At 41.2% G+C, this 144,179-nt stretch overlaps 2 protein-coding genes and 1 long non-coding RNA gene across 5 annotated transcripts in view; 2 read left to right on the top strand and 1 right to left on the bottom strand.

Annotated features, from left to right (window-relative positions):
• cblb (Cbl proto-oncogene B, E3 ubiquitin protein ligase) overlaps window positions 1-25,712 on the top strand; it is a 132,098-nt gene extending 106,386 nt beyond the window's left edge. For both annotated transcript variants that reach the window (XM_017691362.2, XM_017691363.2), the window contains 9 exons: window positions 308-493; window positions 2,206-2,565; window positions 9,182-9,279; window positions 16,480-16,623; window positions 17,308-17,372; window positions 17,640-17,738; window positions 19,687-19,842; window positions 20,628-20,750; window positions 21,054-25,712. In XM_017691362.2, coding sequence (XP_017546851.1) covers window positions 308-493; window positions 2,206-2,565; window positions 9,182-9,279; window positions 16,480-16,623; window positions 17,308-17,372; window positions 17,640-17,738; window positions 19,687-19,842; window positions 20,628-20,750; window positions 21,054-21,307 — 1,485 coding nt within the window. In that variant the 3' untranslated portion in view covers window positions 21,308-25,712. The remainder of the gene's footprint in view (window positions 1-307; window positions 494-2,205; window positions 2,566-9,181; window positions 9,280-16,479; window positions 16,624-17,307; window positions 17,373-17,639; window positions 17,739-19,686; window positions 19,843-20,627; window positions 20,751-21,053) is intronic.
• A 1,393-nt stretch (window positions 25,713-27,105) lies between these two features.
• alcama (activated leukocyte cell adhesion molecule a) lies at window positions 27,106-129,060 on the bottom strand. Of its 2 annotated transcripts, XM_017691358.2 has the most exons (16): window positions 128,767-129,060; window positions 64,738-64,844; window positions 64,175-64,394; window positions 62,705-62,769; window positions 50,408-50,495; window positions 50,079-50,252; window positions 48,722-48,846; window positions 46,945-47,077; window positions 42,290-42,402; window positions 40,785-40,911; window positions 40,313-40,434; window positions 34,367-34,496; window positions 32,596-32,625; window positions 32,162-32,270; window positions 31,834-31,956; window positions 27,106-29,254 (listed from the first exon to the last, which is right to left on the bottom strand). In XM_017691358.2, exons 1-15 carry the CDS (start codon window positions 128,822-128,824, stop codon window positions 31,866-31,868), a joined length of 1,692 nt encoding a protein of 563 aa, XP_017546847.1. In that variant the 5' UTR covers window positions 128,825-129,060; the 3' UTR covers window positions 27,106-29,254; window positions 31,834-31,865. The 2 variants fall into 2 exon arrangements, with proteins under 2 accessions (XP_017546847.1, XP_017546850.1); XM_017691361.2 differs by lacking the exon at window positions 32,596-32,625.
• LOC108423759 lies at window positions 129,060-140,466 on the top strand. Its single transcript, XR_001857579.2, has 3 exons — window positions 129,060-129,338; window positions 130,084-130,203; window positions 140,063-140,466. It is a non-coding gene; the product is annotated as an uncharacterized LOC108423759 (long non-coding RNA).
• Window positions 140,467-144,179: the final 3,713 nt, after the last annotated feature.

The following is a 144,179-nucleotide window of genomic DNA, read 5'->3' as shown; positions in this document are numbered from 1 at the left end:
CGAGTGCCTTTCAAAGGAGACATTCTGTTCTACACCGGCATAAATGTCAGCCATTTTTGGAGAAAGAAACCTTTTCTAAGCCATCTGACCGCGACATTGAACCCTCCTCAGCAATACCGAGTCAATTTTGTTGGCGGTTTTAAAAGCAAAAAGCAAATGGAGTGCAGCCTGAGCTAGAAGTGTATTTTTCCATTATTTCCACAGCACTTAAATACACTAGTCTTTATTGAGGATCTGTTGAGGTGTTGGCCTGTGAGAAGCTGTGAAATCGACAGAAGTGTGCTCTCTTTTTTTCCCTCTGCCTCAGTGTACGGAGCTCCAGAACTCTCCAGTGATGTCTCCCAGCTCTTCCCCTGTAAGCCAGCGCAGAAAAGCCACAGCGGACCACACGGGCATTCAGCATCTCAGCCTGCCGCCCGTGCCGCCCCGTCTCGACCTCATCCAGAAGGGTGTGATCCGTTCACCCGCTGCCAGCCCCACTGGCTCACCAAAGGTGTGTCTACGCTTGCGTTTGAATCCGTCAGTATCTGTAATGTTTCTATATGTGAGGAACTTTTGGTTATTACTAGAATTCTCAGTCAAGTAATATAGCCACACGGTGAACTCTTTCAGGATTAAAGCTATTAAGACCAGTCCACTCTGTGATCTGCTAAGCTACCAGTGCTGTTGTGTTATGTTTATTTTGTGACAAATTTTGTCGCAACCAAAAAAATCATAACACTGACAAAAATGTACAGTGGTGACAGTTGTAGATAATTTTGAGAGGAACTCAAAAATTCTAGCCAGTACATGACTAACAAACACAGCTTTGAACAGTTATACACACAAAAAATATGATTTCGTTAAAATACAGTACGGTTTTTATTTATGCAGAAAATTCTTAAAATTCTTAATGTTACACAGGTTTTGAGAAACACTTCAAAACAGTGTGATCTAACTACACCCTGTGTGGACATGAGGGATATGGATGCAGCTCCAAAATGCAGGGCTGTGGATAAAATAAGGTGGAGCTACAACACTGTGTTTTTGGTTACTTTAAAACAAATTAAAATCAAAGATTTTTTAAAAGATCTTTTGAAAAAAACAAGATGAAATTGAATTATTTTCACAGGTTGAAATTTAGGGGTTAGGGTTTGGGATGGCCATCTTTCATTAAGAGAACCCTATAAATGATGATTGTATTATCTCTGTTAATGCCTTGGGTTTAAATAGATGATAACATTATCCTTGTCTGATATCTTAATTTTTTATATTGTGTTTTTTTTTTTTTTAATGGTGGACCACAGTTTGAACCAAGTCTGTAGAATAATTGGTATAAAAATAGCCCAACCAGACCTACTTTTGATTATTAGGGCTTGAAGAATGCTATAGGAAGCTGATTTTGCAAACATGTGTGGATGTCTGGATGCAAATATTCAGAAAGGGGAGGTCTTGCTGATTCTCTAATAATATAATGACAAAAGATTTTAAAATATGAATTTCCTTCTTTCATTAACACCATATATTTTTTTTAAAAGCCCAAACTCATATTTTTGAAAAATACTTTGCTTCATTAAGGACCTAGAAATTCTGTGATTAAAGCCTATTGTGAATAAAGCAGGTGCTAGAGCGCTATAGACAGACGCTGCTCCTCCAGCACAATCCAGCACATTCAGATTCATTCAGATGGGATGTGAATTTAGTGCATGTTTACCTTTGAAAACAGATTGAGACTTTCACTCAATCTGTTGGACTAAAACATGAGAACATATCACATGAAATACTGAATCATAGGAAGCATATTATAGCCTGCCTAACATCCTAATGTTTGTATCTCATCTAAGCACATTGGTTTATTTCTTGATGGGGTTAACACTGTAGTGAACTGATATATTTGATTTTTTTTCTGACTACTTTTTAAATAATAGCTTATTTATGCTGTGTTGAATGAACTTGTATTTGAAATTAACCTTGTTTGGACAAACGAAAGGTGGCTTGCTTAACCTCAGTTGGAACACTGGCTTTTGAGCTTATCATCTTTTAACACAATGTTGTAAATGGAACACAAATATAATAACCTTACAAAATATCAGAACTGCCCTTAATATAGCCAATATTGATGCCTTGATCTTTCAAAATTAACTCTCCACTTTTTATTCTACAAGTGGTTCTGGTTTTAAAGTGGTCTCTGATTCTGTGTCCTGCGTTGCTCTCGTCTTCTACCAGTCTTCGCCTGGGATGGGCAGAAAACAGGACAAGCCCCTTCCTGCCCCTCCGCCTCCTCAGAGAGACCCCCCTCCTCCCCCTCCTCCCGAACGTCCTCCTCCCATCCCTCCCGAAGGCCGAGCTGCCTGGATAGCTGTGCCCTCCTCCGTGCTGCCCAGAGATTCTGTGCTGCCCCCAGAGGCCTGGAGCCCCAAGGACAGCAGCCCACTGTCGGACAGCAGAGCCGGAGTGGAGCGCTCGCCTAAACTTGCCCACGGCGCCCCTACTCATATCAACGGGAGACCTCTCAGTTGCACTGTTGCTGAGTTAGCGGTCAGCCGGTCCGGCTACAGATCAGACACACACACAGAATGCAGTAAGGTAAGACGTGCACACCAAGGGGTGTTATGCTTGATTTTAGCCGTCATGAGGCTACTTGAGCAGCTTTGTTTACATACTTGTCTGAGTACCTTTGGTCTGTCTAGACTTAAAGGCCTAATGTCCACTAGGGGGCGGGTCAGAGATGAAAATACCTTCACTTATCACTTCTAGTGTTGCATGCGCAGACTCAAAAAGAAGCTCAGCCTCCATCTCAAAAACAGAATCAAGTTTAAGTGACTTTTATTAATCCCACAACGGGGAATTTTCACCTCCGCATTTAACCCATCTGTGCAGTATAACACCACATACACACTAATGAGCACACACACTAGGGGCACACTTGCCCAGAGCGGTGGGCAGCCCTATTCTCTGCACCAGGGGAGCAGTTGGGAGTTAGGTGCCTTGCTCAAGGGCACTTCAGTCATGTACTGTCGGCTCAGGGGATTGAACCGGCGACCTTCTGGTCACATGGCTGGTTCCCTAACCTCCAACCCATTCACATCGTCAGCCGCTTGGGGAAAGGGACTGAAGTACAACCCACACTATGAAATAGTCTTGTGTGCAGTTACATATGTCCACTAGAGAGGTTTCCAAATACTCAAAACCCCCAAAACATACACAGTGCAGCTTGCTAAATATAGATATAAGGATGCACTGATAAGGAATTTCTGGGCTGCTAACAACAAATGCTAACACTTTAAAAAAATGTATTTGCATTTGAAAGTATGTTCATACCAGTCCATATCATGTTCACTGAGCATTAGATATGAACTCTAAAGATGCTGGCTGCTGAGCTACCTGTCCAATATTCATTAGACTATGTAGATGACTGAAATGATGAGTTTTAGATGATAGATTAGTATTATGTATGTTTCTGGCAAACTGCATTGTTCTTGTCCTCTGCTGAAACTAAGAGCTTCCACACCATAGCCATTTTCACTCTATAGCATCATAACATGACTTGTGTTGGTTTATACATGAGCAAAAATGTGCAGAATAAAATTCATCAGTTGTCCCGTCATGCACCTCTAATGCACACGGTCACACCAGGAGCGGTTGGGACGGAGCATGCAGTGGAACATGCTTAAAGCTCTCTGGAATGTGTCCTTTAGATAAGCTCTCCAGAACATCAGATAAGAACGGGCCTTAAATGACTAATTGACCGGACGTTGCACAGTGAAAAATGACCGTTTGTATCGTTCATTCTTTCGCTATTCTATTTCAAGTGGACAGTACTCACTTTTTCCTCATATCTGTTACTAAGCAACAGTGACAGTATTCGCACTCCTGCGAGCTGCGAGTTTTGGCTCCGTGTGGTGGTTTTTTCAGAGGTGAGGCTGACACTGGAGCACAAAGTGTCTGTATTTGAGGGTGATTAAAACACACATTATCACCCTGCCAGCTTATTCCCTCTGCTTTACTCCACTACACACATGCGCCCACACACATACAGTAGTATGCAGAAGTCAGATACCACCTTTCATTTATTTCATTTCCAGTCAGAAAAGCCATTAAGCACAAATGATTCATTTTTCAACATTTACTCTTTGCCTTTATTCCGGCTTCCATTCTTTATAGGAGACTTGCTTTCAGTTTTTAAAGGGGTATTTTTCCGCACCTCCATAGTTCAGCCTTAGTAATTGGACGCAATTCCTGCTTCTCATGAACCAAGTAGCTAATCCCAAACACATTCAGTGATGCTGAGATCAGGGGCCGTATTACAGGAACTTCATAAGTCTGAAAACTTATCTGCTTAGTCATTATGACCGCTTTAGTCAGGACTGAATTTAGGAACAACAGGTCTTTAGTTCATCTTATCCTAACTCTATTTAAAACACTGTTACAGAAACATCCTAACTAGACTATGGCTTTGTTTACGTTACCAGGTTGAAGTGGCACAAATCCGATTTTTTGCCCTCATGTGACTCAGATCTGATGTTTTCAGGGCCGTGTGGACACAAATCTGATCTTTTCAAATCCGACCTGAGCCACTTTTATATCTGGTCCTAGATCGGATATGTATCCAAGTTGCGGTCATGTGACCTTAATGTGACGCTCGGATCGTAATTCATGTGCTTTTTTTCACTGCACCTGCGCCATCATTCAGCGTTACCATGGCAACAGCGCCGAACAGAAGTTAAAGCCTGTAAACGGTGGAAAAGCAGCTCTTCTCACCTTTTTCTCCTTCGTCTGGCTCTAATAATGAAGCTGAGAGCTGATCAGAGTTAATGATCTTCTCAGCGAAGCTCGTTCTGCTCGTTAGTTTGTGCTGATGATGCAGTGATTCAGTCACGTGACGTTACTGAGTAGGAGGAGCTCATGAGGGTCATTTCAGGACGCCAGTTCGTTCACTTACCTACACGAATGTGAAACCTCGTGTCAGAGAGATCGGATTTGAGTTAAAAATCTGATTTGAACAATAAGAATGTAAACATAGCTTAAATCTCCTAAATTCTGTCTTGACTTTAAGACAAACCCAGAGCTGTCTTAACTGTCTGTGTCTGTTTCTTCTGTTTTACCTGTCTGTTTCTATTGGTCTGTGCAGTGACAGGCAGCACAGTTTACTATAACTGACATGACTTTACATTTATCTACACGCTTTGACTTGTGAGGTATTTTTTTTCGAAGTGTTCTAAAACCCCAGATGCTGCAGACACGATCTCTATCCCCTCTTTTTGCCTTTGTGTGTTAACGTTGATGATAACATGTCAGATAAAATATTACAGTGATATTGATTTTTTCAGATCTAAAGCAAGAGTGGAGCTTGAGCTTTCTCCTGTTTCTCGAAGATAAAAGCTTTAAGTGCTGTTTATCTAACAAATTTTGGTGGCTTGGCTGTTGGGGATCCCAATTTGTCAATATCTTTAAGAATTTTTGCAACATTTGTAGTGTTGAGAGCTACTGTTGCCCCCCACAACTTTTCCTTGGACTTTTCCCCTTTCCTCTGGCCTGGATTACTTTAATCTCCTCCAAAATCTCCTCAGAAACATCTCCTGCTAACCAACTTGTATTGTACCTTGTTTGCTGTTGGTGTGTTTATTACTCAGTGGTCTGGTGGACCCACCGCATTATTATTATTATTATTATTTTTTTAATCAATACAGCCAGAACAATTTATTCCAAAAAATACCAGATGTTTAAATATCACAAGTGATTAGTTAGGGTTCTCCTTTAGCAGCTCTAGCCAGTCAGCAGCCTGTTCATGTTGTTCACTCTCTCACACACACACACACACATACACACACACACTAACAGCAGGCCCTGTAGGAGGAGAACAGAGTGAAGGACACAGCTCATCCACACTTTTATTCCCCGCGGGTTCAGCCTAACATCACGTGTAATATATTAATGTCGGGGGGTGAACAGAGTGAAGGCACTGAAAATGGGTTATTTTCTATGTTCTTCACAGAAAATGAGCAAAGTCAAGAAATCTGAGGTTGAAATAATAAGTCACATCATTTTTTCTTTTGGTGAACATTGAAAATGGGTCCCACAGACCTGAACACCACACAAGGGTTAATAGACATTTTCAGTGTAAAAATGAAATAGATGAAGGGTGGTGGCTGACTTTTGCACAGTACTGTAGAGTCACACACACATATGCATATCAACCCAGATGGGACATGGCTGTTTGATGACAGATTCAGCCTTAGTGCCCTACCATGTGTCATGATCTGTGTATGTGTGCTTATGGGTTAAATAGACCAAAAAGAGAACACACACACAGACAGACACACACACATACACACACCGATCAGCTCAGTGGGATTTGGGGATTATGTATTAAATAGGGGCTCTGGTGCCCATCTTCCAGAGCAGGTCCTGAGGGAGGGAGTGTGTGTGTGTGTGTGTGTGTGTGTGTGTGTGTGTGTGTGTGTGTGTGTGTGTGTGTGTGTGTGTGAGAGAGAGAGAGAGATGTTTTTGAACTGTAGTACAGTGTGTTATTTCTACCAGTGTGACATTTTGAAGGCAGCGCTGCAGTGGGACTCTCATTAAAAATCACTGCAGGACCTCAGGCATCTGATTTCAGCCTGTCAGAAGCTGTGTATGTGTTAGAGAGAGAGCGAGTGTGTCAGCACACATACGTGTATGTGGTTGTGCGAGGTGAGGTGTGGCCATGCCTACATCAAACTACACCTTTCACCTGATGAGGAAATACCAACTTTAGCATAAATGCCACCCCCTTAGGTCTGTGCCTGTGCCATTTTCTCCAGCCTGTACTAAAGTGCAAAGGATGCTTAACATGTTACTTTTTCAGTCATTTAAGTAAATTAATAATGAATGATTTCCAACTAGCTATCATGCTACATCTGTAACTCTTAACTTAAACTTAATTTGTATCTAAAACTGAAGCTTGATTTTTACAGAATGATCTCTTTTTAATGTTCTCTCTTGGAACACCAGCTTGTTTGCTTATCCAGGTTTAATGATTACAGAAAAAGTTTTCACTCACCCATCCAAATCATTGAATTCAGGTGTTCCTAGCACCTCCATGGCCACAGGTGTATAAAGCCGAGCCCCTAGGCCTGCAGACTGCTTCTACAGACATTAGTGAAAGAATGGGTCGCTCTCAGGAGCTCAGTGAATTCCAGCGTGGTACCGTGATCGGACGCCCCCTGTGCAACAAGTCCAGTCCTGAAATTTCCTCACTACTAAACATTCCACAGTCAACTATCAGTGGGATTATAACAAAGTGGAAACGTTTGGGAACGACAGCAACTCAGCCACAAAGTGTCGTAAAATGACAGAGCGGGGTCAGCAGATGCTGAGGGGCATAGTGCGCAGAGGTCACCAATTTTCTGTAGAGTTAATCACTACATACCTCCAAACTTCATGTGGCCTTCAGATCAGCTCAAGAACAGCGCAGGGAGCTTCATGGAATGGGTTTCCATGGCCGAGCAGCTGCATCCAAGCCTTACATCACCAAGTGCAATACAAAGCGTGGAATTCAGTGGTGTAAAGCGCCGCCACTGGACTCTAGAGCAGTGGAGACGTCTTCTCTGGAGTGACCAATCACGCTTCTCCATCTGGCAATCTGATGGACGAGTCTGGGTTTGGTGGTTGCCAGGAGACGGTACTTGTCTGACTGCATTGTCACAAGTGTAAAGTTTGGTGGAGGGGGGATCATGGTGTGGGGTTGTTTTTCAGGAGTTGGGCTCGGCCCCTTAGTTCCAGTGAAAGGAACTCTTAAAGCTTCAGCACCGAAAGATTCTGGACAATTTCTTGGTCCCAACTCTGTGGGAACAGTTTGGGGACGGCCCCTTCCTGTTCCAACATGACTGCACAAAGCAAGGTCCATAAAGACATGGATGAGCGAGTTTGATGTTTGGTTAAGAATGGGATGTCACTCAAGTTCATATGCATGTGAAGGCAGACAAGCAAATACTTTTGGCAATATAGTGTATATGGTAGCTAGCAAATTTAGAGAAGTATAAAAGTAGCACTTAATATGTTGTTTGTCTGTATATGTGAATGTTTTCCGTGAGTGTCATCAGTTTGACCGAATTGCTCATGTTGTATCCTGTTTTTTTTACATCCATCGTTGTTCCCGCACCTTAATAACCGTCTTGCGTTATCTTGCAAATACATCATATTACCGTTTGTGAATCTCCCTGCTGGAATAAAGAGAAGTACTGATAGTACCCACTGATATATTTGGCTTTCTAGCGATAATGTTAGCTACTTTAGTCAGCTAGCAAGAAAAAAAAAACATTTTAAACAATTTGCCTTTGTGAATCCAATCTTGTCGTTTTTTTAAGTTCCTATCTTCTTGAAGATGCATCATCAGAAGAGGAGTTTTCTCCTCTTTAATTTTAATTTGTGGCACTGTTGTACACTGTGCGAAATAAAGCTTCTGTACAGGTACGTTTTTTTTTTTTTTTTTGTTCATCAAGGTACAAACAATGTTACTGTTCCCTCAAAGTTACATCAGCGGTTTTAAGGTCCAATTGTGAACCTTAGGTGAATTTGTCCAGGTGAAAAGTACATATTTGTACCTTTTTTATAACGTGAAGTTTTAAAAGAGAACAATAAAATAAAAAGCCTGGAATCGAACCGGGGTGTGTTCAATCAGTAGAAAAAATAATTTCAATGGATTATAGTGCAGTTATGTTCCCTGAATAAAGGTACTGAGGTGTACCTCGCATAGTACGGATCGGCATCTCTGAATTACATAGATCTGCTCCATCACGCTGACTGTGACGTCTCCAGCTGTTTGTGAATGTTTTAGTCATTCTATGGAAACGTCCATTTCTGTGTCCCTAACATGCTCATGATTTCAAATGAAGCTTTTAGTTGAAGACACTGGTGTCACCTACTTTATTCTTAGGTAATTGTGAAAAAATAGAACACAATTGGCTGAAATTACACATTTTATTGGATATTCCATGATTGACAACATGCGGTTTGACGCTCTGTAGCAGCCGTTTTTGTAAAATGCATTTTTTTCTCCATTAAAATGTCTCTGGTGTTACCTTTCCTATGTGTAACACCGATGACGATCAGTAACACTGGTGACTCCTATGATATGCAAAAAAAAGTGGACATTTCTGTAGAGTGACCCGTATGTGTTTACTGAAAACTGTCTGGTTAACTGTGGACTCACGTCTCTTTTTAGCCCCTCTCCAACGGCCTCTTACTCTCCGATGAATACGACGTGCCTCCTCTGCGCCACTCCCCTCCCCCTCCCTCCCTCACGAGCAACAGCAACCAGAGGTGAGTGCCCTGGGGCCACACACAGACATGCGCTGCAGGGTGGACTGGCCCTATTGAGGCTTTCACTGCCCTACTTTCTCCTTCTTATCATTTTCTTAATCAGTTCCGTCTTCCTTCACTCACTCTCTCTCCTCTAACTGTGTGTTTTCACTTTCTATTCTTTTCTGTTTTGCCTCCTGCCGCCTCCCACTCGACTGAGGTTAAAGGGCATATATCATGGAATTTGTTTGAGCTTGATATAATGTGTAAACAAGCAGCAGAAGGTACCAGTCACTGCCCAGTTGGTCTGTATAAGGCAATTAAGCTGCCAGAACAGCTTATATTTAAATTACAGCAGTTAAGTTTGAGGTTGTAAGGAGTGTTTCAGCACAGACTGCATTTTGATTGAGGCAGCCAATCAGGACAGCGCTCATTTACAGCTTTAAAGGCACTTTTTCACTGCGATTTAAGTCCAAGTAGCACACACGCACACACAGATATCAAAAATGGACAGAGAAAAGCATAATTCAAGAAGAATGTTGGATGTGGGGTCTTTAACACTGCAGCAGCCGTCCATATATGCACATACATTATCTGGGATTATCTGCATTATCTGCATATTCAGATTTGCTTCTCTATTGTTATGTGATTTTTTGCCTGTCAGGTGCCTGGAGCATTGCCTACTTATTGCATTCTTTATTTATTCATTTGTTCCGTGACAGAGTTATTAGTTCTGCTTGCATGCATGCTCTGAGGACCTACAGGGGGGCAGTATCTCCATGCAGAAACTGATATATGCAGCTATGTACTGCAGTTTTTAGATCTAGATGCTGAGGTTCTGCTAGTTGCTCTGGTAGAATATGCTTATTTGTACGTACCTACACTACAGTCCCTTGACCTATTTAGACGTTTTGTTAATTTATATCTGATTAGAACATATAAACAGAGAATTAAGATAATTACAGACTATTCACCGAAAGGTATTTTTGTGCATTTTATTTAAAAAATGATCTGAACAAGAAGACGACAAGTAATATACTCTAATTTTGATCAAGTTGCCTTTTGACATGTGGCTCTTTTGAAATGTTGAATTGTGGATGTTCATTTTATTGTAACTTAATTCTCAATGCTATATATATTTCTGTCATTTTAGTTTTCTGCATCAGGTTGCACAGAACCTGCCATTTAGAATCACTTTATTTACAACCACATAAAGCAGTTTGCTTAGTCGTGTCTAATAAGCCCCCTTATCTGTGGTAAAATTTGCTATATTTTAGTGTAGTTGGTAAGGAAATAAGTTACCAGGCCCTCAGTTTAAACCACACTGAGTTCTGACTTCACTCGGTGGTCAATGTGAGCAGCATAACAGTCCATTTGCAGCTTAGTGCTTTTTAGTGACTTAAGACAGAATTAGTACCGAATTCAGTTGTTCTGAGATGGTCGTAGGTGTGCATATAGACAAAGTCCCCATTTCTCCATCGTGGGACTAAGTAATGGTCACTTAGCTGAGCCAGTCTGAATTTGTGACTGGAAATAGGCGCCTTATAATTGGTTTCATATTGTTGAAAACACTGATTCCAGACTTTTGAGCAGCAGTTGTAAACTTTTGAATGGTAGTGTACATGGTATTGGGCCAGGTTTGCAAAAGTAACAGGATTCATAGTGTTCTCGAAGGAGATGCCACATGTAGACACACATATAGGCAGCAACAGTAAGCTTAGTGTGAGAGAGACTGAAGAGTTCATGAGAACAAAATGACTGTGGTTACAAACTATTTTGCGCTTTGCTCAGTATTGTTGAAACCTCACTGACATTTACAGGACCGCCTAATGAAAGGGTCAACATCCGCTGCAGAAAGAAGTATAACTTCTCAGTGCGCACAGGGCAGTGTGGTGTTTGGGGTGTGTTAAAGGAGCACCGGTGCAGGTTGAGAAGGTGTTCGGTGTGTTTGTCATGATACTGGATGAGTGGGCTTCATAAATAGAGTTCAGGCTATAGGACTGCATCTGCAAACAGCAGTGGCCGATGTGAGAGTGCTGTGTGTGTGTGTGTTTTCTTCAGTAGCTGGAGGCTAAAGTGCAGCTGTGCACACTGATCTCCTGGCTCTGGGCACACTGGATTCTTTGTAATGAGCCACTCTCTCTTACACCGCACAAGCTCAGAACTGTTGATGTAATTTTCCACCTTAAAAAAAAAAAAAAGAAGCATCTACTGGGAAACCTGTGCGTGTACTCGTTCTCATTCTTTCTCTCCAGTTATATTAACGTTACTCTGGCTGAGAATGACGTTAAAGACGTGGAAAATGTAACTCCATAAACACCTTGGTGTTACTTAGTAATGTATGAACACCCCTGCTCACTTTGTGATCTGATTCATCGCTGCCCAAGTGTGGAGGTGGTTTGGAATGGTCGGGTCACGGGTGTTTGCTTCGCCCTCTGCTGGATGGGAAAGTACAGCATGTACCGGTCATGTGCTCAGCATGCATTTTGTGTCTCAGCCAGGGCTTAGTGACCTTAGTAACTATATAACTGATTGTAAGAGGTTTCATGTAGTCTGTGTCCAGCATTAGAGGGGTTCTCCTTTCTTTAATTTAAATAGGTAGATTTCCTTAGCAATTTAGGAAAATTTAGAAATATTCCTTCCACTGTTTATTCCCCTGTGGTCGACTCACGAGGTGTGTAGGTTTAAGCACTGAAACGGTAGTGGTTTTTCTTAGATGACGTTTTTTTCTACCTTTTTTCTTTACCCTAAAAATTGAACTTGAACAGGTGGTGTGCAAGTTCTGCTAAGCAGAGGAGATTCTTTAAGGGTTGTGTTATGGGCAGGAAGCTTGACACCCCACTCACACTTCACACTACCTGGATAAACAACAGAAATGAGCACTTATTGTGGTCTCTTTAGTGGAAAAGTGCTAGTGATGTGGAGGATAGTGTCTGTGTGACTGCTTTAATATGCATCTTTAGCAGAATTAGTTTTTAATTACAGATGTGAGCAACACTCACATCTGTACTCACCTTATGGCCCGGAGTTTGCCTGCTGGTTGAGTTTCATCCACACACATTTTTTTTTTGTTTTGGTTAAAAAGTGGGTATGTAAATGATCTCTCTTCTGATTGGCTGCACTGTCAACCCTGGTCAAATTACATTTAGCTGATTTTGTAATTGTTGATGACATCGTCTATACAGAACAAACCTAAATGTGCCCTTTTTTTCATGCACAATTAGTTATATATATATATATGTATGTGTGTGTGTGTGTGTGTGTGTGTGTGTGTGTGTGTATATATATATATATATATATATATATATATATATGTATATATATATATATATGTGTGTGTGTGTGTGTGTGTGTGTGTGTGTGTATATATATATATATATATATATATATATATGTGTGTGTGTGTGTGTGTGTATATATATATATATATATATATATGTGTGTGTGTGTGTGTGTGTGTGTGTGTGTGTGTATATATATATGTGTGTGTGTGTGTGTGTGTGTGTATATATATATATATACACACCTTTTTCACAGTCCACATTTTATGTTTTCCTACAGTATGTTAAATCCAGCATATCACTGTTGACAGAAAATCTTTTATCTCCATTTTTGACGTTTTTTTCAGTTTTTTGACATATTTTTATCATTGTATGTGAATTTTAAGACGAATGGACCAAAAGAAATGACAAAAAATGACATGCAAACAATTCTGGTTCCATTGACTTACATTAAAAGTAAAGTAGGTTTTTTCCTTCTCCCGTATTTTCTTTTGACAACAGTGATATGTACAATAATTGTGTATTAAAATGTACAGAAGTGTTCTGCAGATGATGTGTTGACTTGAAAACATGTAATTAGAACAGGGGCACCCAAACCTTGGCACTTGTAAGTGTGTTTGTTTTCATGACATTACAAAACTAAGCCTAATTCAAAACTAATTTAGTTGTATCTGTTAGAACTGTACTTATGGTACCTTTTTACATACTACATCAAACACATTTAAAAACGTGTGATTTAGTTTGACCATAATTTGGGGTGTACTAATAAAAGACTGAATACATAAATATAAATATAGATGAGAAAAACTCCGCAAGAATCACATTTCATCTTTGGCCCAGAAAATTTATTTTGGCAAGAAATAGAGAAAAAAAAAGTACACTTTATTGAATATATATATTAAAAATGTATGGCTCTGTATATTTTTCAGAAAGGTGCTTATGTGATTACACTGGCTAATCTGAGGCCTTTCAGCCACACAGGCCAGGATAAATGTTTATCCCCAGTGAGGAGCCACGGCCGTGCCAGTGTGATTAGGAGGGCGTCTGCTTGAGCCAGAACTGCCAGGTTTTGACCTAGAGCCCATCAGTTAATACATTTCTAAGACCTTTTCATGACTGTGAATGAGCGTATTAGAGCGCTAGGGCTGTCACGGTACCAGACCTTTGACTTTATTACTATTATCAAGAGTAGAATCACAGTCCTCAGGTCTGAAGTGATACTATGGCAAAAAGACTTGACGGCATGAACACTCCCTCTGTTTGTAGGATAGAGCACAGAAACATGTTCAAATTGTTCAAAGCTGCACTATGTAAGAATTTTTTTGTTAAAATTAAAAGAAGTAGCATTACTGAATCAGGAGAAAACCCTGCACGCTGAAATACCCTCACCCTGTAAAGCTTGAAATAATAATTAAAATAAACAGATGTTGGGCGGCATGGTGCGGTGGATAGCGCTGTCGCCTCACAGCGAGGAGGGCCTGGGCTCGATGTCTGCGTGGGTTTCCTCCGGGTTCTCCGGTTTCCTCCCACAGTCCAAAGACATGCAGTCAGGCCAACTGGACATGATAAATGGCCCTTGTGAGTGTGTGAGTGACTGTCTGTGTCTGTCTGTCTGCCCTGCGACGGACTGGCGACCTGTCCAGGGTGTGTCCTGCCTTCTGCCCGATGGATAGGCTCCAGCACCCCCCTGCGACCCTGAGGGAGAGGCGGCTTAGAAAATGGATGGATAGATGGATGGAAACAGATCTTGAATCAGATTTTGTTTATGTTTTTTGGATCATATTATGTGTTATAGATAGATAGATAGATTTTTATTGATCCTGAAGGGAAATTGCTGTGTTTCAGTAGCAAGACATATAATTTCACATAAACTTACGTGTTCTATGCAGAAAAATTAAAAAGAGAAATAAAAATAGACGCAAGTATAAGAGTAGAAATAAACATCTGTTTGCATATTTACACAGCCTATGAGACAGTTGTTGTATTTATATTATGTTATTCTCAAACACACACAGACTTAAAGAGAGGGTCCGGCTTGGTGTTTAGGTCTCGGCCTTATACTGATGAAGACGACAATAGTAGATAATATCTACTGGATTCTATCTGAAGACGACAATAGTGGATAATTAACTCACATCCTCAGAAGACACATCCTTCACCAAGTCACCGAGTCCTATTTTAACTTATTTTTTGCTTTTCAAACTCAGTCATCAGATTCATTAGCCATGTTTAGATACAGCCTAATCATCCATTAATGATCCGACTGATAACTCAATCCGAATAGAATATGTCCATGTGAACACCTCAGTCGGAATAGTCCAGTCTAATTGAAGCCATTCAGAATACAGTTTCTGTCCGATTGAATGAGGTGGCTAATCCTGTGAATAATCCATTAAATAGAAGAATAATATCCGTGTAAATGCTTGTATCTGATTACATTCCCTATCGGAAAGTTTAAATCCTTTCTGCGCATGTGCATCGCGTCATAGTGAAAATTTCTAACATTCAGTGTGGCAGAGCAGAAACAGGTCTTCAGAGGAGACGAAGTTTATGCTCTGATCTATAAAAGACGGCGGTGGGACGGATGTCCAGCTTATGTGTCTCAGAACACGACGTCTTCCTCTCGGCCTTCTTTAATAAGGACGTATGAAGGACGTTTTTCTGCCATCATTTTTAAGCAGTTAAAAACACCGGACCTCATGTGATGCTCGCTGACGTGATACCGTCTACACTAAATTGTACTCTACATGTGAGTCATTTTGGATCGGATTACTTGTAGCGTGAATGTAAACAGAGATTTTCCATTGGATTGTTGAGTATATTGAGCAACTAAACTCAGTCTTAATCTGTAATCGGAATGTGTTCAGTTGGATTGGCAAAAATCTGCATGCAAACACAGCCATTCCCTCGGGGAAGAGGGCTAAAGCACAACCAACGTTACAAAATGTTCTTCCACACTTTGCATGCAGATATACATTTCAACCAGAGAGGTCCCCAAATCCCCAAAATCTTACATAGTGTAGCTTTACTTAACGTGTGATTTTCAAATTAAGCGTTTCATCAATACAAAACTCTTCAAGCATCAGTTTAGTAACTATTTAATGTAAATATTATAAATATTTTAGTTCAGCATGTCATGAAAAGAAGATTAACAGTGAGATTCGGAAGTGGAGTATGTATCCCAGCATGCATCACACTGTTTAAAACAAATGTAAAACTGGCTATACTTCATGTAACACAGAAAAAGCATCAAATTTCCATCCTTGTGCAACGCTAGCACAGATGTAATGATTTAGACTCTGTGGTTTTTGTAGTTCTAATGTGTGTGTGCATGCCAGCGTTCTGTTCTGTTGATGGTTCAGACAGTTGTGCACTGTGGTGGTATTATGCTCCATAGCCCTCCTAATGAGCCATAGAATGTCGCTTTTTTTCTGCAAGCTCCACTTCTCTCCAGTCTAGGGACTCACTTTGAAGTCGTATGCATGAGGCAGATAATTAAGGGTTTACTTTGCACCGTTGGATGACATCGTTTTAAAAATCAAACCTACAGTGCCTTGTCTTCTATCTGCTGATGCTAATTAGCTGGTCCTCTTTTATTTTTTTTAGTGAACAAAACTTCTTTTAGTTTAGTTTTTTTAGTGAAATGTTTCAAGAGGCATGTTTTATGTTGAGTACTGACATTACTCGGTGGCTTATCTGGGCTGTGTTTCGTCTCACTTGAAAACTTGTACGGCTTTTGCCAGAACTTTACTTTCACCCTTTGCTTGCTCATTAGAGGCCTGTTTTTTTTAAAGGTCCTTTAGGGCAACAGCTGTTCTAAACAGTGCTGTACAAACAGAATTAAATTGAGCGACGTTTGATGCGCAGACATCTACGCTGTTGTGATGTGAATGTTGTAAGTAAAGTAAATGGTGCTGATGTTTCTGTGTTTGTTGTGAAGGTTTCCTAACCCATTCAGCAGCCCCTGTTTGGACCGGTCACGGCCGATCACAGAGCAAGTGGAGGATGAATATCAGATCCCTTCGTCCCATCCAGTCTGCATCACACAGCCTCCCGTCTGCATCTCCGTCCGCATTCCTAACAGGTGTGACGCTCCCTCTCAGACTTTTGAATCCATGCACATATGACCTCAAGACATGCTACACATGCTTGTAACATATTATGCACCATTCAGACATGAAATATATTGCAGGGACAATATGAGAAACGATCAATTCTGATGGAAATAGTTTCTCAGACTTTTTCTGCTGTGTGAACAGAAATGAACTAAATTTCCTGAGGGCAAAAATATCTAAATGCACCATTCAGTCTTTTGCAAACCAAAGTAAAACTAATGAAATGCCTTTTCTAAAAACAAGAAGTTATATATTTAATTTCTTGCAAACCGTCTTATGGTGATACAGGTTATTGTGACAGTAGCCATTACTACTTCACTCATTTTATACATAACACTGAGATGTTTAATGTATTTCTGTAGGCCAGTATTAAGAGAATAGAGCAGTTTAAGATGTACACGTGTGCTTTTTACTCTATAGCAGAGTGGTTAAGTTATTATCTGTGATTGGTCAGGTTGCTGGCAGCACACAGTCTGAAACATTTTGATTAGTTAAAAGGCTCATTTGCATGAATCTGTCTTCTGTAGTATCAGTATTGTAAAAGTTGGTACTGCAGTAATATTAATGAATTAATGAATGATATATTGTGCTGTTACTAATTATTTCTCATGTATAGCACATTTAAATGAACACATTGTTTCTTTGTTCTGAAGGGGTTTAGAGAACGGCTCTCCAGATCTCTCCTCGGAAGGGAAGAAGCCGAAAGCTCCTGAGCACAGTAAGCTTGGATATGCTTCTGCTGTACTTCAGCTAGCTCTCATCTGTCATATCCATCTCCTGCATGACTGCCTGTACGGGGCTGTGTGGGTGTCTGTGCGCTAAGAGACTGAAAAATAAAATCCGCGCTTGGCGGCTGTGCATAATGAAGTGACAGTGCTGTTGAGTTTGAGTGCTGTTTTCTCTGGAGCTCTGTGTGAGAAGGAGGCTGTGATACAGCTCCGTGTCTCGGTGTCGGTGCAGCGTAACTTTGCGTTATATTCCTCAGGTGGGTTTGACTCGCTTTCGGGTGTGGCGCACACCACACAGTGTCCCCTCCACAACAACAGGACGCCATCAGACTACGACATTCTACTGCCACCTCAAGGTAGCCGACGGCTCTTCTCTCAGGAGCACCTGATTGGCTGATATTTCGTTGACGCATTACTGTGTGTTGAGGGTATTTCATGAAGCAGGATTTCAGATTACCAGATTAGCCAGATTATTTAAGCATGTCTGTCAGCTCTCCTCCTATTGCACATGCCTGTCTTCTAACTAAACGGAGAAATCCTGCTTTGGGAAATATCCTCCTGGTCTGTGATTCGCTGCTTAATGTTTGTGGTTCTGCTGTTGGTCTGTAACTGGATATTCCGTTCATGGAAGTTAATTTTATTTAAGTGAAAATAAGTTAACACATCCTCTACAGGAGGAACATTCAACATTTCTTCAGGGAAAAGACTTCAAATATGACGTTCTTTCAATTTTAGTGCACACGATCTATTTATTTGCTGAGTTTAACATATTGGATAAATAAAGAAAATAGAAGCTGTGCTGTAACTTTTGAACAGGAAACATTTGCTTTTCCCCCAATATGTTAAATTCAGCAAATAAACAGTGTCCCTGTATGCCCCACTATATAGTAAGTATATATTAACTGTGTAGTTACATGTGAACAACATGTGAAACAACAATGTAACTACTACTGGTTTAGTCACCGTTACAGATGGATTACAGAAGGATGTGTATCAACTTCAGTTTTGCCTCATGTAATTACACAAATGTATCTTGATAGATGTAACAGCCTCTTCTCTCTCATGTAGTTACCCAAGGATAATAACATAATCTGACTGGAACAGCAGTTTTTTTTTCCCAGCAGGAAAAGGAAGTCTGTAATAATTGACATTAAGACATTACTTACACTGTATCTGCCAGATTTCCTAACATTTAGCTCTTATTTATGTTGCTAGTGCTGTGATAAACTAACGTTTCAACTATAAACCTGTAATGTGACAGAACAGCCGACATCCCCTTCTCTTAAAAGGGAACCTGTTATGATATGAAATATGTTGCATTTCCCCCAAAGCAAAGTCTGTGTTACTACTCCCTTATTACAAAGTACCTACATAACGACTACACAGTCCACTTTAAAGTGTAACTTTAACCCTACAGGAAAGTTCCTGTGTAGTCGTTATAGAGGTACAGTGTCATTACAGAAGGTGCTAGTCAGTGTAACATGATTACCTTCTTACAACACAGTTATTCCACAGTAATTATGTAAATCAGTTCTAATGTTATGTAAAACATACTTCATTTAACTGCTGGAAAAGACTTAATTACACGAGGCAACTACACATGTATAATTACACATGGTCTAAATCATTAGTTACACTGTTCTTACATATGTTATTCATGTCTGACTGCAGTTATTAGAGACTTGATATAATCTGGGACTAATTATTCTCACTTAGATGATCAACAAAACTGATGAGGGGTGCTCAAACTTTGGCTACAACTATGAAAGTGTTTATATTTGATATTGCTTTAGATTATTCATACATTCATTTCAACCTTTAGAAACGGAAGAGAAGCAGTGTAATGACATCACTGTGTCTGTGTGTGTGTCTTTGTCTGGTTGTATGTGCCCTCATTAATATTTTGTTGGGTGATTGGCTGATCAAAGACCAATTATTGCTCATCCAGCCATCTTCATTCCTCATTTAATGTTGCTACTGGATTCCGTGAGCGGATTACTGATTGAGATTTGAGTGCAGCTACTCTTTCATTAATAAATCACACAGCTGAGTACCTGATTCCTAATGACATCCATACAGCATCCCCTCATAGTCTTACAAAGGCTTACATTACTAAGGTTCTGTTGGATGTAGTTTTGCCGAGGTGAAGCGTGTGGTGTTATCCATGCTTCATCTTTGGGCGCTGTGATACGCTGTGATGGCGACGTTTGAGACCTGGTGTTTCAGCGCCATCTAGTGATGTGGCTGGGGAGAAACGCAGGTCTTTGTTCTGAAGGCTCTGTTCTTCTCTCTCTTCTTTTCCAGCTCCCACAGCCGAGGATCTGTTTAACACACCCCCTCCTTCACAGCCCCCACCTCCTCCACCGGTTAGACACAGCTTTCCAGACGTCTCCTTGTCTCCGTCCTGCTCCAGAGCGGCTCGGCCTGCGTCCGGACACGACCACTTCCTCCTCAACCCAGGTGAGTCCATTCCATCAGTTTTCCACTTTAGTTCTGCCCACAGATTTATTCTGAACCGTTGTGAAGTTGAGGAAGAACTTCAGCAAAGTGGACATTTAGAGTTATAAAGATACAGATATACACTCATAGCGCTCTTTGGCGTGGTTGAGAAGACAAATTCAACTAATTTATCTAAATTTGTGCATAATTTTATCGTTGAGATGTAAACAAATCCTTCAGAGTGGTTTGATGTTAAGTGGTGCTTTGCAGAGAAGCTTAAATCTGAGATAAAGAAGTTTTAAGGCTCTGCATGTACCTGTCCAACATCAGTAGATATGAAAAATGCATTTTAGACCAAAAACTTCTCAAAACATCATAAAACAATGTCTGTAAAACACTAAATGTCATTTAATGTTGCAGATGGCTGGTTCCTATCACCACCACTGTGAAGAATTCAGACTTTGTAAATCTCTCTTTAGAATGGAGCATGTTACATCAAAACTCTGAATGACTTTGATTTCATTGTAAAAAATCAGTTATTTTGATAAATCTGGAAATTCAGCGACTTTAACCTCCAGCCTAAATTCATTAGACTGAACCAGCTTCTGGGAAAGAACGTGTTTGTGGGCAGAGCATGGATAGGTCAGTCAATCTTAGCCATCATGAGCTCTGAAGTTCCTCCTGGGGGAAAAGTGGCCCTCAATCTGGATTGGAACAGAGATGAATCTTTGCTTTTTTATTTAGGGCTTTGGTGATGATCTCTCTCTAGGGATGTCTCCAATTGTGTATGTGTGTTTACTGTGTAGATGCATTCCTGGACGCCCTGAATAGCTCAGTCCCCCTGCCCCCTGTTCGAAGACAGACTGGGGAGAATGTAAAATCAGCAGTCAGAACTTCGCAAGAGTATGACCAGCTGCCTCCTACATCACGTATGTCAATATCCTACCAATGTACCAATGATGTACTTTTACATTGTATTATGTTGCGTATTTTTCAACTGTATATATTACATACTGAGCCACTAATGTGCTGTCATCATGCCTGTGCGCCATATTGGACTTGCATATTAGTTAAGCCATTAGTGGAGATGAGGGCAGGCTTTATGAATTATTGACAGTGAGACAGTAATGCTTTTAGTGCCACTGAGAATTGGAGATAAATTAGAGCTGATTGGCCTCGTTCATTCTTTATGATCTGTTTAATGGAGCGTAATTTCGTTTTCTGTCTGCCAGTGGCTGGAGACTGCCTGCAGGCACCTGCGCGGCCGCCTAAGCCCTTCCCCAGGAAGACCCCTCCAGACATCCAGCACAGGAGGCCCCCCGAGTCCTCCCACGAGAATGTGGACGCAAAAATCGCCAAGCTGATGGGCGAAGGCTATTCGTTCGACGACGTGAAGAGGGCCCTGATGATCGCCCAGAACAAGGTGGACGTGGCGCGGAACATTTTGCGGGAGTTCGCCCTGGTGGCCCCGAGACTGAACCTGTAGCCCAACGCTCGCCGTCTCTCTGTCTGACTCTCTTGAGAATGTGGGCCTCAGACGGGCACCTCGCAGGGCCACTCCAGCACCTGCCACGGGTCGGAACGAGGTCTAGGACATAGGGAGCGCAAGACTGGATGCAGGCCCAAGGAGGAGCGTTAACGTTTCCAAACATGAAACCTGTGAAAAAAAAAAAAGCCTTGTGTTTACAGTGATGTGCCGCGTGGTGGCTTATTGCTACTGCAGCTGCTGCTGCTGTCCGCTGGGTCCCAGTCCATTCACTTTCAACTCATTCAATTCACACTGTTCAAACCTATACAGCAGTACAGCTTCTGTGAGAAAAGTCATTTAGAGTGGTTTAATATGAAACACTTCATTCTAGAGAAACTTACAAAATCAGACTTGTTCACAGTGGTGGTGATAGGAACCAGATGTCTGTAGTGTTTAATGCAGTACCGACCCGAGTACCGAGTATCTTATCCCTGAAGGACTGGAGTGGTTGCAGGTTTTCATTCAAAACAAGCAGGACCACTCCTGATGCCACTTGTTTAATCAGCTGGTTTCAGACTGGTTTCAGTCTTCAGACAACTAGATGGGAGCTCCAGCTTTGTTAAAATAAAATCTCCAAAATCTCCCTTACAGAAAGTTATTACATGAAATGGTTCTGAATACACTGCCTGATGCCTGAGACGTTGTTTTATTATATTTTTGAAATCAGTTTTAGCCCAAAACAAATTTAAATATACCCCCCCCCCCCAAAAAAAAACTTCCTACCACTAGTTTACCACTATCAGTCATACATATACAGTAAACCAAACCACTCTGAACGACTTTGTTTGCCTCTCACTGATTAAATTGAGCAGAAAGGAGTGAAAATCACACTTTAGATGAGGAGCATTGCTGAGCTCCGCAGTGCTGATACCCTCCAGGACTCGAGTCTGACACCCCTGCGCTAGCGCACCTGGTGTGTTAGATTTGGGCAAACACCAAAATAGCTTAGGACCACTGCTCTACAGCAGAGGTCATCAATTCTGCTTCTGGGGGGCCAGTGTCCAGCACAGTTTGGTGAAATTCTCTGCTCTAAGGCATCAACTGAACCCGATAATTAACTGATGAGTTGAATCAGGGTGCGCTTGAGGAGGGAAGTCAACACACTGTGCTGGACCAGAACAGATGACCCCCTGCCCTACAAAGTGCTGGGTGTATTCAAGTAGAGCTTAAATTGGCTGAATTGAAACGGAAATGGAATCGAACCCCACCCAAGACTGTTGGTGTTGCCAGCGTGTTGCAGGCTGCTCTCGCCTCTCCTGCCACCTCTGCTGTTGCTGCTGCAAGCCTTACCCTAATATCCATAAACACACACACGCAGACACTTTCGTGCATTTTCAGTTCCGTCTCGGTCTGATCTTTGTGTTTTATTACCAGTCCACTGTTTTCTTTGCCTTTACTCCCCCCCCCCCCTTCAAATGACGCTCTGCGAAAAAGACAAACTCTACCGGCTAGAAGAGTAGAGTGCATTCTTTTACAGTGACCCGTTTCACCTCTCCTTTCGCAGCTTAAAAGGAAGGCAGTCTTTTTGCAGTGCTGTAATCAGGCTCTGTCCACTCTGCAAGGCTCTGAATGACCACAGCTTACACTCCGCAGTCAGGCTCTGTAATAGTCAACTGCTAAATTCCCATCCAGCTTAAGAAAGAGGACAGGATTGTGCTTTCAGCTATGCCAGAGGAATTGCCTCCCAGCCACCCTCCTCTCACAGATTTGCCCAGATAGAGGAAGCCCCCCCCCCCCCCACTAAGGTCTGTTCAATTTGGGTTACGTTTGATCCTGAAAGTGCTTATGATCTACTTCACAAGCTCAAATGGCAGTTGCAGATGGAAATCATATCATATAGTTTTCATATTTCCGTAGAGGCCTCGTTTCTCAGAACACTGTTTCGTTTAACAGTCAGCAGCTCTGTAATTGTGGTGTTGTGTGCCAGTCTCCTTTTTTTTCTATATTTATTTAATTATTTTTGTGGTTCCTCAGCATCTTTTGGTCAGCTTGTCCTGGGCTCCTCGGAAGGGGTTGTCTTCGTAGTCCAGAGTGGCCAAAGGACAGTCCAGTGCAGCAGAACTTATATAGTGTAGTACTATAGGTATAGTAGCTCCTACTAACTCAGTAACATCAGTGCCAGGTTAGATTTGCCAAACATTACAATGAAGCGTGGTGAACATGTTCACACTGTAAAGGAGTGATCCAGCCCGGTCCCTAAATGCTGCATCTCTGCGTACGATGGATTAGCACAAGTGTTCATGTTGGTGTGTTTCACTGTCCAGTAAAACAACAGAAAACAAAACCTTTGTTTGGTAAAACAATAAGCAGCAACAACTTCCCATTGGCCTCTATTACAAAGGTCTGTCTCCATTTTCAGTGGGAAACCGCGTCACGAAGGTTTCAGGGCTTAAAAAGATGCTTAAAATATTAGCAGTTAATAATATGTACATTTACACAGTGACCTAAGATGAAATAAAACATTTTCATTATGATTCTCAGATTTTTCTTATCTTTCATAGCCGCTCTGCATCTGTAAAACAGCTCCTCACAAAACCCGTTTTCAGCCTTTGAGAAACCATTTTTAACATAAATCAATATTTTTACGAGGTTTCATTTAGGAATTTGTATACAACAGATTTATGTTTACTTTTTATATAATTAACGTTAGACTACATTTAAAAAAATATGTGTATTATTTGAAAAAAAATCATGTCACAGAGAGTTTGGTCACTGGTGTTATCAGGACTCTTATTTTGCAGTATTTTCAGCTCTATTAATCTGCTGCTTTGTGTCGGGGCTCATCAGAGCAGAAGCATCTCAAGGCCTGAGAAGGCGAGTCACTATATTTCATTAATTTATTAATAATTTTGTTTATCAGGCAGCGCTGGTGTTACATGCGTTAATGGCTGGGTAGTTGAGATTTTGTTAAAATGATGCCAAATGCCATTTTTATTACTGATTTTAAACGTAAAGGTCACCTGATGGCCAGCGAATCAGACCATTTACAGAATCCTCAGTTTTAACCAGAAGGTCACTGGAGTTACACCATGTTCATACAACACCACTGACTGTAAGGTATGCTTGGAATTAAGCACATATGATAAGGAGATGTTAGTGGACATGTTAAGATTATTTCGTTTTGGGATGAAAGAAAATGGACTTTTTAAAAACGTATCCACCTGAATTCCCACTGCAAATGGCGAATGAGCCGCGAGCTTGGTTCGACTCGGCTGGTTTTCTGTTCATTTTTAAGGACGAGGAAAGTGTTTCCTGTAATTGTTCGTGTGATACTGATGTGGCGGATTTGAGAGGTTTCCCTTTAAACATCTTACAGATCTTCCAGCAGGTCAGAGCAGTGATTCCTTATTAGACCTTTAGGTCAGCACACGCCAGTGTGAACGGATGCTTCAGTTCAAGCCTGCCTTTTCTCTCCAGTTGCCAAATGAAGGGTGTCTGAATGTATTCATTCTGGCTGAACTTGACAGGGAACACAAATTAGCTGTCCAGAGGAAGGAGCTTCAACAAATTAGTCTCCTGGCTTTTGAATCTAGTCTATAGCAAAGAATCTCCCACAGCAAAGGCCCTAACATTAATGAGGAGCGGTCAGATATGAGTGACCAATGAATTGAGCTAGCCTCTTCCCTCAAATACAGAAAGATCATCATCGGCCTTCCCTCAGTAGTTGAGGAGCTCTAAATGCCCTCCTCCTCCTTTTGATTTTCCACCTGCGGCTCCGTTCCCGGCCGTCTTTACTCAGAACCAGGAGGTTGTAGCAGATCAAATAGCTGCTACGTTCAGGTCCACGTTGAAAGGCACATATTGGATGATTAAAAACATGATTAAATCCCTGCAGCCGTCCCACGTTCTGTCAGAGAAACGAGTGCACAGCGACTACAGAGTGACTCTCAGCTTCACCGGGTGGTTCTTTCACAGCCTTGTGAGCGTCAATTCCAGATGAGAGCTTTGATCCTTCCCCGTTTACGATTCCTCATCAGGCCACGCCTGGTTCGTACTCTCTCACTTGAAGCTTCATTTTGCACTGGTCACTCACCTGCGCCCCGTTTCTCCCAACTCCTAACTCTCCAGCAGAGTGGACACCTCTGTCTGACCCAACGGAAAGAAAAGTGGCCTTTGATGGGTTTGAAGAGGGTGGGATGATTTCTGTTTTGTTTTTTTTTTCGTTTTACTTTCTTCCTCCCTCTTCTTTTTTATGAGATTTTGTTCATTTTTAGTGGAAAATGCCTTGTGGATCATGTAATGTGTGCAATTAATTTATACTTTGTTTTAAAAAATCCTGAGATTATTTTCTTTGTTCAGTAATGATGGTAACTTGTGATCTGTTCTTGTGAAAATGTTTTATAAAAGCCAGTATTAACATCGCTGTCTGGCGTGGTTGGGCATGTGTTGATTTGTTTAGCTCAGGGCTGGTTTCCCACACCCAGATTAAGCCTAAACCTACATTACAGTGGATTTTTAATAGAGATACACCACTGCCACTGCCATTCAAGACCAAGATTAGGCTTAGTCCATGAAATCCAGTAGCCCAGAAAGTGTGAACGAGTTGTAAGGGACCAAATCTTGGTTTCAGGTCATAACTGATTATTGGATTATGATGATAAGAAGTCATTCTGCTGTAAAATTTTAAATGAAGTCTCATATTGCTACACAAGAGGTTTCTATGACTGGTTTCCCAGACATGGATTAAGTCTAGTCTTGGGCTTAACTGCTGTGGGAAGGATGATTAACTGTTTAAAAAAGTCTTTTTTACTGGGTTTAGGCCAAATGTGGTCCTGGAAACTCCTCTAAAGAAGAAATGAGCAGTCACTTGGGGTGGGAAACATCACAAACAGAAACAAATGATTGATTTGATGGTTCTATGTGAGCAAGTCGCTGCTGTTGGAAGAAAACGTTACATCTTCATTTTTGGTGTTTCCCAGATTTTTAGGTCATTAGAAAATCCCTGTTGCTCTTTAGTGTCTAAGGGTTCTTTTGCATACATGAACATGCCAAACGAACTCAGACCCTCTAAACGGCCCCTAAAACGAACCGGTTCGTTCGTAGTTCGTTTAATGTGCGCAGTGTGAAAACAAACCGGCCCCAGTCCGCTTTAGCGTTGCTTTATGGTGAAGACCTCGAGGCTCGTCGTTCGCACAGCCACAGTCTTCAGCTGCCTTCACTCTGAGCGCTGAATGAAGGAAACCTCGCCGGGTGGAGCTTCAGTGAGGAGCACAGCCGAAAGCGGACCCCACCCCGGCGGACCCGCAGGGCCATTTTTCCAATTTTGCGTGATGCACTTCGGCCAGTCGTTCCAGAGCGGCCAATAGGAGAGCAGCAGGCGGGTCTGGTGGTTCTGCTCATCACCTGATCGGTCGGATTCATCAGAGAACCCTGCGCACCTTCAGCTCTAATGGAGTTGTGGTCTGAGAACCCAAAGTCCTTCCACTATGAACACAAAAAGACCTGAGGTCATTCGCAGTGGGTTCCCTTCCAGGTTCACCTCAACAGAACTCGGTTCGGTTCTTTTAAAACGAACTATATGTGAAAACACTGCAAATGTCACGATGAATGGTCCAAAACAAACGGGCAAAAATTCTGGTTCCATTGACTTCCATTAAGAGTAGTTTTTTCCCCCTTCTCCATTCTGGAGATGCGGTTTTCTTCCCACACCAGTGATCTACGTGTTTAATCTCCGCTTTAATCAGTTCAGCAGTGACCACTTCAGCACTGAACACGTCACAGAAAACAAAAAGACTGACCGACAACAAAACGCAGCATTTCTTCAAAATGTACACTTTATTCTCAACAAAAGTACAAAACCAAAAGTCTATTTACAAACACTTTATGGCCTTCTTCTCGATCACCCTCTTTGGTTTCACTGCTGCCCTGATGGTCTGGAATAAACATAGGCATGACAAATAAAAAAAACAACCCAGTGACATGAAGTGAACCTCAACATGGCCTTTAAGAACAAAGAGATGAAAAGAAACCAAAGGAAAAATCAAGTCACCTGTCCATCCTGCAGTGGTGGAAGTAGCACATTTTGAAGGTATAAATAAAGTGGGGGGGCAATTTTAATATGCCTAACTAGTGTCCAGGCAGAAGTGTAGCTAACCTCACATTCTCACACAATATAAATAGCCAAACATGAGCTAAACACGAAGACCAGACGTATTTACAACAAACCTCTTCTGACCAGTGAACTCAGCAATGCCTCAGAACAACCACAAGCCAAGGACTACAGTGTGGGCCACTAACTCGACCATCTCACACATGAGGAACACCAAGAAACTGAAATATATATATATCTATATATCCTGAAAACAACTCAAAGCTGTTGATGTGCAGCCTTGTGCAAAAGTTTGGGCACCCCTGGTCAAATCTTGGTTTGTTGGTATTGTAACTGCAAACTAGAGGGAATGACTTAAACGGCCCATTTCTGCACATTTTAGTGCAAAATTGGCTTTTTTTTTTAAACAAAAACAGAACTCAACATTTTAATTTCTGAACCATGTTAAATTCAGCAGTCATCATGCATTAAAAATGATAGAAACTAATTTATACTTTAATCTGAACAAGGGCGTGCAGACTTTTGCACAAGCAAAAGGGCACAACAGCTTAACGATGAGCTGCACATCAAGCAAAAATGAAAGCAGAAGAAACCAAGAGAAATTCCTCACACGACACGTTTCATCATAAACACAGAGCTGTGTAGGACACTGCACTTCAACTGCTCAACACAAAGACTCCTCTCTGGCTTAGGGAACAAAGAGGGAGCTCAACACGACTTCTTTCTTCAGCTATTGATCTATTTCTTTAAAAAAATAAATAAATAAAGGGAGGCGTCGAGGCTCAGTGTGCAAGGCTGTAGGATGCGTTGTGTGGAGCTGCTGACATTAATGTACCTCGTGACTTATGGCTGCACTAAAATCTGGGAAAAACTGGTCAGGATTTAGTGTCTGTTCAACATAATCCCTTGTGTTTGGGTTAGTGTGTTTGATCCAGTTGCCTGGGCCTGGAACAGCCTTCAGTGACTTTGTTAAGGCTTTCAGTAACTTAGTGGAAACAAGACTAACTTGCATTAAGGCCAGCGAAGGGTTCACCTGGACACGCCCCTACATTCAACAATTTACACATCTTTGACTGAAAAACGACTCTAGCCTATAACTATAACTAAAACTACGGCTACAGAGCAACCGGTTTCTCCAAGCGCTCGGAGACAATCAGCTTCGCTTCTCGGACCACTGTGAATCAAATCGATTTTCGGATGGAGAGGGGTGGCGGCAGCCTAAAAGAAGTACTGATCAATGAAAGCAAACCACCCGAACTGAGGAAAAGAGAGCGTAACAGCAGTGAAGTCTTCATTCCTCCAGGATCCAGCAGGCTTCACAGGAGCAGATTAACTCAGGAGAGAGAGAGAGAGAGAGATCACTCAATCCTGCATCAACTAAACCTGAATTATACAGTATTCTCAGCTTTGAGCAAAGAGAATGTGCTCGCTATGACATATTTACAAAGGCCTGAAAGTGTACAGTGAACTTTCTTTTTCTACTAAAAAGAGGGGAGGGGGGAGGAGGGAGGAGCTCGAACCCACCACACCTGCAACGCGCATGAAACAAAGAGCATTCACCAGGAACACAAGAAAATCAAATCATAACAGTTCAAAAATAAAACCAAAAAGACTCCGTTTTCAGTGCAGACTAAATTTACAACACAAGTGGCTATTTTTTTCTTTCGAGATGGAGGGATGGTGGAGGATTTCTTCTGGAAACTGTTCTTCAGGGTTTTGCGACATTCTGTAAGTATTCTGCGATGCACACGTATGCAGCTTGAACCAGAGCGACTGCGTCCAATCAGGCATCAGAGATCAAATGATAGACATGTTGTGGTGTTGTACAGCACATTCAGTGTGGCAAGGCCTCTCTTCTGTGTGAGAGAGAGAGAGAGAGAGAGAGAGAGAGAGAGCTTAGATATACAACCTTTCTGTTATGAGAAACAAAACAGATTTAGCCCCCTCCCCCTCCCCCTCCCCCTCCAAAAGTCTTTTCAGAGTGAAATGAGGAGAAAAAAAGAAAAGCTGGCTAGTTTGCTGAGCGAGCGACCAAAGACGCCCACAAACGCGAGAATTTTCTCCATTAAAAATTATGATCCCCACTGTTTTATCTTAATGTCATTTCACTGTATTATGGTCCTTTTCTTCATAACAAGCATAAAAATCACTATCACTATCTCAGTAGCCAGCTGGTTAAATTTCCCGTTCCACCTTAAATAGTGCCTCAGTTACATCCTGGCATTTCAGGCATCAGAACTGCTGCTCCATTTAAGGTAGAATGGGAAAATTAAAACAACAAGCTGGAGAATATCTGACTTAAGCTTCATATCACTGAAGAATTAGAGCCGGGCGATAATAAATAATTGCCCCCCTCTTTGAAGGGATATGATTCCTGAAATGTAACTAAAGCCCAGCAGTGAGGAGCTGAACTTCACCCTCCTCTGCTGTCCCTGCAGACGGGCAGGGTCGCCTACAGAGCAGCGCTGGTAGCCTGTTAATGAAGTCATGTTCTTTTCGTTGGGTCCCATTTCATAGAGGAAGATTTCAACTACTAACTTTTGTAACTCAGTTCTAAGCTGCAAGATGACACTCGAAAACAAGGGGTTGGGATAGAAGTAAGAAATGGGACTTGGCCTTAGTTGACTTTGCCCTTCAGCAATTCCTATTAAGAAACCCTTTCATGTCATGATTCCTCTGTAGTACAGACCTCAGCAGTCATCGGTTAATTAACTGCCATAATATTGACAGATAAACAATCCACAAAGCCACATTAACCCTTGATAATTGCACTGATGTAGGAGGGTCCATTAAGCATCATGTAACTCTGCAGTTCCTCAAAAGTACTAAAATCTGAGTGAGCTGTACTTTTACAGATGTGTCAGAAGGCCTTGTTAAATTAGATGACAGAATATGACAGGAGAGGGGGCGTTTAATTGTGCTATAATTTTATACAACACCTCTGCAAAATCAAGAAAAGTGAAAAAAGCAAAGTCCTGAACTGTGATGGAGGTTCCTTCCACCAAAAAATGTAGTAACCTTTGCAGGTTCGGTTTTTTCAATACTTGAATGTCATTTTGTTCCAGTCTGTAAAGCATTTCAGCTCATCTTGTTTGACAAACTGTATTCTGTTTGTTTCTGGCTAATTCCAGTCTGTTTGGTTGTTCTGCCGTCACAGCTGACTGAAAAGCTTGCTTAGGGGCAAAGACAGGTTCAGAATTGGATGTAGATTTGCTGCACTCGTCTTCAGAATCTAACCAAACGGCTGACAGAAGTTTCAGAAAGGTTTTCTAATGTAAACGTTTTGTGTTTTTGTGTGCGCTAAAGTCAGGCTGAAACTCAGTAATGATTAGCTGCAGTGTAAAGGGAGTCTTGGCCATGAAGTCATAAAGGAGGAGATGGGAAAACTCATAACGCTCAACATAGTGTCTGTTTACAGAGACAAAAAAAATGCATATATATATATAAAGCCAATCCGCTAGCTGGTTAATATACTACCTGGGGAAAAAGAACATGTTTTATGTGTTTGTGTGTTACTGAGCCAAATTGTTTATCAGACTTTACCAGTGATTCCAAGTACTTCTGAAACCATAATCTGACCTTCAGGTTCAGGTATTTTGGTCTCTCTGCATTTAGAGGACAAATTTGGTCTTGTGTGGCTGGAAATAACTGCCCTGCAGCATTGCAAAGATCATCACAGGGGGTCACAGGGGTCATAGGTGTGCTTATCGAGTACTATGCAACTGTTACTTTCAACACAACCTGACTGGTGGAAAAGTCACTAAAAATGTCTTATGAATGGACTGTTATGCTGTGCACATGAACCCCTGAGCAAATCGATGAAAAACAGATGAAATAACCTGGTTTTGTTTAATCTGAGGGACCCCAAACTTATTTTCTTGAGAGTTAAGCTTTGAACTGAAGCATTTAGTGAACAATCGAAATAAAACAAAACTAAATGTTTTACACCTCAAATCTTAAATCTAAGTAGTATTAACCCCAGTGTGGAAAAACTACATCTGTGGCACCATTTGCTTGACTAATACAACACAGCAGTGCCAGTGGAAATAAACATTATCACTGCGGTTGTAATTTGGAGAGCAAAAATGACTGCATTGCACACTGCTATATTAGGATGTGTTCATTATTATGACAAATTCAAAATGAAATGACTACAATATTCAGTAATGGGAGACAGAAAGTTACTGCAGCCTGTAGCTGCTCTGCTTTTGCATCATGCATAAAAACACTCCTTACCCTTTACAATCACAGTAGCACAGACTCAAGTGACTTTAGTTCATTATTTCTCACTTGTAGCACAACAGTGTAAAATATGTATGTAAATATGCAAATAGTTCTTACATTTTAAAAGTAACAAAATAAAGAGTAATGAGCATTAAGCTTTGAAAATAAATTATAAGGTACAGCTGTGATGTGAGAGGAGCTGTGAGCTCACCTTCTCAGTGTGTAGGGGTTGTGTGAGCTGCTCTAAACGTCTGGCCTGTGGCTGTTCTCCTCCAGCTTCTTGCTCTCCTCTGAGGTGCCCATCTCCTTCTCGCCCGTCTTCCAGCTGCCTTGTCTGAGAGAGATGTGACAGTGTTAGTCTTCATGGCAGATGTTAAAGAGCTTTTTCAGCCAAATCAGAAAACGATGCAGTGTCTTTACTTCTCGTTGCGAGGTAAGAAGCATGCACTCCTATACTGCCTATGATTTCAGCTTCCTCATAATGCACAGATTTATAAAAAAAACATTATGGCATATTTGTTCACAGAGAACAAAAGTACCTTCTCTTCATGTAGAGCCAGTAGATGATGCCCACCACAGCGGCGGCAACAAGGAGGCCCACCACCACACCCACGATCAGCTTGGCCTTGTCCTCGTCCTCTGGTAAGTCTGCATGGAAGATCAGAGAGGTACTGGTCAACAAGGACAGCTCAATGCCCAAAAAACGTGCAACACTGTTTATTCCGATCACAGGTTCCAAAATAAATGACTGATGAGCAAAAAAGTGAAATTAAGAAAGTTTGTCATAATGCTGGGATGCTTGACACCCCTTCACGTTCAGCTGGGCTGCGGCTCACGTGGGGAGAGAGAGAGTGTGCAGAGCATTATGAGAGGCTTACAGACCTCACCAAACGTAGGAACTGCACATTTTTAGCTTAATGCATAAAAACCTGTTTTACTAAAACACCGAAAGAATGAAATCAAAAACTCTTACCTTGTTTTTCCTTTCTGCGATCGTCTATTACTGAAATCAGATATGAAATTAAATTAAATTTAAGGCAACTGGAAACCAAATGGGTACTAATCTATAACAACAATGCAAGCCAAAATGTCCCCAGAGTCCACCACCAAAGCGTGGTTTTAGAAAGTAGAAAAAGTCAGAAGCATTTTCACATTTTAGTCAGTAATTTCCTACTCGGTGTAGTTCAGCATTTAGTAAGGAGGAAGACCACTAGCATGCAGTGGTGGCCTGAGAGGCAAAAGGACAGAAGATCAGTCAAGCACCCCAGCACAGGCAAACAGAACCAGAAACCCAGATCTCAAAAGCTAGACAGATAGAAAGTTAGAGGACTAAAAACAGCTGGTCAGGCCAACAGACAGACAGCTAGAGAGATGGGAGGAGAGATATCTAAATAGATGCACAGATAGACAATGGAGCCCCACTGTGGCCACAACTTGGTATGGCGTAAAAATGAGATCCTAAGTTAGTAAGGTGTGGGAATGGGATCCTAAAGTGTGGCCACGACTTAGTATGGCATGATCTTCTTCCCACACCTTACTAAGTCGTGGCCATGACTTAATTATCTAATTCCCACACCTTGCTAAGCCGTGGCCATACATTAGGACCTCATTCCCATGCGTTAATAAGCCGTGGCCAAGCATGATTTTTATTTATATGGGATACCACCAGCAAGGCTCTGTAATGGAATATAGACAGACAGCTAGATAGATAGACAAGAAAAAAGGTAGCTAAGCTAATAGCTATAGTCAGACAAACATGTAGCTAGATAGAAAAGCAGGCAAGCTGATAAACAGTAAGAGTGTAAAAATTTCAATACATATCAAACAATCTAAATTAAAACAGCGTATCGCTGTGGTGTGATATATTTTAGGTGTCTCACATTGACCATCTTTTATGGAAACTACTGTCAATACAGAGGTGTGTCAGAGTGAAGTGGGCAGGGATGGGGAGGGGCTTATGTTAGGCACACACCCACACGCTGGGCTTTTTCTAAATCAGTTATAAATTATAGGGGCTGTAAAATTTGGGCTTTATTTGTAGGACAGAACAAAATGAGAACTTATCTGAGCCAAATCAGTCTGTGTGATATAGAATTAGAGCACAGCAGAACACACGTCTAATCTAACTGAATCTCGACATCAGAATTAATGTGTGCTCTGCTGCATTAACGTATGAACACAATGCACATTTTTAGGCTCTGTTTATTTCTGCTTTATTGAAAACGTATCATATGGAGACACCACCATATTATATTGAATCAATTTTGAGTTTTGTGTATTGTTACACACCTGACAGATAGATAGATAGATAGATAGATAGATAGATAGATAGATAGATAGATAGATAGAAATAAGAAAACTCATGCTCTGCATAGTAACACCGTGTTCACACAAACACACATATACACACACTGAGCTCGTGGTCAAACCTGCATTCCTTCTTCTGCAGCTTTGATGAATAAGGGCCAGTGCGTTTAAAGCCTGGTGTATGTCAGGGACTTGACCGTCAAACTGACCTCATAATTAAAACTCGGTTATCCTGTGCATGGATTTCTATGTTCCCTGACTGTATTATTCTTTTCTACACTTGTCTAGTCTTTATTATAATGTCACTGATCTTCCCTGACGAAGTGGTGTGTGTATCTGTGTGTTTGTGTGCGTGCCTGCCAATCAGAGGTTAGATAAACTCGTTAAATTAGTTAGTATAAACCCAGTAGCAGGAGCTGAAGTTCTTCAGTACTTACAGGATGACACATTGATGGTCTTGCTGTCCAAGCCTAAATTATTGGCGACCTGACAAGTGACCGTCAGGTTCATAGTGGGCACGACAGTCAGTCTGTAGGTAGCTTTTCCATTGACATACGAGCTCTCACTCTGCAAATGAACACAGACACAATCAAACAAATCTCTTACCTCTTACAAAACCACCTGACCATATTAAACCAGAGCCATTAAAAATTACAGGATGGAGAATGGGTCAGACCTACTACAATGGCTTGTACATACCACATCACTGTGTTAGAAACTGCCCTTTACATTGTGTGAACACTGAACGACTTATGAAATGGTCCAAAACTACTTATTTACATTAACATACATTTAAGTTAAGAGCACTTTTTCTTACAACAGCACCACTGTGGAGATACAAGAATTGAATTCAGTCAAAAAGACTCATTTAAGGTCTTGGGAATTTTACACACGATATAAACTTATTTTTAAGTTTACTTTAAGTTTTACTAAAGCGAAGCATTATTTTCTACACCCAGCAAAGTCTGAAAAACAACAGAAAAGTTATAAATATAACACAGCAATGCTTAACAGCAGCTTATCAATCCTAACTGACTGGGTGTGGTCCTGATACGCTTGCTGGGTTAGCTTCCGCTTGGTCATTGTTAAGTTTCTTTAAGAAAGAGACCAAATGATAACAGTTTATTTGAAGTTATATGGGTGGGTCAAACCACATTAGGCTTGTGGTCAGTGAAGCAGTGATTACACACGTGCTAAGAGTAGGACCACCCAGTTTATCCTGATAGAGGAGAATATTAGCAAAAGACATTGGCCACTTACTAGGACTGGAAAGTTTTTCAAAGGACATATTTTATATGGGGGTCATTCTACAGAAACATCCACTATTTTATCCATAGAAGTCACTGGTGTTCCTGATCGTCATTGGTGTTACAAGCAAGAAAGGTAACACCAGAGACGTTTTTAATGAACAATGCATTTTACAAAACGGCTGCTACAGAGCATCAAACCGCATGCTGTCAGTCATGGAACATCCACTATTATATGTAATTTAATCCATTTGTGTTTTCTTTTTTCACAATTACCTCAGAATAAAGTTGGTCACACCAGTGACCTCAGCTATAAGCTTCAAATGAAATCATGAGGTAAATGAGAAAATCTCTGATAACTGAAAGACACAGTGGACTCACCATGTGCTTTTCTTCATAGATCCTCAGAAAATAGGTCTAAGGAAGTCAAGTGACGTCATCAGTGTGATTTTTATTTCAAAACAAGAGATTTTGTGTTGCACAGTAACACCAGTGACACGAATCCTGGAGACAATAACTTTCCTATTTTATATATGAAAATATATATATATATATATATATATTTGCTGTTTGTTTTCTTGCTGTCTTAAATAATTTATTTTATAGTTGGGTATAGATTATTATTACAGTTAAAATTGCAGAGCTCTTCTGTGGTGCTTGGAATTCCAGATAATTGATTTAAAAACCAATATTGCTAAATTGAGGCTCAAGAAGGTGCAACTGTTATAATAACTGTTTTGTTTTAAAATATAAATAAATTGTATCACTAACATGTTTTTCAAATTTAATATATCTGTAAACACTAGGGACACAAAAATGGACATTGCTATAGAATGACCCATGTATGCTGTGTGCCCACAAGAACAAGAAAGAAAACACAGATTTAGCTTCCCTGTGGCTTTAAAACAGAAAGACTGAAAAAGTAACTGATCGGATTTTAGTAGCACAGTGAGATCATTAGCGAAGATGCAGCTCAATTTATGGCCACTAGAGGGCCACAATTCACTGCTGTTTTCCAGTAGCCAGCTTGTGGTGCACAGCCAAAGCTGACAGTAACCACACACACAAATACACACTTACACACTGACACACGGATGGAAAGGCACCAGCACAGTGTGACTAAACTTCTTAGAGCCAATAATCAGGCCGCTATTAAACTGCATACACCACTGTGCTCTCAAATTACCAAACCCCCTCCAGCATTAGTGCCATTACACAGCTCATCCCCTGCACAAACCCGACAGTACACAGCTCTCATTCCACTAATACCATCACTGTGCTGCTTCACACAAATCAAACACACACCCTGCTTTGCCACATATTACTTTTCTACACAGCAGTGAAATCCATACCTCATAAAAGCTTCCCGCCTACTCACCATGTAGAATATGAATGCTCCAGAACTATTACAACCACAGTGCTCAGTAATGACTTCAGCACTATTGTGTACTGTATCTATGGGGGCTTCAGAGGATTCTGATGAGAATAAGCTCAGAGAAGTGCGAGAAGTGTTTTTAGGGCTGGCAGGAGGGATATATGTTGATATGAATGAACTGGGGACCCATATAAAGATGTAATACACTAAAATAACCTATATATACACACACACACACACACACACACACACACACACACACACACACACTCACTCACTGGTACACTTACCTTCTATCTACACTCATTCATTTCATCAGGTCCACTTGCCGTATACAACAATGAGCAAAGGTCAGAGACCACCCTTCATTTATCTCATTTCTACCAACTGAGTAGTAGAGGTGGGTTACCCCTGTCCAAAACATGAAAAGCCTCCCCAGGAGTTTGTTCCAACAGCCTGGCTTCTCTAGTTTGCTCAAAACATCGGCAGATGTGTTCAGGCAGTTGGAAGAAAATCCCGGTGAGGCTTTTAACCTTGTGGACATGATTACCCACCACTGAGTTATTAATTTTTCATTCAGCATAGCTGAGATAAAATATGACAATCAATTGCATGAAGGAAGAAGAAGCACCAAAAACAGGAGTTTCCAAAACAGGAGTTAAAAAATCATCTTATAAAACAGATGGTTCCGGTCCTAAAATCTGATTGGCTGAGCCGCCGATCGAAACCATTGTGAAATCCACTATAGGGCCACACCTTCACAACTACTGAACTCTGTTACTGTGCCACAGCATGAAACCCTTGCGCTGTTAATGGAATAATCTTAGACTCTAGGCTGGTCGCATGGAGCCCCGAGTACACTGATGAAGTAAGAACCTTCTTTTTGTTAATCTGATGACATATGTTCTAAATTAGGCTAAAACAGGCTAAAAGATAGCAAACACACTAAACTTCATCAATAATATCACAGGCATGAATTGACATACACACAGTAAGATTAACTGTAAAACTGTTTCGGCCAGTTGTACCGTCTAACCCAGGCTGAATCCCAAACTGCCCTGTACTAAATAAATAGTGTGCTAGCTAGGAAAGTTAAAAAATTCTAGCCTCTACAGCCAAACAGTGGATCAGTTATTGGGTGTGGATGTATCTGAATCCCAAATGACTGTTTCTTAGCTGCATTTTCAGTGTTGGGCTGTAGAATCTACTATTTAAGTTCCTACATAGTGCACTATGTAGGGAGAAGGGAGCTGTTTGAGAATCGGCCCCAGCAGGAGAAAAGTGGGCTGCTGGATTGGTGCTAAATGAGACTCATGGTGGTAATTTTGTGACCACAAAGTAAAGCAAAAGCTTTTGCATTAAACCATGATGTGTTTTCATATGTTCAATCTGATTTTGCACAGCAAAAATAAAATAAACACCATGAAATGACCGCAGTTTGGTCACAGCGATGGGTGACTGATCATCCTCCTCATTCAGTGGGTCATGGTTGCGTGGCAACGGTACCATACTCTAAAGGAACTTCATTTCTCGGTGAAATACTTGCTTATGTCAATGATTCCGAATAATAAATTACGTTCTGAAAAGTTGTGTATTTTTTCATATTTTATATTTTAGCTGGCATTTTATAAAAGCAATTCGCTGCTCAAGGCTGTGTATTACTGCAATTTTTTCACAGGAAGGGAGTTTTAGGCACTCTGCTTCCACACTCTTGTGGCTTATTCCTTTAACAGATATTAGATACACAGAAAAACCCAGAGCCCAGAACATCATTGAATATGTTTGGGATTATTTGGATCCTGAGAAGCAATAAATGCAGCCAACATCTAAAACAGAACGCTCGAGTTCTGGAAACAAAATTCTTGCAGATTTCTGTGAATCTGAAACATAAGACAAAAAAAATGTAGGATATAAGCATTTAAAATAAATAAATAAATAAATATACTAAAGAATAATTTGCATTACTATTACTTATTAAATAATTGCAATACTGGACATTATTGTTTCCCAAAGCTACTGGCCAGTGAGTATGTAGGTGTTTCATTTTCTTAGGGGAGGAACTATGAAGCACAGCTTGGACAAAACGTTAAGCAGCGGCACTGGCAGCTCGTCTCCGACTGGTGCTGAGTGTGATAACGAGTGTTAGCAGAGCTGTACATCAGCTTAGACACAGACTTCTGATACACTATACAGTTCACATTCCTTCATTAATACACACTCTCACTTCCAGAGGATGCACACATACAGACACAAAAGTCTGGATGGCTTCTCGTTGACCCAACATCAGGGACACCCATTTGGCATCTCTCAGCTCATTATTCAGCCATAGTGCAAATTCATAATGAGGCCAAGCTGGAGCAGCCTCAGCTGCACACCAGGAGACGTGGTGCAGAGTGGAGAGAAGAGGAGGAGAGGAGAGCAGAGAAAGTGAAGGGAGAAAGAGTGGCGCTCTCAGGGTCACTTACATATTAGGCCTGGGTGAAAGAAATGGCTGCGATATTATCGATAATCACAATTTTTTAACCAGGAAATATCAAGCTAATTATTTTTATCTTGATGCCACGTCAAACGCCACCGTGTCTTTTTAAATTGCTGCGTATGCAGTCATTGGAGAGCTCAGCACGTTTGGAGGAAAACGGTAACTTCCAATTCTGTTACATTAGCCAACAGTGACCTGAGGGTTATCCTGCCCACCGAGAGAGAGAGAGAGAGAGACAGAGAGAGAGAGAGGCCAGTTATGCTCTCTTGACCTCTGTCACGGAGGCTGCAGCAGCAGGGATCGAACTCTGTTTTGTTGAATTTAAGAGCTGATTGTACCGTTTCAGTATGGTCTATAATGCTGGGTTAGCTTTCATTTTATCGCTGCATCAGCAGTTCACACATATAAATTCCCTTTTCTTTTAGGTGTTTTTATTTTCTTTATCATTTTAAACACAGCCAGTGTGGTACTGACCTCACCAAGCCCTCTTAACAACATTTTTGATGCAGTACACATGCTCCTCATGTTCTTTTCAAGCATTTTAACCAGAGAACTTGCAGACAGGAGAATTACTGCTCTGTAATGTCTTCCGGGTTTCTCAAACACTAGAGGGCGCTCCCGAGAAAGTCCAAAATGAATGGGTTAACATGGAGCATTTGAGGAAAATCATAGTTTATAAATGCTTAAACACTTTTAATGTTAAATAATACAATCATTTCCTGAACACAGAGCAGCATAAAACATTTGAACACCGCTGTTATATTTTTAAGAGCTTTTAAATTCGAGTTATTGGAGTTTAAAACGGCGGCTCATGTACGTCCGTGACGTCTGTGAGCACAGACAGCCAATGAGCTGCTCCGCTCGCCAACCAATCAGCACTCAGTAGCAGTAATGTTATCGTCCTGCTTCCCAAAACCCATTTGCCGTAGAAACAGGAAATAGGAGATATATAGGTAAGTTTCCTTTGTTTATTTTTAGTGAAATGCATCCTTCCACTTTCTAAAATTAAAGTTCTTTAGCTGCTGAGCTCCATTCACTCCCTTTCATTGACGACTCACTCGCGGGTACCCTCGTTAACCGGCTCTGACATCGAATTTTCCAACACATTAGCGCCTCCTCCTGGGCTGGCATGCATATGTGGCTGCTTTTAAATCATTTTTGCATTTTCATGTGAACAATTTATAAAATAAATGTCGGTGTTGACAGGGACGTTTCTGATAAACAATACACTTCAGAAGTATCCAGATACAGGTGGACTTGTACTTGATTGTGTGAAACTCACATTGGTTCCATTGACACTCCACTGAACGTTAGGTTGCGGTGAACCCTCTGCTTCACAGATCAGCACCTTGTTTTTTCCATCTGTGCTTTGCTGTTTTGTCAACCTTGTAATCACAGGAATACCTGAGAAAGAGAGAGAGGTACAGAGCATCATATATCATAAACACCTTCAGTACATTCACGGCTTGTCCTCTCTTAATAACACCTCAGATCTCAGAAAAGTTAACTTTATAGGTGAAAAACATTTTAAATGAATGCAGATTCATGTCATGAGATTTATTCTTTGAATCATTTTTACTGGTCCATTAAAGATGAAAAGTTCACACAGTGTTAAAGGCAGTAAGTGTTTTGAAATAATGTAAACAAATACAAAAATATGATAAAGAAATTATTTAATAATAAATGATTTAAAATAACTGCACTGATATCCAATAAATATGGCTCTGAATTCAGAGTGTTAGGGAGTGTGTTACCTTCTACCACCAGATGGAAGGAGGCGCTGCGTTTGATTCCTGCTACAGACATCTCGCACACATACATGCCCGCATGGCCATATGTTAGCTTTGAGAAGTCGGGCTGCTTCTCCAGTTTGCTGTTGTTCTGCAGAAGGAACAAAGTTCAGTTGTTTAACTTTCTCTTTAAAGTATAAAACACATACAGTCTCTAACAGGTCAAATCCACTGCACACAGCACAAATGATCTCACTTTGCTCCCAGTGCCTCACTGGGTTGAGGGGCGTATCTGTCAAGCACCCAGTATGTTAGAGAACCTGTCGACTATAAAGTCGTGGATTTCGAATAAATTCTCTTCTCAGTTAAGTAGGCTTCTCTCGTACACTTGGTTCTAAAATAGCCCTCTTGAATTGAAGATTTCTGTGAAGTATGATGGAACTGTGTAGTTAAAATATTATTTTGCATTCCCACTCATACAGGCTATTATTTATCTGCTCAGCTATGAATTAGAGCTGAACTATTCAATTATTTGACTGGACCTGACACATTTCTCAAATATGTGTCGTTCTCAAGTTCTTCTCAATTTCTCTCAACCAGCCTCCCATTCTTTTACGAGTTACCTTGTACTTTCCCTTCTTTAGCTATTCTACTTCGCTCTTCCTGCCTGCATTAAATACCAGAAATTTTAATCTGACATGCTGGAGTCTTTTGTGCCACTGACCGAATTTACCGCTCCATGAGGCCCATGCTCATGAGAAGATGGGTGTGAGGTTAATAACACATTCAGGAGAATTCGATTCGCTTTTATGTTTTAATACAAAAATCCTTTTTTATGTCATATGTAAATGTTCTCTGTACAGAAAGCATTTTAGGATTGAACAGGTGAAGTCTAACATCCTGCTATATCACCACTGCGCAGTGTGAAGTTTATCCAGACTAAAACATTTGGGCTGTTTATCAGAAGCAGTGTTTGAAGTTTGTTCAAGAGAAATTTATTTATCTGTGATCTAATGACAGGTGTTAATCTTGCTATATGGTAGGCTAACTAGTGTTATCATTAACTGAGGTTTTATTCTGCATTTTAGGTGATGAACCAGTTTGGCACTTTTGAACAGAACTTCTGAGCTTGGGTCAGTTTCAGACTTCAGACAAAGTTTCCAGACTATATTCAGGCTTGGACCAAAATCTCAGGCCCAGTTAAAGCTCTACTATAAAATACAGAGAATAAATGCTTTACAGAACAAAACTGTGCATACGACAAAGAAGAGAGTTGTGTCAACTTTCGTCCAGATGGACTTATGTAGGCACACGCTCATACCATATGCACAATGGTCAGTGCTGTGAACAAAGCTCTTGCTGTTCACTTCAGACTACAGTCATTTCAGCAGACTGTGGTTTAACTATGCAAATTCTAGTAGCCTGAAGACATGAAAACATCAAAAGCCTGTTGCCTCTATATTTGTCTTCGTTCAGCTTTCAAATGACTGCACCAAGTCAGGGTGAGAGTGGCAGGGTGGTATTCTCACCTTAGTCCAGGTCACTGTTGGTTCACTGGAGGAGTTCTTCTCTACCTTCACCTCCAAGGATTCTCCATACTTCTTCAGCACTCTTCCTGAGGGAATGAGGGACAGGTCCAGGTCTGAGAGAGACAAAGAGAAATAGTTGTTTATTATGTCTTCATCAAATACTATGTTGTTGTTGTTGTTGTTGTATTAACATGACTATTGTTACTAATTACTGCTGCTGAAGTTCAGTTATATGTTGGTTTGACCAATTAAACACTTAAGCAAGAAGAAAATTAGCTTCTCTGTAACACACTGCAGATGTAAATACTTGAATGACATCATTTGAATGTACAACAGGAGTAAAGGGGTGTGGAGTCCAGTGAAGTGTGACGTGACAAGTAACGTTTAATGACCATAACTCACAAAGTGGACAGGCATGTGATGCTCATAAAAGGCATTTATGTAACATATTTTTACCATATATCCCGTTTTACTGTGACTCCAAGTGGTCATCTGGTAATGTCTGAATTTGCTAAATTGTTTCCCACAATGAGGGGAAAGTCATGGGCTGGAGGTTAGGGAACCAGCCTCGTGACCGGAAGGTTGCCGGTTCGATCCCCAGACAGCACATGACTGAGGTGTCCTTGAGCAAGACACCTAACCCCCAACTGCTCCCCGGCCGCTGCGGATTGGGCTGCCCACCGCTCCGGGCAAGTGTGCTCACTGCCCCCTAGTGTGTGTGTGCTCACTAGTGTGTATGTGGTGGTTCACTTCACGGATGGGTTAAATGCAGAGGTGAAATTTCCCCGTTGTGGGACTAATAAGGGTCTCTTAATAACTGGAGTCTGTTAGCCTATTACCTGCTGCTGGCCTCACCTAGTGTTCAACTTTATTTGGATGCATTTTATAGACGAAGATGTCAACAATAACAAGACTTTAAGCAGTGAATTGGTGTGGTAGTGGAGCAATATTTTGAGCGGCGTCCACAAACCTCTGGGCAGAACAAAAGGACTCAGTGTGAAGATCAGAAGAAAATGCTTTAAAGCAGAAAGTCAAATGCAGACCCTTAAGCAGTTATAATTCAATACTAATCTAATGTAGTCATTACATTAGATGAAATTTATTCAGAATAATTAAATGTTTAAACTCCTCCAACAGAAAACAGTGTAGAGCTGCATTTTACATTTTGATCAGAGGTTCAAATCTGTTTAGTCCAATAAACGAAGCATAGAAAGACTGCAGCTATGGTTCCTTCAGGCTACTGCATAATGAACTTGAAGCGCGAAGCTGCAACAAATATGTTACAGATAAAGTACAAAGAATAATGCATGCAATATGAGTGAAAGTAACTTAAGTTACTTAAAGTAGTTACTTTCCTACTGTTTGTATCTTTTATTTATAACTCTGAAAACAGGTCCAACACAATGACTTTTATTTCTACCCTCCAGCTGGACAAAAGGAGGAAGCAAGAAATAAGAGTTTATAGTAGAAATGAAGCAGTGTTGCCAGATTGGACAGGTTCCCACCAAACTGGGCAGACTTTGTCTGGATTTGGCAGAGAAAAAAGTGCTTTGAGACATAATTTGAGCTGGTTTTTCATTGTTTTGGTGGGTTTAAAAAAAAGTATATAAAATTAATAATGATAATAATGCAGCTGAAATCTGAATAGGCCTAACTTCTCCCCACATCCAGTCATTTTAGTCACTCTTGTTAAGAGGAGACTGTCGCCCTGCTCATGTGGATCATGGTTAATGTACCTAGTTTATTACTGACGTGATGAATTACTGATTCATGTGCGTTCAGACCTAAAAGGCACAAATTATCTAGCTCAAATGACACTATTGACCGTACATAGTGTGTAATAATAGGAACACTGATATGGCCTGTGATCTCTTCAGCAGAGCCTATAAAGGTAAGCAAGCTTCAGAAATGTGTGAGGAACTGTTAAGCTTGCAGTAGTTTTGCTGTATGTCCTTCAGATTGCATACGAGTCCTATTGAAAACAATCTGCTGAACAATGCTAATATTCTGAAAACAATCTCTTTGAGTGAGCTCTGTACGTTGGAAATAAGATACATTTACACATCAATAATTTAGTTATTTTATTGAAGTTGTTTTTTTAACCAGGCATTTCTTAGATGACTGACAGGGATACTAAAAATTACATTGTTTGAATCTTCGCATCAGTGATTTCAGTGATTGATCCACAGATTTTCATAGATAAGACATCAGCACTTAACATACCCAGAAGCTTATTATTTCATATTATGGTTAAAATGACAAAGACTTTTTTGGGTGATTTTTCATGCATTTTGGTGTGTTTTGAACATTTTTAACAATCTGGCAACCCTGGAGAGAAAGTGGGGTGAGAGACACGAGACAAAATGGTGGCAAAACTCAAATTAACACCAGTGATCTTTTCCTTTCAGTTGAACTTTGCTTTGGGATTTTGGTGACTCCCCTGGACTTTTTTCTTCCAAAAGGTTCCCACTGTGGATCACACCCACATATGATTGTGGAAAATGACGTTTGACCAGGCTGCTGCTGGAAATTCACTAAAGGTAAGACTGTGGGTTTTTTTCATTAGTGATAGCTGCGTCCCTTTAACAGACTCTGAATGGAGATACTGCTTATTATTAATGACTTACTGTCACTATTGGCGTCTTTTTGTTGTTTTTTTAATCATGTAGGTTTAAACGAATTGGTGCTATGGGAGCTGTGTATATTGTAAATATATGGCGTTGGGTCTTTGCCTTGTTTTCCATCATTGTGCATCTTTCTTCTAATGATTTCTAAGCTCTGGCTCAGGATGCTTTATGGTGATCCTCTTGCCTGTTAAATAGTGAGCTGTAATAGTGAGGTAGTGAAAGTATTAATCGTGCTATTGAATAGACAGTACAAAGCACAGCTATAGCACATAGGAAGCACTGCAGCAGAAAAATGCAGATAAACTCTACTTATCGAGAAGGAATAAAACTTCTACCTAACTCTTCACAAACGCTCTCTTTTTAAGCTGACTCTTACACTACCTGAGGTAAAAAATAAAAAAAAAATAAAAAAAAAAGACGGTAAACATGTATCTGTTCATCTTAAAGACGGCCTTTCTTCTTTGAATTTCTAGCCACTGGTCCCTAGTGCAGTTTTGTGGTCTGTGTCTGACTTTAACAAAATAATAGAAAGACACTGAGTGGTGCATTTTTTTGGACCCTCCTGTTGTCTGGAGCCTATAAAGCCCAGTGCTGAATAAATTTGATAAATATCAGATTTGACTGAAATGCCTGGTCCTAGTTACAGACGGCATTTGATCTTTTTTTTTCTTTTCCTCCTCTTAAAGTGTGAAATATTTCTGTACAGTCAGCAAAAAAGAAACTTTAACTAATAAATCCTTGCATGAAATGTTACAGAATTGCTAGCTACAGTCAAACGTTTGAGCACCCATTTGTTGATTTTCTAAAAATAATCTGTTCTGTAATCCTCTACAGAGAACCCACTTCTGTACGCTGTAATGCAAGATTACTGCTTATTTGCTTAATTTAACATATAAGGAAAAAACAAACCATAAAATGTGGCTCATGCAGAAGTTACGGCACATTTAATATGTTATAATCTATTTTTCCAACATATTAAGTCAGCAAATAATAGAAATGATGTGCTAAAATTTGCAGACCAATGCTTAATTGTAAAGATGTGTAATTTGCCCAGGGGTGTTCACCTTTTGCGACTACATGTTGAGTTCTTACATTAATACTAGGCTACATGTAACTACTGTTGTTATGTGACCTAGTTACATCACTTTGTGTTATGCTGGGTTACAACCAATTCTGCAACATTTCATGCTAGATTTATTGAAGAATTGGATCTGATGTTATTTTTCTGCTGGTACCAGGCTGATACTGATACTGGGTATCGGATCAGTGCCATCTCTCATGCCAGTAAGATGCCACCTATCTGGAATTAAACTGAATTGAGAGAGAGCGAGAGAGATATGTCTGGTATCTTCTCACTGCAGGTGTCTCTCATGCTCATCAGTCTTTTATATCAACAGTACTTAACAGCTCACCACATCCCAACCCTACACACACACACACACACACACACACACACACACACACCACCCTTCTGTAAGAACACATTCCATCTGTGAGTGCTGTTTCTTTTTCTTTCTTTTGCTTTATTTATATTAACTCAGCAGAGGCAGTGTGAAATACAAGCATGTTGCTACATCCAACCATCACCCAGACCACATTATGAAGAGCCCTTAGATCTAAACAGTCAAACACACACACGCATGCTCACACCTCAGAGAGTAATTAAGTGTTGGATAGGTGTGAAAACGTAGCCGTCTGCTATAGTCTCTGCTCGACGTGAGTCACAAACTCTAATTAGTCCAACTGACCAGTGTCTTCCACCTCTGCCGACCCCGGCGGAGATAAATTTGATTAACACGTCTCTTGCGCATTAATTTGTGGCATAAAAGAGGCTGTTAAAGAGCAGAAAAAGTTCAGACAACTCTACTGCGGGTACGCTCTCCTGCAAAAACCAATTTGCAGATTGACCTGCGTAGCCACTGTGGGAGAACTAAGGCAGAAAAAGGGAGGGAGAGGTTTAGAGACAAGAAGAGAGAGATGCAACAGCTACAGAGTAGCAAGACCAATGAGAAGAAGGCAGGTGCTTACAGGTCACTGTGACTGTCGCCGTGGCTTCTATCTTGTCGTTGTCGGGCAGAGAGCATTTGTATTCTCCGGAGTCAGCGCGGGTCACTCCAGACAGAGTGTACACGCCCGAGCCGGTCACAGCAACCTTCTTACCCTGTACGCAGAAGGAATGGATTAACAGTCTGAGAGAATAAATATGGGGTTGGTGCAAGAGAGAAGCACCAAAAAATGTTTAGTTATCCACTTAATTCAAATGCAAACTGATATGTCTGGTGTCTGAAGTTTGCCTCTTTAGCTTGTAGTGAAGCTAAGAGGCTAATGTAGCTAGTAAGGCATGCAGTTTGCACAGTGCTAACAGATGGTTGTAAACTGCATTACTAATAAGCTACATTAGAATTAACTGGCATTTGATGTTTTGAGGAAATTATGTCCGTTTGATTTTGGCCAAAAAATTCAATAAGAAAAAAAAAAATCTTAATTTTTAATATGTGCTTTTTGGGCTTAAAGTCCAAGGTACAAAATATTTACATAACATTAAACTGACTGAGAACTGTCTGGATGTTGTCCTAATACTATTACAATGTTTACACTTGATTGACATCCCTCAGAACGTTCCCAGCCGCCTGAACTAAACAAAACAGCGCAAGAAAAGCTGGGAAAAATGAGTGGAACAGGATTTATTTAAGTTGTTGTAGACCCTGCTGTGTCCAATCCCTAAAATTATTTATCCAGCTTATATGCAGTGACAAAAACAAAAGGTAAGGCTCTTATATAGTTTACAACTTGATGTGCATCCAGAGAATGTTGGTATAGCTGGACAGACAGATGGACAGACTAGATAGAGTAACAAACTGACGAACAGAAGGCAAAAACATAGATGAAGTAGCTCAACAGCTCAGTTATGTTGCGCGAGTTTTCACTTAAGATTTTTAGGTAAAAATAAAATAATCCCCCCTTTCGGTAAATTCTGCTGATCGTTCAAACAGTTTTTACAATAAATGGTGTTAAACACTGGCGTTAATATAGAACTGCTAATTCACCCTTTAACCCTGAACTCTGGCGCACAGACTGCTGGTCCCCATAACAACACAGACAACCATCTCACTTAGCTAGCAGCTTTAAGATCTCAGACTATTTGCACTTGCAAAAGTTTCGTGTCTGAACTCAGCTTCTCATTCGACAGCTTCTTGTTTAAATTCCCCCGTTCCACCATAAAAGGTTGCAGCAGGTACATTCGGGTGCCTCTGGTACAATTTAAAGTGGAACGGGAAAATACAAATGAGAAGCCGGCGAATGAGAAGACTGTTCTACTTTTGCGGAAAAGTTTCCTGCCGGAGATGCAAGGAAAGTGGTTACAGCTGAGCTAAAGCTTAAAGCAGAGCAAAGTAAGTCTGCATTTTCGTTTATATTATATTTTATGTCTATACGAGCACATCAGCACATACTTAGACACATTTACAGCCAAGATGTTAATTGGACATAAAGCGTTGTGGCTCCCAAGGTGGTTTCATTTTTATTGAAAGGACAAATTGGCTCTTCTTAACATTTGGACTGTGACCCCTGAGATGGCTGACAGAGCCTCAGACTGTAGCTTCTAATGAGTGTCACAGTTATATGTACGCCGCCATCTGTGACAGACAGAAAATTAAGATCTTTCTTAAGAGAATACTAAAGAACTTAAGCTTTATGTTTGAGAATGTAAGGGTTTGTGCTGCATATGTTTTTATTATTTTTTTGGAAAGCTTTTGGGAATCCAGTCTGGGTCTCTAAGTCTCTATGGGGAGACACGTGGGCTCACCTTGATGTGGAAGTTGAGGCTGGTAGGAGGAGGGTTTCCATCTGCCTGACATTTCAGAGTCACGTTGTCACCCTCCTTAACAGTGCTTGCAGGTACCACCTGCAAACTCACCTTTTCAGTGGGGTCTGAGAGAGAGAGAGAGAGAGATGGAGTGAGAGAGAGGAGAGGGGAGAGGGGGAGAGATGATGCAGAATCAAGCTTGACACATTCAGCATCTGGGATCTGTCTCTGTCACTCCTTCTGTATCTCTCTGGTTTCCTCGGTCTGTCTTACTCTCAGTGCTGAGATGGAGGAAGAGGTGTGGAGGCATCACTGCATTATCATTACTGATACAGCTTTCCTGTTTTTTACTGAGAAAGAGAAAAAAAAACTACCCCCCTCATTTATTTATTTATGTATGTATGTGTTTATTTATTTAACATTTCCTAATATCAGCTGCTTTTTACATTTGTGTAAACATTTCATGATAAATGTACCAATAGAAATGGTCCAGAAGGAAATCTCATTACAACAAAGATCGTTTTTCCTTTCTTCTACAAAGTTACCACTTGCGAGTTACCAGGAATATGAGTGTTTGTGACCCCTAGGCCTCTCGCAATTATTTTATTATCACCTGTTTACAATTATTTGAGATGATTATAGATTTTTCTGCAGTTCAAGTGTTCATCAGTTGGGTTGAGATGTCAATGTAAAAAAGAAGCAGGAAACGTTCACTCGTCATTTGACTGGGTGCAATATCATGTCTAGAGGGCAGTGCCAAGTAATGTTTTGATAGCTCGGATGCTAATGTTGTTAGCAAGTCATTTTTTTTGGCTCTTATTTTCATAAATTTTGCTTGACTGTGACTTGTTACTCTGAAATGAGAGGAAATATTTCTGAAATAATATAATTTGCTTTCATTACTGGAGTAAACCAATCACACGTTTCAACAGTTACTGATTGTTCAGTCACAGCTTGGCAAGTTTTAGTGTTGGGAAGGTTCCTGAACTGAAGACACAAGAGTCGATACCATTAATCTATAATAAACTATGATATTTTACTTTTTAAATAATCTTAAAAGATGTCCGCTTTCAAAGTTGGTTCATAATTCATTTTTTAATTTTTTCTCTATTCTTCCCTTAACACTAAACAGACTGTGTGATACTGTGTCTTTAAGACTAAAATATGTAAAAAAAATAAAATATGTAAAAGAGTTCTGTTTAAGTGAGTAACGCAGAACCTCTAGGAGGTGCTCCAGTCCACATCTCTCTTCAGTCATGCTCCTGTGTGTGTGTGTGTGTGTGTGTGTGCACGCTATATTTGTGGATGCAAATGAGTGTGTGCTTGGGTCTGTGGAACCTTTGCTATCTGTACTCACAGTGGATGCTGAAGGCCACAGGTGCGGTCACCTGGTCTGGACCGGTCACGTGTCTCACAAGGCAGGCGAACTGTGATGTCATGTCCTGCTTCCCTGCTGTGTACTGCAAACTAGATTTAGTGCTGGACAAACCAGTCACTGGGTCCGTCGCTATGTTGGGGGTGATTATGACCGCTGCACAAACACAAACACACACACACACACACACACATGTGACCCAAATACCAGTCATACATTAAAGGCAGACTCATACAAAGGCATTACCACAATGTACCACCCTATTCAAAAGCACTCAGCACAGTGGCTGAATACTAAAGGTATCAACTCACTCTTGTTATCGTTCAGTAGGGTCTTGTTATTCTTCAGCCAGATGATCTCCGCTGGAGGGTTTGCATCTGCAGTCACACACTCTCCCAGCTGCAACACACAGGCACACACACATTTTTATATCTTATTAGGGAATATACATGCGTCCCATACATTTATATCAATTTTCACATAGAAAATCCACAAACCATTTTAGTCAAAATGGTCAGTAAAATGAAAATGGCAGTCATAACAACTTTACTAAGACCTGATGGACCAAGTCTCTCGAAAAGAATGGAAGTTGTACATCAGGAAAAGCATGGACACACTAAATACTGGAAAAAATAATACTGTGTTTAGTTATTGAGACTTCTGTGTAATTTTCTCTTAAATTCATATTTTTCCCTGATGCTGAAAAATGAATATAATTAATGGCTGTTTTGACTGGAAATTAAATAAATCAAAGGACGGCTCCTGACTCTTGCACAGTGCTGCTGTAATATGATATAACAACTTGGCAGTTCCTACAAAGTCAGGACATTTTTGCTCGGAACACACACACACACACACACACACACACACACACACACACACACACACACACACACACACACACACACACACTTTTGTGCTGTGGCTGAACCAGATCACAAACCCGAAACCTTTCCTCTTCACCGCTCAGCAGCTTCTTTTGAACGCTTGCTAATCTTTGATCCAGGAAGTGTTATCAGTTTCACTTCAGTCTGCAGCGCAGCGTCTGTGAAGCGTCTCAGGACACAAACACGTATGACCTCTGAAGACAGCGTCCAAAAAATAAAATAGAAATGATGTATTTCTATAAACAATGAAGGTGCTTAAGTGTGAGTCATGTGTCAAGTCTTTTGGGGACTTTACGGCAGGAGAGTGCTGGTGCTATTAGGTATTTTCTGTTGGGCGTGGCTTCGGGTGCTTCTGGCTAGGAGTGACTGCCCCCGTGATGTGACCTGATAAAGTCATGCCTGTGGTTGTGGAGCACTGAAGTGCCCGGGAAATTACCCTGAGACAGTGACATCACCACTTCTCACGTGGCTTAAATATCAGAGCCGTCACAGCCCTGTGACTGGAAATAGCCAAGTGGTGTGCAGTTTTGTGCTCTCACACACTGTATCTCTCTCTACAGCTCTGTCTGTCTGTCTCTCTCTCTCTCTCTCTCTCCAGATATCGCTCTCTCTCTCTCATGTGCGCTTTCTATCTGAATCTCTCTCTCTCCCTCTCTAACCCTGTATCTCTATCTTGCTGTCTCTCTACAACTCTTCCACTCACTGCTTCTGTCCCTCTTTCTGTGCCTCTCTCTCTCAGCTTCCTGGCATGATAAATATCGGTAAGCTCCCACTTCTAAACAGTGAAATTATTTTTTATTTTTTTGAATTGTTATAAAGAACAAAAACATAAGATGGGGAGATGTTTATCTCTTTTCCTATTCTGCAGAGAAATGGAGGTGTAAAAACTCAATTTCAACAGCATTTAATAGAGAGAGAGAGAGAGAGAGAGAGAGAGAGAGAGAGAGATTTTCTGATAAGGAGGAATAATGGCAGAGAAGCTGGTAGCATGATGCATAGGCACAGGTGTGCGAGAGAGGGAGAGAGAGGGAGAGAGAGGGAGAGAGGGAGAGAGGGAGAGAGAGAGAGAGAGAGAGAGAGAGAGAGAGAGAGAGAGAGAGAGAGAGAGATTTTCTGATAAGGAGGAATAATGGCAGAGAAGCTGGTAGCATGATGCATAGGCACAGGTGTGCGAGAGAGAGAGAGAGGGAGAGAGGGAGAGAGAGAGAGAGGGAGAGAGAGGGAGAGGGAGAGAGAGGGAGAGAGAGGGAGAGAGAGGGAGAGAGAGGGACTCAATAAAGGCCATGACCATTCATCCTGAACACACACACACACACACACACACACACTCTTCTCAGAATCTGCTGCTTTTAACGAGGCCCATAGAGCGCTCTGCCTAAGATGGTGTACTTCACTTCCTCCTCACAATTTCCTCCCTTTCTTCTTTTTGTGTCACCACTCGATCCTGAGCCAAGTCTCAGCCTCCGTCTCGGCCAGGGCCAAATGTTTTTAAACATGAGCTTCTTAAAGACCCTCAAAGGAGGGGCTCCTTTTTTCCAAAGTGTGTAAACAAAGCGGCTGAGCTTTGAACAAGATCAAATCTCAGTAGGTAGTTATCCAAAAACAAGTCCTTCCCCTCTCAAAATAACCAACCCCCATTCGTCTGTACTCCTGCCTCCGTTCTGTGCTACAGCACTGTCTGTTATCTGAGCAGTAATGTGCCACCTACAGTACAGGTGGGAATCATTAAAGGCCCACAATGTGATGTTATTCTGTTGTGATTTGATGATCAGGATCTAACACACATTTCACAGTTTTTGACTATTAATTTGAAGATTAGTTTTGATTGTAGACAAAATAATGAGCTCCAAACACCACAACATCTACAATTTATATGGGACATAAGCACAAAAGCCTAGTTAAAATCCACAGTACAGTTATTACACACAGAAAATATTAAATAATTAATACAGCTCTTAACTCAATTAACGGCATTGTTTTTGGAAATACCATTAATTCATTTTCAGAGTTTGAAAACATAATTCTATATGTCATGTATGCAGGGAGGGAGGTCGGGAGGGATGGATTGATAGATCTAAAGCAGTACTGTCAAATTGAGGATAACAGTATCTGACAACAACCAGACGTTCTGGAGGTTGTTACAGCTGCCATTAAAACTTGTTTATTGTTGTTTCAACCAATAAGCAATCATATCAACATTTACTAAATCAGTACTACATATTTCCAGAAGAACATATTTCGTGCATACTTGAAAAGGGCAGGTGACGTTAGGTGCAAGTCTAAGTTGATAACTTTTTGAATTGATACCTACAAATGGTGAGTCCTGACAAAGTATCAGAGAAACAGATGGACTACAGTCTGTAACTGTAGAACTACAAAGTGCAGATATACAGTGCTCCTATCATAATGTTATGCCTGATCTGTGTATATCTTATCAATATGCTTAAAGAAATTTGGTGGAGGGGGAGAAATATCAATGGAAAAAAAAATGACCTGGAGGGAATATTAAGTTTTAATACTGAAATCCTGCTACAGAGTGAAATGTGCACTTGGGATCTACATCTATGTACCACTTTCTTGAGCTTATCCAGTCAAGTTTTTTTGAAAGTTTGTACGAATGAGGCTGAGAGTTGGGTGAATTTTAACTCCCAAATAATTAAAGCCAAAGGTCTGTCAGTGAAGAACTGAAGGATCTGCAGTTGAAGGTTGATTTTACCAGAGGCAACGTCTATCAAAACTGCATCTACTGAAAGGATATGATATGTGGTATTGAGCTATTTCTGTATGAAAGGAAGAGAATAATGTCATCAGCATACAATAAAATGTGATGTGTAGAATTATTTATGTGTATGAAATCAATGCACTTTGTCTAACTGACTGAACTAAAGGTTCTGGTGAAAGCACAGAGAATCGAGGAAAGAGGGCAGTCCTGCCACGTTTCTCTCTCAAGAAAGAACTGCAAAGAAATCATATGACCTGTGGCCACACATGCTGACGGGTTATAGAAGAGTGAGGTTTTCACTGCATCTAGACTGAATACTTCACTGAAGCTATTGGCATCAGTTATATGTACAAGGCACCTGACATTGTCTGAGGCTAGCAAAGGTGTGGACTTGAGTCATGTGACTTGGACTTGAGTCACGAATTTGATGACTTTAGACTCGACCTGAGAAAATCGAGAAAGACTTGGGACATTGACTTCAACACCAGTGACTCTGTCTGTTACTGTGTTTACGCTTGGCTTTTTTTTCTCTCAGAAGTGTTAGAGTTCAAGTTCACCTCCATAAGCTGAAAACAAGCGAAGCATCAACAGCATCAGTCCAGGCTTACAGGAGAGACCAAGTAAACTGAACATTTTCCTCGTGGTAGCTAAACAAAAGGAACAGCTCTCAGTTTAACTGATTAACAGCTACTGCAGGTAAAACAAGTGCAGCATTCAGCATCAGGCTAAAGTTGCCTGCGTTATTCGACAGCTTCATATTGGAGTTTGTGGTTACACCTTAAATGGTGCAGCAATAAGGCACCAGAACGTAACTACTGGACCATTTAAGGTGGAATGGAAAATTCAATAAAAAGCTCCTGAAAAAAATCATCAACTTCAGCTTCGCACATTCACCCTTGTTTTGCAGACTTTTCTATAAACAATGTTTAGCTCAGTTGTTTTGGTTCCTGTTGTAATTTAAATTCAATTTAGACTAGTGGTTGTTTTTGATTGGCTGAGGTAGTTTTTATTTTAATCCTATGCAGCCAATAAAAATAATGAAAAATTGTCTTCAGATAAAGATTTTTTCAGTAGCAGTTGTTCAGTAATATTTTAAAAATTCTTTTCATGTTTAGTTGCACTACTCTTACCAGTATCCTGGTCATGGTTATCTGTGTGCCATGGCTTTTTTACCTTTTTAGTTGGAAAGGTAAAAAAATAAAATAAAATAAATAATAATAATAATAATAATAATAATAAATTATATGCAGCCATACATTACTTACATGCTGTCATTAAAAGGCTACAGTACTATTACCATCATTCAGTGTTATGCCCTTGAATTAGCTGAAGAATGCAGACTAACTTGTTTAGACTCTAAGATTAGGACTACTGACTTGGGAATCAACTTGAGACTCGTCTGTACTGACTTGGGAGTTGAATCGAGACTCAACTTCAGACTTGGGACTTGACTCGGGACTTGAATGTGAAGATTTGAGACTTGGTGACTCTTTTCCCACCCAGAGGAAGGGCAAGAATAGGCAGGCTAAGGCAGTTAAAATATATGCCCTGACAAATATACCCTGTCATATGTGTAGCAGGCAATCGGCTCGGCAATCGGCTCAGCCATCAGCTGATTGAAAAGAGCTGATGACTGCTGGTGATTTGACCTTGGGGCCTAAGTTTGACTTCATGGCCTGCCTGATCTAACGCTGTGCTCATTGGGTAATTAACAGAACTTAATAACAACCATATCCCAAATTTCTCAAAGAGTCTCTAGAGGAATACAGTATAATCCTGGGGACTTTTGTTTCTTCATAGAGGTAGTATATCAGTTCTTCTAAATTTGCTGGAGAATCTAATTACTCTCCAATATAATTACGAGGCTGAGAGAGATGAGTGAGCTCTGGCACATTTGTAACGCTGCTAATTGCAGACTGTAGCCTCCCACAGAGTATTAGGATTTATATGTGGAGTATCAAATCAATACAATGACTTGGGTCAATCCTGATGTGTTCTAGAAACTCTTTATTAGTAAAGTAAGCTGGACAGGGCATTGATCAGATATGAGCACAGGCAGGATTTCAGTAACCCTAACAGATGTGAGAAAACCAGGCCCAACCTATTTAGACACATAATGTGGTAGATTTCCATAATATTTAAATTTGCCATAAAAGTTGGTTAAACAAATGGTGAACTAACCTAATTTGACTTTCAGAGATCAACCTCAAAATTACAATTTGCATCTAAAATAATTGGGATATTGCCTAAGCTCGCAGTTTGCTTTTTACAGGGGTCAAAACACATGAAACACACACAGAAGCTAAACCATATTTAACTGCATTTATCTTTACTACAGCATAACAAAAAAATGTACCATCTAATTATTTATTCTCTAATTAACTCTCCACATTTTCAAACTGTGGTTACAACCAGATACGACTGCATCCCAAGGCTAGCCATCTATATATAAGACTAGAGAAAAGAGCTCACTGGAGCTTTGTGCTGTAATGGCTGTGAAATCCTCAAAATGAAATTTTAACACTATAAATCTCCGCTAAAAAGCTCTTCTGTGACTTTTCCTGTGCATCTATGAATTTTTTTTTTCTTTCTACCAGGGGAATAATGACATGGCTCACTTGAGGAACAAAGGTACTACTCAGCTCACTGAAATATAGGTGCTATGCTACTGAATTGAGCTCTTTGCTGTGGTAAATTTGGGTGGTTTTCAAGCCTCCTGCCCCTTTCCAGGTGGCTTATATCAAAGTCAAGGACGTGCTCTGCCAAGGCCATCAAGTACAGACTGTGTGATAAGAACTAAAGGGCTCCCTATGGATTGGTAAGATTGTCGGGTGCCACTATCGGTCTTGTGGGCCTCCTTGGTCCTTGGTCTTCTGACCATGCTGTGTCCTTAGGTTTGTGTTTCTGTTTTATGGTATTTCAGACACTTGGCTATATTAATCACCTATAGCTTCAGCCTTTCTTTCTAGGTCCTGAATAACTCCCAGCTCTGACTGTGGCATGGCACTGATTCCACGATCAAGTGATTGTTGAGCCAGGCTCTCTACTTAATCAGGTCACATAGGTGATATCTGGGGATGGAATGATTGTGCTTCTGGATCTAAATCAGACTTTTCTACTCCCTTGCTCTTTAGAGTAGACCTGGCTGTTTTACTGAGGCTCTGACTCAGGCTGAATATCTAATCTGCTTGCGTTAAACTTGCGTTGGTTGGTTTCTCTCCCAAATCTCCTCTCCTTGGTTGTAGGAGGAGGGAAATGATACTCAGCCACCTTATACAGGAACTGGACAAGTGCTCTATTATACCTCATTTGAGAAATGATCCTGTGGCTTAAGTCTCATGTGGAATGACAACTTTCTTCCAGGTTTTCTGCCGCAGGCACTTCCTCCACAGAGGAAATTCCACTAGGCAGCAGCAACAGCAACAACAACAACAACAACAACAACAACAACAACACCATCACCCCCCCCCATTTCTATGTGAGGTTCTCTCTGGAACATCTGCATTCACAAGTGCTATGACAGACCAGGGGTCGGCAACATACAGAACTTTTACTGTCCTGTTGTGGCTCCACAGCAGAATAAGATTTGTAAAAAAGATTTGTAAAAAGCAGAGCGTTGAGAGGCAGAAGCTAAACGGTTCCTGCTGGAGATGTGAGAAAAGCAGCTTGGCTGAGCTAAAGCGTAGACTCTTAAACTCCTTGGAACCACCGGTGGTTCAAAAATGCACTTCATCATGTTCTTCATAACGTTCATATTTCATAAGCTCCATTCAGAAGCTGGGTGTCGTATGAGGCTGTAGCTCTTCTCTCCAGTCTAATAGACGGTGATGTCATTTTAAACCCTTATAATAAAAGAAGCTGAACTTTGTTTTTCTTCTGAAAGTCGACCCGTTTTTCCCCAAATCTGGGCTATAAACTATAAACAGACGGTCTCTTCAGTGATCTGCTCTGCAAAAATTAATTTTATAAAAATAACACAGAGCGTCTGAGATTTTTGCCTTCCAGTAGTAAATTGTAAGCATATAGCAATATGTGTGATCATAAAACACGTTCTCTTAATCTAAGGGGAGCTTTTACCAAACAAACAAACAAACAAACAAACAAATAAATAAATATGTACATTTATTTCATGCAGTTACTGAATAATTTACCTTGCGATTTGGTCATTTAAATTCAGATGGACAAACCAAAACATACCCTGGAGAGTAAGATGTTAAAACAGAGCAAAGAAAGTCTGTGTTTTCAGCCTATACTTGCACATCAGCACATAGTGAAATGTATTTGCAGCCAAGATGGTACATTCCTCATAAGCACAGAATCATCCGTCCAGTAGTGTCAGCCCCAAAGTCTCTAACAGTGTCCTAAAAGTGTCCTAACAGCATCCTAGTAGATTGTTGTTGGTCATGACTGTAAACCAGTACACCCAACATCTGAAGCTGGTAAAGGGCACTTTTCAAAATCTTTCTACGCCGCACATCCTTAGGCAGGCAACCCTACAACAAACAGAGACACTAAGTTTTGCCTCCTCAAGGGGGTTTGAAACATGTTCTGATAACGAAATCTTGGCTGTTTAGACCACTGGCTATTAATTGTTGAAGACGCATAACTTTTGAAATCATGCTCCACTATTACAGTAAGAACATGGGGTGGTAATCGTGGTTTGAGTTTGCATTGGCAGCTTAGAGTAAACAACAGCAGTATCAGGGATTGCTTGAACTGAGTGGAGGTGCTCTATCCTCTGTAGTTTTAGTTATCAGGGGTATCCAGCTATTATCAGCACGGTCTGGGTCAGACTCTAAACTATCGTGTTTGTCAGGTAAAGTAGCAGCAGACTGTGCACTAGTGCATTAATGCGCTCAACAACTGCACTGCCAGCTGCTGTACCTGTTTTTCCCCACTTCTACTATTTTAGTCACTTTCCCATAATCACAAGCTACAATACTACCAGCTAGATTTGGTGCTGAACTCTTCCCTCGTCTCTGACTAAGCTCAGGCAATAAAATAGGTAACAGGTCAATTTGCTGCATTGAAAATAACAACAACAACAACAACAACAACAACAACAACATGAGTTTTATCTACAACATATTTCACAGTTTCAGTTTCACAGCCTTTCAGTCTCATTTATATGCACCCATGTCAAATTATAGAGAATGACTGATTGAAAATGAGCCCGAGCTGCAGTTAGACTGCATTTCAGTGCACATGTGGTTCTAAAGAACTTTATAAAGAGCTGGTTACGGCACAATTCACTGCAATTGCAACAGATAGCTGGACATCTCAAGGCTTTATCATGTTGATAAAAGAAAATTGATGGTTAGATTTATTTAATTTGATGTTTGCACTATATTTGCTTGTTGTTTGTCTTTTTCTATGCTCAATACTTCAGTACAATTGCTCTACCTCTTGCTGTTTACATTTATTGTTGTTTTGCTTTCTTTTGCAACAATTTTGTAAAAAAGGAACATTTAGAAGTCACTTATTTCTTTGTGTTTTTGAAAGACTTTGCGTTAAACGCATATCGTCGCTGTCCAGAGAAAACAAGTATCTCCAAAATAGTAGAAGGCAAAACTATTCTGACCTTTCACTGTAAGTTAATGTAAACAGATTTTATTCCAATTGATTTTAGATTCTTTCGGTCCATTCGTCATGAATTGTTCATATGACATGAAGGACAGCTGGTGTGTAGAAATGATGAAACTAAGGGTCAAAGTTGGTTATATTTCTTCATTGTGATACAAACCAGATTATGGCTCAGAAATGAAGGCCCGTATCAAACTGTGAAAGGGATGAACTATTATGCTTGTTTGTAATATCCGATTCTGTTTAAGCCTGACTTCCATTGCATTGGCTTGGAATCAGCTATGTTTAATTAAAGAAAAAGTAGCAATAAAATCTGTGCATTTGTTTATCTGGGCATAAATATGTAAATTAATGAGGGCTGTCAAACGATTACATTTTTTTAATCGTGATTAATCTCAGAATTTCAAATAGTTAATCGCAATTAATCACATTTTTTAAAAAATGTGTAAATGTTATAGAAAATAAGGATTTTTAAGTGAAATGTTACAATTAAAATTGTGAACACATTTTATGGTAAATGTACTTATGTTAAAAACTGCTGGGACAAGAGAAAACTGTAAGGGAGTTTTATTCACTCACATACTAGGCAGTAATAAGTGATTAAGTGATAATCACTTAATACTGAACCTACATAATAATAATCACTTAATACTGAACCTAATCACTTAATACTGAACCTACAAATTGGATTTGTAATAGATTAGGGAGCTGGAGTCTCAAATATAAGACATGTAGTCACATCCTACTGTGTCTCAGTTCAGATATGTGTAACAAAAGAAAATAAAAACTACATAAAACTTCAATTGTGCTGAGGTTGTATTCAGTCACAGCCTATAGGACTTCACAGTACTACACAAACAAAAATACATTACACAAAGTTGGACTTCAGTAAAGACATGTAGTGTCATACCACAGTGAACACCTCGATCGGAACAGTTTAGTCTGACTGAGGCCATTTGGAATACAATTTCTATCCGATTGAACGAGGTGGGTAAACCTCTAAATAATCCGTTGAATAGAAGAATAATAGCCGTGTAAACGCCTGAATCCGATTACGCTCCAGTCAGAACGCGTGAGTACGTTCTGCACATGCGCGTCACCGCAAAAGGTTTATAACGCTCAACATAGCGGAGCAGAAACTGGTCTGCAGAGGAGACGAGGTTTATGCTCTCAGCTTTAAAAGACGGCGGTGGGACGGACGTCCAGCTAATGTGTCCAGGAGCACGACGTCTTCCTCTCGCCGCTTCCTTTATAAGTACATGTGAAGGACGTTTTTCTGAGTCTGACGTCAGTTTAAAGCAATTAAAACCACAAGCACTGCTCACTGCTGCTCATCTCACTCTGACTGGACATCACGTGATGTTCGCTGTCATGGTAACATTCACTCTAAGCGCTACTCCAAAAAAATCAAAAATCTTTGCATATAAAACACAGAAACTTAGTCCACTACTCTTAATGAGAGACACCGCGCACGGTCAAGTCTCAACATGAACTACGGATGACGCGCAGGGCCAAATGGGATTTGCATTAACGGCACTATTTTTTAAAATCACGTTAAATTGAGATCGCATTAATGCGCTATTATCGCGTTAACTTCGACAGCCCTAATATTAATATAAAATTCTACTGCTATATGGACTAAACCCTCCTGGAACAGTTTGGCACTTTTTTTCTGTAGTGTGATGCTGAAACGTATAAAGTAGTAAATGAAAAAAGCGAATAACTTCCAGCCTGTGACTGATTCAACAAGAGGGTTTAAGACGTGAGGCAATGACACTGAATATCAGTGAACATCAATGCATTCAAAAGGTTAACAATTAATAATGCACAGTTTTAGGCCACTGAAGAACACAAGGAAAAGAAAAAATATCTGCATGTCTGTGTGCCCAGCACTCAAGTTGTAGCTCTGCCTCTCCCTCCCTTTCCCTCGCTCTCTCTCCCTCTATCCTCCTGCTGCACTGATTCATATGCTCAACATATTTTTGGAAAAACAAAAAGTGAGCAAGAGATGTCCAGGAAAAAACAAAAGGTACACAGCTACAGCTCTTTAACCTCCATTTCTCCTCACTAGCTTTGCGGTTTTGCGATGATGAGCAGTAACAAAATAAAAGCCTTAAATCTGCTAGCCTTGTCACTAATCACAATATCCACTGGCTTTAGCATAAGGCTATAATACGTGGCTGGATAGATATAAACAAACCTGTGGCTGATTATTCATTATCTAGAAAAACAGATCTTGCTGTATCACTGATCATCCCAATAATACTCCATATTTTCTAGTGTGCTTTCAACCAGCCATAATAACCTGCATCTTAAGGCCAGCCAACTTCTGTAGAAGGCTGGAGAAAATGACTCATTGAAGCTGTGAGCTTGAATAGCTGTAAAACACTGAAAATCAAGGTTTAACATGATCAAAAGCTTTTCTGTGGCTTTTTTGTGCATCTCTGAACAGCTCAATTACAAGGGGAAAAATGAGATTGAAATGTGGGTGACGCTGCTAATGCTTTTATGCGCTGTGTTAAATTTAGTGGTGTTATGAATATATCAGTACTTTGGCCTCTGTGTGTCAACACTAGTTTCTTTTAAAGAATATAACGATGCGATGTTATATCGATTCGTTTCTCTCACTACTACCTACCTCTTATCCCAGCCAAGCCAAGTAAGAAAAGCAAAAAACTTATTTTTATTGTACTTCACTGTGTATTGTAGTTTATTGTATTGTTTGTTATTGTATTGCATTGAATGGCACAGAGTTCTGCGTTCAACTCTGTTTCTTTTTCTCGGTGTCTGCAGTGACATCTTGTTTCTAGCAGTATCTGAGCTCAGGACTGTCTTTCTCTCTAAGCTATTGATAACTAGCAAAGACACTTTCTCTAGATTGACAAAGCACTTCTTGTAGGTCGCTCTGGATAAGAGCGTCTGCTAAATGCTGTAAATGTAAAAAGCAAATCTGACGCTGTCCAGCCATACATAGGTGCTCATGTGAGGTGAGCTCAAACAGGGTAGAAGTTGCTCCAACTAATCTTCTTTTACTGCTCTGATAAAAAGTAATGTCACCTTTCTCCCATCCTGTGGTTCAATGTATCTCTACAGCGCTTCAAAAGCTGCCAGCTTGGGCTTATCTGTGGGGGACCATCTCTCCAGCAACACTTCATTTAAATGCTCTCTGTAAGTTTATGTTCATTCCCTGATCTCTTTTAATAGGTTAGTCCCCACTGTCATGCATGAAGACGCCTGCAGGTGTGTTCACAGTGGAGGAAAAGGCCCACAGGCATGGGGGGTGGGGGTAGAAGGTACTTGCTCCAAAAACTGTACTTTTTCAGGAGGTTTATGATTGGTCTACTGAATGCAATGAGGGCTTCCCAGTGATGGCAGCAGTCCAGGAACCTAAAGAGCATAGTTTAAAAAGCACTCACCGGTGTCAGTTTGTCATTTTCCAGCTGACTTGCTTTGTTCTTGATCTCAGGAGCTGACGGTCTCTCTGAAAGGAACAAAGCAGGTTGAATAAATGAATGTATGACGAAAAACATCCTGTAAAAATTGTGCAGTTAGAGTATATTAACCCCCTGTTATGTTATTTGAGGGTCTCTTCTGAAAAGGAGTAGGGTCAGTTCTTTTCTATCCTAAACGATACTTCAACCAGTTTTGATGTTTTTATTTTCTAGCTGTGCCTCTTTGACTCACAACTTAGAGTATCAAAATTCAGTACTTTTATACTTAATACTGTTCAATACAAATTGAGCTTCAATATGTAAGCAGTTAATCTTAACAGCGAACCAATTAGCATGCATGCTCCAAAAGCTAGACTGCAGACTGGCTGTCTAAATTACATTTAGCTGTTTAAAGCTAGTATTGTGTATTGCTAATAGAGTGCATCTATTGCAACTGCCAATGAAGCTGGAGGCCAAATGTTAGAAAATGCAACAATCATGGCTTTAGGATGCACAAAAAGTGATCACATTTGTCTCATAATCTTTATTTAATCTAATTATGCCTACTTATGCGTCTTCAGAACATCCTGTTTTTTTTCTTTAAATACGGATAAAGCCGTGCCGCAGCCTTCTACACATATCAGCTTCCCTTGTAAAACATGAACATGACCTTCAATTATTTTGACACTGTAGTTACATAAAAGTTCTGAAAAACAAAAAAGACAAGACTTACTACAGTTATTAATAACACTATAACAATAGGCTACAGGAAAAGTAGCCTGTAGGCCACTTTCACACAGTAAGCCGCTTTATTATTTTAAAAAGATGCGATTTAAAGTCTATACAATGTATTAAACTTGCAGCAAGAACTGCCCAGGTATAACAGGAACAAAGTTACCCTGCATTTTCAGATCAGATCAGACGGTATTTGCATTTTTGTTCAGTGCTGGTGGCACATCAAAGCGTCTCTTTTTTGAATTCAGCTCCTGTTTGCCTGCCACCATGATACAATCGTAAAACATCGATGGCTCCAAGCCTATTTCACATGCATGCTATTAACATCAGTGCATCTTGGACAGTACAGCATATACATCTACTTCCAAGACCTCGCAATTATTTCTGGTCTAAGGTGTGCCCACTTTCAGTGAGTAATTTAAAAGGAGATATCAAAAAAAAAAGAAAATCAGGAATCAATACCTTCAGATACAGATAACAGTATCTACAAACTCTGAGCCCTACTTGCAATAGAAGACAAATGGGAAGGTCATAAAACATCTGCACATTAGCTTCTATTATAAGTCTAAAGAATCAGTGGGATTTCTGTTCTTATACTAAACACAAGGAATGTCTTGAAATGATTCCCGTAACCGGCTACACATGCAGCAGAGTTTAGATTGGAGACTGAAGTATTCCTTTAATGAACATATCATGGTATGTGTAGGAAGCTGTACTCACTCCGCACTTCCACCTCCACCGGGTATTCATCCAGATTATTGATGGAGACCACCATGCAGGTGAAGACTCTCTGGTCACCAAGGGTGGCTTTGGTAATCAGCAGACTGGAGTTATCCGTGATGTTAATGCGGTCCTTATAGCCATCTGTGGCCGAGACCTTTGCATCATCCTTCTGGGCCTGCTTCACCAAGAGGTCTCCAGATGAACCATCGTCTTTTGTCTAGAAGTAACACCACACACACACACACACACGGCTGTTACCAATGTGTCATATACTGAGCTACTCCAGAATACCTGTTCTGCACAGTATGCTGCTGCTGGTATGAAATGCCTTGACATACTCCTTTGAGTATGTGACAGTAAAATGACAGTTTGAGGTCCAGCGTTGTTGCAGACGTGACAGTTGAGTTGTCTAATTTGAAAAACTATTTATTCGTCTCCATATAGACGTTAGCAGAGTGAGATCTATTCTCAGACAGCGCTAGCAGGCTTAGCAGGCAGCCAGGAATATACACGGGATCCAGTGCTTATACATTCAGACAGTAAGAGCAACACAGACTCACATATTTCCATTTGGTGAAGATCAGATCAGAAGGCTTGTTGTCACCATTGTTGCATGGCACTATGATGGTCTCTCCATACTGGCTGATGACCTTCTGCATGCCGCTTGCTGAAACACAAGATTAAAGGTGGGGGGGATCTGTTAGATATGCTAAATCAATGACTAGAAGTGTTGGCTAACATGTAATATCAGGGCTGTGTTTAAAGGGTGTACCTACTAGGCCAAACGCAATGCAGACCATGGCAACTAGTGGCCTATATGGAAAAACATACAGGGTCCCTAATGCCTTTTTTAAACCCCTTATACATTTTACACCCACTACTCATGATAAGCTATGATAACTTCAAAATATACTTGAACTATTAAACTATTTTATTGCGCTAAGGTGTTTGAGACAGCAACAGTGAGTAAACAAGCAAACCGTGTGGCCGTTTTTGTCTTCATGTTATTAAAAGACATTAAATATTGAGGCATTTATTATTATTTTTTTTACACTGGGACAAGTAATGCCACTCGCCATTAGAGAGTGATGTTTACATACATCACTCAAGCCGCACATGACCACACATATGCATTCACACCTATACAGTACTGTGCAAAAGTCAAAGAACACTTTTTTGTAATTCATTTTCAGGCAAAGCACATTAAATATATAAGATATTTTTTTCAGCAACAGAAAAAAAAGGAGAAAAGCCTCAGACGCTAAACACATCAGATTTTTTTCAGGATTAAGTGTGTCCATCTTTTGCCTTCCATAATATTCAGCAGACTTGCTTTCAGTTTTTCAAATGAATCTGTGGGGATGATTTTCTACACCTCCAAAGTTCAGTCTTAGAAGTTTGTTGCATTTTCTGCTTCTAACCATCCAAGTACTCCCAAACACAGTCAGTGATGATGAGGTCTTGGCTCAGAGGCACCCTGTCCATTGTTCTTGATCTTCTCAGCAGGGTGCTTAGGGTCACTATCTGCTGTAGAATGAATTTCCTGCCAATTAGAAGGTACTGGATGATGCATTAACATCTGTTTGCACTTATCAGAATTCATAATGCCTTCAATCACAAACAAAATCACCAACTCCAGATGTTATACATGCCCAAGCGTGCACTGATCCTTCTCATGAGAAGGAATTTTGGCAGCTAAGGTGCATTTGTGCAGTTTCTTGGGTGAATGTTAATGTTTCTTTGAATAGGATGATAATGTCAGTGATATCTTTGGGAACAGATACTGTAGGGAGAATGCAGCTGTGAGGTGTGGGTTCAGAAGCGTGAATAAATAAATATTGGTACATTTGATAATCTTTATGCTAAAGGCCTTTGTGTAATTTACTGTTGCTGTTTTTTTCCTGATACTGGAACTTGTACTTAATGGGAATTTTGACTGGAACTGAAAAAGAAAAAACAAAAGGGTCTATGTGTTTTGCACAGAACTGTAACCGTTCTGCACCACATGTAGTGTTCAGGGTGGTGTCATTCTAGACATAACTGTCTGTGTATTTAAATAAGCAACACACATAGGATGTGATTAAGTGGAAGCTGGGGGAAAAGTTTGCATAGCATAGTTTGATAGTTTGCCACAGACTTTTCATGCTATCAGAGCCTGTGTGCTCCAGTGCCTAAATACACTCTCCAATTTGCAGTTGGATGAAAAGCCCACACCTCAAATTGAGCTGACAGTGCTTCAGGACTACCCCCCCCGCCCTCCCCCCATTTTCCTGTCTGTGAGGAGGTGGTGTTTGTGTGTGTGTGTGTGTGGGGGGTGTCAAGCTTTCAGAGGTTGTCACAGCGATGAGGTGCTGTGTTGAGTGGTGTGGCGTTCTCTGGTGGAGGGAATAAGGGGTTGGAGGTTTGAGCAGAGGGGGTTTTGAGGGGTGTTCTGGGTTACACAGGCTTTGTGCTCCAGTCATTTCCATCAACTCTCGAACAATACACAAAGTGCACAACCAAGCAGAGTTCACATTCTGGTCATACTGGAGCGTTGCTGCGGGCGGTGGCACTTCAGCAGGCCCACCCGCAGGCACACCAATCGTCTGAAGTAGCCTCACCAAGCGCTTTCATTTTGATCCTGATTTTAATGTTACCTGAGTGCTGGTGTTACAAGGTATGAGCATGACGACAAAGAGGAAAAACCAGTCTGATCTGGCAATAAACAAAGACTACTGGCACACCCAACCCCAACCCCCAACCCCCCCCCACAATAACAAGAACAAACCATACACAGCTTTCCAATGAGTACAAAAAGAGACATTGTTTCAGCGTTGGGTAAAATAAACAATATCACGATACTTCAGATTTTGTTCACGAGACACTATTATGTTTACGATATTTATTCTATGCTGACATCTGTTAAGCTGGAAAAGACCTCAAATGCAGTGCCACATTTAAAAAAAACTGCTGTCAAAATCTATGAATTCAATGAATAGAACTCAATTAAACGCCATTAAACAGGACTATTTATGCTCTTTTTTTTGAATGAAATATGCAATTGGGAATTTTTTTAAGTACAATTTTTTGTACGATATGCTTAGAAAAGCATACTGTAAAATACTGTGAGGGAATTTATCGCAATAACGATAAATATTGCCATACTGCCCAGCCCTACTGTGTTTTTTACTCACTGTACATTGATATATAGCTGTGATAATCGTGACAGCCCTGATGCAGTTCCCTTGTTTCTGCACAACAAACAAAGCAATTTGCGTGCAGTTTAGTTATTGTAAACGGAGTCACAGAGCAGGCCTGCTCAGACAGGATCTGTTTAAGGAGTGGAAACGAGCGAGCGAGATTAGAGTGGTGGGCTTAATAATAAAGCAAAGCAGACAGAGACAGACAGGACGGCAGGTGCAGACAGCGCTGTGTACACTGCTGGTCTGGTTGTGTCTACAGAGCGCTGTTTGAACAGCAGGGCGCCTCTACAGGTAAATACTCGCCCCCCCACTGAGCTCGCACACTAATACCTGCTACCTGTACAGGTGGGGGAGCGCCATGGCAACAACTCCTCAGCCAGAAGGAGAGCTAATCTCTGGGGAGGTGTGGGAGAAGGTGCAGTCTTATTTTCCGGAAAGTTCTTTTTTTTTTCGTGAGGAGCCAAACGCAAACATCCTTCCTGGATGGGGATGTTTGGAGAGAGGTTAGGCATGAAGAATGGAACATGACACTCATCAACCCTCTTTCTCACCTGCTTGGCATGACGACAGTCATTAGATGTGCAACAGGAAGGCAAGGTCCTCTAATAATATAACCAAGCCAGCGCTTTGAAACACTGTCAGGACTCCTCCTGCTGTCAGGCATGGAGTGCACTGTGGCTGTTTGCTGACTGAAGGGCTCCGCATGCGGATGCTCAAGTCCGCTGCTGCATGTCGGGTCAGAACGTCAAGGCTGTCACATATTATAGTAGAATATGAATGTATATGTCAATGTAAAATCATATTATATTAATGCATAATGTTAATAGTTGAGTAATCTGTCGTTTATTTTCATGAGTAAGCAAGTAATCAGTTAGTGATGTACAAAAAATATTGGCTAAAATCAAATCCAAAATTTAGGATAGACTGGGCAAGAAAACTAAAACTGAAAAAACGACAATAAATCAAATGATCACCGTTTGTGCCATTATATGCGACATCCGTGACCAAACTGGGCGTGTCCACTGGGCTCTATTTCTTATCATCAGAGATCCAGTGCGAGGATTCATTTGCATCATCGTCATGCAAATGAAATCACTGCCGATTCAGTGAAGTAAACTTGAATCAATCCTTTGAATCAAGTAAACGTGAAGTCATGTAGCAGCGCAGCAAACAACACTTACCAAAACCACTATTAATTCCAACAGAAAACCAAAATAGCAGCTAATACAATACTCCAGAGAAATTCTCACCAAACTCCTACAATCCTGCCATGTTAGGTGTTTCTTTTCACAACATCGCAGAGCGTTTAGACTTTTAACACCCAGCGTGCCAGAGAATTAACACAAGAAGTGAACAAAGCGGTAGGATCATTATCAAATAAGAGACTGGATATGGAGCTGTTTAATGCAAGTGTGTGTGTTAGAACACTACTGAGATCAGAGACCCCCCCCCCCCCCCACTGGCTTATCGCTCCAGCACTACAGGCTGAATTGGTCAATGTGAACAAAATAGCGTTGTTACAGTAAAAGCCCACTACAACACATAAAATGCCCCCAAACATTTACGTGAGGATGCGGTGTGTAACAAAAAAACCTGAAGAGAACTGATAACACCTGACAATCATATCAGTCGACGTTTGCAAGTCACTTCATGTGAGTCTCGAGTCTGTCGGGTACAAAAGTTTTGTTTAGTCTCGTTCTTGGCTGCAGGCATTGCAATGGACAAAAGAACCTGTCAAGGTTTGACATGGCTTCAAATTATGAGCCTTTCATTCTAGAGAACCTTTCTGACCAACAGAGCTGAAGCCCTACATGCAGTAAACACAGTGTTTAAAAGAAAGAGGCAAAACCAGTGGGTTAGTTCATGGTTTGTGCAGTAAGCATGCTAGCTAGCTCTTATAATAGCGAATACAGTAAAGCTTTAGTAAGTTTTAAAAGAATGTCAGTCATTAAAACTACAGCTAGACTAACTGACAACAACTTGTTTAGCCTCTTCCCTTTAAACACTGCATTTCACTGTTCTCAGAACAAAACCTTGCATCTCCAAAATAGTAACTTTGCAGGAGAAGGAAAAAATCTACTTTACTTTGGATGCAAGTCAATGGAACCAGACTTTTTTCCAAGTCATTCTGGGCCGTTTCTTTTGGTCCAATCCTCATGAAATTTTCGCCCAATGCAAAGGGGAACAGGTATTTTCAAATTATGTTAAAAGCTTAAAATACGACCAAAAAAAGTCATAACTTCAATAGTTTCGTTTGTTTTTTTCCCCCCTCAGGCGTCAATTTCACAACTCTTAAGTCAAATCAGAATTAAGTCAACATGCGACGAGTTCCTATCTCTGTGCGTCACAAACTTTTCAGACCTAGCTCTTCCCTTCTTTACCCACCAAATCACCAATGCTGCGGCCACTGACCTCAGCTCAGCACTCTTTCTACATAGAACAAAGCGAAAATACTTTTCAGAAGAGTTCAATTATGGCCGCTTAGTACTATTGCAGCACTGGTACCTACTTAAGGCTACAGGACCCATGAACAGACAGTGGAAGACCTAAAAAGGCCAGAGCTCCTTTCCGAAAAGCACTGTGGCACTAAAACTGTAATAAGTTAACACTTCGGACACTTTGATCACTGTGACACGGTTAATAATTCCAAAAGGAAACCAAATCAGGAACTAATGTGATACTCCAGACAGTTCTGCCATGGTAGGTGTTCCTTTTTTACAAGGAAAGCATTTTGCATTTAGCATGCCAAAGAATTCATACAAAAAAGCTAACAAAGCGGTAGAATCATTATCAGATAAGGCATTGGATACGGAGCTGGTTAATGGAAGTATGTGTTAGAACACTACTGAGATCAGAGATCCCCTCACTGCGGAGAGTGAAAGAGTATGTGTGAGGAGTGCTTGCTCACCCACGGCGTGACTGATTGCAATCTCCTTTCAATTTGAAAGGAGTCTGTTGACGAGTGCTGGCCTTTTTAAAGCACCTCCAGCAACCGCTGTACTCTTGCCTTGGGTGCGAGTGTGTGTGCTTGTGTGTGTGCCTGCAGGCGAGTGTGTGGGTGGGCGTGTTTGCTCACACACGACTAGAGAAAGACCTGGCTTATCACTCCTGCAGCCCACCTGAACACACACTGCACAATGGGACGGCTGAGAGAACTACCGTCTTTTTTTTTGTTTCCCGCTCCGTTTGTCGACTGCATTCCTTTACAGGCTTGAGATTAAACTTAAACATTCAAATCCTGGACAGTCTCACTGAGCCTCCCTGGTACATACATCTCCCTCCAAACACTGATAACTGAAAAAAACTTAACAGAGAGATATGTGTATATATATATAAAACGCTCCATATTCCAAACAGTCTTACTGCCAGAATAATGAACCCCAGAGACCGTCAAACCACAAGTGTTCTGTTTCATATTTCCACTATAAAGAAAGGAAATAAAGAACTCCAGGCCCTGCAGCTGTTCCTTGCAGCAGCAGGAGGGCTTTATGCAGAGCTTTTTTGCTTTCTCCATAGCACTTCCACTTTGAATACATTCCGCCAATAACATTAATGGTCTCTCAGCAGACGTGCTGTCCACAATCAACCTTCTGCAGCTAGAGCCTGACAAATGGATCAGCTGGCTAACAGTACTGGTCGATGTATTTGGTATTGGTATTGGTATTGGTGAAAATTGGGGATGCGCCTATATGGGAATTGTGAGCCACTTTCTGATATTTTTCATGTACTTATCTGCCAATAATGATACATAACCATTTATTAAATGTAGAAGAAGTTGGGATTGAATCCACCTGGAATAGCAGTACAGAGAAATGCAATGCCTATTTATAAAAAGTTACAAATGCAGTTAAAATATGAATGAAAAGCTGACATTTTACCTTATTTATCCAGCACCACCTAAATGTTCTGCTCTTCAGAATACAGTAAATATGTAAATAAATATTGGCTTGAAATATAAATTAAATCTAAACATCTGTTCAATGTAGACATTTTACAAATATCTGCTGATACTGAATTGATTCTGATATCACTGTTCATCCCTACTGGAAACCCCTTCGATATACCACTGATATTTGATGGCTTGTTTTCTAATGAACAGACACCTTTGATGTAAGAGAGCCATTATTACCACTAAGGAAATAATGGTTTTATTCGTATATGGGAGTCTTTATAGAAACCGCAAAGCTGATAATTAACACCTGCTGACTTCTGTAACAGAAAATACAGCCTGAGAACAAAATTCTGCTATTGCTAAGATAACAACACTATCGTGTCACAAAAACACCGCCAAAGAACTGACAAATCAATTAAACAGACCTCATTAATTCTCTGTCATACCAGTCAATAAAGCATTGTTTAATGAAGACTGCTGGAGGCCGTTGAACTGCTGACCATATTAATTTATACCTATTAGTGGATTTTTTTTTTTTTTTTTAGATCTTTACAATCAGTCCGATCCTGATATCAGATCAGATCCTTCCCCACAGATCCACCCATGCTGCAGTCACTAAACTCAGCTCAGCGTTCTTTCTAAATGGAACACAACCGGAAGACGCTGTTTATGTGGAAGAGTTAAATTATGATCGTATTAGCGCTGATACAGCACTGGCACCTCCTCAAGGCTACAGGACTCATTAGAAGACAGTAGAAAACTTTAAAAAAGGATTTTCGAAGAACACTTTTCTTCCCAAAGGCGATGGCTGGTGCGGATAATATTACTAGAAAGTAAAACTTCGCTTAGAGCTACATTAGTGTAAAAAGCTACCATGTGCTAGAAATAAGGGTGGGTGATGTTGCAAAAAAACAATATATTCATGATGGCATTTAGTTGAAGTTTGTAAACGAGCTGATACTGACAAAAAGCACCAGCGAAATAGAAGTGGCACTAAAGGCTATATATATATATATATATATATATATATATATATATATATATATATATATATATATATGTATATAAATATAAATATATATAAAAAAACTACAATTTGGAAAATCAAGCAATTGCAAGAAAAGGAATGAGCAAAATAAGACAGTGGCATCATGGGCTGATGTCAAGTCTATTACACGTTACTACGAAGTTACTATATAAAAAGCTATACTGTTTAAAAGTATACAGGTCCTCCGTAATTGGTCTAAATCTGTTTTATGATGCATACAAAAGTTGTTCAGGTTTCCAAAGCACTGACAATGTTATGCTATATAATCATAACACACCATCATACTGACCACCCCTATGCAGAACCTTCTTAAATGAGACCACCAGTGTGGAAAGAAAAGCCAGACATTCTACATTTCCAAACAGTGTGGCAGAGAGGAAGGAATATATCAGAGAGAGAGAGAGAGAGAGAGAGAGAGAGAGAGAGAGAGAGCGAGCGAGAGCTAGAGAGAGCGAGAGAGAGAGACATGACAAAAGTGTTGGCACTTGGGAAATCTGCCCTGCTCTCTAGCCTGTGACTCATCAAACAGAGGCTGCCACGGCCGTCATCAACCCCTGACTTATTAGTCGCTAAAAATGGCAGCGAGGCAGAGTAACACCCTGCCACCCCTGCTGTGTGTTTATTTTCTCCTACACTCTTCTGAAGTCCAAAATCACCCTTATTACTACAAACTAGTTCTCCACTGGGTCAGTAGACTAGAGTGCTAGATCACAGAACTGCTCCACCCACAAACTTCAATGCTGGACAAGCTTTACAGAACAATAACAAATCCTCCCTGACTTTATGAATTTAGCAATGTGGGATATAGTACCGAGTCTCCAGTTAAAAGGCCACGCTATGGTTTGCACTGTCATAACGTGAGAGCCCACAGTCTCAGAGAGGGGGGGTAGGGGGTGGTGTGATGGGGCTAAGATAGATGAGGCTACGGAGGGTAGGGCTAGGGAAGGCAGGGCTAGTGAAGGCAGGGCTAGGGAAGGCAGGGCTAGTGAAGGCAGGGCTAGGGAAGGCAGGGCTAGTGAAGGCAGGGCTAGGGAAGGCAGGGCTAGGGAAGGCAGGGCTAGGGAAGGCAGGGCTAGGGAAGGCAGGGCTAGTGAAGGCAGGGCTACAGATGGCACGGCTAGTGAAGGCAGGGCTAGTGAAGGCAGGGCTAGTGAAGGCAGGGCTAGTGAAGGCAGGGCTAGTGAAGGCAGGGCTAGTGAAGGCAGGGCTAAGTAGGGTAGGGCTAGAGAGGTGGAATTAGGATGGATAGGGAACTTCATATACATTTGTGTTGTGTTTAACCCTTCGTTCTTAAAATACACAAAACTGAAAACTATCTAACCCTGAATTTTCTGCCTTATGAATGTGCATCACTTTTTACTACATCAGACTACATCACCATAGCATCCCATAGCATCTTATGCTGCATGACTAACGCTCCAGAGCAGCTTAAGTTTGGGATTATGGATCTTGACCAGCTGTTGGATCAACAGGACTCTCTGGTCATTTTTGGGTCACTTTTTATTTATAAAGTTATTATCACTCTAATAAACACTAATATGGTGGCAGTAGCCACAGTGTTGCTTTTGACCCTTATAAATGCTTTGCTTCTTTGAAAAAGAAGCTCTTCAACTGCTGCATGTTTCACACGATCAGCTGTTCATCATAAATGTCATGCTTTAATGTTCACAGGCACAAGGATTAATCCTTGCTCAAACATCTAATCCTGCGTAAACAGAGAAAGTTCCTAATACACCACTGCAAAAGGAGTTAACCACAGTTATGGATTAACTGGATGAGTAACTGATGTTATATATTAACACGATGGAAGTAAGTCTGGGACTTCACTGTGTTATCCTTGTCAAATAAGCTGAGATATAACTCTGGCTCATATAGCAAATGAAATTAACTTGCGTTTGGTACTTTTTTCTGTGAATCTGAAACTGTGAACATGCTGTGTAAGACAGGCCTCAGGACTGTGCAGCAGTTAATCAGAACTATGTAAGTTGGAAACAAATTTGCCATAATGCTCAGCTGCATTACACAACAAAGAAAACAATGCCTGATCTATCCTAACAGTGATATGAATATAAAATGTTACATGGATCCAAAATAAAAGATCTGGAATCGACAACACACCACACATTTTGATGAGTTTCTCTTTAAGTTCGATGGGATTTTTTGAAAAGCTTGTCCAACCTCACAATAGCTGCTACCAATAAGCACATCTGTCAATTCTAACCCTGACTTTGAACTCTAGAATTCTCAGCCTGAAGCTCCAGAATTCAGGGTTTGAGGTGTTTGCTGGAGGTGACCGTGCTGACCTACTGTCTTACACGACAAAGCACAGACCAGAGGCTGGTTACACTCCTCCTGCCCACATCCCGCTTCACTGATCCAGGCCATGATCACAGAGGCTAGTCACAATAGACTGTCTCACAGGCTGAGACACAAAATAAATGAGCTCATACAGAATGAAATTCTTTCATTAGGAAATAGTGCTTATCCACACTTGCACTCTTGCTCTAGAACATTCCTAAAAAGCTCTGCTGTCATTTCAGTCTTTTTTTTTCTTTAGTGAAAGAAAAGGAGTTGAACATGTGCTTGTTTTTGCATTTTTGGAGCGAGTCTCTATCAGTGTTACATGGAAGAAGAGCGGTATATTCTTAAAGAGCTCTGAATTCTGAATAGATTTCCATTGAAGGAGCCCCATTGTTCATTGGAGTAGTAATTATGTTTTGTATGGTGAGGTCTTAGCACATCTCTAGGGAGGCTTTTTCAGCAGGTCCTAATCTATGAGGGACCAGCAGAAAGAGTCTTATTGTGGCTCTTCTCTGCCAGTTTGGAACTTTACAGGGATCTTAATAAGATACGGCCTAAATCAATTAGAAGGAATGAGATGCATCCGGACGGGAGGAGGGGGGGTGGGGGGTGGAATTAATGAAGCTCACACTAAAGGCAGGGCAGAGCTGGAATTTGATTAGCTGAGTGTGTCCTCAAAAACATGGCTCTGTACAGAGATGCGAGGTATACGGCAGTGTTTTTGCAGTTTCACTGCAAGTGTATACGAACTTGTGCGCATTTGTACAGTCCGCTCCATAATTGTTGGCACCCCTGGTAAAGCTGGATAGAAATGACACCCTTGTAAAAACCCCTTCCAAAAAAAGAAAAGAAAAAATCTGACCTTTAATTGAAATTAACTTTGTCTAAAACATCAAAAACACTTTATTAAACAAATGCCACCATCTCAATTATGGGTACCCACATTGTGTACTCTCCCTCTGTCAGCATAACACCAATGAATCATCTCCTATAGTGCTTGCTGTGATCAGAGAATACAGAGCAAGGAATCGAAGACCACTGGTCGATACAGAATCTCCCCTCCAGGATCCTAGGTTTTCTCTTTTGGACTGTCCACTTCAGATTTTCAGTAGGGTTAAGGTCGGGGGAGTGGGATGACTGTGTCAGAAGCTTGATTCTGTGGTCTCTCAACCATTTTTATGTATATTTTTATATTATACTTTTTTCATCACAATCCAGCTGGAAGACCCAGTGTTCGCTCTTTGGCAGAGGCAGATTTTTCTATCTGGAGTACATGACGCCATGTATCCTAACAGGCTTCCCAGGAGCTTTGGAGGGAAAACAACCCTAAAACATCACACATCCTACACCATACCAATCAGTGGGGATAAGGTTCTTTTCTGTATAACCAGTAGTCTTCTTACACCAAACCCATCTTGAGTGTCTCATCTGGCTAGTCATCATGTTCCAGAGAAAGTTACAGTAGTGCCTGGCAAACTTCATTTGTTGATCATAAAATGCTACCATCTTCTGCAAATCTCCAACCATGATCCTTTCTTTTCTAACCACCGTTCTTACTGTGCCTGAGGATAAAATAAACCTCCTCTTCCAGCCATGTTCACTACATCTCTGCTTGTCTTAAACTGTAAAGTGTTGTCCAAATCACGGATATGAACATTTTCAGCCATGCATCTATTTATTTTTATAGCAATGACCTGGTTTGTTAAAGTCAACAGACATCTGCCTCATTTGATTTGTCTATTCTCAGATCTTCCTCAGCTTGATGAATGACTAAATGAATTTGGCCTCTGTGTCACTTCATATTTATACCTCAGTGAAATACGAAGTCATGGATGGCTGCCTAAGACTGTGTGAACACTTCGGTGGACGAAGAAAACATACATAAGGAATACAAGTGGGAACCTGCTTCTGTTACACTGTTTTATTAAAACGAAATGACAGGGATTAGTTTTGACTAAATATACTTAAATTGACCACTTTATGACTTCCAAAACAAATATGAGGCAGAAAAAAAACAAGAATATACATAAACCATCACACACACACACACACACACACACACACACAACAGAGGTTAAAAAGGATTCAGATACACTGTCCTCAGGTTTGTTTCTAGAATATAAGCTTTAAACCTGTGTTGCTCTTCCAGTACGATCCAAACGGTAGCACCAATCATATAATACCGACCTTTATTAAACCTGCCAAGCATTTAACACTCACTCTTTGACATGATTATAGCACTTAACTAAAAATAAGAGCAGCCATTTTTACAAACGGTAATTGAATGTGCGTTTGGCGTGTCTTGCGCGCGCGTGTGTGTGGAGCGCACTGTAATGTGAACGAGCAGATGGTAATTAGCATCAGCATGATCCTCAGGTCGTAGTAAGTGTGAGTAGAGGTGCATTAGAGAGAGAGAGAGAGAGAGAGAGAGAGAGAGAGAGAGAGAGAGAGAGAGAGAGAGAGAGAGGTCCATGTGTATGCCGGCCACAGTCATGAACATGCTGTTTGCTTCTCATCTGGACACCTTATCTGGACGATGCATCTTAAATTCAGTCTTGCTCAGCAGTTCAATATTAAGGGGGGCAATGAGGTAATATGTTATTTAATGACATTTTTATGACATGCAACATGTCATGATGTTTTTTATTGCCTATTTCAAAGAGTTGGTAAAAATAAATTGAGCTAATGCCGTTATGGGATCTTTTTCATTAACATAACCATAAATAATGTAGAAATTTGGACCAAGTCCACCTGGATTAGCATTACACAGAAGTGGGACCATATGTATACATATCCTGAGTATGTTACATCACCTTCAAATGTGGCCCAACCAATCAATTTACTGCATTTTCAAAACATTTCTCAAAGCTGGTTTAGTGGTTTCATATAACTAATTCTCCCAGCAAGCAATGTAGTTTATGAACAGTAGGATAAGCCAAAGACTGTACTGTGAACAGAATTTTTAAATGAACTTTTAATGCAGAATTCAACTGATGTGTGCGCCCGCATGTATGCATATCATGAGTATTTAACACCACCTTCAAATGTGGCTCAACCAATCAATTTACTGCATTTTCACAAAGCAGATTCACAGGAATCCATTGACGAAGACGACTGTGACCGTGACGGGAAAAGCATTTGTAGCATGAGGAAGAAATCTTGAGAGTCACGAAGACTCAATATAGAGGAACTCATCCACCTCTGAGCCGCATTATAGCTCAGAGTTGCATGAATTATGATTAACAAATGAGAAATTTGATGAAAAAAGTGTGGAAGTCCACCTTAGCATTACATAGAAGTGTGACATTTCTTCATTTAGGATTATTAATAGGGCTGGGCAATACAACAATATTTACTGTTAGTTTAGGGTTGAACTGCAATAAATGCAGACACACTGTAGCATAGTAGCTAAATGCCTATGTGGCATCCTCTTCTGGAGTAGCAAACACTGATCAACCACTGATTTGAAATATCTGTAGCTGATATATGTTTTTATGTAGATCTATGCCAATACCACAGTAATTCCGATTTCTTTGTGCGACACCATGACAGGATGCCACCCAGTCAGCTCCTTATTACTATGCAGTTTATTAGATTGTTATTAATTGTAATGAATTGTTTTTTATGACATATACAATGTCACTGAGAGCGCTGTACAACACTTTTCCAACAAAGACCAAAACTCCACAGCACGCTCCTCTAACGGCTTTTAAAAGACATTGTGGTCACGTCCTATATCACGTATCTGTGTTCACATGTGAGACCTGAGAAGAGGGGCATTAGGGAAAAGAAGAAGGATCACTGGGCTATAAAAGTCCGTCAAGGCCAGCATAAGAATTATGTGGGTTGATACGTGAGCATCATACGCAGGTAAAATCGAAGTGTAAAAAACCTGCTTTGTGATTTGATCCTTTCAACTGAACCTAATCCTTTATTTTCACTGTTGAATTTTTAAACAGCGTCTTCGCCCAGTGGTCCATTCCTCTGGGAAGCGAGGTTAAAAGTCCTGCATGCTCTGAACAAAAGTGCCCATTGCTTTCTCCAGAGGGAGAAGTATCTGATATCGGCTCTTTTAGAAGAGCGGTTGCGCCATCTGTGATGCCCCGCACCTCCTCTTAAAATGGGACACCCCGCAAGCTCCCTATGGAGGTGCTGAGGTCATCCGGCTTGAGCCTAGACCACTTAATAGATGCTGTCTCCAGTTAAAACGTCAAAACAATGACTACATGTACATCAATATCAGCCATCAGCTTGTTTACCGCACCATCTGTACTGACAGTAAGTGGTAGTTTGTAAAGCTTAATTGAGGGTTGTTTCTAATGCAGCTGCACGCAGGATCAACAACACGACCGTCAAATCAATTGGTCCGATGTGCACCATGCTTGCTGGCCGATCATTTCAGTCATGGACAGGGGAAATGGGCAAATAACGAAATATGAATTCTCCGATTTGCCGCAGTTAAAACCATATTTTTTCTTTATCTCTATTGCGAGACAGCGAGGCTGCCGGTTATTCCATCTTTCGGCGGGCATTAGGGAGCAGCCGGCTGAGCTGTCAGCGCCACGTTGATGTCTCTGGTCAAGCATAGAGTGGTCGATTCAGTCATTTTTGTTTGAGAAGCATTTACGTCGCTGAAGCCTCGTAATCATCGCAGTGATGACGGGTGAGTGCAATTTCAGAGCAAAAGGAAGTGGGCTGCCAAAGGAGCTATTGCTCAAACCTACCTTAATCTCTCTCTCACTCTCTTTATCTGTCCTGTCCCTGCTTCACTTGGTTGTCCCTTCCTTCCTCGAGGAAGCCGAAAGATAGCAAAAGGCCCAACGCGCTTTAATTGAGATTGATTGAGATCACACAACATTCTCCAGATAGTTCAGTTAACCAGCAGAAAAGCTTGAGAAACTCCACTGTGAAATTAAACGAAAAGAAGTCGAGTCTACCGAAACGCTTCCAGGGCCCCAGTAATCTGGTCAATTTGGGACAGTCTGTGTTCCTGACACTGTCCGGCTTTACTGGTCTCCAGAGGAATTTCTGACATTTACTCCCTCAACGATGCTGTCCAGAAATATGAGCAAATATTTGCACAGTGGAACTGGACTGGGCGTGATTACACGCTCTGTTTGATTTAGCTCCAGCTGATATGCAGGCTCATGCGGAGAGAGCCTCGCGTGTGGTGTTTTCATTAAGACATATGGTGAAACATGCTTCCGTTCTTGGAGACAGCAGCCGTAATTGGCCTGTCTTGGTGACTGGCAAAGCCCAGTACAGAACGCGCTGCCAGTGGATGCTTGATGAGGGGAGAAACAAGTATAGTCCCATACTAATAGAACCTTATCACTCGCTGACAAGGAACTCGGGCTGCTGGTGAAGTCTTGTCTGCGCTATAAGCTTGACTGGACTAATTGTACCTCTGCTTCTATTAGCCTGCAGCCATCCTGCCCTCGGTGCAGTAATGCTCATCTCTAGCAAGCATGAAGTAATAATGTGCGGTGTGAGGATGAGGTGTCTGGTGGTGTCTAGAGACTTCAGGGGAAGAAGGAGCTCAAGCGCTAATGTGTTTATTCCCCCCTAAATGGCTTGCCTCCACTCCTCAAAAGAAGGTGAGCATAGATCAAGAGCTGGGGTGGTCAAACATTTTCAAATTTTAGATTGTGACTCCTACAGATATTCAACATTGGATGACTTAAGGCACAAAACTTCTGGACATCTCTACTATGAAGCAGCATAGCAGAAAACCTGTATTTCAACAGCAACAGGCAGAATTTGCTCTGCTTTACAGTGCAGAAGAGTAAGAATCAATGCTTCTGATGTCAAGCCTACCAGTGATAACAAGTAGCAGGTAATGGATTAGGACATCACACACACACACTTGGCAGGTACACAAGCATTGTCAGAGCCAGTTAAGGGCAGCCTTTTTTGTTGCAGAGGTCTTCATTAAACATCAGGCAGACAGGAAAATCACATCGTTTTTGGCGTAGCTCCCTCCAGCCCTGCTCTGGTGGAGCATGCAGGCTAATTGACCCGTCCACCCAGCCGGGCTTGCGGGAGAGGCCCAGCACAGGGCCTGGAGTGGTGAAATAATTGACTTGATGAAATGAGGAGCAGCCGCTCTCAGCGGACGGCCAGGCTATCCACACTGCCTCTGGCTGCCTGAGCTCAATCTCAATTCCTTGCAATATTTCTCTTCTTGCCTTTTGCTTTCTCCCACTCTGACATTCTCTCTTCCTTTCTCTCTGGATCTGCTGGTTGATCTGCAGGGAGAGGCATATTGTTGTCCGCCTGCACATGCCATCCCTGGTTCAGACCTACCGGCCACCACTACAAAATTCAATTTGATTTAGATTCAAGCAGTAACCCCTTGAACCTGTTTGTTACAGGGATTTTATCACGGTTAAGGTGTGTTGTTGGGCATTATGCAAAACCCCTTGACCATAGTAAAAATAAATGTAATGCAGTTTCAAGTGGTTTAGTAGTTACAATTCTCCCAGCAAACAATGTAGTTTATGAACAGTAGGCTAAGCCAAAGACTGTACTGTGAACAGGATTTAAAAAAAAAAAAAACTTAAAATAATACAGAATTCAACTGATGTGTGCGACCGCATATATGCATATCAGGAGTATTTAACACCACCTTCAAATGTGGCTCAACCAATCAATTTACTGCATTTTCCAAACATTTCACAAAGCAGCAAAGCAGATTCACAGGAATCCATTGAGGATGATGACTCTGACAGTGCCAGGAAACATAGCATGACAAGAAATCTTGAGAGTCACAAAGACCCAATAAAGACAAAATCATCCACCTCTGAGCCACATTATGGCTCGGAGTTGCATGAATTATGATAAACAAATGAGGATTATGATAAAACAAAGGAGATTAGACATAGATTAGTGAGATAATGAGTCTTATTGTCAGGGAAAGGCTGTCAGATAAAAATCTGGTGGACTAACAAATGTGTTCATATACACAGTGTGTTAGATATGAGAACATGATGGGAACAGTGCTATCAAAACAGCTCCAATTAACTCCGCCTCAGTTTTACAACCGCCAACTAGCCGGCACAAGTGCTGTCCAATTGCATCTACCAGCCCAGTTGAGGCAAGTCTGGTTATGCTGCTTCCGGCTCTTTCCTAAATGCAGCCTGCGAGAGATGCATCTGAGGTACTCGTTGTCTGAGTAACCTGAAGTGAGAACTGGATTCTAGTGTTGGGTGAGCAGTTATGAATGGCCGTTGGGAAACAAAGCCAGAAATGGTGCTGCTTCCTTATACCCTTCTATAACCCTACCCACTATAGTGCCCATGCGGACCCAAATCACCCAAGTCTTACTGGCCGTAGGTCTGAACAGAACTTTTTAAAAACAGGTATGACCATAACTGAGACCGCACACTAGTTTGGATGCACTAGATAAGACATTTTTATATACAGGCTTATGCTTAAATGCAAGAAATTTCCAAGACAAACATAATTAGGGAAGTCTATTTATGAATCAATGTTCAAAATCAAAAGTTTTAATTTAAAACCAATGCGTATTGTTGAAATGCAAAAAAAACAAAACTGAAACCATTTAAGACCAGACCAGTTCAGAAGCGTCCCAGGAGGCTCCTCCTGCAGCTGCTTGAGAGAAAGCCAAGAATGGGCAAACTTATCATTAATGTAATGGACAGTGACCTTTAAGGTAACCTTAAGGTATTTTTTTAAGTTCAGTGCAACAAAACAAAAACACCTTATATGAATAGTTGTTTCCAAACTTTTGACTGGCAGCACATGTACACAGCACACACAGAACAATGCTAAGATCAGTTAGCTAACCAAGTTAGCTTTTCTTAACAGCTTGATAAATTAGATTGAACTGGACCAGTACAGTATCAACTTTTTAATTAAAATGAGCTAAACTGTGTAGAAGATGAGCCGTCTTCTGCATATAACACTTCACAGGCTAGCTCTAGTGTTAGCTAGACGGTTGGGGGCAGTCTCAGTCATTCAAGCCTCCTGTTTATTAGACGTAAACACTTCCTCCTTAATGTCCAGTGGCTGAAAGCTTTTATTGGTTTGATTAATGTGGTTTATAGAATCCTTTTTCCTTGCTTTAAACTGGTCTATATTTGTATATTCTCAGTTCTCTTTTTTAATAGTAGAACAGGATGTCCTCCTCTTCTCTGTGCTTCAAGATGTTCCTCAATGCTACTTAACTTTTTAGTCTGTTAGTCTGCTACATTGGCTACCAGGTGAATCCGTGGCCTGTCACAGTCTGACCAATGTAACAGTAACGGAGGCAGATGGGTCAGCTGTGCCTGATGTACTGTGTGGCACAGAAGGACGCTTTAGGTATGCAGCTCAGTATGTATGAGGATGAGAAAAAAGGGGGAGTGGGTGATGACACTAGGTCCATACTCTGTTAGGACCTGTTTCATTACTGTGAGAATTTTTAACGGCTCATTGCTCCGTCATTCCACACATTCCTGGCATGTATGATCATACATCGAAAATACATGGTGCTACAGGCAAAGACTCATGTCCTGACTATAGGCAACACTCAAGAGTGAGGAAGTGCAGAGAGCGAGAGAGAGAGAGGGGAAGAAGAGAGGAAGAGAAGATGGCAGAGAGCAAGTGTGAGAGAGGGTAAAGAGAAAAAAGAGCAAGAGAGAAAAAAAGGAAAGACAAAAAGAGCAAAAAAAAGATGAGAGAGAGAGAGAGAGAGAGAGAGAGAGAGAGAGAGAGAGAGAGAGAGAAAAGCAGGCACAGAAAGATGGATGGAAGCTAAAACAGAGTTAGAGAGAAACAGATGACAAGAGTAGGAAATAAGAGAGATAGCTATATATGAGAGAGAGAGAGAGAGAGAGAGAGAGAGAGAGAGAGAGAGAGAGAGAGAGAGAGAGAGAGAGAGAGAGAGAGCTAAAAGGAGTGAGACAGGAACAGATGGAGAGACAAAATGAGACATATACACACACACACACACACACACACACACACACACACACACACGGGAGAGAGAAGGAGAGACAGTAAGTGAGAGAGAGCGAGAGAGACGAGAGAAGGAGAGAGCGAGAGAAGGAGGTGGGGAGAGAAAAATGGAGAAAAGCCAAGAGTGAGACGGGAACAGATAGAGAGACAAAATGAGAAATAAGAGACACACACACACACACACACACACACACAAAAGAGAGAGAGAGAGAAAGAAGGAGGAGAAATAGAGTGTGTATGTGTACACGTGAGTGTGAGCGAGGGAGACAGACAGACAGACAGACAGACAGACAGACAGACAGACAGACAGAGAGAGAGAGAGAGAGAGAGAGAGAGAGAGAGAGAGAGAGAGAGAGAGAGAGAGAGAGAGAGAGAGAGAGAGAGAGAGAGAGAGAGAGAGAGAGAGACAGCTTTCTGCCATGTTCTGCTCTGGGACTAAAAGCAGCATTAGTTTGCCACAGAAAGCAGCCAGTCTGGACTGGGAGGAACCAAAACGTGGGAAAAAAAAATAAAAATACACAGACCCACTGCTGTTGCTCTAACCACATTCAAACTTGTTCCGCTAGTAACCTTCCCCTAAAATTCTCCACCGGTGGGAAATATTTTCTCATGCATTGAACAAGCTCAAAAGCAATTCAGATATATTTTGACCAGAATAGAACATTCCTAGGGGGAGAAAACAGGAGGGTACAAAATATTCGTAAAAATGCCCTGCGTTACAGTAAACATGAGCCATGGTGATACTCCAGAACAAAGCCAACGCAGCTGTATTCTTTGAGCTACAGTTGTATTCTGACCACACTGGAAAACTGAGGAAAAATCATGAAGGTACACAAACAAGAAAGATGCAGTACCTTAATCAGATAAGCATGTGCAGTGATGATGTTCAAGATCAGTGTGTTAGCTCTGTTGCCTGTGATCGCACTTCAGTTAGCATGTGTGCTGCTGCGGTCAGCAGTATGTATGCTGTTGCACTAAAGCAAAGCTAATACTATGCAAGCAGTCTCTACTTTGATCGGTATCAGAGTTGAGCAGATTGGCCAACTACTTGCCGAATGAAGTCTGAATTAGTATGAGAGAGTTGCTACTTCAGCAAAGTGGGCCTAATTATAGAGCAGGATCTAAAAGCACAGTGTTGTCTTTAAAACTGAGAAACTGAGTCTAATACCACAACGTAATGTATTGACACAGGTCTATTAGAAGAAGCAAGGTCAGTCGACCAGGGTTAAAAAAAGGCTGTTTCTCCAGGACACAGTGAAATACAGTAAATACTGAAAGGTGGATGGAAAAGAGAGAGAGAGAAGGTCAGGCCAGGGCACATATTTCAGCGATTATTCTGTATTTTTCTCTTGTTCTCCCTCTCAGCCCACTCTCCACTCTCTTCGCTCGTGCACTCTCTCTCTGCGGAGTTGCTGGGTAGCTCAGATCAATGCCGGCACTTTCAGCTCGGCGCTATCCTGTCGTGCGTATTGAGAGATTTCTCTCTATCTGAGGTGAGGCTTTGCCCCTGAGCTGAGGCATGGCCTTGCATTTCAAACCCCGAACCTCGAGGCCTGCAAAGATACTCTCAAGGGGACCATTCATTCCCCCCTGCCTGTGCGAGCCAAATTCGAACTTTTTTTCCCCTCCTAGTCACACAAAGTCTTCAATTTGCACTTACTGTTCCTCAAAAAAGTCGAACACTTCTGGGAGCAGGGAGAATGTAAAATATTCTCCAGAGCAGTCTATGCCCGGTATGCTATACATGCAATGTTCACCATAAGGTACAGGTGTGAATCTCCGACCTCACAATGATTCAATTTCTTTGGGAAACAAGTTTCACAGATTTAATCAGATTACTATTCTTTCGGTAAAGATTCAATATCTTAGAAAATTTCCAATTTAACTAGGATTAGATCACAGAAAATGATTCAATGCATCCTGAAATCCCAAAATTCACCATGATTAGACTGGACTTCTATTCTTCAGGGAAGGATTCATTGCATAACAAATCTCAAATTTCAGTTTACAGTTCTTTAAGGAACGATTCAGTGCATCATGAAATCTCAAATGTTATTATGATTCAGATTATGATTCTTTAGGAAACTTTTGAGGAAATTCAATGAATCACAAGATCTCATATTTCACTTCGGTTCGGTTAGATCAGCCGATTCTTTAGGGAATATATTTCTCAGTGGTTTGATTAGACTATGCTTTTTTTATGAAAATGTTGAATACAATGATTTGTGATTCATAATTTAGAGATTAAATTTTACTAAACAAATCAGTGCAACACAAATCCCCAAATCTCCGCATGATTCTTAGAGCTAATAATTTTGTTTAAATTCAGAATAATTTTTTATATACGTTGAATACAAACAATGACTAAAGAAACTGTTGTACTCAGTAGTGGAATGTTAACAATGTATTTTTCATTTAATGGAAAACTACTTTTAAAATAGTCAGAGAATTTTATTTCTGGCCAGAAAATGAAGGACAACATTCATAATGAAGCATCAGTGCATTTTCATGCCCCTAGTGGCAGTGAAATACTTGAAAGCACATGCACATGGCACCAAACTCTGTGTTTTCAGTACATGCCTTGAGCAAAAGGAGTTTACCGTACACAGACGAAAGATCCTGATCCAGGTTTGCAGGGCTAACAGGTGTTTTCCTACATCAGTGAGGAATGCTCCAAGTCCTGGCTGGGAAAACTGTGTTCTCCCGTGTTCCAGCCCTTAGCTGCTTACCTACCTGCTTTGCTCCCCTCACTCACTCTCTTTTTCTCTTTTGTTTTCCCCACACAGAGTCAGTAAATGCTTAGTTTTCTGGTGACATGCATCGAATTTCTCATTCAAGGTGGGAGAAACAATTTGCTGTAGTGCTCTCGTTGCTTCAACAGAAATCCAATTATCACCGCGTTCGAACACAACGGTGCAAAACGTACTGAAACGTTCCTGTAGAGAAAGGAAAAAAGGATGCAGATTCAATTTGGCAGGGGCGTATGTATCCTGGAACAGCCCATGTGCCTTCCCCTCCCCTCTCTTGGTTGTTTGATCTGTTCTTTGTAATGGCAGGTGGGGCTCATTAAGGCCGCCTCCATCCTGAAAAACCTGTTTCAAATGATACGAAAAATAATTTTCCAATAAATCAACGTTTTTGACGATGGAGACGATACAAAAGACAAACGAAGGGATATGAAAAGGGCATAAAAGAGATGAGTTTCATGCTTTTATCTGTTTGCAAGCCAGGCTCATTCTCCAAAAGAGAGGATGGCCACCGTGCCAGCGGGGTTAATATTTGGCGCACAATGGCCAAAAGAGAACCGTAATCCAGGGGGAAAAAAAATTCAAAGGCCCTTCAAAAGCCAGAACGGTGCTCTCAACATGAGACAAAATAGCCTTTATGCTGCGCCCTTTCCTTTTATCAATCTTCTTTACTCTACAGTATGTGACTCTGAGCGCGCGGGCAGGCGGGAGGCGAAGGCATGTATAGGGAAGGGGGTGGGGGGGGTTTGGGATGTGGGTACCTGGAGAGCGGAAAGAGAGAAACAAAAAAACAAACGCAGAACAAAGCGAAGAACAGTAGCCCCATAAAAAAAACCTCTCCAGACATCAGTCACATTGGGCAGGTAAAGTGCACTTTGCAATCACGGCCCCTAATGCGCTGCATTATGAATGCTGAGTGCTAGCTTGATGGTGGCCTGGAGGAAAGAGAGAAAGAGAGAGAGACAGAGAGAGAGCTTCCTGGAAGCCATCCGATATCGTGGTCAACAAAGTGGCTTTCCTTCATCTGTGCCCTCTTAATGAACAACTATTAAACCTACTGCAGGATCATTTAACAACAACAACAAAAAAAAACCCGTCTAAAAAATGTAGCTGCTGGTCGCCACTGTGCTCCAGTCGCCTGTCCTGCTGTAGGTAAGGACAGCACATTCATTTCCCTGCATCTGCTTCCCCTGTTAAAGAGATTAAAGCTCGTCTGTAATCTTATATTAGGCATTAAACCAGAGCAGTTGCCCAACATTTCCATCATCTTCCCTCATCAAGTGCATCCTGAGTCATACTCTCCCCATCCGACTGCATTTGTTTGAGCTTTTTCCTTTTGCTATTTTAGTCAGATGATATAATTATATAATGAATTATTTATAATATACTTATTACATACTTAAGTACAGTGAGTTATGTCACATACTTTTGAGTCATTCTATAGAAACGTTTAGACATATTACACTTGGAAATACATGTTAGGGTTACAATTTATTTATATATTTTAAAATAAAGCAATAAGTTATTTTAACAGTTAAACTTCTTGAGCCTCGGTTTGGCAATACTGGTTTATAAATCATGTATATCTAGAATTCCAAGCACCACAGAATTGCTCATCCTCAGTCATGTGTAAAGCATGAGTGGCATGTTTTTCTGCAATTTTAACTGCAATTATCTATACATGACTATGAAATATATGATTCAAATGACAAAGAATACAAATGCCAAATAAATATTGTAAAAAGTTCCCCAGGAGTTGTGTTACTGGTGCTACTGTGTATCAAAAAAATCTCGTATTTTGAAAGAAAGGAAAAAAAAATAAAAAATCACAGTGATGACATCACTTGACTTCCTTTTACCCGTTTTTCCATTTATTTTATTGTCAATAAATGATAAAATTTAATTTTTTTTTCTTTGCGAGTGTGCACAATTATAACTTTGTCACAGGTGTAAATTATAAATCAAATATCTGTCGTTTTACTGAATTTTTAAGAATCCACACTTATGACGCTCAGTTTTTGAGAAAGTTTACACCATGCTGTTATCACTTGCTACAAACTGCGACTTCTAAGGGTTAATATATTTAGTTTGGAATGCATTTTGGAATGAAACTCAATGCTTCTGAAGTGTATTTCGCTTTAAAAAATGTATGCTTGGGTGCCTGAGTGGCGCAATCATCTAAGCACTGGCTTTGATGTAAGGAACTCAATCTCTTCACCTCCCCTGTAGTCACTCAGCATAATCTTAACCAACACAAGCATCCATTAGCTATGTTGGCAGTTAGTGTTCTCCTCCAAGCGTGTTAAGCTGTCCAATGATGTTGAGTTAGTGGGCCTCACATGTCTTGGAGGATGCATGTGCAGTCAATCACCTTCCAAGCATGGCAGCAGCATGTGACAGAGAAGGAGTGGACCTGGCCATGGCTAAAGTGTGGAAAAATGGGGTAAAATGAAAAACGGCCACGTACTGACATGCATGACTTTAAGGAGAGCTGATCAGAGATCAGGTTTTGCCTTCAATAGCCTAGCCAATATGATTACATGGGGAATAAACACCTGATCCCAGCTCAGGAATTTAAGATGTCAGATGCGAATGACTGCTGCCCTGCGTGTTCCGCTGGCTACGTTTGGAAAAGCGTGGCTCAGCTGAAGTCTCACTGAGGGATTATGCTCTTTTTTTTTTGGAGGTGGAGAGTTGTGTAGCACTCGGAGGCACTGATATGAATGAAGGCATAGCGCTAATCCCAGTGCTGCTCACTGGGGCCTGAGCTATTATCAACCGTATGAGTGCTCTCCCTTAGAGGCCTACCGCACACAATAAAAAATTACAATCTGTCAGTTAGGTAAGAAACACACACCTTCATTTCCTTAAAGCACTACAGCGCACACCTCCCCTCATACGCAAGATTAATGGACACACACACACACACACACACACACACACACACACACACATTCCGCTCAACAGCTTGGTACAGAACAGCTTTCCACCAACCGGTTCCAAAAATGCACCACACTGTAGAGAAAGGCAGTAAAAGGAAACTATAATAACAGTGTCATCAAGTACTACAGCACCTCCAGTATGCCCTGTGTGTGTGTGTGTGTGTGTGTGTGTGTGTGTGTGTGTGTGTGTGTGTGTGTGTGTGTGTGTACACGTCTCAATGTATTGCATTCCTCTCATGCTGATGCTCATGCTTGTCATAGTGTAGTTCCAAGGTCTCAGCAGTGGCTGTGTTTCCTCTCGCCTCTCCTTTCTCACACACTGAGAGGAAACAGCAGCAGGTCTGAAATGGACTCGTCCCCTGCGTGCAGCACACCATCTATAAAGATGTTCTCATGAGAAAAAAAAGCACCCGCATACTTGTTTTCATACAACGTCAGGACACGGGGTCAGGCATATACTAGAGATGGCATTTCGCTATCCATGGGTATCGCTATCAGGCTCATAGCAGCAGAAAATGCTGGATCAGATTTTGGAAAGAAAAAAGAAGAAGTCTGATCCAATCCTGAAACAAATGCAGTCTGAAATAGCACACATTCACACTGTGTCATGAGCTGTTATTTACTGTCTACTTCTTCCTGTGGGGTAGTAGACTGTGAGTAATTAAAGTTGGGTCTACTTTTAGATGCTCATCTGAAGTGTTGGATTATTAATATTTTATTATCATTATAAAGTGTAGTACTTTTTAAAGAAGAAAACTGCTCTTGTATACCTGCTGATACTCAAGGTTTCGATATATGTATCGGAATCGAAAAAGTGGTGTCAAGCCGTCTCTAATGAAAAATTCTAACAAATACTATAAATATGGCTTAAAAATGGTGCAAACAGGGTTCTCGGAACCACTTTTGGATCCTTAGGGGAAGAATTAATGGTTATGAACTATTTGTAAATGGTTACTGATGGATGACTAACTGCCGAGCTCTCCTGCTACCTACTTCAGACCAGCTGCCCACGCCCCAGCTCCCGCCATCTGCCTTGGACTAGCTGCCCACCCTACACTGATGTTTTCATGGACTCCTAACTACCACTACCACTACTATTATTGTTAATATCATCGCTTACATTATATATACACTATGACTATCGGTACACACGAGCATAACAGCAGACCTATGTGATGTATAGGGTCCTTTTTTTGTCAATAACTTTGTAGGTAGTTTGACCAGAGGAGGATGGGCCCCCCCTTGTGAGCCTTGGTTCCTCCCAAGGTTTCTTCCTCAGCTCTGAGGGAGTTTTTCCTTGCCACTGGCGCCCCGGCTTGCTCACCTAGGGGTTTTTACATTTCATGTTAAAATTTTGTCTTAACTGGAATTCTGTGGAGCTGCTTTGTGACATCAGTTGTAAAAATAAAAGAAAATTTGATCTGATTAATAAAAAAGTACTCTTACTTTGGTCTGCTTTGAGCTTTATCTCAGCTCTAGCCGCCTTTTTCACATCTCTAGCAGGAAACTTTCCCAGAATGTAACTTCTGCACCACTTAAGGGGGAAAATTTGAAAGAGTAACTGACTTGCAACTTCGCAACATTTTAAAGTTTGACAGTTTCTCATTGCAGATTAATGGATCAGGAAACCAGCTGGAGTGACTGTAAATAAGAAGTCTGTTGGTCTCTAAATTATCGATGTTTGTCTTAAAACTTTTGTCTTTTTGTTAGGTACTAGATAGGCGAGGTGTTGTCTATGTTGCTACGGTGACCAGCAGACTTCACGCCAACCTGCAGGGTTAAAGGGTGAATTCGCAGATACATTAACTTCAGCGTTTAGTGTTAAAACAGAGCTTTATTTTATTGCAAAGGACAACAGCCAATAGAAAACAATCTGGCAAGCTGTGACATCCTTCTGAAAAATACTGACTGGAGAAAACTGCTCCTTGTTCAACATAATGTCATTCATCAGTCACAGCTGCTAAAAACAAACTGATAAACAATCGAACAATATCAGACTACTGAATTTTATGTTCCCTGTAAAACCATCTCCGATTAGTGTGACCTGTGTTTACCTGACTTTTGATCCACCTTCATGAAGGAAATAGCGAGGTGACTACTTTGATCTAAATTCTAACACTAGTTTTAAATCGTAACCTCCGTAATCAAAAAATCAGTGGTTCTGTGAAAAAGCACCTAACATTCCTAGAAAAATCTGTACCTTGCAGCGTTCAGACACTCTCACTGGGGTTGTACCCTTGAGGGAATGTCCTCAGTACCTTCACTACGGGAACATAATCGTACCACATTCCATTGCAGCCACATATTTTTAAGGTGCATTAATGTCATGCTGTAAATTCCATCTTCACCCTGAGCTGAGACTTTTTACATTCTTCCACTAAAAAAAGAAAAAAAAAATATATATATAAAATATGCATTTTCTGCCTGGGAAAGCTCGATTAAGGTGTACAATTGGGTTATTCTCACAAACGCTACAAGTGCTGCGACTTGAAAAAGTTAAACTAACCACTTTAATATTTTCTTTTTTCTTTTTAAACAATGTAGCCTGTTTGAATTATGACCAAATTCTCATTGCCACAACACTAATATCTAAATATAAATGTTTTTTTTCCCTGAATTTTCTTTTCACAATCTGTATATTGCTGTCAGGCTTTTAAAGTATGTTAAAGCTAATTATTAAAACAAATTCATATAATATAGTTCATATAATATAGCATTTCAAAATTTAATGTCATTACTGTTACACACTGACAACTGAGATTTTTTTTCCTTTTTACTTGTGCAACACAAGTGTTTTTGATACACTTCCTTAGAGTTTAATTAGAATTTCAACAGTTTATACCATAAAATGACAAAGTAAATATAAAACAAGTAGATCTCCAGTTTGTCTACTAAATTATACAAAGACATTTTTATCTGCATGACAACTGACGCTTAAATATGCATGGACCTGGTTTGAGGTGGTGGGCGCAAGTGGGTGCACTTACATTGCTTGTACCTTGGGGGACCAGAATGTTATTGTGCAGCACTTTCCCCCCCCCGACACACTCAAGGTTTTCTCATGTACATTCTGACAGTGTACCAAAACAAGTATACACACAGGGCCCAGCCAAATTCAAAGCATTAGTCTGTTTTTCAAGAGCACAGTCATTTTTCAGTGCTAGTGCATCTCGTTCCAAACATTATCTCTCAGCTACTGCTCACTTCAGGCACACGCTGCTGAAATAACTTAAAAACTCACTGAATATTTAAAACTGTTGCTCTCTGAAAGGAACTTGCAGTATCTCTGTGTTTCCCATGTGGAAGAGTCATAGAGGAAAGCCTTGAGTTCTCTAAACACTTAAATACAGAACAGCATGCTGACTCACAAACACACACATACACCGCTCATACACACACACACCTAACACCCCTCCGTAGGCTCTCTGCCCATAAGTGTGTGTGGAAGGAAGTGAGGTGGGGGGTGTGGGGAGGAGGTGGCAGCGAGGTAGACTCTGTGTGTATGTGGTTGTTCACTGTCCCATTAATGCCTGGGGGCCAATTAGGAACAAAGCCCCCAGCCGTGCGTGAGACTGAACAATGTGCTCTGTCTGTCACACACAAGACCATTTATGCCTGCAAGTGTGTGTGTGTGTGTGTGTGTGTGTGTGTGTGTGTGTGTGTGTGTGTGCGCGCGCGCGCACGTTCTCACAGTGAGATATGCACCATTAGCACTCACTGCGTCTGTCACTGCGGCCTTCACCGTCACTCACGGAGCCAGAGCACAGCAGCCCGTTAGGGATTAGATCACAACTCAACCATGCAGGCGCCACACGCGCACGCGCACACACACACACACACACACACACACACACACACACACACACACACACACACACACACACACGCGCGCGCACACACACCTAAAACCCATCACTCACAGAGTTGTATATTCAAGACTGCAGACAAAACTAATCTAATCCTCACATACACTACTATTCAAAAGTTTGGACTCACTTTTTACAGTCAGTTATGAAGTTCAATAACTCCTAAAATGTGGACCAAATGGTTGTGTTTTTGATATTTCTAGTTTTTTGGGAACAACCAGATGTTATTAAAGCATAATTAATATGCTGTAATTAGCTATTTATCTAACATAATGTCTTACCCATGTCAAGTTTTCAATGTGAGTCATTTTGGATATTTATTTTATTATGATTTCACTCTCAATGTTACATAGTTGTTTTTCTACATTACAAAGCTCTTTCTATTCTTTACTTTGGACACATCAAAATTTCCTTAACCACTCTCAAACTGGACATCTCTCCGGCAATCTATTCAGAGACGTGTCCACTTTTACTCGTTTAAAGCTGCCACCAGAGTTATATGCCAGTTTTAACGCCTCTGGTCAAATGTTCTGTTGTTTTTCTAAGTGAAAATAAGTTAACACATCTAGAGAACATAAAAAAATGTGCCCTTTTGTGCCTGATTTTACATTTCTAACATACCAGTTTAACATATCAAACATAAAATAAAGACATGACATATAACACGTCCCACAACTTTTTCCCAGGCCACATTTTTATGTTTACTTCTATTCCATTATGTTAAACACAGCGAATAAACCGTAACTGTGCATTGAAATGTGAATACATTTTTTACTTAGGAAATTAATAAGTCACATAATTTGACCAGGGCACACACATTTTTGTATATGAATGCATAGCATGTTCATATACTCATCGACTTGGCATGTAATACTGTATTTACCACCACTAGATAAACGATGCACGAGTTAAGTGCACTGATTTTCTCTTAGATTAGTAAGCACTGGTTGTTTTGTTCAGAGTAACGATAAAACACATCCAACAAGTAATGTATATTCATATTCATGTCTTTGCTATTTCGTAAATGGTAGTTTGTGAAACAAGTTAAAGACCTCCACATTTTCAACCATTTCAACATTCCCTATTTATCAAATAAATACAAAAACAGCATTAAGCAATTGTGATTAACAAAGAAAAGTGATTTAAATGGCAGAAACAAACATTTCTATATTGACCATACATGCTTAACTCCATATAGCAAAGGTTAGCAATGGTTTCTAGTCCTGTTTACCAGCTGCTCTGCACATTTTTGTGGTTGCCCTACTCTACACACCCAGCCCACAAAGAGCTTCTCTATTAGTCAAAGTTGATCAGGATAGCTGCATGAGACAAAGCCCAGAAATGTACCTAGTCTGGGGTCACCAAGCCTGGGACTGTAAGCCCTGCTACATAATGTTCTACTCATTATTAGAAACTAATTTTTTAAAACTACTGAAAATATTCTTTCATGTAAATAGTGATTCCACACTTGTAGCACTAATGGGACTTGTGGATGTTAAGCAAACTGCACTTGCCTCCTCGTTATAAACTGAACTTTCTTTTTTTCACCTGCACATTTTAAGGCACATTTAGCAGCTAAGTATGTGAAGCGGAAGCCCGTCGAGAGTGTGCGAGGTTTTTTTACAGAGAGCCACCTGCCAACCGGAGCTCTGAATCCACCCACGAAACAAAAGGCATGCAAATGAAGAGATGTAATCTCATTTCAAGCGCAAAAAAAGCCCTCTCTGAGGCCTAAGGCCAATTAAGAACGCGCATTTTGCAGGGCTAGACAGATGGTCGTCCTTCCGCCATGGCTCTACCTGGCTACCGCTCCCTCAGAGAGCGCCGTTCACCACAGCGCTTTAATTACAGCCTCGTACAAATCCCCTACACAAACAGCCAGCGCCAACTGGGAGTCCGCCACCGCAAAGAAGTTGAACTCATGGAAAGTTGAAGAGGAGAAAAAAAAGAATCTGGAATTCTAATAAGGGTCTCTGCGAATTACTAATGCATTAGCTGCTCTCCAGAATGTAAGCGTGGTTCAATAGTTGAAACTCCTGCGCTAATTGAGGCCAGGGGATGTGTGAACTGTGGGTCTGGCACAATAACTGACCGCAGGGAGGAAAGCGAGGCGGATTCAGACTGGTCTGATGGAGCGGAGGAGCTGCTGGGGAGTCTGAGGCGTAGGGCTGCAGTTGTGATGTGGTTTGCAATGTATGAGAAGCGCGTTACTGGACACTTCATGTGATTTAAAGATGGGCCTGGACTGTATTTGACCAGAATGATTTCAATCTGTTGGATCAGTGTTTTGATGCACCCAAACAAGCAACAAAAGAAAAACCTGGATCATCTGGACAATGAACCAGTTATTTGTTAGGCTGGCTTTACATGGTGAAACTGTCGTGCAATATCAGTTGCTTGAATTTTGCATTTAATGAAATTCCACCTGATTTGCCAGTTGCTTACTCAGCCCCAGTAGCTGCAGTAGTCATATCTTAAAAAAAAAAAAAAAAAAAAAAAAAAAAAAAAAACAACAACAGCCAATTAAAACACTAATAACATGCCACAAGATCTCAAGCAATATTATGTCAACCAAATGATTTCAATGGACACATCATGAACAAGAATAAAAAGAGGATTGTCTGTAAGACACAAATAGCTTATTTGTTGGTAAACATTTAGCTTAAATTTTGCTATTTAGCTAGCCAGGTAAAATTAACATGACACCTATTTAATCAGCTGTTTCTGTAAGTCTGCAGAATCATGACACACCAACAGACCCACCACTCAATCCAAATTTTAATCTGGCAATATAGATTTCTATGGCACGAATCTCTCTCTAAGAGCATTCAGGGGTGGGCAATATGACAATATTTCAGCATCAGGATAAATTTTGTTATTGTGATAAGGAATATATTTTGCTGTTGTCAGAAAAAAACCTTGTATCTCCAAAATGGTAACTTCACAGGAGAGGGAAAAAACCTACTTCACTTTTAATGTAAGTCAATGGAACCAGAATTTTTTCCAAGTCATTTTGGGCCTTTTTCTTTTCCATTGTTCATGAACTTTACATACAATGTAAAGGGCAGTAGGCATTTTCAAATTACGTCAAAACTGAAAAACGACTGCAGCGATATGTACTGCACTCTTGACGTGATCTACTCCACTCTTGACATGAAAATGAACCAAAGATTCAATATAAGCCACATCACAAATGATTTTTTTGTATTCAAAACGATATTATGGATAGTGCCAATACAATATCAAATGTGTAGTATGCGACTTTGATTATTTTATAGTTGCTTTGTGTAGCTGTCAAGGTGCACAGAAATCATGTGTTAAAAAAAAGGCTCATTTGCATGCTGTAGCCTTCTGCGATATTATTGCTGTAAAGGCCAATATTGTGATAATGATCAAACTGGGTGCCACGCGCCGTCAATCCCAGGTGTGGGCTTTGCTTTCAACAGGGCCCAGAGCCTCACACGCACTCTGTCTCGCTGTAATCCTGATCGGCCCACACAAACGAATCTCAAAGAAGCTATTGATCTTCGGATTTGCAAAATCTTGGGAGGTGGACCGGTGAAACCTGCTCTCTGCATGCATACCCCTCGCTCACACACAAACCGCACTGCACTCCCTGCCATTAATCAAATCTGTGTGTAGCACTGAGTGATTGGCTCTGTTAATGCAGAGATAAGAGATTATGGAGGATACACATACTCACATGCACAGAGACATGTGTGCTAGATCTTGAAATATCATGAGCAGCTGAGTTCAGTCAGGTTCAGAGAGGGTTGCGTCGGGCTCGGGTCGGCTTTAAATTTTATGTTTAGGTTCTCACAGCCCGCGTCTCACTTTACACACTGCTTTAGTTTTTCTCTTCTCTTTGTTCTTCATTATTTTCACAACTGTTTTTAAATATGACTTGGTAAAGACACATTATCAGAATAGTACATGAGGCCCACACCCATGTTCCATGGAACAGCAAATTCAGGAAAGTCCAGATCAGTGTAGCCAAAAGGATGTGTACATTTTGTTTGCCAAAGATATATATATAAAATATATATGTGTGTGTGTGTGTGTGTGTGTGTGTGTGTGTGTGTGTGTGTGTGTGTGTGTGTGTGTGTGTGTGTGTATATATATAGAGTGATGGTTGGTATCATATAAGGTATCATGACATTACATTTTTTCCAAATTGCCCCTTAACCCAGACTCCCATCCCATCCCCTCTCCAACAAGAATGAAGGAAGGAATCTAAGAAGTGCATGATGAATGCTTGGTGTTCACCTCAGACCAACACAAACTCCTAATTCAAACACTGCAGTCAGCTCAGTCCTGCCCTTGGCCATAAGCTCTATAGTTAGAGGGGCAGTTTGTGCGCTGGTCACGACCTTCTTGCAAGTTTTGCAGGAGTAAGAATGTAAAAACATCTCTGCTATCTCTGATTAGATTCTCTCATTCCTCCTAACAGCTGCAGGGACAAAGCCTGCATCTGCATTCCGCCCAGAAGAAACAGCTATAATGCCTGTCTGGCAGAAAACAAAGGCAACAATATGCCTCTGCTCAGTTGCCATACACACTCTAGAACATTCTTAGAGTAGATGCATACATCCTGTTCTGGCGGCATAACTGAGATGGCTGTGCGCGGACATATTGATTATGATATGTACTGTGGTGTGTTGTGTTTTTCTGCACCGTGAAACAATATGCTGTAGAATCAGAAGTAAAAAAAACATCACCATTCAGATTTTATTTACCTTTTATGTGCAATTACCAAAATCTGGTCAAGATATAATTTGCACTAGTGAGTTTCACAGATACACACAAAGTGTAAATGACTTCATGTGTAGCTTTTGGAAGTTTTGATTTAACAGTAGAAAACCTATAATAAACTCTCACTGGGGTGGTTCCCTCAAGGGTAGGCATGTAACACTGTAACATATGTGTGTGTGTGTAATATATATATATATATATATATATATATATATATATATATATATATATATATATATATATATATATATATATATATATACATACATACATATATACATACATATATACACACACACACACACACACACACACACACACACACACACACACACGTCCCTGTACACTGTAGGAATGCACCAAAAATTCAATAAAAAAAAACATTTGACATAATTAGACAAGTGGTTTGTAGTCACAGTGTTCATGCTAAGTATCCAAAGGGGTACAGCACTCAAGATCCCACTCGATTGCCTCAAGATTGAAATCACAAGATCCCACTCGATTGCCTCACACGAAGAATACAGTAAAAGAACAGAAGCAGAAACAAACGTTTCTGCTAGCATGCCAAGACCATATGTATCCACCATTCCTGGAATGACAAACAACAGAGCCAAAGTGCAAAGAGAAAATAATGGGATTCATTGCTTTGGAAGACAAACGTTCTTTCTTGTCAAGGACACTGGAATCTGCAGGCACATATTGTACATATTGTAACAGTTTATATTTCTGGTTGACTGTATTTACTGTCAGCCCAGTTTTGTATTTATAATATTAATAAAAAAATGATCAGAGATAAATGTATTTTTACACTTCAAACTAAAGCATAAATAGGGCCAAATAAAAATGACCCAGAATGTCCTGAATTTTGGCTTTAGCCAAGAATGTCTATGTTGGTGCATCACTGAAAATCATTCCACATATCACATTTTTATAGCATTAAATCGAACTATATTTGTTTTACACTGCACGTCTCATAAGCCACATACTGAAAAAAATATAAAGGATATTATGCATATTGTAAGAGCCGTACTGCACATCTGCCCTGGAGGGATGACAACAACAAGCAGATTGCTTTTAAAGAGGGGACCTTGTGTATCTAATGTCTTGAAGGAAGAACAATGTGGATCTACAATCAGTTTCACACCTTCATATCCCCAAGATCAGGACTTACACGCTCTCTACGGTCACTAGATCAACACATACAGTTTCAGAATACTGTCATGGTCATAAGAAAGCCTGTATATCTCTGAAATGGTAACTTTATTGGAGAAACTAAACATCTGTTAATGTACCTTTGAAGGCAATTGCATTAGTCCAGTTGTCATTAACTGCTCAGGCAATGTAAATGGGCAGCTGTTGGTTTGAAATGGCATAAAAAAAAATAAAGAAATAAAAATAAAGAAAATGGGAAAAAAGTCTCGTTATGAGGTTTTCTTTTTACAGCCATGATATACAACACAGCATAGAGAACACACACACACACACACACACACACACACACACACACACACAGGTACAGGAATCTTCCTATGAATAAAAGATGCATTGATTTCCTCTGAACAGGTGGAAGGTGGCGGGGGGGCGTGGTTCTTTGACCCAAAGTTGAGACTCTTCCACCCTGTGCAAGCCTTGCAGGTTGAAGGTCATGGGGTCAGGTAAACAGCCCCGAAGGCAGGGGTGATGAACTCAGCCTGTCTGCTTTAGCCCCACTGGCCCTGACACGGTCACACTGAGCACTTCGGTTGACCAGCTGCTTCAGGCATCATCGCTCTGCTTCGACAGCTCTTTTCTTAAAAACTCTCCGTATTAAAGGACTGCTTTCTGCCTGCGCTGCGCCCACACTGCCCCCCTGAGCCTGCAGATTGTGAGCGAGTGAGTGTGCTGAGGAACACAAGCCGACCCTCCGGCCACTCCAGTGGTCAGCTATTTTTATTCTTCTCCGACTAGAGAAAAGCCTACGGATAATACAGAACAGGGTCGGATGCGTCAGACACTTCACGCTGAAAGCGCTGCTCTAGAAACCAGCTCTTTCTTCTTAAATGTCCCCTCATTTATTAGGTTAATAAGAAACAAGACCTGTGGAATATGGCAGGCCGGTCAGAATTGTAAAATTTTAGCTTACGATTAATTTCCATATAAATAACTCAGATCAACAATTTCATTCTCTTTCTGTGGAAGACGATTCAATTGTATGAAAGCCTAAAGTAGCCAAATTGGCTGATTAGCCATCTAACTTGTTAGTAGCTCCCAAGTGATGATAGAAACAGTTCGAACTCAAAAACCAAACAATACTCACCACTGCTCTCTCAGTATTACAGGACTAGACAGGAGTTAGACCCACGATGTACCAACACGTTTTCGGTTTTATTCTATTCACATGCATTCGCTTTATCCAGACAAAGGAAAATGTACAGTCTGTTTGCTGTAAACATACAGATAACACTATCAACTGTGGAAGATAACTATAATCAGCTTAAATGACTGCGATCAGCCTATTATGCCATTGTGACAGGCTTATGATAAGGACACAGTGTCACTTGTATTTTCCATACATTAAAACATCTGTGAACCCTGTATGTGACAACTTGAAATTATGTTTTCTTCTAACAATTCTAGGGGCATGTGACAAAAATATCATTCCAAACTACTTGGGCATTTTCACAAGACACAATATGTATCACCATATGTGTGCAATGCACTTGGGGTGCCACTTTTTAAAAAACTGCCAGGCAATGCTGTTTGCAGTGAAACTGAGCACTATTTTTCCAGTTATGCTCTGTTTGTGATGAAACATGCTGTTGATCAGTTTTCTTTACGTACTGCCATTATCCAAAACATGCTCAGAAAGGTGTACAGTGTAATGACTATTCCCTGCCTTTAAAACATCTTCCAGGGCTTCCATTGTCACTATGCGCCAGTGGGTGTCAAAAAATGACATTAACCAATAATATCTATCGATGTCATGATACCAATCTGTTTTTTCCAAAACTGGTATTGAAACCTTAATCCCCACCAATCCCACCTACCATTTGCTGAATATGCTCATCTAACCCAGCAACCTTCCCTGATTTGGAAGGTATAGTAGGAAAGGAAAATGTGTTAAGGTTTCAGATTCATGTTCTCTATAAAGGCTGTAAAGCCTTTTGATCAAAATGATTTACATTTGCTGGATCACATGGATATCGTGACTCATCAAAATATGCACAGAACACTCGTCAAAGAATGTCTTGGTACGAATGCTTGCAGCAATTGACAATTAACAACTGGTTAAAAAGCTCATTGAACACTGTAGTATTCTGTGGTGAGTACCACACAGGCCAATACTCCCATAGCAATTAACCACTGTTACACTGCACAGCCCTAACATGATCTTTAATCGGCGCTCGTCCACTGAGAGCCCCGATAACCCATAGCCAACCACCTGACAGCGCTTGTTGAGCTAACATTATCGCCTTTGTGTAAGGGACAGAATACGAATTCTATTAAAGGCAATGCTCATTTCACCTCCCCAGAAATGAGGCAAGTCCCTAAAGCCCAAGCTAACAGATAATACATAACACATGATACCTTCTTGCAGCGAAGGCCAAGACGCTGCTGCCAAAGGTATCGACTTGCTAACAGCGTAATGCTGTTGCCATATGCAGCTAAAGAACAAAAGGAACTCAAGCTTCTCATTAGCGGCCAATTGGAGATAATGCTTCCATCCATATCACAACAGCAGCTGCCGCGATAGGACTGACTGCTCCCTTAATCACTCTAATAGTGTTTTTCCCTTAGTGGCGATCTGCGTATGAGAGTTTCGCTGTGGGCGCGGTTTTCGCTCAGATGGGAACAAAGTCCACTTCACCCGTTCCCATGCACAGACACCATTAGCCTGACTGACATCCATAAAAACTGCACATTTCATGCCAAGCTCTCAATTGCACACGGACGCAAACGCAGACACACCCACCCACCCACACACACACCTGAAGTCAGAGAAAGCCCATTTCACGCTCATGAAAAGAATCAAAGTTCACTCTTCTAACATGACCTCTATTTCCCCACAGACTCAGCTACTGCGATTAGTCTTTTTTTATGCTGTGTTTTTTACCACAACACTCAGTCTCTTTCAGAAAGGAAGCATCCGAAGCACACCCACATATATACATACTGACAACATAACGCATGAAATATTGAGCAGTGGAACCAGCCCTCACAGCAAAGCAGGCCGACTTAAATATTTAGGCACCGCAGTGTCTGGCGTTTGATTCCTGTTTGTAGAGCAGGAGCCAACAAACATATAAATCTGAGGAGCCTTCCGCCTCCTCTAATTATGACCTTGAAAGATGAGGCCTCTAATTCCTCTGGTGTGTTTGAAAGTGCTGCGAGAGGGAGCGCTCTTAATGTAAAATAGGCTTCTCCTTCCAACGCCCCGCTCATTCATTTTCTGCCCTGGGAGCCAGTCGGCTGAGTATTCTATAGCCGGTACATGCCAACCATGAAAGTAGTGTTTATCAAGCGCAGATGTTTTACTAGGTTTTGGAGCTGGGCCTGCTGTGTTTAGATGTAAAGCGGCATCGTAGGTATTAAGTTTAACTACTTAATGGTGCGGTTCCTGGATCAGTTCGAGTCTGGATTTCAAGGACTGCAGGAAGGTTCTGATTCGTTATCTTTATAGCAGTGTTTCTCACGCTAAGCCTGCAGTTGGGCTGATCTCACTGAAAGTGTATTTTCAAATTTGCGATATCCAATTAATTAATTAATTCTCATTAATTAAAAAAATCTACCAAGAAAAATGTATGCTATTAGTCCTTTTCCATGACCTAAACCTTTACTTTAGTCAAGTTTTTGAGGTGCTTAATATCAAAAATAAATAAATAAAATTTTTACAAAAACAATTTTTTTTTTGCAATTTTTATAGATACCAGAATATCATACAGTGCAAAAAAAACAAACAAACAAACAAACAAAAAAAAAAACACACATAATCACTGGTGTCGGAAGAAAACCTCGTATTTCCAAAATGATAACTTTACAGGAAAAGGAGGGAAAAAGAATACTTTATGTCCAATGTAAGTCCATTTTTTCCTTTGGTCCATTCTTCATGAAATCTAATGTAAAGGGTAACAGGCATTGTCAAATTCTGTCAAGAACTGAAAAACGACAGAAAGAGAGATACAATCAATGTAGTTTGAGGAAAGTGTTCTAATTCAGGCATGCAGAGTGCTAATTAGTGGGCAGGGGTTTAAAACACTCAAGTAACTGGACTTTGTTATTCTAGCTGGGTTATTAATTAGGAGATCTGTGCTTCACTCAAGTATTATTGAATTCGAATACATGTACTTTTACATCTTATACTGTCCTTCAAAGTAGTTGTTACAAGGGATTTTTCTCTCTTTTTGCTCTTGTCCATTTGTTCTGTTTTCACTGAGACACCCAAATCCACATCACTGTAAAATTAAACTACTCCCAAATATGCCAATTTGTCTTTGTGTGAAACTAGTACTGCTGATAAGCTGGTCAAAAGTTTTATTTGTTACTAAAGTATATAAAGTGAATACTGTGTGTTTAAATGTTGATGCATATTTTCAATTAAACATATTTTTAGCTCTGAGTTTCTACTTTTAATTGAGTAAGATTTTCACAGTATTCTTACTTTCACTTCAGAATGACTACACTTTTTCCACATTTGTTAGTTTGGTAGCCTCCATTTTTTGTTAGCTAATACAATTGAAAGGTAAACTCTGGACATCAGCCATTTCTTGGCTTATCGACTACATTAGGAGAAAATGAAGCATTGTGTAAATTTGATTTTTTTTTCCAAACTACATTACACTCCAAAATAAACACAATTTCTCCCTGCCTTTCTTTTCCTACTGATCCTGATAGCACTGATCTTAGATAAGCAGCCTTACTTACAGATGTCAACGGCCGTATCTGCTCAGGCTGTGATCTTTCATTAGCGGACCTTAGAGATTCTGTAGCTACAGCGGACAAAGCAAAAGCAGTTGCTATGGTCACTCTTAATAATCTCCAAAGAGCCATCTTCCTCCTCTCTTCTCATTCACTGCAGGGGAAGCCCACCCACTCACTCTCCTCTGGGCCCAACGAGCTTGGGGGCCCTCCAGAGGTTCCTAGGGGAGGTTAAGTTATGGGAAAGAAGAGCTGTTTCGCTCTGCCATTGCTTTTGCCTGAAGTTAATGGGCCTTGCCTGTAGAGTGAAACTAAGCAGCAGCATGCAGGGGAGAAAGCCTTTCGTCTGTGATCCTGTAGCAATGTTCATCGTCAACAGGCCTGAATAGGCACGTTCATTTGTGTGTGCGAGGGAGAACAGGAGCCTGATTGACCTCAGATCTCCTGTAAGTGAGCCTGAGCCGAGCTCAACAGTTTTAACAGTCCAGACGTTTGTCATTAGGAGCGGATCTGCAGGCGCGAGTCCTTGGTGCTCAAAGCGAAAGCCCATTTCCCTCGGCGTCGGGCCGACTCGAGCCAGATAACAAACCCGGGAGGGAAAGCAGACAAGCAGAAATACTCATCAGTCTTCTCCAACTCACTGAACAGAGAAGGTCACCCTGTGAATCCCTGCACTAGAGACAAAACAGATAAACTGAAAACTGAGTTGGTTTTTTTTTTTCAGAAACCGCTGAACATTTCTGTTCTGCTCACTTCTCCTTAGCATGATTATCATTCATAACCACCGCAGGAAGTCTACCAATATTTCAGGTGCTGGCATATTTATAAGAGGAGAGACTGTGTTTCCATGGTTTACAATTCAAAGGCCTTGAGCGTCCGGCCAACGGTAAAGGTCATCCAAACAAATCCTCATTGTTAAACATGCGAATCGACAAAGTGCAATCACAGCACGGCTGTATCCCTAGCTTTAATGATCTGAGCCAGGCATATGGGAGTGAATGCACTAAGTGGCACTCCATGCTAGGAATGGTGCTGCAACATATCACAATAAATTGTGTTACTTTTCCTGCCATGTTCTGGGTATTGTCAGTACTTCCAAAACACTGACAGTTATTAACTTTGATGTAAACACAACATCAAAATCATTAAAGCTCCCATGAAGGAAGGGGTTCTGTGCAGGGGAAGGCTGTAGAATGGATTTATAGAAAATGGATAAAGCCATAAGTATAATGCTATACTGACTGCTATAATGCTATACTGTCTGCTCTAGTCAGTACATGTTCTATAGTCAGGTAACTTACTTTGACTGAAATAGAAAGTTGCTTTTTCTAAACTGCTTTTTCTAAAATGACATAGAGGCATGATCCAAACAATTACACCAAGTGAGACATACAAAAAAAGTGAGGTTTAAAAAAAAAAAAAAAAAAAAAAAAAAAAAAAAAACACCAACACACATGAACACATACCCACAATTCAGGTACAGAAACTGCTATCAAAATAAAAAAAAGTCCAGGATTGTTGCATAATCTCGTGATACCCATCACATACCAGATATACATCTTCAAGTATCCTCATTCTATCCCCTGCCCCCTGCTTTACTGACAAACTTGGCTCCACAGCACATTGACTTGCCCAGGATTGAATACCAAAAGCGGAGACTGGAAGCGTGTCTGTGACATCCCCAGTATTCCCGAGGGCAGAAAGTTGGTCGGTGAAGGAGGTGTATGAATCGCAGGCACGGGCTGACAGAGGAGCTTTCGAGGGCCATGAAAGCCCCATTGAGAAGGCTGAGAGGAGTGCTCAGGGGGAGAGACCAGTAGTGGGAGGGCCGAAGGCCCCTGAGGGAGACCAATGGGACGAGGTCATGCTGATAGCGGTCCCGGAGAAAGACAAGAGGTGGAGAAGGGAAAAGAGATAGGAGATGATAACGGATGGTAATGGAGATGAGTGGAGGGGAGTGAAAGGGCCAGGTGTTATTGACACTGGCCACAGAGGGCCAAGTGTTGGCCTCTCTATCAGGGCAGAGTGCCGGGGGGAATTTGGAACAAGGGGGTGGGGCATTTAGAGGACGAGGTCACTCTTTCTCCCAGGGTTTCAGATAAAGCTCCATGGAGGGGGCCCATACTGGCCGATGCCTTATCATAGCGTAGAGGTGTGTCGGAATCAACGCTCTGCTCACATTAGCCCTGATAAGCTCAGCAGAACTGCCATTGCCTGGGAGAGGCAGCGGCAACAATGGGAAGGGGGCCAAGCACTGACTCCTGCCAGGAAGCTGTTCATTGGACAGAGCGCAGCACAACTGCAACAACATTACACCCTCCAGGCACGCCTCTAAACCTGAGCCACACACTGCACAGCCAAACTCTAAAATTACCCAGCAGACCTTCAAAACCACCACTGATAATATTAGCAGCTTAGCCAGCAGGCAGTGTTCTTGATTCAAACCTCTCTAAATTGAACAATAATGCAGGGAGAGAACTTGTACTATGGGAACCTCTTCAGGTAACCCGACTTCATCAAGGATCACTGGGTATCGGTGTGCGAGTGTGGGCTAAAAACAGGGTAGTTTTATCTCTTCCCCTCTGTAGAAATACTCTGGGGCTGCACAGAGGCAGCTCTCAATATAATTAAAATATGCTAATGCAATCCACACATTTGTGTCAAACAAGCTTCAGTCAATTAAAGGAGGGGAATGTTTTCCCTAACAGCCGACCACTCTGATAACTCGCGAGCGGAGTTCTTCAGGCCTTTCGAAAGAAATATAACTGGTCCATTCTAGTTTTTGTGTGTTTATGCTTTTGCCTTTAAGTGCACTTTATTGAGCTCTCAAGCCATGTTCATGTACAAAAATGGAGCAAGTAATTTCCTAAGCTGCACTGAGCATACTGATTGCATTTGAGCAGAAATTAAATTTCACACAGTCATTATTCCCTTGCATTGTTTCTGGGAGATACTCATCCACAACCACCTCTCTCTCACGCTCTCTCTCTCTCTCTCTCTCTCTCTCTCTCTCTCTCTCTCTCTCACGCTCATGCATGCACACATTGCTGGAAATCTGATATACAGTCTGGGCTGCAGCCGTTTGTGCATCGTTATCATCAATCACTCAACAATAAGTAGACAGTTCTAATGGAAGGAAGGCACAAACAAACAGAAACATGAACGAAGCAAAATCCAATATTGTAAATCGCTACAGTCCTTTCCGTGTCAAACAGCCGTGTTGGCTCTGCATCAGTGATGTATCAAAAAGCTAATGTCTGTGAACACTTGAAAGTGCCTCACACTTTGGGACTTATCTCTAGGCAAAACATGAATCTGCTGTGGGCCTCCTCACTGCGCCGGTGACTTTTATTGGATCCAACCGATATGCAGCTGAGAGGCGGCAGACTGTCTGATTAGGATTGAGGAGAAGATCAGACGAATTTGTGCCCGTGCAAACGCCCAAAGGAACTGCGACACTGATGGCAATGACCTGTCGTCTTCCTACTCAACACTCTGCGGCATTTTAGATCACGAATTAATTAGCAAAGACACTCTTGAATTAGCTCCAATTATTAGGGGGTGTCAACATGTAAATCCACAATGCATAAATTATGTTTTGTTTTTCGTTCACCAAAACAACAGCTTGGGTTCAATATGCTATATTGCTCTGAGAGCATTTAGACAACAAAATCTCAATACTGATAATATGCTAGGACCATGAATACTGGCTGGCTTTAAGAAGGCGTTCAACCAAACATGCAATCATGACTAACAATGAATATAAGCCTGTAACCACCACTTAGCATGATGCCATCTGTATAATGCCAACTGGCAGTGGTTCAGTTCTATCTACTGTTAGCAACTGTGGATGTGAAAAGGTTAACTCAAGTTACAACTGCCGGCATTTGAATACTGATATTACTATTTAGTGACACATTCACTGTAGAGAATAACTTTCAGTAGAAGATGATCAGCAATCACCATCATCTACCACTGCACTGGTAAGCTCCAGTGTTAGCTTCAGCTTATTAGGTCATTTTAAGCAGCCTCAGTTACTCACGCAGGAGTAGCCTAAATATTTTTCTTGGCTATTATCTTAAATGTTAAGACATTTTCTATATGTCATGCTTCTGCAGACTGCTCCATACTGTGATTTTTTTTAGTCTGCTAGCACCAGTGCACTAATGTACCACTGTGTATCGTGATATGGTCCCCAAAACCTTCTATTTTTCTTTCCCATGGATACCCAAACAAGTTTAGTCTTAGGGATACTTGAACATCAGAAATAGCCAGAATACACTTTCCTATTAGCAACACTAGCAATTCTGACAAATATATTTTTAACCTTATGGTCCTGCTTAAATCTAGGCCTGTAATTGGTGGTTGAAGAAGGCTATCTACAGCATTCAGCATTAGTGATGACATACAAACAGGTCAGAGAATCCATTAATACTTCCCCAAAGTTGTTCAGAATCAGAGAATTGACTGATAAGACTACTAGCTGTACATGATACATTCTCTGAAGCAGTCTTTCACCTTACAACCCTCAAATGAAACACTATCAGGATGTTTCTCAAATCGAGTAGGGTCCATCTGAGACAACCCTGGATTAGCTAGATGATAAAGAGGTGCAAGAATAACACTGATTCTCTGCTGCTTCTGATAAGAACCTTCCTCCTTCTCATGCGGGCTCTTGGCCTATGCATCCGCACTGTAACAAAGTCAGTGTGGTGGAGGGGGTGGACATGTGCATAGAACAATGTGTTTGATTTAGTTGGGTTGAAGGTGCCATTTAGACAGGTGAGGTATAATCAAACACACTCCTGAAGGTGTTTGGTAGGAGGTGTAACAACACAAATGTGACAACAGCATAAGTGTTGGGGTTTTGCACCACAAATCATTTTCAAGACACGCCAACATTTATTCCGCTTGCTTTTGCCAAAAAAAAGACTGCAGAGTCTGGAAATGTTATTTTCTTTGAAGACAAATTTAAATGTCTTTTAGGAATTTTTAATGGAGCACTTATTTTTTTAATAGAACTTACATTGTACAGGCAATAGGGGAAAAAACAATCACAAATCTTCAATTCACTTCATGATTCTTCAAGATATGGAGTAGACAAATAAGAACCAGTAGCACCACATTTAAGAACTGCTAATTATAAAGTTATTTTTCTTCAACGTTTTGCAAAATGCACTCAGTAAATTCAGTTAACCACATCTAATGATACACACTTTGTAATGAAATTAGGCAGTTGGTCACTGTTCTTCGAAATATTCAGAAATGCATATTGTGATATGACAGTATTTATCATTATTGTAATATCACCCACCCCTTCCGAGATCATGAGTACTTCTATAGCTTAAAATGAAGTGAATCTGCACTATATTCACAGTGATATGGCACTGAACAGAAACAAGTTTCTACCTACAGTGGCTTTTGAAGACATCTGTAAGCAAAAGTTTTTGCCTTACAGTGTGTGCTACCAAACAGCTGGCACACACACACACACACACACACACACACACATTCACACAAGCAAATGAACCTGGAGCACGATATATTATCAATGTCACATGTGATGATTGGAAAGGTATCACAGTTTGTAGAGCTCACAGAAAAGCTTGTTGGTTTGCAGCTCAGAGAGGTGTCAAACACTTTTTAACAGATGTTACTGCTGAAAAGGGCTGTGTGAGAATTCTTATTTTTATTATGATACAAGTTTCTATGACATTTACATCATTAAGAGCCATAATTAACTCACACAGGCAGTGCCAGAGTGATGAACATAGCATTAGAAACCCAACATGTTTATCCATGCTCTGGGCTCTGACGTAGAGCTTGAGTAACTTAATTTTTCAACTAAACAACAAAGTACAATACATACATCCAGTACAGCTCAAGAATTATTCTAGTACTTCAAACGTGATTATTATTTTCACTTTTACAGTGAATCAAAAACAGCCCCTGTCACAACAAACTTGCATTATCATAAGGTGAGTTTTAAGGAATTGAATACATTCATTATTGAATGTAGGCCTACATAGAAGGTAGGATATTCTGGAGAAACACTACCCACTTAGTCAACAGCATCCAGAATTGACTTCACGGCACCAAATAATAGGCATGTTTAGAAATATACATTAATTTGTTATTGTAGCTTGCATTGAAGAAGCCTTTCAAAGAGCTTTTGTAATTTAGTACTTTCGGCCATTTACATCAAGGTGAGGTTAGTTAAGATTTCTTTTTACACAACCAACAGCCTGTACTTTCTGCAGTTTTATCAAGATTACATGTCTATATTGTGCAGCAAAACTGGTGAACCTCTCGGTACACTTTAATGTAACATTTGCTCTTTAATTTGTATACAGTTGTATGAACCAGCATTATGGTTTAGACAATTTTTAGACAAAAATTACACAAAACAAGAACATGCTCACTGCAGAATGAACTACAAAAAAGCAGACATGCTCCAACAGAGTTTTAATCTTCATTAAGCTTCACAATTAATTAAAGCAGTCACATGTAGACATAAAATGACAAGGATTCAATGAATCCAACTCGTAGTTTCTTATTGATATTTGTGAGATTTTTTTCACCGCTGCCTGTGGCAACTGGGGAGCTGAAATCCACATGATTTAGTAATGGCTTTTGGCACATCCATTATTCAATATGAAATGCCCCGCAAGTTTATTTTACTGTATGCTCCCTCTCATATCTCGCTGCCATTTCAGATGCGGCTAAATTTATTCAATTCTGTTGTGTGAGGGAGAAATGTTCCTACCAATTTATCATGCGGCCAGCGGTAGGGCCGGGTAATGGGGGGGTGCTGGGGGACACACTCAAACCTATGCGCACACACACACACACACACACACACACACACACACACACACACACACACACACACACACACACACTTGGCGTGTGCGTCGGACATGCATTGGCAGGCTGTAAATGCATTCCCTGATGAGCTGGCCACAGATAAGACAGCCAATACGGCAACTAATGGCCATGGGGCCAAGGCACGCCAGTCGTGATTGAGAGACCTGCAAGAGGCCCCTCGAAACTTCAGCAGGTCAAATTAGAGCGAGCTTTGGATCCCTGCCAATCAATACACAGCCTGTAAGCCTCACTTTAGCCATGTAGTGTGGCCCATGCATTACCCCTAAAGCCTGAGACACCGAAAGATGCCAACAGACGGGACGAAACACTACCGAGCACAATTTCAGGAGGTGAGATGCCAGGGCTAAATATCTGAATTACTTGTAGGCTGTAGACAATGAAGAAATACCTGGCACCAAATGTCCAAATGCATTCAAGAATAGATAGTGGGAGGTGACTGATGACTATGACATCTTTTATGTTCGTGGTGGATGATGGAATGTGGACATTCAGGTAAGTCTGAGTCGGTAATGCGTACCTCTATGTGCAAGAAAATGAGTCACTGAGCGAGTGAGCGAGCAAGAGCGGCGAAGACAGAGATTCACACAATGGTTCCAAATTGAGATAGCAGGACACCAAATCTGTGCTGTTGAGAACATACTGAGGAGGTGATGGCACCAATCTAGCAGTGGCACCAAAGTGTGACTGCTCTGCAAAACTTAGCAATTATTCGTTTTCCTCCAGCACGAAATGTGCCAGAGGCTAAGGCATGATCATAGCAGCAGGTGAACGTGGCCTCACCTACACAGACTAAAAACGGCGGATGAACTTCAGACTGGCACAGTTTAAGACAAGAGGGATGACGGAACTGAGAGAAAGTTGAGTTGCTTCCACAACTTCTCCAGTGGTCAACAGTCAAAGCAAGTCACAAAATTAGCCTAGCCTGGATTTTCAGAGAGCTCTCGCTTTGATGTAGCATGTTTTTTTATAAGGCCTGAAAGATGATCGGGCAAGAGCTTCCAAATAACCAGGATATTCTTGTGAAGTTTGGCAAAACCAGAACAACTTGTCACTGTCAATTAGATGTTGTCCAACTAGACAAACAACATGTTTACATTGCTGTGCCAAGTTTCTGCAGAACATCTCTATCTTCATCATCTTCTTGGACCACAATGCTGCCACTTCAGGTGCAGTGAATCGGGGAAAGAGCACCTGCATAATTAATGCCACTAGCTCTGCATGTCTGAAGGTGTTAGAATCACAGATCCTCCAGTAATTTCATTTTAATGATCTTAGAGAACTGAGGAATACATTAATGCTCTGCCCTGCCAAAAGCTCTGCCTTCCAAAAGCTTTAGGTGACTTAAATTTGAGAATCTTTTCAATGCATCAGCGTTGTTTTATCCCAGCTTTGACACAACGTAAATCTAAAAGCGAGTCAAACTGTTCAACATCATGTTTGAAGAGCTGGGCAAACGGGAATGTTCATGTCTGAAGCAGCGTAAACATGAACGTGTTACTCAGAAATTTTAAAGGAAACAACTCTGATAAGATCTTTCATAATGGTATGTGAGTCAACATTCCAGGAAGTGTTAATCACAGGAAATTATGCTTGAGCATGGTTAGCATAGGCAGAGTAAGTCAACTGGAATGCACACGGTCTAACACGTTTTCTGAAAGCCTCAGGTAGACGCAGCATCAAGTTTCTGGATTGGCGCTAAAAACGTCTCGCTGATGGACAGAAAATTCCCTCTCTTTCTGTCTCTCCACCTCTCTCTACATAGTGCTCGGAGTGCACTTTGTGCCATTGGCTAAGAGTTGATGGAGAGCACTCAGAACATGCAAGCAGAGAGACTGATAAACTACCTCTAGGTGTGTGGTACATCTTTCATTCTGAGGCGAACAACAGTAACCGCGAAAAACAGTGCTAGTAAACTGAAAGAAAAGTATGTTCAGTTGCACAGCCAGCTCAAGCTTGGGGCCATGTTCATGTGCATTGGAAATGCAGCCTTAGGGCCATGCAGCACTTATGATGTTCCTTTCTAACACACTTAGATTTAAAATGCTTCGCCTTCAAAGGAATATCGAAAGCTGGTTGCTTTGAGCTCAGGCTCAGATTGGGATCCAACTCAGAGACTGAATCTTCATAACCAGAGATCCTCCTTGATTCCACCAACAGCCTGGGTTGCCCAGCAGGCTGCCTCACCTCCAGCAAAGATGCCGGCCACTGCGCATTTTCCATCAGGCAGAAATCTCAGGAAGGAAATCGCAACATTTCACATGATAATGTGTTACAATATCGTTATCAGAGCATGTACAGCAAGTGTGTCTGCTGTTTGGGACTCTTTGTGGGTTAAGAGGTGCTGGTGGGAAACTAAGCAGGATTTGTTTTTTTAAACAAAGCCTGTTGTCCATCCACATACCTAAAACCAGGAATGAGGAACCTCCATGTTTTAAGCTCCCTTCGCTCTACAAGCCCAGATTTAGCCCCGCGTTTATGCGTTGGAGGGGAGATAGAATTATGCCCTGGAGCTCTTTCAGCAGTGCTCTTTGATGCGAAAGTTATTCTTGTCCTCCTTGTCGGACTTCACAAGCTTCAACTTGATCAAGTCCAATGGGAGACCAAATAGGAGACCAAAACACCGTCAACTGTATCAATAATGCAGCAACTTCTAAAAATATGAAGTAACTATTAACTCTCCTTTTTTTAAAACCAGATGGATTTCTTTCTTTTTAATACCTTGTGGACACATACATTTCTCTCATCTGTCTTAATTATGAAAACATCAAATGTTAATTGGGAAAATCTGCCCATTTCCTTTTGATAACCATTATAGGCTTTTGTACACCAAGTATGTGCTGCTGTGCTATGAATCTAATCTTAGATCCAGTATTAAATTACTGATATCAACACAGAAGCTGAGGCCTGAGAGTCAACAAATTCTAGGAAATGCCTTTAACGCATTTAAAATGTCGTCGCTGTCCAATGAAAAACAAGTATCTCCAAACCGTAACTTTACAGGTGAAGGCAAAAACACTTTCAATGCAAGTTGATGTATGTATTGCACCTTTCAATGCAAGTTTTATTCCAAGTGATTTTAAAGCATTTCTGGTCCAGACATGATGAGATTTTCACATAACATAGGACAGCTGGTGTGTTGAAATAAAGTAGAAAAATAAAAATCGACAAAAATGGACATGGTGTTCGTTGGACAGCTACGATATGCTGCAAGAGGGGTTTTTGGCACACACAATCTGAGCTTTCTGCATGCTACCATGTTTCCTATCACTGTATAAAAGATGCACAAAGCCTATGTTATTGTTGGATGCATGCAAGTGAATGGGCAAACTCATTAAGAGCTCAATTCAGTTTGATGAGTGCTTATTATTGGTTTGTTTAATCGGAGTGACAATAAAATGTGACTGTGTGACAATCTTATTCATACGTTTACTTGTCCAATAATGTATTTTTTTGGCTTTGTTAGATCAAGTTTGCAATCAAATTATCAAATTAAAGCAACAGCATTAAGGAATCGCATGATTAACGATGCCTCTGCCTTAAAGGGTTAATGAATATAGAAGGTTTATACGGCTCTTCAGGGAACCAAAAGTGGTTCTCTTTTGGCAACTCCATCTTTGAGTGCATATTTTTGATGGATTTCTGCAGAAAAAAGGAAGTGTAACTTAAGACTTGACATGTTTGACAGAAGAAAAACCATGGCTTTCACAAATCTATCATGTGCTGAACCATGCTGCAGTCTTTGTTCCTGGACCCACCATCTTAGCTTGTAACCCTCTATCCCTCCCCACTAAAGTCTTCACAACCTTCTGGGCAAGAAGCTGAGGGGTGGGGCAAGGAGAAAAATACTAAGACCTGTGTAAAACACTGCCTGCAGGCTATGCTTGCTGCCCGGCCATCACCCACCATTTCACAAGCATTTGAAATTTCATTTGGAAAGAGAGAAACAAAGCCGCGGCATCTTCTGAACAGAATGAGAAGATGAACCAGGCTTTGCTTTGTTATTTTAATCATGTGAGGCGAAGCAACACAGGAGTTGGCACCAGAGAATCAGAGAAAGAAAAACAGAGAGATAGAGAACAGTCAGTTTTACCCCCATCTCACCTTGACCTTACCACACGAAACCTCAGGGCAATCTGGATTTAATTACAATAAAAGCATATGCTGAAATGTGATTGAAAAATACATTTTTTTTGTTTTGTTTTCTTGTCCAAGAACACAAAGTGGACCCACGTTTTCAATAAAGCAGGACCACCTGAAGAACATTTGTGCCAAAGCAAAACAACATCACATCCAATAAAAGTCAGAAAGAGCACTCCTGACTCAGGGGATTTCTTTTTGAAGCACAGGAGAAGCTGTGTGGATTTCTCCAATCAAAGCCAGCGGTTTTAGCAGTCCAAGTGCCGAAAGTCCTCCTCTGCTACGCTTACAAATGCAGCACTCAGTCACTGCTGTAATCAGGATTACTCACAGATGACTGAGCGCCGTACTACATTCTGCAGGCCTCTATGGAACTAGTGTCATCCAGATGGCACACGAGAAACAGACAGAGCCTTGGGGGTCAGAGAGCTTGTTTCAGCTGCTGGGCGAAAACACTCAGGGAAGCGACAATAGAGCCTCCGCCCCAAATGACAGCTGTTCTCAATGAAGCTGGAAAATTTGATGGCATGGATAAACTGTGACAGTGAATGACTGCTGGGGCCTCTCAGGTCAGTTTGAAGAAGCCTAGGATCAAAAGGCTTCAGAGCTTATGGGAAGATACTGTACCTGCCCCCCTTCCATTCCACAGAGGGCAAGGACGAGGCAAGCTACTGAAATAACAGTTTTAGAACAGACCACGTGAAAATGTTTGAAACAGTGTCTGAAAGGAATATCCAATATCCCGCTCCAAAACCACAATGAGCCTCAACAGGCAGCGTTCCGTCAACGTACCCAAGATGACACAGAATACCCATAACCATAATATCATATTGGACACAATGTTAATACTATTCTTTACTTGTTAAAGGACCGTCTAGAACATAGCAAAAGTCCTGATGTACATTCTGGTAACCTTATTCATATTGTAATAGTACTTAGTAAGAATTCAATAAAGTGTCATTACCAAGTGTTACCAAAGATCGAGGAGAGCATCCTTAAGTACAGTTAGGTCCTTTCAGTACCAATCAGCAGCAGGTCCCAAGAAACATAAATCTGAAACCTTCGGTACAGGACAACTAGCCACTGACAGTTCTAGTTGAGGTGTGACCAATCACAAAGCAGTTCAGACTGTCACCAACATAACATATTTAAATGGAACACAATGAATTAGTAACAAAATAATAATCACTAAATGATAAAATGAGTAAAAAGAAGTACATTCTTCACAAATGAACATGAGTGGAATCAAAAGTTTTATCATTTGAAAATTATTTGAAAATGATTTATCATTGGAAAAGTATAAATCCATGAAACATCTTGCTCAAGTACATGCAACTAAGTAAATGTCACTAGGGCCCCCATCCGCCCTGTGGGGAGGGGTTAAAGGGCAGTGCAAGAGGACAACTGCATGACCTCAACTGTCAAAGACTTTTACTGTGTCTTGACCACATCCATCAAAAAAAAGTTTCACAATGACATTTGGGCCCAGTGCAAACTCCCTTTGGAATGGAGTCGAGGAGAATCTTAAGCGAGGAAACTCAAACAGAAAAAGGAATAACAGACGCTGCTTTTAAATGAGTTCCTCCTTCCCTTAAAGAGAATAGCTGATGCCACTTACTGTGACACACTGAGTCCAGGCGATACGATGGCTTGGAAGTTGAAAGCAGCCTAGACCTTATCCTCAGCTTACCCGGTCTTATACATCAACTAGAACTGCATGTCATGGACAAAATACCAGATTGCAATATGTCTTCATAAACTTTTGACGTGACCTGGTTATAACTTGGCATGCAAGTTTATGCAGGAACTGAGCTGAAACATCTGAGGTGGTCCAGAATTCTCACATCACACACAGAAGAAACTATAATTTGACAGGAGGCCTCATTTACATATTGCAGCATCCTAGATCAATAATGTAAATACAGTATCAAAATGTTGATAACCAAACAGTGCACTGCTAAAGCACAGCCATACTTCTATATAAACAGCCACACAGCAATGTTCTGACCAACGACTGAGGACTGCCCCAGCACTTCTAAAGCTTTTATATCATTTTTACTTAAGGTCTCCGTATGAGGGACCTTTTGTTCTGATGGTCAATTTCATTAACTGGAGTCCAAACTGCGGTCACAAGACTAGTGTGTAGCCTGAATCAAACACATACTGCTGCTTCTGTCTCCTGTACAAGAGCACCGGGGAAGATTAACACAGCACTTGCAGAAAAATACACTGCCTCTTATCTTTCAGAAACACACCGGAGGAAATCTTTTGGACATCTTAAAAAGTTGGTCTGGAGGAAAGAAAGAGAGAAAGAAGGGGAAGTTAAGCTCCCCACCTGTAAATACAGCCTCTAAACACACAAGATGCTGTTACGCCACAGGAACAGGCTTTCAGTTAAACGCCTAAAAGTATGCAATACAGGGAGCTATTCCAAGGCTTCTCAAGACCTGGTGTTATCTCAAACAGCTACAAGTAAGACTACAGGTACTTCCTTTTAAGGATAAAAGAGTGGAGAAAGTGCTTGGCCCCCTTGGAGGTTAATTTTAGGCTTACAGGAGTGCACTATCACGGAGCTTTCAGCATGCGGCTAAATGGACTGCAGCAATAAGCTCTCTCACCGTGTCACCCCACAGCAGAGGAAAGAGAGTGTAAGAGAGAGTAGCCTCATAAAAATCCAATGTACAGGAACTAACTGTTGATATAAGGAACTGTTGATATAAGCAAAGACTGCTGTTCCTAAGGTTTTCCTACCCGCTAATAGCTACTAAGTAGATGACACTACTTTTACCAACTGAGGAACATTATGAAATGTGATGAAAAGCGATTATGAAACCGAGTGACTTGACGCAGCTTGATCCCACCTTAGGGACTTTTCAGTTGAATGGTCTGGCTATAACTTTTGAAAGGTCCAGATACACAGCGAGATCCTTCCTCCATTGTTTGATGCCTATTCTCTGCCACAATGGAGACTGGGGAGAAGGAGGGAGCTATTCCAGCTCGAAGAGAACAAACCTGTCAGAGAGCATGACAGGCCAGATGGAATATCAAAAGGGCACTGTTGGGGGACAAAATACCTGACTTCCAGTATTAGAGAAATGGCTTTCCAATGAAATGGTATTATTATAAGAGGTTCCACACTCCATGGCCGAAGCCTTTTCCCAGTATGAACTTATGCTTATAGAGGTGTTTCCTTAAGCGTTCACATTCATTTCCGCACTCTCTATTTTGCCCCACTGGAGCTCACTTTGCACATCTGTAACAGTTTAACATTGGACCGGTTGTATTTGACCTCTTCTGGAGGGTAATACATCAATTTTGCTTGAGTTTAGTGATGGCTGTCACAGCAAAAGAAGAAAGGAAAAGGGGGAACAGGGATGAGGGATGCTGAGCCTGAGAGAAAGACCGAGTGAGATGCCCAGTGGCAAGACTGATCTAACAAACAGATCAAACCTAAGCTTTGTGTCTGAAGTAAAGGCATAAAGAAAAGCCCCAGGACCCGAGTGAAAACAGCCAGAAAAGCCTACCTCTTCATCCTTTCTGTTAGGTGTTCACAAAACTCAAAAGGAGCCAGCAAAACATCCTAAAAGTTTGCAGAGCTGAAATTTTCAGCCCATGTGGCTTGATAAAAAATCTTTTTTTTTTTTTAAATTCCCCCCTTTTTGGTTTTTAAAAGCTCTGTCCGCAAAGTTTTTGAGATGTAAACAGAGACAGAGAGAGTGCATCAACTGCATGGGGTGGAATTCCGGGGGCCGGCGGAAGGTAGCCTGGGGCTATGAGGCTGCTAGAACAAGCAGAGGCGTACAAATAGAGCCTCTCTCTCTCTCCCTCTCTCCTCCCACCCCGTCGTGCTAAGTCGATGGGGTCCGGTGTACACTGCACTCAAGAAGAACCTCCTGTGCTCAAACTTCTCCTCTCCAACTCTCTTTAGAACAGTGCAGCCTCAAACGCCGCTCCAATGGCTGGGCCCGAGCTCCGCCCGCGTACTGGGGGCCGCGACTAATTTATCGCATGAAAGGATGCGCCTCTCCCTCGGCCTCGCAGGAGCTGAGCGCGGCGGCTGCCTGCCATAATCGTTCTCGCCGCAAGGACTACAGAATGCATTAGTGATACAAACCAACAACAGCCAACACCACATGCAGTAGATGAATTTAAATTTTGGCTGAATTATCACTTCAACCAACATTTCCAAAAGAGTATGGAATGTATTCTCCCCGGTTTGCAAAAAAGTTTTAGTTATGGGGAAGGCCTTAAGGTTTTCTTGAAAACCAACTGTCCTATTGACCATATTGACTCATACTGATCATATTGACTACGAAGATTTCACGCTTAGTCACCTAACTCAAATGGCAACTTAAGCAGCATGTTTAACCTGTCCCATGGCAAGTGCAGAATTACGGATTATGAAGCTCTCTGACCAATCAAGGCCAAGCATCTGATCAATCAGAGACCATCTTTTGACAGAGATGGACCTGTCCAGTCCTTTTTGGGTCACTTTTTTCCCTTTGAGTTAAGTTACCCTTTATTAGTCCCACAATGGGAAAATTCACCTCCACATTTAACCCATCTGTGCAGTGAAACACCCACCCACACCCACCCACACCAACTCACACACACCCACACACACACCCACACACACCCACACACACCCACACCCACACACACCCACACACACCCACCCACACACACACCCACACACACCCACACACACCCAAGGGGGCAGTAAGTTCACTTGCCCAGAGCATTAGGCAGCCCCAGGGAATGTTCTGTCAGCTAAGGGGATTGAACCAGCAACCTTCTGGTCACGAGGCTGGTTCCCTAACCCTTTGTGATGTTTGTGGCATCAATCATGTAAAATGATACCTTTCAGTTTAGGAAATAAATCTTACTGCACAGATAAGTCTTCATTGTTTAACATGACTTTACCTTGGCTTTTGCCCATTTTCCATTGTCTCAAAATTTCAGAACTCAGAATAGGATCTTTTCCCATTTTCTTCCATTCAAAGTTGAGGATGTTATTCCTTCTTCTGTGAAGTAATTTTTGGCAATAGCAACAATGGTGACATGATATATGCGATTATTATGCCCTTAAGCTTTAACATGTTGGCAGTGGCATTGCCTTTTGTCATTATGACTGCTTTACTTTCTACATATTTACAGTCCATTTCTTTTTCTTAAGCTCCTCAACTTTTCCTCAACTGTTCAGCTGTTTCTGAACCACACGGTGATGTGCACAAGGATGAATAATAGCTTGAGTATCTAAACCTGGTTCAGAAGAGGAAGCTGATAACCAGAAGCACAAAACAAAATGTTTAGCTTCTGTGAAACTGAAATGTAGGAACCTTGTCTTAATTGAATGTGCTCCCCGAAACAGGCCTCCGTTTAATTATTAACAAACTCCTCCATTAACACATTCTATTCAGTTCATTAAGCCTTCAGAAGCATCCGAATATGAGAATGAGGCATATATGATTGGAGCTGCGAATAAAACTCTTCAGGACAATCACCAGGAGCAATGTTGGCCACCCCTGGTACGGAGCTTAAAACTACTGCTGCAGACTACATACTCAAACTCTTTGGTTCTAATGTCGTTACACGCTACCGTTTATGAGCTTGTGGAAAAATTCTCATGTTTATGTTCACAAAGCTTCTAAATTTTTGGGCTGTAGCGTGTGTAATCTTTAATTCAAGCACATTTCTTTTTAATTGGGAGAGTGTGTTAACTACGGAAAGCTTAACGACTCCTTCATGCTTGGTTTTATTAGGCTTCCCCTGGCAGGGCTTTAATTAAATCTGGTTACACTGGAACGTCCTACTGAACCTGCAGCTGAACTTGCCCTCCCTCTCTCGTTCAGAGATAAAACCGTCCATCAAAGTTTCTCTCCCCGCCCATCTGCCCTATCACAGGCAACCGCTAAATCATTGGAAGTAGTTGTATTTATTACCCAGTTTAGGAGAGACAACAGTTCAACTTCTAAAAGCGTGATTTAGAGAGCGGCAATAAAACTTGGCTCCGGACTTAGGGGTGGATGGGGCTGGGCGGCGAGCGGAATAATGCCTGACCCTCTTTCATTAGCGTTATATACTGCAATAAGCCACGCTGGAGAGATAAATGGCATCGACCTATCCTCCCACGTAGGACAGACACATTAGACCGGTCCTCCAGACACGGTGCAATCTGGTCTTGGACTACACTTCATCTGTCAATGGGAAATTTGTGTTAATCACTCATTTGGCTGTGCTTCACGTGTCTGAAGAAGCCTCCATTTTGTTGTTTTGAGCTCACTGGGCTCCTTTACCTTTATTTCATATTCTAAAAGGAAAGGTCCATTTAAAAAGAACAAAAAAAAAAAAAAAAGACACTGTAATCACAAGAATCTAGCCAGTGTAGCCAGTGAACCTTCTGTGTTTAACCGTCCATGTGTAGACCACATTTCCTGATGGTGACATCAGGATCACGTGGAAATTCACAAAGGGTCAGTTATGATTTGAACTGCCCATTGTTCTGATTGGCTGCCCGGTATTTACGAAAGGACTTCCGTGGCATTTTGTGGCTCTTCTGGTTTATTTGTAATGCCAATTCCAGCAGAGTACTCAAGCTTTGAAATATAACTTCCTCTTTCGGCAGAGAGAGAGAGAGAGAGAGAGAGAGAGAGAGAGAGAGAGAGAGAGAGAGAGAGAGAGAGAGAGAGAGAGAGAGAGAGACAGACACACACACACACCAGGAGGAGGGAGAGAGAGACACACACACACACACACACACACACACACACACACACACACACACACCAGGAGGAGGGAGAGTGAGACACGAAAGAGCCAGAGAGAGAGACCGAGAAGGAGAGTGCAATTAAAACACTAAACACTGCCCACATGACCCACTTCTACTACTCTCTAGTTAGTAGTCAGGCCTTGTAAAAGGGAACATTCCCATAAAGGTCACAGCTTTGCTCTAGTTCTCACACAAACACACACACTAGGAGTGGACCACGAGCGAGTAAACTTTGTCTGCTTTGCATATTTTATGTGACTTGAATATGGGCACCTAAAGGGGCCACATCCTACATTTCTCTTGTATTTTGTTCTTTACCCTGAGGTCGACTTACGACAACCAGATAATTATTTACAACAGCATTTACGATACTGTCGTTACTCTTTGCCATTAAACAAGCCGTTTTGTTTACTGACGACTGGTACGTAAACAGATAGACCATAGATAAAACATTTAAAAATGAATTATTACAGCATGTAGGCTATGGTATGTGCCATGAAATCCAATCAACAAAGAACAGTTGGTCAGTGAAGGTGATGAATTCCATTAGCTTTTGGCTGAACTTTGCACTTTGACTCGGTTTTCTTTTGCTTCTGCTTTGCTGTATTTTGCATATTGAGTGGGATGTCATGTTTTCAAGGGGGTGTCCAAGCTATAGCGGAGAAGTTCTTGGGTGCTGTACCACTTCTTAATAGTCGTCCCTCATATAAACCATGAACAGTTACACAGCTGTGTTACAAAGCTGACCGCTCAATTAAAAGGATTCTTAAAGTCTTAGACTCTGTCCATCACTGTGGCCCTGTTTAATCTCTGATTTTTTTGGTCAATATTTCCTTTTTTTGTCTGTCCAAAAACCAAAAGTTTGCTGAAATTTTGGTGCATCCCTATATTACATCAAAAAAAACAGGACAATCTATTTTCTATTAAATAAGCCACTTCATGGAGGAATGGTGGGTTCAATGTAGGTTTACTGGAACATCCATATTACACGTGTGCCTGTTTAAAAATCGCATGTCATCCATTAATACTTATAAGCCAGGGATGGGAAACTTTGCCATCCTGTCACGGCCTTTTGGGTTCAAAGCGTCACTTAAAGAGCGCGAACGGCAGGCAGAAGCGCCTCCTCACACGTGAAGAAATGCAATCTGCACATCACAGGCACCATCAAAGCAGCGGCCTCCGAACGGCAAACCAGTTATCGTACGTCTCCATAGCTGCCAAAAAGGTTGGCCGACTTTGAATGTCAGGCTGAATTGATGCGCTCAAAGCTTCAGATGGATATTTGACAGGATTTGATTTAAAAGGATGGAGAGAGAAAAAAAAAACTCACCTACTGTGATTCCTGACCTTTTTCTAAAAGCAGATATAAATACCAGGACAAACATTAAACATTAATGGAGAAATGCCGCCCGGACAAATAGAACAAGCTTTCTATTGGAGGGAAAAGAACCCATTAACAGGTTAGGCTCTGTGGTTTCCTTGATCCTGAGTGAAGGTGCTTGGCCCCCCTTGTGGGGGGCCAAGAAAACAGGGCACCCAACAGGCCTCAATTAGCAGTATTATCTTCCAAACTGATCAATAAAACAGGCTCAGACGTAGGGAGACTTATAACCCAATCCCAAGTAAACAAACATATAAATAAAGTTCCGCCAGCCAGATAATAGCTGCTAAAACTGAACAGGTCCCAGACACGCACAGGAAGTACTGCGCTCGTGAGTTATAGCCGAGGAGTGCATGCTTGAGAACAGGTTTGTGAGAATAATTGGACGATCAATGCTTATCCTTTGACCTGGCCATCGACTTTCACATCAATACGTTTATATTAGCGAGCGGTAAATGGGCCCAAAAGAGCCTAGTTATGGTTCCTTAAACACCAAGCCATCAACCACGAGGCGAAATGACACTTCATTAAAGACTGATGGTGGATCTTTCGCCGTCTGCTGCACAGCACCTCCTGACAAGCTCTCCTGCACTCTCACCATATAGTCTCGTCTTCTCAGTTAATTATATCACACAGATTCGGATGCATCTAATTAATTCCTCACATTTCCACAAAAGCAAGTAGAGCCGCTGGCAGCTGACTGGCAGGTGTGAGCACAATAATCACTGCTTTCTAATGTTGAAAAAAATTCAAGAGCTGCAGACCTTTACCCCTTCAATGGGCTGAAGTGGGGAAGGCTGTGGTCAGTGAAGATTTCTTTTGATGGCTATTGATTTTTCTTAAGTGTGCTCTGACATGCAGCTTTTTTTCACAGCTCGACAGAAAACAGGTCAGTCTCGGAGGAACCTGGGCAAGTTATAGCAGATGGAATTATCACAGGTTTTTTTTCCTTTCTTTATAAGGTTCCATATTGGACTGTGCTGGGGAGGACTTCACAGCAGGAAGGCAAATGTTGGTTAAGCTCAATGGAATATCCGGTGGTTCCATGTTCAAGATCCATGTTCAAGGAGCCTATCATCCCTGGCTGCTTCTGTGCACCATTACCCAAGCTCACATTACAATGAGCAATATGTTGACCTCACTGCGTTTGCTGATTGCTGAAGAGAAGTTTGTTAGACTGGGCACAACAGTCAGGCAGCAATGTTGAAGGAAATGACAGTTTAGGGCTGGGAAGTACCCAAAGGTTGGCTTGGGGCAGCTGCTTCTCAACAGCAATACAATTCTTTCCTCTATCAGAGCATTTTGGCATGTGCTCATATGTTCAGGATTATACAGTAATACACTGTACATATGTACAAGTCAGACTGAGTTATTCATTTTACGGGAGATACGTCTGAGAAGATTAGATATGAGATCATTCATGTGCACAAGGAACAGGAAAGTGAAAGGAAACAGGAGTTTCCAAAACTGGAATTAAAAAAAAAAAAAGATTGAGAAAATGGGACTGCTGACTCCCACGCAACATCTAGAAAACCACACTTGTACTTAAAAATGTTCCCGTCTAAATGTGGCCATTAAGTTTTTTTATTATTCTGTTTAGTTATTCATTTATTGATTTATTTTTCACAAGATTTTTAAAGACACTAAATATGTGATAATAACAATAGCAACAGCAATAATAAGTCAAATGAAAGTACATGAAAAAACAGTGGTTTCTAAAACTATGAAGATTCATGAAGTTTTTAGGACTAGCAATCATGCAAGACCTGGTAAGACCACCAAAACTATCACCATCAGATAGACAGTACTTACAGCATACACCTTTCAGAGAGAAGAGGGCTGTCCACCCCAGAGGCCAGTGCTCAACACTGATGAATGTTTTTGGGATTTCTTGGATTGTGAGAAACAGAAAATACAACCAACTTCTTCAAAGTTCAAAGACTAAACTTTAGAGGTGTGGAGAAATGTCCCTGCAGACATCTTTGAAAAACTGAAAGCAAGGCTCGGAAAAAATGAAAGGTGGTCTTTCGCATAGTAATCCATGTTCAGTACATGTTGAGTGAAATATCAGGAACCACACAACTGGCCTACTACATAACGTTCATCTAACTTGACTTCTGTACAGATCATGGGGTCGACACAGTCAGATTCACGCACCTCCATATCCATATTTTCACTACAGCCCTAATATGCATCAGACTCACATACAGCATAATGGAACTGGACATGATAAAAACAGACTGGCAATTGAAAGGTGAGGGAAAATAAGGTGGGGGAGAAGCTGAACAGATAGAATCTGCTCAGTTTAAATGAATGAAAGCTCTAGAGGGCGGTTAGTTCCAGGCTAGGCAGTAGGTCCCCCCCACTGGGGCTCCGATTAATCCATTAGTAGATGAGACGAGAGCAACATCAATGGACAGACAACACCCGGTGTGACAGTGAGGAAAGACTGAGGAGACGTGAGGTCCCGGCAAAAGGCAGATGCCTCATCTGTCATATGGTCAGAGGGAAATTACTGTAAAAGCCATCTCGGAGGACATAGCAGTAAGTATCCTTAGGTCTGCCTGGTGACACATCAATAAGTAATGCAGTAATGGACTCATCACTTCGAAGAGAAATATGGATGGATAGCCTAAGCACATAAGGCCAGCACAAACAACGCGTCAACCGTAAACATGACGGATTGATGTTCACATCCATTTCGCCACACGAACTTGTACGAGGTCTTTGATTTCCATATTTAGTTATTCCGAGCAGTACAAGGCCCTAGAGCCGTGTGCTTTTTTCGCCCAAGCACTCCCACTGACTTGAAAGCGATTCTATACTTTTGCTACAAAGAAATGAATATGCAAATACTAATTAGAGAGCTCTTTTAAGCACACACGCTTTCCTGTTTGATTTCTCATCGGAATTGACAGTAATCTGAAGCAGTTCATGTGTGCCAATAAGCAAAGACAAATGATTCAGCGCCCGTGCTAAAATGCAAAAGGACGGTAACAGGGGGGCTTTCTGCTGATTGCTCGCTCCACCGGCGCTGGGCTTTCCCAGCAGAGCTGCATCTAGGCACGGTGAACTTAATGGAATTTAAAATTCCTCGCTTAGTCCAAATCTGTCTGTCCCTCCTCTCTCTCTCTCTCTCTCTCTCTCTCTCTCTCTCTCGATTTTCAGTTCCTATTTATTGTGGTCGTTCACCCTTTCAGCAGTCAAATGTCATTCAGAATGACATCACTGGAGTGAAACCGCACTCGTAAACAGAACGGAAAGCACCAGCAGGCATGATTCAGCGCTTACTCCTCATAAGTTGATGATATTTTCATTTTAAAATGGGCTAAATTTGTCACTGAATCACAAATCCTTTCACACAGAGCACCAATATTGGCCTTCAACCACTATAAATCAGAATGGGCCCTATGAAGTGGTGCGTCTGTGTGAAAACAGTGAAAGGTGCTACCCAAACAGCACCGCCATTCAAACTACAGATTAGTCATGGTGTTTACAGTCATGTTAAAGTGTGGGTCGAAAACGTGATAGGTGGAAGCTTTTAATCCAAACAGCACTAAGGTTTTCCTCCTGCATGAGAGAAATTAATTGAATGCTCAACCTCTGGGCTTACAAGGAATCTAGCAGCACTCTTAATCCTGACATGCATTTTACAGCAGAGCGCCAGGCCAGCATAACTAGCTAAGCCCAGAGGCAGCGCTGAGATGAGGGGAGCTGCAGGCTACGCAGCCTGGGACCACGCCCTTCCTTTTGTCAGGTAAGAACCAATAAGCCAACAGCAATAGCACAGGGACAATCTCCTACTCAGTGCTTAGTGTCTATGAACTATTTATAGCTCTTTCTGTATTCTTATTATGGTGATAAATGGCTGCTGAAGGCTCCTTGTTTTCTGAGCAAACATTTTAAACAGTTGACTATTGTCCTCCATAAAGAGGCTGAGAACAAGAATCCTACTCAAACCTCTCACAAGGGGCTCATTCTCCTGCTCTGTTGAAATTCCTTATCACATTTACAGTAATTAAACTGTAACAAGAAGACAGGGTTCTGAAGGAATCCATCAGTAAACAGCTACAGTACAGTCATGGGCACAGGCACTGGCTCGGGACAATAGATGAGCCATCTTCCATTTTTACCCAATTCTTTGTGGCCAGTCATATCAGGCCTATTAGTCATTAGTGGTTCTATTACTGTAAGCCTTCGTCCCCAAAGGGTGGCTGAGGGGCTTTCATTCAACTGAGACAAAGGCGGGACGGCAGAGTGAAACTAGACTGAACTCACATTAAGGCAAAAGGCGAAAAAACGTGGCTTAGATCGCCATCAAGGCAAAACGCAGTGGTTTAAATGTGGCTTATAGCCACATCAAGGCAAGAAACAGTAACCTAAACGTGGCTTAGATTCATATCAAAGGAGACGGCAGTGGTTAGCAGATTAAATCAGATCAGCAAATCTTTGCCGAGATTTTACGGTTGCTTATGATGGGGCGAGATTCAATAGAGTCCCAGGAGTAAAAAAACCTGAACAACGCAGTAGCCACCACCCAAATTCCCCCCAAATGACCTACACGGGCAAGTCTGACCACAACAGAGCAAACTCTGAACCCAAGAGAGGGAGAGAGAAAGAGGGAGAGAGAGGTACAGAGACACTTGGCAATGAGAGAGAGAGAGGTACAGTGACACCTGATAATGTGAGGGGGGGGGGTGAGAGAGAGAGAGAGAAAGAGAGAGAGATACAGTGAAACCTGACAATGCGAGAGAGAGGGGGGTGAGTGTGTGAGAGAGGGGGGGGTGAGTGTAAGAGAGAGCGAGAGAGAGAGGGGTGAGTGTGTGTGTGTGTGTGTGTGAGAGTGTGAGTGAGAGAGAGAGAGAGAGAGAGAGAGAGAAAGAGAGAGAGAGAGAGGTGAGTGTGTGTGTGTGAGAGAAAGAGAGGGGTGAGTGTGTGTGTGTGAGTGAAAGAGAGAGAGAGATATTACTGTCAAAAGTTTGGTAAGGATGACTCATGTGACACCCTAAGTCAGGCAATAGGCTAATGACTGACACAGTGCGGTTCCCACCACACACACACACACACACACACACACACACACACTCACACACGCGGTCATTAGCGCACACACCCACTGCGTTCCCGCGCGCCGTCATTGCTCACAGGACTGCCTGTCAGAGTTTGAGTCTAAGAGACTAACTACTAAGAACTGAGCTCAACCGAGCGGGTTCACTGAATGAGTGAACGACGCCGATCATATGTGACGTATTTAGATTAAGTTTCGACAAGCGTGAGGAATCGGAGAGTCCCGTACTCGCCCTCCTCGCGGCAGAATGACACCGACACCGAAAGCTCGGAGTCGCTGGTTACAGGACGTTACAACAACAACAACAACGTTTCACTTTGTTTCTTTTCCGAGGCTTCTCAGTCAACGTTCCGTCCCACCTTAAAACGGGGGCAGCCGCGACAGTCCAGGCGGCGCGGGTGCCAGAATAAGAGCGACTGCCGCACCATTTAAGGTGGAACGGAGCGTTCGAGTAAGAAGCGAACAGTTCACATGTTTTTCCCCTCTCTTTCGCGGTCTCTGCCCTTTATTCACAGCAGGCTATACTGAAGTTCACACACGGGGTCTTCCACCAGCAGCTTCCCCCACAACACGCCGGGGAATTTACCGCCGTCTCACGCGCGTTTCTCAATGACGGCACGAGCGCTTCGGTAACTCCCGAGGCTGCCTAGGAAGTCCGCTTCGCGTGAGAGCACTTGTTGATGTTTCGTCACATAATAAAACGGAGGATAAAAAGTTGCGTGGAAGCGCCTGAAGGCGAACTTTCTTTCACACAGCCTACCTGGAGCGAGCATCGCCGCGGCGAGGAAGGCACCGAAGAAACGGACAACCGCGTGCATCCTTCTCGAAGCCGGAGGAGGTCTCCCGTTTACAGTCACCTGAGGAGCCGGGAAGCTTCTGCGTCCGTCGAAAAATGTCAGTGAAAACGACGGTGAAGAAAAGCGAGTCGAGGGTCGCTCCGCACGGACCACCGAGAGCGAGGAGAAGAAGTTTGGCTCGGCGCTGAGTCGCAACGAGAGTCGGCGGCGGCCTGAGCGAGCAGGTGAAGTGAGAGGGACCCGGAGCGGGAGGGGCTTTGAGGAGAGCGAGCGAGGAAGCCACGCCCCTCCCCACGCCGCCCCGCCCTCTCTGGACGTGGCCGCGCCCCCTCGCTCGCCGCTTGGTTTGCCAGGCGTGGTCTTTACCTCAGGTAGCGTGGCGGCTTGTTTAAACAGCGTGGAAATTTTCTGGATATTTTTAAGTACTGTTTTAAGCCTGGACGGTCTGTTTAGCCTTTAAACACGACGTCTGGCTACTTGTGGTTTTTGTCTGAGGCCGACTTCATTATGGAGCCACACAAGAGGAAGAATTCAGGTAAAAAAGTGGCATAAAACTCATAATGCAGTATAATACAACATATCACAACACAACAGCAGCCTCACAGCGGGTTTACGTCTAAGATGCTCAGTATTAAAGGGGAATTCCACAGATATTTTCGCGGAATGAAATGGTTAAGGTGTAGACAGAGTTATTCAGAGTGGTTTAGGTGAAATGCAGCGTTCTAGAGGAAACTACCCAGTCAGAATATCTCACAGGGGTGGTGATAGTAACCAAACATCTGAAGCGTTTGATGCTTCTGAAAGCTAGCTTAGCGAAAGCTCTTAAAGAAATGGTGCATCCCCTGATACCCGAGACATTGTTTTGTGGTAGTTTTGAGACATTTATGCCCAAAACATTTATTTAAAACACATTCATGGTTGAGATGTAAGTGAGAGAGGCTTCCTCAGGCGAAGTTGTACCCCAAGAAAGCATTTATTTGAATTTACCACTGTTTTACACTGTCAATATTACAATGAAAAACTTATTTGGATACTAAATCCAATGGCTGTTTGAGTTGGTGACATCTTGATCCCTAGTTCCTGTCTCCAAAGCTAAAGACATTCCATTAGGAATTTTTTTACAGTGGATAATTTCAGATTAAGCCGCATGAATGTCCGCTTGTTAATGTCTTAACAGGTAAATCATGAAGGAAATTAGAAAAATTGCCAAAATTCCTTCAACAACCACCACCCAAGTTGGTTAGTTTAGTATTCCTTATTGTATTATGTGGCATCTGTAGGAAAACTGTCCCTGAAAAAATGGCTGATTCTTGAGATGTGAATTTTTGGATCTAATGACTGACTCGGTTCATCCAGAGTTTGGAATTTCCCCAGGGAAGCCACTACCACTGCTTTTGAAGGTAAGACCCAATAGGCCTCTCACTGGAAACTTAAGTACTTTACCAGTGTGGAATTTCCTAGAATGGCATGGCAAATTGTTAAATGACGTTAAAACGACCAAGACACTAATTCTGGATTAACAGGGAAGTCAAATTACAGAACTGACCTGCAGCTAAAAGCTGTTGTCCATCATGATGCCTGTGTGGTTTGAAACCTGATTACAGTTGTAGTCTACATGGCCTCCATATGCACAGGTACGTTCGTATTTTGCTTCAGATGCTTGGCAAAGTCGTTCTGGCCCATCGTGGCAGCCCACCCAGTTCCTCAATGAAATGTGAGTAAATTAATTTCAGCATTAGACACACACCATTAGCCATGATGAGGACACACCAACGCACGGTGTGTGTGTCAGCGAAGTAACCCTAATTAGCAACTTATGTGCCCTTTTTCAAGTGCAACAAGTTTGTATTTACTAGATGGTTAAACACTGTTTAGAAGGCTTCATGATCAGTGTTGAGTTAGTCTGTCGAGCAGGAGCAGGACTTGACTGGATTAGTTCTAATTCAGAACCATTGGCCAACTGCTTGCACACAGAGGAATTAGACCTCCGACTTTTAACTCATCCGTGCCCATCCGTGCACCCACATACATGCACACTTGTGAACACACACAAAAGGGGCAGTGACCACACCTGCCCAGAGCAGTGGGCAGTCCTTTCCATGGCACCCAGGGAGCAGTTGGGGGTTAGGTGCCTTATACAAGGGCATTTCAATCGTGTCCAAATATAGTGTGTGTGTGTGTGTGTCTCTCTCTCTCTCTCTCTCTCTCTATATATATATATATATATATATATATATATATATATATATATACATATATAGAGACACACACACACACACACACATATATATATATAACACTTGAAAAACTTAATAGGTTTCCAATTTGTTTCTGTTTCAAAAATAAAACAAAGTTATTTTAACCTTCTTGAGCCTCAATTTAGCAATACAGGTGTTGACTATACATGACTATGAAATATGATTTAAATGAGATAAAGTAAACAAATGGCAAATAAATATTACAAAAAAGTTCCTCAGGAGTCACATCAGTGGTGTTACTGTGCAACAAAAAATCTATTTTGCAATAAAAGTCACGCTGATGACATCACCCGACTTCCTTTTACCTGTTTTCTGAGGATCTATGAAGAAAAGCACACGGTGAGTCCGCTGTGTCTTTTCAGTTATCAGAGGTTTTCTCTTTTAGCTCATGATTTCATATGAAGCTTTTAGCTGAAGTCTTTTGACTACTTTATTCTTAGGTAATTGTGAAAAAATTAGGAAACAAATGGATTAAATTACATATTTTAGTAGATTTACTGGTTGAGAACATGTGGTTTGATGTTACTATCTCTGGCGTTACCTTGCTTGTGTGTGACGCCAATGACAATCAGTAACACCAGTGACTCCTCGGGATAGATAAAAAGTGGACGTTTCTTTAGAATGACCCATCTGGCAGTTCAAGCTACAGCAGTTTAGCTTCGTCTTCATGCTGGAGTTATAACAAATGTTTTGACTGGGCAGACAGAACACATTTCATTTAAATTGATCAGTTTTAAAGGCACAGTAGCTTAGCAGCCTGTTCAATTCAATAGAGATAATGAGAGGTTGGGACACGTAAAAATTCATTGATTAATAATTACCTTTTTTTTTTAAGCCACAGCCGTGATAAATGGACCTAAAGGAAAACCTCAAAGTACAAGAGAAGTGTAAGGACATGGTTCCACTCCAGCACATTAAATACTCTGGTTAATGCCTGTGCCAAAAATGTCAAAGGTACTTCAGACCTGAGTGTCTGGCTTTCTAAGGACCTTGTATCACCTGTTATCAGCACTAGTTTGAAAAGGGGAACTGGTGATGAATAGATCTTCTCTGTTCATTAGATGGAAAAGACTGTGTGACTGTCACATCAAAAAGCCTGAATTTGTTAGACTATCACGTCAAGGCCATCTTCACTACTGCCAGTGCCCCTCCTTCTTTTCTGTTTGTCATGTACACATTTTACTTTAGGCAATCATATGCAAATGTTCTCTGAAGAATGCCGGCAGTAGTTGTTAGGCAGATGGTGCAGTACATCAGAATGTTACTAGATCATTTGAGCGATGACATTCAAAGAGTTGTTTTAAGCCTATTGTCCTAAAGAATAAAACCGAAACGGAATGCGGAGGAGCTCCGAAGGGCTGAATCACATGAGCACTTAGTGATTATTATTGATGGCATACCTGGAAGAGAAGTCACATTTCCAAGAAAGCCATTGCATGATTGCTTCTTAAGAAGGCTAGGTTCTTCTGATGAGACAAAATCAATGTTTGAACTGCATTAACACGGGCGACAGCGGTGTAACTACCAGCAGTGCAGGCAGGAATGTTGCACTGGGCCTGAAGAGGGGGACTGGGCAGGGTGCATGGCAAACAATGGTCAGACCACTCTTGATTGATTTAACTACCTGTTGAATTAGCCATTAAATACAAGTTATTAATTTTGCAGGAGATACAAGTTGAAATAATGAGTTCAAAGAGAAAATGGGACTCACAACCACACATAACCTGGTAGACCACCAAAACTATAATCATCATCATCATCATCATCAGATGAACAGTACAGAAAATAATCTGCCTCCACTCTTGCTTCAGATCTGAAAAAAATTCATAGCTTCGTCAGGGGAAATTCAATGATGTGGCTTGAAAGAATGTGTTGCCAAGAAGCTTGTAGAGGAAAAAGTGCAAAGAGACCAAAAAAGTAGAACTTTTGCAAATCAAACAAAGAAACTGCTGGTGTTCTCAGAGCAATGGACTGACCACCCCAGTTTCCAGACCTTAACGTCACTGAGTGTGTTTGGGAATACTTGAGTCGCAAGAAGCAGAAAGTGCAACCAACTACTAAGACTGAACTTCGGATGTGTGGAGAAATATCCCTGCAAATTTCTTTGATAAACTGAAATCAAGTCTTCTGAAAAAATGGAAGCTGTAATAAAAGGTAAGCATGGACTTAATCAATACTGAAAACATGTTATATTTGTTATGTATTTTTATGTTATTATGTTCATCTCACTGACTCAAATGTCTCAGTTTAATTAAAACTCACATTTTTAGTCCTGCATCTCAGTTCGGTCAACAACATAGAATGTGTGTGTTGTAAACTTCCATTATATTTCCCTACCAGGTAAAATGAGTGACTCTTTCTATTAAACAGTGCCGCCAGGCTTTGAACCCATGCTGTTCTGATAATGGGGAAAGTGCTTAGACAGTTATGCTACTTAAAGTCTTCATTTCTGTGTCCAAAATGTTTAATACACACAAGATTTGATCTGTTATTTTTAGAAATGTAAGAAGCATACTGGACTTAAAAATTTACGTGCATTCATCAGATAATAAGTTTACATAACGGAATGTAAGATACACATTGTTTTGAAATCTATTACTTTTTTGTAAAAAGTATTTGACGTTTAATTCAAAATGTGAAGCTAGGCCCATATCAATGAAATGAACATTTTTAAATTTAAAATTTTAATATTTTTAATATTTTTCTTTGTTCAGATAGCAAAACATGCTATATAGGTCAACAGTTTTAACTTGGAGTAGCTACCAAGTTAGCGAAAATAACTTTTCTTTTGCTAGTCATTGTCTAAAAGATCTGGGTTCTGTGGTTCAGTTTGATGGCGTAACCAAGGTTACAAATTAATGGATATAACTCTTGCATCACATTCACTACATTAGTTCTATAAATATGATCCATTAAATATGATCCATTAAATTCGATTAAATATGATCCATTGAAAAGTTTCTTATGGAACCGAAAGCGTTTTTTTCCCCCCTTAGAGTCGCTCCAAGGTAGAGCACTTGCCAAACTCATCTTGGCAACTTTATTTTTAACAGAACCTGTGTGTATAATATGAAGCTCTACAGTTCACAAACAGATTGTAACAAGTTTATTGTGCTGCAGTGCATGGCAGAAAGCTCCAGGCAATCTCGGGGCTCTAAGATGTTTAATTTCTGGGAGTTTAATAAACATCATTTAATAGACTAATCTATATTCACTTACATCTAGAGGCATGCAATGTGAATAAATGCAGCTCTTTGTTTGAAGCCTCCCAAAAAGGCTATTTAAAGTTAAAATAATTATGAAGTTGCCATCATGGTCTGGATTATCATTTTCAACGCATGGTTTGTATTCATGCGCAGTAGGTGTGCACCATGAGTTTTTATGGCCAATGCTGGTTCTGATTTCTTCACACAGAAAATGCAGATGCTTCTTTTGGCCAGTTGTTATTGCCACCTAAAATATATGAATTATTAGGTGGGGTGGGGGTGGGGGGGGGGGGGGTGTATACTAAAATAAGGCTCACACTCTGTGGGCTAAATTTACATTTAGAAATTTAGAAATAAAATGAATTGTTTCTCTATTGGGCTGAAATGTTTTAAAGTGGTTTAAACTCTAAATAAAAATGAAATAAAATGAATCAAATAAAGAGCTACATTGAACGTAGGAGGCTGTTTATCACACTGAGTCAGTCATCGCTGGTTTCTGCAAGCACAGGTAGATTTAGCTGCCCAAATATTTAGAAAAACTGTGAAAATGTCTTTATAGCAACACATGTAACATAGCAGATTAATGACATGGTGCATGATAATGACATGATACAGTAAAGACTTTTTCACTGCTTCTTAATATGAATGGTAAACAAGATGTACTGGTGCATCAGCTTTGGCCAACGTCTAATACATTTGCAATTAATATGAAGTGTTTTAATTGAATTAATATGAAATTGTTCAAATCTCAAAATCAGGGTTATTATGGCAAGTATAACTAACACTAAAATCTGAAAACACAGAAAATCTGCTCACTAACTGTTAAATAAATAAAATACATGAAAAAATGTATCAAAACTGCAACGCCCTCGGCAGAACTAACTGAAACAGTTAAAAAGCAGTGGACTTACTGAGGACAACTTTAGTTTTTGTTTTTTCAGTGCATGAATGAGAGTTTAGTAGTGGGACTCGTCTGTGTTGGGGGGAGCTGAGGTCTGTCTACTGCTGGGCTAATTTTATTCTGTCTTTATCAAATACCTACTAAAACCAAACTGACTAACTGTGGTGGAAATACTAAATGCAAAAATATTTTTCATTATTGCTTGTTTGTTTGCTTTTCTGTGATTTCCAGGGATGCCCACATAAGTCCCCCACCCCCCTTCTCCGTGTGGTCTGTGGCTAACTTTCTGTTCCCATTGAAAAGAGGCTTTTATTAGGTAATTTGGTCAGTGTTGTGAAGCACATGTGGGACAGATATATTTATAGAAATCATTGCCATATACACTCACTGGCCACTTTATTAGGTATTTTATTTGCTAACACAAATAGCTAATCAGCCGATCACATGGCTGCAACTCAATGCATTTAGGCCTGTAGGGGTGGTCAAGACAACTTGCTGAAGTGCAGACCGAGCGTCAGAACGGGGAAGAAAGGGGATTTAAGGGACTTTGAACGTGGCGTGGTTGTTGGTGCCAGACAGGCTGGTCTGAGTATTTCAGAAACTGCTGATCTACTGGGATTTTCATGCACAGCCATCTCTAGGGTTTACAGAGAACGGTCCAAAAAAGAGGAAATAACCAGTGAGCGGTCAGTTGTGTGGACGAAAACGCCTTGTTGATGTGAGAGGTCAGAGGAGAATGAGCAGACTGGTTCCAGATGATATAAACGCAACAGTAACTCAAATAACCAACCAAAATCTCTGAGGAACGTTTCCAACACCTTGTTGAAAGTCTGCCGCAAAGAATTAAGGCAGTTCTGAAGGCAAAAGGGGGTCCAACCTTTTACTAGCAAGGTGACTAATAAAGTGGCCAGTGAGTGAATATTGCTGCTGATCAGTCATTTATGTCACCATGTGTTGACTTAACATTTAAATTATGCAGTTTCAGTTGAAAAGATGTAATTTTGTAAGTCAGTAATTCTGTTGGACATGAACAGCTGTGGGAAATGAACAAAACTGGGATTTATGTTCAAAACATGCTTCCTAAATTACAGTAAATCCCAACAGCAGCAGTTTTGTATGTGAAAATGTTACGACACTAAAACTCTTTTGTGTGCATTATTCTCAGCATCTGAATATCAAAGTCATTGAAGGGGCCTACAAGGTGCAGGAGTTGAAGAAACACCCAATTATGCTTTGACATTGGCATTTTGGTGTATAGTCGTGTGTAAAAGTTTGGGCACCCTGGTCAATTGGCATTTTGTTGATGTTTGTGAAAAAAAGTGAAAACAACCTCTAAAGATGACACACTTCTGCACATTTTAATACACGATTAACATTGAAAATGAATATATCATTGCTGTCCAATAATGAAAAAAATCTGTATTTTTATTTTTCTGTATCATTTCAACACATCCATCCATCCATCCATCCATCCATCCATTTTCTAAGCCTCTTCTCCCTCAGGGTCGCGGGGGGTTGCTGGAGCCTATCCCAGCAGTCATCGGGCGGAAGGCAGGATACACCCTGGACAGGTCGCCAGTCCATCGCAGGGCATCATTTCAACACACTAGATGTCTTTTATGATGTGAGAATTTCATAATGATTGGACAAATAGAAAAGCTTAAATCATTTGGAACGAAGCCTCTTTGACCCTGTAACCGGAAGGTTGCCGGGTTCGATCCCCAGTACCAACAGTCCATGACTAAGGTGTCCTTGAACAAGACACCTAACCCCCAATTGCTCCCCGGGTGCTGTGGATAGGGCTGCCCACTGCTCCGGGCAAGTGTGCTCACTGCCCCCTAGTGTGTGTGTATTCACTAGTGTGTATGTGTATGTCACTTCACGGATGGGTTTAATGTGAGGGTGGAATTCTCCTGTTTGTGGGATTAAAAAAGTATCACTTAACTTTACATAAACTTAAATTGAAAGATAAGTGTTTTGACTTCTCCTGTAAAGTTACTAGTTTGGAGATGCTTGTTTTACTTTGGACAGTGATGATATAGTACAATGTGCCCTGTGGCGCATTTACAGTGTGATAATCTCAACAAATAAATAGAAATCATGCACTAACGTTTTCAGTAAAAAAATGCAGATGATGTGTTTTCACTTGAAACTCAACAAAGCATATCTTTTGCGGAGCTTTGCAGATTTTGATCGTGCTTCTCTAACATACAGGGTTGTATTTAGACAAGCTGTCAGACCCTGCTGGTACAGTATGAGGTCACGTTTGTAGTTGACTGATTGCTTGTGTGGTGTTGCATCATGCTGCAGTGATGTCTCTTGTAGACTGAGTTTGTCATCCAACATCAAGGGTCGACCTGTCATTCCAAGACGTGACATTCAAACAGTTTGTTTTCAGGATCATTTTACTGTTTTATTTAATTGGTGCAATAAAACATTGTTCGCTGCTCAAGCCTTTTACATTTTACCACAGCAATTTTAATATGAATAGCTTTCCGAGCCTGCCAGAACGGTCTCGGGGAGAGCTTATGAGGCCCTTTGTTTGAATGTTAACGTGCGTTACCGGTGTCAAAAGTTCATGAGTTTTGCTTTGCTGTTGTCCTTGTTTCATGGCACAGCCTTATTCATGACATTATAAAATCAGTGCTCCTGTGACCCCTGACTGAGGCAGCCAGCTAAGACACCATTTTGCATTTCAATTCACATTTCACAAATTCAAAAACGAGCCTGTTTTCAGCAGAGACTTCTCGAACTGTAAAGCAGAACAGACAGAGGTGATGTTTTTCGGTGTCAGTTGATTGAATGTTAATATCATGTTAATGTTGCCTGGCATGACTACATGCTGATGCCACCTGCGTTTCCATCAGTGATGGAGATGGTCTGTTTATTGGCCTTAAATCGGGACACACTGGAGGTAGAAAATGAGCAGAATGAAATTATGTTTAAAATGTAGAAACAGAGCTTGCATGCATAATGAGAGGCAGAGTGCATCTCTTGTCTGTAAGGGGACAAGACACTCACCACCCACCTCATTAAAAGCAGCTACTATGCTTCCACTGTTTGGCCACTTTGAGGTCCACCTGCTTTAAAAGACCATTCTACCCAAGCGGTTTAAAGTCAGAGTTGAGAACACATTTTGAGCTTTAAACTGACCTGGACTTTAAACCACAGTCCTTTTGCCTGAATGACATTACACCATGTTAATTTTAATAAATGATTGATCATGCAGTTTGGTCACTACCAAGGCAGTAATAACACTGAAAGCACACCAAATGTTTAAATATTGACAGTTTCAAATTGTGGCACAGGTCTTGGGGGTCCAATGGCAGAAAGTCTGACTATGAGGGGTGACCTGTGTACATATATTTTTGCAAATTTTGACAATTTTTTTTCCACTAGTGTTACCAGTCAGGATAAAATATTATTTCTTTACTTTAGGCGCATTGTAAGCAGCACTACACGCCGTGTCCCCCAAAAAAATCAACATTATTTTTAATTAACATTCGCACACCAATCCAGACAGTCGGTGTCGATGCACAGCGGCTCTTATCCGCTCCAAACACTGCTTAATGTCCCTACGCACTGCAGAACGACACTGTATTTAATTACAGCATTAAATTAAACCCAGAATTAGACCACAAACAGCCATATTAGATCACATGTGGCTTGAAAACTGACACAGAGACACACAGTGAGGTCTTTTAGATAAACAGAAAAGTGCCGGAGGTCTGCTAGCTCAGCTAGGCCTCAGCTTTTTTCACCTGTCTTTCAAATCGAAAACTGTGGAGAATAAGTTGGTCAGATCCTAAATGGCATAAATGAATGTGAAAAGGTTTAATACCTCATATATAAAAAGATTGTACAAGTTGAACTTGATGTTAATCTGCAGTTTCACTGCGATGCATTCTGTTCTTCTAACAGGTCTATTAGCCCACCAGTTTCCCAGCATTTGGAGATTTTAGCCTTTAGCTTTAAGCCTTTCCAGTTTTAAACTGAAGCAACGTGGCTGGGTGCACTGGATTGTGTAGTTGCACTATAGCAGGGATGCACAACCCCGTTCCTGAAGGGCTGGTGTCCAGCACAGTTTGGTGATTTTTATCTGCTCCAACACACCTGATTACACTTACCTGTCAGTTGTGCACCCCTGCACTTCAGATTTGAACTTGGCAAGTTTACAGTTTATCCATGGGGCGGATCGTGTAATGCTGAATATGATGAAAATGTAGAAGACGTTCACCTCATGTGAGGGCATCATTTCATTTTAAACATTTTTCAGCAAAATAAGATGCCCCCCCCCCCCCCCTCCCCCCCCCCCGCCCCCGGCAGCCACCTCCGCCCCCTAAGTTCACATTTGTTATTTGTCTCTTTCTCTATGGGAGGTCTGTAGCCAGTACATGACTAGCAAACTGTTCACAAAGAAGTTATCTGTGCTTTTGGTAGTGACAATTCCTTTGTTACACACTGATTTTCAGAGACCCATTCACTTCAAACAATGGGCTCCAACCGCTCACCATGTGGCCATGAGGGACAGGGGTGCAGTCTCATTTCCTGGCCTAAAATGCAGGGGTGTGGTTAAAAAAACACTTTTTTTAGGTAGTGACATGAAAACATGGAACAGCATTCTGCCTTTTTTATGTAACTTGAAAAGATCTGGAAGAAATTAACTTGGGGAGGAAAACACAAACACATGTATTATATTCATGGCTTGGATATAGGAGTTAGGGATTTGGGACAGTCACCTCCCAGTAGAAATTACACTATAAATGATGATTGTGTATATATGTAGGTTATTGCTGTCTCAATTACTTACTTTGGTTTAGATAGATCATGACGTTGTCCTTGTAAATGTCTGAGGTCTGAAGTTAATTGTTTTTCATGGCTTTCTTGACTGCAGAACAAACTAATTGGGAAGACTGTAGCCAACTCATCATTGGTCAGTTTCTGGTCACAGGACTTTTGTAGGTGGTGGACCATTCTCAACACAGCAGTTACACTGACATGGTGGAGTGTATCAGGCACAGCAGTGTTGATAAAGATTTCCAAACATCAATGTCACCGCTTGGTCAGGAGACACCCAAAGAGATCCAATCAAGAGCAGCTCTGCGGTCAGAAACCGACCACTGATTACATGCTTGAACTCAAATTGTGGGAACACATAGGTTTCACTCTCTGACTGTGTAAAACAAAGTGCAGCTACATGTTAGCAGTTTCTAATAATGTTGCTGAACAATGTGTGTACAGTGTTTATATGTCTTAGATGCCTGAACAGTTATGATTTATCAGGCAAGATGTGTTTATTTGCTCAGAAAACAGTAATATTATAATATTATAGAATAAAAGACAAAGAACATTAATGCAGAAAGTTTCTTTTGTGTCAGTTGTTCATTTAACCCTTTCTAGACCTGTCCCTAAGGAAGCCATCCATTGTAGTCATCAGTCAATACCTGGTTTGTCTAATCAATGCCTCATTAATTTAAGTCTGCTGTGCTGGTAGTAGATTGTTTCTAATCAATGTGACTGCTGGAAACAGAAATCTGGAACATGTGTTAGCTCACAGCACCACAGCTGCTTTTCTTGGAAACAGTGAATTCTTGTTTTTTTTAACAGCAAATGTTTATTTGTATTCATTATAATATTATATGGTTACACAATATTGTATAGTACATTGAAAAACATTCAATGAGATTTTCACTGTTGCCAAGTTAAACTTCAAGGAAGTAAATGCCTTTTGGTCAATGCTCTTGTGGCGTCTATAACAAAAATTTCCACGTTTGTTGAAGAGTAAAGACACATGTTTTCAGCTTTGTATTAGTTTTGAGCTTGAGATCTATATTTGATTTTCAGTATGTTGTGTTTAAAATGTCTTTACAGTGCAGATTATATACTACTCACAATGCTTTGCCTTAGAAAACTGCAAATTATATTTCAAAACAAAAGACTGCTTGTCCTTAATCAGTGATCTTATAAACCAGAGGTCACCAAAAGGTGGGCCGCAGTCCAAGTCTGGGCCCAGACGCTGTCCTGTGCGGACCTGGACATATAACCGATAAACTATGGAGAATCCTTTAACTTCGACGGGGTGGTCCTATTTTAATCGTCATAGCTTTTCTAGTCATTACAGTAGCTTTAGCGGCCGGGGAAACTCACCAATCGCATGTGTTGTATATATCACAAGCGATGCTACTCGGCCAATCAGATCTGTGTATTATGACAATCACTGAGACTCGAGTGAGTGCCACATACCCAGGGGGACGAGGTGAGAAGCAATAGTCAGATTAGAAAGTGAGTCAGAGGGAAGTTATTTTATATGACATGCTCTAAAAAGAGAAAACTGACAAATAAATGTTTTTGAAATATTACTGTATTTGATTGGTTATTCAGATGTTGATATAACTTCAGTTTACAGTATATGGCACTGAATCATAATGCAGGTTAGACATTGATGTTCCAGACCTTTGCTCTAATGGGACCTTATTGAATTTTAATTAAAGACCCCTGTTATAAACAATACAAAATGTGAACTGCTTATAAAACAATATAAAACCTTATAAGCTCACCAGACAGAAAAAACTGCCTTATCTCCAATCCTGTCAAGGATTCTACCACTTAGAACACAACACTGGCACTCCCACATTCCAGGATGACAACTGTAGGGTGTGTGTATGTGATTGGTTGAACAGACATGATGGAACACTGAAACAATTTGACTGACCAGCAAAGTCACCAGACCCTAATCCCAGTTCTCACTGAGGAATAGCAGGTGAAATGCTGAAAAAGGCACACAAACTCCAGCTGTAATATGCACTCAGTTAGTGGGAGGGTGGGCTAAAATGTACAAGATCTCAAGATCTTGGCGTAATGCTTACCTGACAGGACTCATGCTGTTTTTAAGGCAAGGGGACATGGAACCAAGAATTAGACATTGATTCATGCAACTTGTTAAAAGAGACATTACAGAAGACAGCAAGAGAGACCCTGTGAAGAGGCCGATGGCTGTATCAGCCATCATTTTAAATTTCAGTAAATACAGGGTGAGTCAAAAGTCACAGGACACCGTTTTATATTACTTTTTATGCTGTCACAAGCCTCCACGATGCGGTGCTGAAGGTGGTGTTTGTTGCGGCATACACATTTTCTCAGCATACACAATTTGTTTGAGATGACCCCAGAGATAAAAGTCGATAATAAAATAAAAAATAAATAAAATGCAATAAAAGTGTCCTGTGACTTTTGACTCACGCTGTAGTTTTGAGCACCTTTTTTTTCTACGCTGTATTGAAATCATTCCACTCAGTACTAGATCTTGGCATAGGCAACGTCGGTAATTACCTAGGACAGAAAATTGGCAGGGACGATGCCAGCATTCCTGAAATCACAGTGTGTCTGTACACCCACAGTTTCCTTATTAAACATCGTGGCTCATTGAAGACCACCCTCACTGCACAAGCATGTATATAACATGCAAGTGCAATTCATTTTCAAAGTGATGGAGCACAGAACTGGATACAGCCAATAAAATGTGCATCCATGAGGGCTTGTTGGTGTTTCAGTGTTCAGGCCTGTTAACAGCATCCAACTTGTGACAGTTGTTCCTGATAAACCTGAGTGAGGAAGTGACAAAGCTAGGTGCATGTTTTCCTTGATTATAGCTGAAGTTCTCTGCAATTGTAAACATTTGTTTGTACACTGCTCAAAAAATAAAGGGAAGACTCAAATAACACATCCTAGATCTGAATGAATGAAATATTCTCATTGAATACTTTGTTCTGTACAAAGTTGAATGTGCTGACAACAAAATCACACAAAAATCATCAATGGAAATCAAATTTATTAACCAATGGAGGCCTGAATTTGGAGTCACACACAAAATTAAAGTGGAAAAACACACGACAGGCTGATCCAACTTTGATGTAATGTCCTTAAAACAAGTCAAAATGAGGCTCAGTATTGTGTGTGGCCTCCACGTGCCTGTATGACCTCCCTACAATGCCTGGGCATGCTCCTGATGAGGTGGCGGATGGTCTCCTAAGGGATCTCCTCCCAGACCTGGACTAAAGCATCCGCCAACTCCTGGACAGTCTGTGGTGCAACGTGGCCTTGGTGGATGGAGCGAGACATGATGTCAGATGTGCTCAATCGGATTCAGGTCTGAGGAACGGGCGGGCCAGTCCATAGCTTCAATGCCTTCATCTTGCAGGAACTGCTGACACACTCCAGCCACATGAGGTCTAGCATTAGGAGGAACCCAGGGCCAACCACACCAGCATATGTTCTCACAAGGGGTCTGAGGATCTCATCTCGGTACCTAATGGCAGACAGCCTACCTCTGGCGAGCACATGGAGGGCTGACCGGCCCTCCAAAGAAATGCCACCCCACACCATTACAGACCCACTGCCAAACCGGTCATGCTGAAGGATGTTGCAGGTAGCAGATCGCTCTCCACGGCGTCTCCAGACTCTGTCACGTCTGTCACATGTGCTCAGTGTGAATCTGCTTTCATCTGTGAAGAGCTCAGGGCGCCAGTGGCGAATTTGCCCATCCTGGTGTTCTCTGGCAAATGCCAAGCGTCCTGCACGGTGTTGGGCTGTGTGCACAACCCCCATCTGTGGATGTCGGGCCCTCATACCATCCTCATGGAGTCGGTTTCTAACCGTTTGTGCAGAGACACATTTGTGGCCTGCTGGAGGTCATTTTGCAGGGCTCTGGCAGTGCTCCTCCTGTTCCTCCTAGCACAAAGGCGGAGGTATCGGTCCTGCTGCTGGGTTCTTGCCCTCCTACGGCCTCCTCCACGTCTCCTGGTGTACTGGCCTGTCTCCTGGTAGCACCTCCAGCCTCTGGACACTACACTGACAGACACAGCAAACCTTCTTGCCAGCTTGTATTGATGTGCCATCCTGGATGATCTGCACTACCTGAGCCACTTGTGTGGGTTGTAGAGTCTGTCTCCTGCTACCACAAGTGTGAAAGCAGCACCAACATTCAAAAGTGACCAAAACATCAGCCAGAAAGC

The sequence above is a fragment of the Pygocentrus nattereri genome, chromosome 18 (genome assembly GCF_015220715.1).
Source record: "Pygocentrus nattereri isolate fPygNat1 chromosome 18, fPygNat1.pri, whole genome shotgun sequence".
In the NCBI taxonomy this organism is placed as follows: Eukaryota; Metazoa; Chordata; class Actinopteri; order Characiformes; family Serrasalmidae; genus Pygocentrus; species Pygocentrus nattereri.
The sequence above is the reverse complement of the archived record's forward strand: the minus strand, read 5'-3'. Positions and strand labels throughout refer to the sequence as shown.

Excerpts from the sequence above, each read along its gene's own strand:
- alcama (XM_017691358.2), bottom strand. The coding sequence starts at position 128,824 with ATGCACGCGGTTGTCCGTTTCTTCGGTGCCTTCCTCGCCGCGGCGATG. Across the intron at positions 62,770-64,174 it reads GGTGGAGGTGGAAGTGCGGA|AGAGACCGTCAGCTCCTGAG; the intron begins GTGAGTACAGCT and ends TGTTCCTTTCAG. Across the intron at positions 50,496-62,704 it reads AAAATGACAAACTGACACCG|CTGGGAGAGTGTGTGACTGC; the intron begins GTGAGTGCTTTT and ends TGTGTGTTGCAG.